This window comes from Mchenga conophoros, linkage group LG8 (genome assembly GCF_057382185.1).
Source record: "Mchenga conophoros isolate Kocher_MC1m ecotype Shallow Benthic linkage group LG8, M_conophoros_male_GT1.1, whole genome shotgun sequence".
NCBI lineage: Eukaryota > Metazoa > Chordata > Actinopteri > Cichliformes > Cichlidae > Mchenga > Mchenga conophoros.
In genome coordinates this window covers 14,483,614-14,627,792 of record NC_140533.1, presented here as the reverse complement: position 1 = coordinate 14,627,792, position 144,179 = coordinate 14,483,614, and the positions used below count along the sequence as shown (strand labels likewise).

Genomic DNA, 144,179 nt, shown 5'->3' with positions numbered 1-144,179 from the left:
TTAGGGCTGGACCAGGTGACCCTGAATCCTCCCTTAGTTATGCTGCAATAGACATAGGCTGCCGGGGGATTCCCATGATGCATTGAGTTTTTCCTTTCCAGTCACCTTTCTCGCTCACTATGTATTAACAGACCTCTCTGCATTGAATCATATCTGTTATTAACCTCTGTCTCTCTTCCACAGCATGTCTTTTATCCTGTCTTCCTTCTCTCACCCCAACCGGTCGCAGCAGATGGCCCCGCCCCTCCCTGAGCCTGGTTCTGCCGGAGGTTTCTTCCTGTTAAAAGGGAGTTTTTCCTTCCCACTGTTGCCAAAGTACTTGCTCATACGGGGTCATATGATTGTTGGGTTTTTCTCTGTATCTATGAAGCGCCTTGAGGCGACTTATGTTGTGATTTGGCGCTATATAAATAAAATTGAATTGAATTGAATTGTCAGTGACGTAAAAGACGGATTTAATGCGACATGACCGTTCAAACAGCAGTCGCTTTCTAAAACATCGGATATGTATCGGATTCAGTACCACATACAAAAGTGACCCAGATCGGATTTGAAAATATTGGATTTGTGCCGTTCACACTGTCATACCATGATCGGATATGGGTCGCATAGGGTCAAAAAAAATAGGATTTGATGTGCCTTCGCCTGCAGTGTGAGCGTAGCCTTAGATTGGTTCTATTGAAACAGAGCATAACCTCTCCCCAGTAAGAGTGAGTCAGCCTAATAAATGAAAAGTCAAACTGGACATTGCATGCCTTTCATTGTCCCTCTGATGTTGATTAAATATGATTTTTGTCCTTTGAATGTATTGTATTGTATATTGTGTACATTGGTCCCACAAGATTGGAATTCGGAGAACTGAAATACTAATAATATCTAAAAGCATCTATTTTAAAAGCATCTTTATATATTAAAACAAAAAAATCAACATTTTTTTTTTTTTGTAAAATGTTGTGTATAGTAGAGAAGTAGTAAACTTATCCTTCTCAGTCTTTAGTATATGCTGTTTCTAGCTGCAAGACCATGAAGAAGGCAGGCATAGCCCCTCATAAGTATGCTTAAATTCTGGTGACTCTGGAGGTATAGAGTAAGTATTCGATTGCAGCAGCTATTCTATAGTTTTTCAAGTTTTGTAAGAACAAAGGACAGTCCTGATGCCCTCGTATGTCACAGACATTTGTGTTTTGTGAGTGTATAACATTCTCACTGCGTACTCGTCAGTGAATCCTTGGATATAAGCAGGAAGTATGCAAGTAAATATGGCACCTCAATTATGTGTCAGACTGTGTATCAAATCAAAAGTGACTGAACATTGGCCAAAATGTCCTTAAGATGGAAATCTCAGAGTCAAGTAAAGTCAGTATGCCAGTATTGACACGGCCACTGAATAGAAATATTGATTCATCCAGCGAGGACAAGTATAAGGTAGTCCCTGAAGTGGAAGTTACCTTGGCACACTGATGCACTCCAGGTAGGTGTCTCTTTGTTCTGTATTCCATCCACTGATGAGAGGCTTTTTAATTTCCAGACTGTGCATCCATAAACCAAAGCTTGAAGTTAGTGCTTCTTAACATTGTCTTTGTACTGTACCTCACTGATAACTTCTGCAGTAGGTCCAGGAAATCCACTTAGAGTCAACCTTTTACAGCTTACGTCTGTCTCTCAAGATTACTATGCAGAAACATCACTGGACATTTTAGTCAGTCAACGGACTGCAAAAGAGAAAGTTTTAAAAGAATTGATGCATATAAATTCATTAAAATTTTATTTATATAGCATGAATTCAAAACAACAGTTGCCTCAAGCACATGATATTGTAAAGTAAGGACCCCACAAAAATACAGAGAAAACCACAACAATCAGTTTACCCCCTATGAGCAAGCATTTCTGTAAGAGTGGGAAATGGAAGAACTTCCCTATTCTTCATGCCTTTAGCATATCAGTTATTTTCATCCACATTCAGTGGAGAAAAAGGGGGGAGGAGAAAATGAAATACAGTTGAAAACAAAATTATTAGCCCACCTATGAATTTTTATGTTTTTGTTAAAAAATTTCCCAATTGCTTTCATAAGGGATTTTAAACATAGCATTCCCCATCATACTTCCCCCTGAAAAAACTGACATTTATATTTAGCCAAAACTGCTGATGTGCAATGATGTGCTTTGTAATGCTCTAATCTTTTAAATTCAAGTTAAGACTAGGAGTCATCTTCCAATTTACACACAGTATAATGTTACGTTTCGGTGTTGTCAGTGTGTTGTTTTTGGCGTGACTGTTATGTGTTTCCTGTTTACTTTGAAAGTCTGTGTTATCTTAGTGTTTTCAGTTTACGTTTCCCTGTCTCGTCAGGTCTAATTTGCCCCAGCTGTGTTTCCCTCCTGTTGTCCATTTTCCTGATTGCTCCCTCTATGTATTTAAACCCTGTGTTTCAGTGTGTCATGGTCGCGATCTCCCCCGTGTTGTAAATAGTTTGGTGTTTTGTTGTAAATAAATAGTTTGTTGTAAATAGATTTGTCGATACTTTCGTTTTGGGATTTTGGTGGTGAGCTTTAGTGGGGTTTTTTGTGTGTGTTTTTTTTTCTTTATTTTTACTTTTTTTCGTGTTGCACTCCGGTTGCCTAGGCCGGGGTGTAACAATAAAAACCTCAGTTATGTTTTGTGTTGTCACTTCAGAGAATATCATACCCAAAATTAAAAAAATGTTGATGATAAAGCAACATATCTAATATAGGCCTATTTGACCAACTCACACTGTATGCATAATATAGAATTAGCAAATTATAAGATTTTCTGACTTACAGGAACTGGATGAGAGTGCAAAGGAAGTCAGGCAAAATTACCCTTTTTATTTTTAGGCTTCTTGTAAGGAGGTTGCTTTAAAGGATATCCTGCTGATTTTGTCAAACAAGCATGAAATGAAAACCATGCAAATTCTTTTATATGCATACTATAAACTGGAAATTGATTCTCTACAATCATTCAATTATTTCTTATGTACAATTGAAAGTGACAAAAATGGAGTATCATCTGAGTAAAACCATCTATCAATTTATTTTCACAACAGTTAACAAGAACTGAAGTTAGTTGGTTAGTTATTTTTTTAATTATTATTTATGATTAAAAATAACTTCATATGGGCGCAAAAGTGCTATTAGTGTTTATTTTAAAAAAGGACTGGATCACCCCCTGCCCCCCAAAAAACAAAACAAAAAAAACTGACAATACTGTCAGTATTGTAGCTCAGCCTACATAGGACTTCCTCTGATCATACGTATATGTGTAAATGTATGGGATCAGTCTATCCCTGTTAATGAGGTACATACCACTTGGACTGGCAGTACTATTACTGAAAATACAGTCACTTGAGCCAGCTGTATAGTTAATCTCCAATTCCCTTTTGTCTAAAACATTTTCAAAGAGTAGTTGTTGTTGAGTCTGTGCTTCCACAGACCCTGCTAGTTTAGAGACTTATTCCTCATGAAGAACGAAAACAAGACAGAACATCTTCAACCAGTCTTTTACTCGCTAATGAGGAAAGGCTAGTTCAGAACCAGGCTGTGGAGCTTAACACTCCTCACCTGTCTCCAGCCCAACTCTCCAGCTATTATGTTTGCTGCACAACTTGAATGTGGTCTTCTAAAATCAATACTAAAAAGATGAAATACAATAAAAATCAAATACATTTCAGCAAACTTAAAAAAAAACACTAAAAGAAAAACAGCCTGTACTTTGAACCTCTGCAGAGATTTACAATGACAGTTTATGTAGCAGACAATGGAAACTTCTCAGGCTCTTCAACTTCTCCATTAACCATTTTTCACAGCCACTTGTCAGTGCTGCTACTTCTTCTTTTATATCCTCTCTTGGGTCCCCTGGGTCTTAAAGCCGTCCCCATTACAGTTATGCTTAACTTGTTTGATTAATATTCAAAACTTAACTTAGCTTTAAATTAGAAAGAGAAAAAAAATAGAAAAAAAGACTTCAAAGAAAAACAATGGGACATTGTGATGTTTTCTGATAATGATTCACCTCATAAATCATGTCACAATGTTCTTACCTATAGTTAAGTTTAAAAAATATTGTTAATGGTACTTTATATATGCACTACTGAACCTGTATTTACTTAGTATTTGATCGATACCAAAATCAACCATATCAACCATACCAAATTCAATATTGCTCGCCAACGCTTCCCAGTTCCAGTGGCAATGATACCCTTACCTCCTTCAAGTAGGAGGGGGCAAGTCTTTCTGACTGAAAGTCATGGCTTCATATTTTGGAGGTGCTGTAATTCATTTTTCTTAATTTCTTTTACAAGAAGAGGCTTTTTTAATCATACTATATGGTCAGTGGGAAAGATATTGTAATCTGGTCAAATGTGGGGTTTTTTTTGGCTATTGATTATTCTAATTATTATTCATGATTACAGTAATTTCATCTTGTGGCTCCAAAAGTAATAAACTTCCAATCTTGTTTGTTATATCTGTTTTTATTGTTTAATTAAAACCAAGTTGATGATTTTTTAGATAAAATGTAAACGACACCACCACAGTGTTGTGTAGCATCAAAGACACAGTGTTATTAATACTGTAGCAACTCCTACATAAGAGTTCCTCTAACTGACTGTCTTAGCTTTGAGAGGTTGCTTTATGAGTTCTGCATTTTTGATTTCAGCTCACACTATCAGCAGAAGTAGGTTCACGTTCATCTATCATTACCCTCTTTCCTTGGGAGTGACAAAATGGACTGGATAATCAGTGCTACATTATTCTTGTCAGGTAAGACAAACTGGTGCCTTCAGATTTATTCTCAATTATTATCAATTATCAATGTCTGCAAACAGTAGAAATATGACTGCTATTTTAATGGTAAATATAGCAGAGACACATTTTAAATTTAAAAAAAGTACAATGAGTAGTATTAACCTTTTCATGCATGAATCGTGACAACTTTAATCAGGATTGTTTTTAAATTATTTTTACCTTTAGGCATGAAAAAAAAAAGATTGTTGAACTTCATTTTTTAAACATGTATTTTTCAAAGAGGTTTTTACATGTTCACTTAGATGAGCAACTGATGTGTATGGAGTGAAACATCAGTGTCCAGTAGAGTGGTTTATGTGCAAGTAAACCATCAACACTGACACAAATACAAGAAAACAGCCTTTGAATAGCTGTCCAGTGTATTGAAATCCACTATGCGTGAAAGGGTTAAGATCTAACATTGATTGTTAGTTAGTGAACCTGTACCTATATTTTTCGGAATACTTTTGTAGAGCTCATTTCCTTATATTTTATCCCCTGTGAACCAAACTACCATAAGCTCAGTGACTGTATGTGTAACTTCTGACTGTAAAAATAGCTTCATTACCAAGATGTTTCTCTGTTATAGAAGTGTACTGAGTGAAAAAGTATTTCATAAGTCATCATTATAAAAAGATAAATTCTTGATTATTAATAAATGATTAAACTTGATTAAAACAAGCTGAAATAATCCAAAATAATCATTGTATGAAGTTATGAAGTCATTATATAGACCTGCCTGTTTTGTTGAGGTCTACAGAAAATGTGAGGCTTACTTACTGTATGGTATTCTGACACTGCACCCAACTTTCCTACTGTGGTTATATTTTATATTTAATGTAAATAGCATATGCAAGAGTGAATAAATGCTGAGGGGATCCTATGAGAGTCTTTTATTTAACTCTTCTAAGGCCATAACAAGAAACAGAAGTTGAGTCTCATGCTGATGAGGTATAAATATTAAATATTTTTAGATTCTGGAAACTACAAAATCATGAAGCTGCTGTTGTTGTTGTTGAATACTGCTGCATGCAAGTTAGCATTATACAGTGTCATACTGACTGCTTTTAACATCTAAAAAAACGGAAGACTTTGTTTAACAGAAATAAATAACTGATACTGAACAAAGACTTTGTTATGCATGGTTGCAGTGGTATGAGATTTTCACTGTACAGTAATCATATCAGAAAATGTTTAAGTTTCTGTATTGATATGTGACTTTGGCGCTTCCTAGTGTTAATGAAAGAAATCTGCAGTTAAGAAAAGAATTAAACCAACTCATCGACTGAATTAGTTGCTTCTTACTCTTATACTGCATATAAACAATTATAATTAGAGATGCTATAATGACATTATCATCCTTTACAGTGGCTCTAAAAATGTTATTGATGCTCTTCCTTCTTTGATTCTCAGTGTTAAAAGCTGCACTTGGTTTCAATATTGATCCCGTGGCTTGGAAGACCCTGAGTAACTCTGCTGCTGGTTTTGGCTACCAGGTGGTGCAAAGACAATCAGAGTAAGTCAGGACATGCATTGTTATGTTGAAAGCGGGTTTACAGCTGCATGTTTAACATTACTGCTATTTCTTTTTTTTTTTATTTACCATCTCTGTTGTGCTATATGGACATATGGAGTTTATTTAATTAGAGTTTGCTTTCTAGACTTACATGATTGACTGGATTTATTTTGTTAGTTTGCTCGTCAGTGCTCCACTGGAACAGCATTCACAAAACGGAAGAGGGAAAATATACAGCTGCAAAACCTCTTCCCAAAACTGCCAAAATATACAATTTCAAGGTAGGTAACCATTCATTTCTAAATGTGCTAAAACTCGGATAGTATTTTGCCATAAAAATAGATATCCATAGATCCTGTCGCATACATTTGTTTAAATCAAATCACAGTTACAGTAGATTTCCATATTAGATATCTTAGTATGTAACGTTCAGCCTTAAAAATGAAATAAACTTTCCAACTGTTTTCTTGATACAAACAAGAAAACATTTCTTAAATTTTGACAATAGTGACGAAGAAAAGTAAAACTGAGTTTTGTTTTGCGTTCCTTCATTTTGAAAATATTTATCATGCCAATTCATGAATTGTGGCACTTTGTAGTTCTCAATTTGAATATTGTTTTCTTCCTTACACAAAGTGTATTTTAGGAGTGTTTTAACACATTTGTAATGCTTTCAATACAGCACCAGAGTTTGCAGTCAACATGTCGCTTGGTTTGTCAATGAAAAGTGACCCGACAGCACAAAACACTGTGGTGAGTTACTTAACTGCAGACATTACCAGTGATTGTATCTCTCTATATCTATCTCTATCTCTATATCTCTCTATCTCTCTGCCTCCCTCTCTCTTCTTTAAATAGACTAAAAGTTAGCAGATTTTAAAGAGTTGTGTCGGAATTTCTTGTTTGATTTTATATAGAACTAGAAAAATTTGCATTTCCTGCGAAAATGCAGTGTGGATGCTTAAAGCTGAAGCTGTATGCAAAAAGTAGCTGAAAAAGCTGAAAAGTTGCAGAAATTGTAAAAACTTTGCAGAAGCAAAGGAACATTGCTAAAATGTAATAATTTAGCAGAACTGCAATATCTTAGAGGAAACATAATACTTGGCAGAAATACAATAGCATAGCAGAACTTAGCAGAAATATTGTAACTTACCAGAAACATGATAACTTCTCAAAAATACAAGAATTTAGGAGAAATAGTATAAGATAACAGAAAGAATATATTTAGCCAAAAATACTTAAACATTACAGAAACACTATGATTTAGAAAAATAGTACAACATAGCAGAAATATTGTGATTTACCAGAGACACTGTGATGACCTATGAATATTGTAATTTTAAATTAAGACTATGTTTTAGCACAAATATTATAATTTGGCAGAAATACAATTATATAGCAGAAATGCTATATTTAGAAAGAAAAATATAATATAGTAGAAATACAATGATTTAGCAGAAATACTACAATATAGCATAATAACAATGATTTAGAACAAATACTATGATTGAGCAGAATAGCAATAACTGAAGTAGAAATATTGGAAAAGTTAAATGACAAGATGAAAAAAAAAACAGAATATGGTTAAGTTCCCTCAAAACTAATTGTTGTTCACATGTGGAAAAAAAAGAAATAAAAATAAATTAAAAAACAAGAAGGAACAGCCAACAATTACACATAAAATCAAATATGTATACACAAATGCACAGAGAGAGAGACACACAGAGGGTCTATGCCAGTCAACCAGTCTAAATATATTATATGTTTTTCCAACAATGAGATGCTGCCCTAAAGTTGGTCTCTCTCTCTCTCTCTCTCTGTCACACACACACACACACACACACACACACACACACACACACACACACACACACACACACACACACAGAGTGAGAGAAGTAAGTTTCTAGCTCAGTCAAGCAGCCTGGGAGCTGCTGAATTTGAATCCACCAATCAGAGTGGCTGTGTACTTTTTCCCGCCAAAACAGGTGCTTCTGTTTACACACACAGCACAGAGAGACACTGGATTATTGCAGTCTATTTCTCATAGTGACAACTTCCCTCAAACAAATGACCATAATTTCCTAACCGTAGAGGCTAGAAAGGTCATTCTTACACCGTTTTGTTCAGAAGTGATTGGGGAATCTTCAAGTGTTGACAATTTATCATTAAAATATGAATTTTTAGAGATATATGACATGGATGACTTGTTGACTTAGAAGCCACGAATTCCCCAATATGCAAATTTGAATGCCTGAGCCCACATATATGATTGGCTGCCTGGGAAGCTGTGTAGGCCCTGATTTGTGGATTTGAATTCCTCAGCCTAAATATATTGAATTTGAATCTTACAATGAGATCATCCCATTAAAAGGCTTTCTCTGTCTCTCTCTCTCTCTCTCTCTCTCTCTGTCACACACACAACACACACACACACACACACACGCACACACGCACACACACACACACACACACACACACACACACACACACCACTTAGCACAATAGTAATAAGTTAAACAGAAAAATTGGAAAAGCAAAATGGACAGCTGAAAAAATGCTGAACATCCTGAGGGTCCCTCAAATATACTTGTTAAATGAAAAAAAAATCAGCAAAAAAATATATAACAGCCACACAATCACAAATATGGACACATATGGAAACACACATGCACAGAGAGACACACACACAAGATCCAATTCAGTCAACCAGTCTAAATATATTGAATTTGAATCTTACAATGAGATCATCCCGTAAAAAGGCTTCCTCTCTCTCTCTCTCTCTCTCTCTCTCACACACACACACACACACACACACACACACACACACACACACACACACACACACACACACACACACACACAGAGAAGTAAGCTTCTAGCTCAGTCAAGCAGCCTTGGAGCTGCTGAATTTGAATCCACCAATCAGAGAGCCTGTGCACTTTTTCCCGCCAAAACAGGTGCACGCAGCACAGAGAGACAGGATTTTTGCAGTCTATTTCTCATAATGACGACTCCCCTCAAACAAATGACCATAATTTCCTAACCGTAGGGGCTAGAACGGTCATTCTTACACCGTTTTGTTCAGAAGAGATGGGGGAATCTTAAAGTGTTGACAATTTATCATTAAAATATGAATTATTAAAGATAATTGACTTCTAATGCACCATAACTGAGTAGAGCAAAGCAAAAACTGCCTTGACTTGCCCTCAAACAACGCTTTCTAACTCTAAATCTATTTGGAGTATCAATATCATTCTTTCACCGTAAGAGACAGCACGCTTTGGTGAACAATCATGGAAATTTTCAGGTCTCTGTGGAAATCCATTAAAAAGATATGACGAGAGAAAAAAGTGGTTCATTTCCAGAGTTTGAAATCTGAAGAAATCTGAGCGAAGGACGAATTTCCTACCCTCAAACAAGTCTAACTCATTTCAGAACGGTAATAGGTGAGAAAATAATTCTTGAATTGTGAGCGTCAGGAGTGTCTGAAGATATACCAGGACAAGCCTTATGTCTTAACTTTGCTTCGTTAAGGAGATATGACGATTCGAATATGCCTCTCATTACAGAAATCAAGCGGTGATTTTGAACAAGCTCTCCATTGACTTTCTATGGAGAGTTTTGCGACTTTGTGTTGGTCTGAGGAGATTTGCCAAAATTCTATAAATCCCACAACAATGATAGTGACATTTTCGGAAACCCAGCAAAAATACCTACGTTTTGATGTATAATTTGTGGAAGTTGAGTGAAGATTGAGCAAGTAGCAAGAAGTTGTTCGGACATGAAGAGAAGACTGCAAAACCTTCAGTGGCAGACTGGAAGCCAAGTGCATAGCAACCATAACAACGCATGTATTTTGTGAAAAATCACAATTTTGCAACTCAAAACTTTAAGAGGCATAAAGGTAAAACGGTAAAAGATTTGAAAAAGCTGAATCATACCTGAATAGCCCAATAATTTGAGAACATTTTAAAGTTTGAATGGTTGTTCTACGTGAAAATATGAGGAAGTAGTTAAGTTTCAGAAACAAGCAAATTTTAGCAGAAGAGAACATTTTAAAGTTTGAATGGTTGTTCTACGTGAAAATATGAGGAAGTAGTTAAGTTTCAGAAACAAGCAAATTTTAGCAGAATTGTAGAAGTTTCCCATTCATTTCAATGGGACAAATTAAGCTTAATATTTTAAAAAGTATAATAGTGAAAAATACCAAAAGACATAGCAGGAATTAGCAGAAATAGCAGAATATTTTAAAATTTGAACGGTGAAAATCGGCTGAAAATTGTGGAAGTAGTTAAGTGCCAAAAAGTGTACGGAAGTCCCAAGAGGAACTCAATAGTGTGGATGCTTAAAGCATCCACACAATTAATAATTGTTTAAGTGGCAAAAAATACTCAACCTGCTGAATTATGGCATCTTGGCTTTGTCTCCTCTCAGGTGTGTGGTCCAACCATTCCGAAGGACTGCAGAAGTATCACCATGTACAACGGTGTGTGCTTTCAGATGGAAAGTTTCAAAAGGATCAGACCACCCATACCTTCTTCTATTCAAGGTAACAGTAAATTGTCTTTGCCTCTCTGTCTCTGTCTCTGTCTCTCTCTTACACACACACACACACACACACACACACACACACACACACACACCATGTATATCATTACTCCTGGTACCTGATTACATTTAGTGATGTCCTCTAAAATGTTCGAAGGGGACACTTTAAAGGGACTATGTTTAAATGTGTGGTATTCACTGACCCTTTACCAAGGTACAAAATCCTTTTGCTTGCATTATATGAGTTTAAAACAATATAATTTTGAATCCATCTCTTTGACAGAGTGTAGAACACAAGCAGACATTGCCTTTCTGTTGGATGGTTCAGGCAGTGTAGATAATACTGATTTTCAAACAATGAAGAAATTTGTGAAAGATCTAATCGAATCATTTCTCTCAAGTGACACACAGGTGAGCAGCTGTTGTCCCTCTGTCAGTAAAATCATGGCAAAGACATAAAATAGCTACATTTTTATTTCTATTAAGTATTTTTTCTCTCTTTTTCAGTTTTCTGTTTCCCAGTTCTCTACTTCACCTGAGGTTCACTTTTACTTTAAGAAACTTTCCTCATCTGGATCAGTGGAGACTGACATCAATGACATCAGTCAACAGGAGGGAGCTACTTACACAGCCGAGGCCATCAGATATGTTGTGTAAATAATGCAGTTATAATAGTGAAGAAGTGCAGATACATTATTGTCCAGTTGATTTTTTTCCATAAATCTGATCACATTAAGTACTGTGTGGACTGTATGACTGAGGGAAGCCTTTTAAAAGACACACTGTACACAAACTTGTGCTTCAGAGTGTCATCTTCTACAGAGAAGATGATATGGCCCCAACTGGCTAAATTCAAATATTTGCTGAGTTTAATTTGAAAAAACAAACAAACAAACAAACAAACAAACAAACTTGTATTAGGTTGATTTGTGCAAAAGTTAAAAAAATTGCCAAAGAGAATGACATGCAGAAATAATAATATTAATGCAGTTTACCTGGTTGTGTATAAGTTACAAGATCAACTGTAAAACAATATTTTGAAATTATTTTGATTTTTTTTATTTGACAGGAACAATGTTTTCACACCACAAAGAGGTTCCAGACAAAATGTCAAGAAGGTCTTGATAGTAATTACTGATGGACAATCTCATGATCGGACTGATCTGGGAGGTGCAGCACAGCTAGCAGAGAGTAAAAACATTGTTCGATTTGCTATTGGGGTAAGTACTTCCATTATTTAAACCTGCAGTATGTTGAGTTTTATAATAATGAGTTTTATTCAGTTGTCACACTACAGTCACATTATGCTGCACTATAGGGAGAAAAGTCCTGAACCACTCACTCACTACAGCTCCTGAAGTTGCTTGGCCGTAGAAACCAATGTTATGAAATTCCTGTCGCACAGCTTTTGTCTAAATGTTTCCACTTTGGAATAATACCACTTAAAGTCAATCATGAAATATACAGGCAGACCAAATAAAATTTGGTGACTTGTTGCAGCAGTGCGATCATATTACAGTACTACACTTAAATTCAGTGAGCTCTTTAGAATGACTCACTCATTCACAAATATTTGTAAATTCAGACTGCATGGCTAAGGGATTGAATTTTTTTTTGCCTGTAGTGATATGACCGAAGACACCCGAATTCAAAGATTAGGAGTTTTGGTTACATGCTGGCCACACATTTGTATATGCACCATATAATGTACATGTAGTGCATTTATTTAAATCAAAGCCAAACTCACTGACCATGTAAAATTTAAATGAAGTCTCTTAAATGAAAAAGCTGAATTACTAATGGAAACATGAGATATGTGTGTAATACAAATACAGCTAGTAGAGGAAAAAATATGTGTAAAAACTATTTCATAGCATGACATAAATGTTATCATGGATTTAGGTTCTATTCAGTGTTAGAGAGTTTAAAACCTGTTTGTAAATCAAGTGAAGTTTAACGAATGTATTTTAATAAAGTGAGCAAATAATTTTTGTAGTATGAGGACTCAAACATATTTGTCAACAAGGTGGGGAATGCATTTGCTAACCCTGATGCCAAAAGAGAACTGCGCACCATTGCATCGTCTCCCTCAAACAAACACGTCTTTCAAGTGGAGAACTTCGACGCACTTGAAGTAATAAGACAGAATCTGCAGGACAAAATTTTCTCAATCGAAGGTACAAACATAAATTTATTGTTACAACTTTGTTAAAATTCCTGTAAATGTTTCAAAAATTAAAATAATTGCACTGTAATAAATGCTACTTTCAGCCGCTCACTTATTCACAAGGGATTTTTTTCACATTCATTATGAGGATCTGTGTCCTTCTGGAATTGAAGCAGTTAACTTTCATTTGTTGTGTAAAATGCTACAATAAGAAGCAACTAAAATTAGTACATTGTATTAACTTTATTGTACTGTATTCAGTAAAGTCACCTGTAAAAGCAAATGTAACTTTACATTTTGTAAAATGAGCAATAAATGCTCAGTAGTTATATAATAAACTGTAAAAAAAATTTTTAACCTCCTAAGACCAGAACTCTTCCACGACATGCATTTTTAATTTCTCTTTGATATTTGGGCATATTGGGGCCAGATGAATGAAAAAACAAAGAATTGCCAGATTATTTTTTTTTACATTATTTTTGTTTTTAAGAAAAATAAGAGCCACATATGAGGATATTTGTTTAAAATTTTGATAGAACAGTAGCAGTATAATGTCCTCGTCAGTGGATATCAGGCCCATGTAGAGCAAAATTGAGTCTAAATAACCCAAAATGTGATGTCCACATATGTGGATGCCAGGTCCTAGGAGGTTAAATAATTACTTGAAGCATAATAAAAGAAATTAATCTTCAAATTGAATTTGACTCATCGTGTCTGTCTTTTACCTTCTCATTTATTTTTCTGTTACAGGATCTCAAAGCAGTGGAGAGTCACTGAAAATGGAAATGTCTCAAGAGGGATTCAGTGCAGTTTATGTGCCCGAGGTAATTAAAACTACCTGAAACTCACCAGACAGTCTAGTCATAGAAAGAAAGATTCACATGTGCCTTTGTGGCAGTTTTTAAGTTCTAATGGCAAATACAGGTTAAACACATTCCAGATTTTAAATGTAAAATAAATTGTATATAAAATGTATTTCCTGTCTGCACTGTAGGGAATTCAGACGTCTATTGTTGGTGCAAACCAGTGGAAGGGAGGCTACGTGCAATACACAACTGGAGGCCAGAAGGTGAAAACATATGAGGATGTGTCTTTGGAGCCTGACAGCTATCTTGGTAAGAATATTACAGCTTTAACAATCTAACTCATACACATGTGATCATGTATATAAACCGCTCTGCTGTAATTCTTTGACACAAACACACTGAAGAGTTTGCATAACAGACATAATTTAATAGGATTAATCAGGAATCTTAATCTGCCTTCTCCTTTTGAAAACCAAAATTCTAGGTTACTCCATGGCGATTGCTAAATCCTGGCATGGCTCTCTGACAGTTGTTGGTGCTCCAAGATATAAACACAGAGGAGTTGTGTTTGCTGTTAACAGAGAAAACTTGAAAAACCAAAAGATTGAGCCCTTTTCATCACAGGTATGCATTTGTATTAAGACAGATATGAATTAAATTATAATTTCCATAGAAATGATCTCAGATACAAAAATAATCATATCTTCCTTACACAGTATCAGACTGGTGCATATTTCGGGGCAGAGGTGTGTACCATGGACATAAATAATGATGACATCACTGATCTGATCTTCATATCAGCCCCAATGTACATGGAGCCTGATAGAGAGGGAAGAGTTTATGTTTGCAGACTAACTGGTTTGGTAAATCACAGTTTTATCTAATCCAATTAAATTAATCGGTTTATTTGTCAAATTTTTATTAACTATAAAATATTCACTCTCCTGCTTTCAGATTGTGGAGTGTAATTTTGATGATCCGTTAATACTAAGAGGACATGCAGCTGTCAAAGGAAGGTTCGGCTCTTCTCTTGCTGTGCTGCCTGATCTAAACTCAGATGGATTCATGGATTTGGCAGTTGGAGCACCTTTGGAGAATAATGGTGAAGGCAGCGTCTACATATTTAATGGTGAAGGAGGAGGAATCAGTCCTACTTACTCACAGGTACACAACATCAAAGACCTCACAAAGATGTCTAAACTCATCTATCAAGTAAAGTCAATATTTTACGAAATCTGATTAATTAAAATATTTCAGAGAATTACTGGCTCTGAGGTCCAGTCAGGACTGAAGTTCTTTGGCGTGTCAATCAGTCAGTCGTCTTTTGACCAGAGTGGTGATGAACTGCCTGACTTAGCGGTGGGTTCAAAGGGTAGAGTTGCCTTACTGAGGTAAGTCCAGGTAATGGTCAAATATTTAGGTACATTCTAAAGTTCATTATTATAAGAATGGCACATTTACAAATATATTTTATTAAAAGCTTTAATGATTTATGTTAAATTATTACACAAATCATTTACAATAATTTAGAGCATTTATATTTTTTGGGGTTTGGGGTATGATTTAGACCTACTTCAATTTTTATTAAGTTTTTAGTTTCTGACTTTCTAGTGCGCCCCAGTGTTTCCCTTTATTCTCATACTTACCTCTCTGAATAATTTGTTTATTATTTTCAGTTGTGTTTTGTTTCATTGTTTCCAATCTCCATCATTATCTGATGTTTTATACTGTCTGAGTCTCCCTCTGTTCCTTGTTGCATATTCCCTTTAAATAAGTCCTGTGATTTCTGGTTTGAATCCCTTGCTTTTTTTTTTGTTTTTGTTTTGAAAGTATTCAGCATTAAAGCTGCCTTTTCAGTTTAGATATCATTTCTCAGGTCCATATTTTCCCTTTCACACAGCTTAACCCAGACAATTAGATAAAATCAAAAGTTCTCTTTCCAAAAGGAAATTCTCCCCTTTAACAGGAAGAAACCTCTGTCTGAACACGGCTCAGGCAGGGGCAGCCATCTGCCATGTCCTTCACACGTGTTCTTTTTACTTTCCAGATCAAGACCCATAGTAATAGTGAGAGCTGAGGTATCGTTTAGCCCAAACAAAATCCCTACACAGAATGTAGACTGCTCAAAACCATTAGAGAATACAGCTGAAATCTGCTTGACTATGAGCAGAGTGTCTACAGTCGGCACAGGTTAATCATCCTTCTCTCTTTTTCTCAATCACTGCACATCATTTTAATTTTATTGTATTGAAACTTGCAACATTAAAATCAAATTCTATTCCTCTATTTTAGCTCGAGCAAGGATTGATTACACTATAACACTGGATGCCACTCGCAAGCCTCCAAACAACCGAGCTTACATCAGTGGGAAACAACGAGAGCAGTCTGGATCAGTTACTGTTGACTTAGGAATAAAAAAATGTTCACCTGTAAAATTCCTCATTGAGGTAAGATCTAATAGCAATCTTAAAATAAAGCCCTTAAAAGTCATTAAACTTAAGATTTTGTTTAATTAACTTTACTTTTAAGACTCCTCCAACATTGAACCTAAACCTCTTCTTGCAGGCTTGCCCCGAAGACGCTCTCAACCAACTTTCCAATGAGCTCAAATTCACGTTTGATGGTTCGGCCTCAAACACCAACCTCAGACCAAGTCTTGCCCCGCAGGCCCAAACAACAACCATTCATCCTGTAAGTAAACCTTTAAAAACCCTATTAGCTGACCAACTGAGGCTAGTCTTTATGAAGTTATGAGAAACTTTTAGGTTTGCTCTTAACTTTACTGAATCAATTTTATTGTAGGCATGCAACTGACTGATACTTCTTTGAGCGACTTCTGTGCAAGTACTTGAAGTAAATGAGTCACCATTAGTGCAGTGACGCCATGTTTTAAGCTGAGCCCATGAAGGCCTTCTGCCTGTTCAGAAATAAATATCAAACAGAAAAAAAATGTGTTTTTAAGTCACACATATGACCTTCCTCTTAGTATTTATGTATGAATACAAAGCTGACAGCAAAAAGCAAATATGAAACCCTGCAAAAAGAGACTTTCAAGCTATCGCCACGGTGATTCTACTTTAGAAACATGAACAGGTAGAAGCAGAGGCTGCAGCCTGACAGCTTATCAGTTTGTTACATGTTGAACTTCAGGGTCTTGCTGCTGACCTGAGGTCGACATTCACTCAGCTAACATAACTCTGAGTACTTGTATCAGCATGTTGTCTGTGCAGGTGATTGCAAAGAGCTGAAGTTGTGTTAGCAGCATAATGCAGTTGTTTCTGTCCATGATGCATTTTACACTTTACCATCATGCTCTCATTCTTTATAAATAAAAATTTAAATAAAAATCCTTCTTTTGGTTCATAAAACTCCAGAACAACTGCTTCCTCAGTCTCTCAAAAAACCTCACATCAGATCAGGTGCAGCTTTTTGAACTGTTCCCACCATTAGATTAGAAGTGTGCTAAAGGGAGGGGTTTCTGTTACTGTGGCTCTGTGTTTACAAAACAGACTCAAAGTCCTTTTAATTTGTGCAGGGTTGCAGTTATTAACTGTGTTTTTTGTGTGTATATATTAACTGTACTTTCTGTCTTTGTAAAGTTTTATTTTGTTGATTTTATTGCCCGTAGACCTACATGTGGTAGCACATTGGATCACCATAAAACCACTTATTTAGTCTTTAAATAATTTATAATGTGTACTTTTCCATCATGCTCTCTTCCACAGTTAGGGTTTGAGATCAACTGCGGCACTGATAACAAATGCGTTGATAACCTGAAAGTGGATTTCAACTTCACCAGGTGAGGCACAGTTACAGTGGGATGCAAAAGTTTGGGCAACCCTGTTAATAGTCATTATTTTCCTGTATAAATCGTTGGTTGTTACAATAAAAATGTCAGTTAAATATATCACACAGTGATATTTGAGAAGTGAAATGAAATTTATTGGATTTACAGAAAGTGTGCAATAATTGTTTAAACAAAATCAGGCAGCTGCATAAATTTGGGCACCACAAAAAAAGAAATAAAATCAATATTTAGTAGATCCGCCTTTTGCAGAAATTACAGCCTCTAAACGCTTCGTGTAGGTTCCAATGAGAGTCTGGATTGTGGTTGAAGGTATTTTGGACCATTCCTCTTTACAAAACATCTCTAGTTCATTCAGGTTTGATGGCGTCCGAGCATGGACAGCTCTCTTTAACTCACACCACAGATTTTCAATAATATTCAGGCCTGGGGACTGAGATGGCCGTTCCAGAACGATGTACTTGTTCCTCTGCATGAATGCCTTAGTGGATTTTGAACAGCGTTTCGGGCCGTTGTCTTGTTGAAAGATCCAGCCCCGGCGCCGCTTCAGCTTTGTCACTGATTCCTGGACATTGGTCTCCAGAATCTGCTGATACTGAGTGTAATCCATGTGTCCCTCAACTTTGACAAGATTCCCAGTCCCTGCACTGGCCACAGAGCCCCACAGCATGATGGAACCACCACCATATTTTACTGTAGGTAGCAGATGTTTTTCTTGGAATGCTGTGCTCTTTTTCCTCCATGCATAACGCCCCTTGTTATGCCCAAATAGCTCAATTTTAGTGTCATCAGTCCACAGCACCTTATTCCAGAATGAAGCTGGCTTGTCCAACTGTGCTTTAGCAAACCTCAAGCGGCTCTGTTTGTGCTGTGGGCAGAGAAAAGGCTTCCTCTGCATCACTCTCGCATACAGCATCTCCTTGTGTAAAGTGCACCGAATGCTTGAACGATGCACAGTGACTCCATCTGCTGCAAGATGATGTTGTAGGTCTTTGGTGCTGGTCTGTGGGTTGACTCTGACTGTTCTCACCATTCATCACTTCTGTCTATCCGAGATTTTTCTTGGTCTGCCACTTCGAGCCTTAACTTGAACTGAGCCTGTGGTCTTCAATTTTCTCAATATGTTCCTAACTGTGGAAACAGACAGCTTAAATCTCTGAGACAACTTTCTGTGTCCTTCCCCTAAAAACCATGATGGTGAACAATCTTTGTCTTCAGGTCATTTGAGAGTTGTTTTGAGACCCCCATGTTGCTACTCTTCAGAGAAAATTAAAAGAGGAGGGAAACTTACAATTGACCCCCTTAAATTATCTCATTATTGGATTCACCTGTGTATGTAGGTCAGGGGTCACTGAGCTTACCAAGGCAAGTTCAATTCCAATAATTAGTTTTAAAGGTTTTGGAATCAATAAAATGACAACAGTGCCCAAATTTATGCACCTGCCTGATTTTGTTTAAACAATATTGCACACTTTCTGTAAATCCAATGAACTTCATTTCCATCCATCCATCCATTGGCTTCCGCTTATCCTTTTCAGGGTCGCGGGGGGCGCTGGAGCCTATCCCAGCTGTCATAGGGCGAGAGGCAGGGTACACCCTGGACAGGTCGCCAGTCTGAACTTCATTTCACTTCTCAAATATCACTGTGTGTGTCTCCTATATGATATATTTAACTGACATTTTATATTGTAACAACCAACGATTTATACAGGAAAATAATGACTATTATCAAGGTTGCCCAAACTTTTGCATACCACTGTACAAAACTTAAGCTTTGCTTGTGCGTCTTGTTTTCTTCAAATGTGTTGTTATTTGCAAGTTGTACTTAATGTCACTTAACTTGTCCTTATACAACCATTATTAATATTTTTGAAACTGATGACACTGTTGTTTTTGTGCTACCCATATGGAAAAGAAATAGAAAAAACTTATAAAAGACTTGCATAAGATGTGGCCTACTTCATATAGTGCATCATATAAGGCTTATATGATTTACTAATGAAAGTGGCCACTTTCTCATTACTTTCATATATTTTTTTAGTAAGTATCCAAAACATACAAGTTTCGTTTATATAATTATTCCAGTGATCTTATATCTGTTTTCACTCTTGTATGCTTTTCATACAAGTTTCACACAAGACAGATACAAATTTATAAGATTTATCTTTTCCATATGGGGTGGATTCGGGAGGACGGACAGCAATAAGACGGTCACTGAGAATGTATATAAATCTTATACAATTTGTATCTGTCTTGTGTGAAACTTGTATGAAAAGCATACAAGAGTGAAAACAGATATAAGATCCCTGGAATAATTATATAAACGAAACTTGTATGTTTTGGATACTTACTAAAACAATATATGAAAGTGTCCACTTTCATGAGTAAATCATATAAGCCTTTTATGATTCACTATATGAAGTAGGCCACATCTGATGAAAGTCTTTCATACGTTTTTTTCTATTTCTTTTCCATATGGGGAACCAGCAAGTATTAGAATGTTAACTCACTAAGAATGGACGAATGTTTTTGTTTTTTTTTCACTTTTAGCATCAGTATCTTAGCAAAGCCATTTACCTTACTGTTTGAGCTGGAAAATAACATGGTTTATCAAAGCTCAAAGTGCATTACATTTGGAATACTGTGACATTAGTATGGTTCTAGTCTTGTCTTGTTTTGCCTTGTTCTCATCGGGCTTTGTACTCTGTCAGATCCTCAGAGGTTAAAGTGGGTATTGAAGAGCTTTTGAATGTCACAGTCACAGTGGAGAATAGAGGAGAAAACTCCTACAACAGCCGTGTTATTCTCACGTACCCAGCTGGACTCTCCTACAGGAAGTTTACGATTCAGCAGGTAAAGCATCAGGATCAAGTCTGTTTCAGTTCATCACTGATCTGCTGCTCTTCCAATCCATTCAGCAGTCATTTTTTTCCTAATAAAGGGACGAATCGAGTGCAACTCCTTGGACAGTGAAGATGGTTTGTCACAAGGAAGGACAGACTGCACTATTGACAAGCCAATTTTCAAGAGCAAAACTGGGGTTTGTTTCTTTTTTTAATTGTATTTGTACAGAACATCTTTTATCTCTTTCTTTTTTCTGACTTTTGCACAATTTAAAGACAAAGGGAAGTCACTCATTTCTCTCATTCATTTAAGGCTTCCTTAATTGTCTCCTATGGGATTGAACCCAATAGTCAACTTGAGAGGAAGATCTTTGTCACTGCAAATGCCACCAGGTACTGTTGCTTTGGTATAGATACTCTTAATATATGCAACAGCACCACAGATACAGAACAGATTTTTTTTCTTTTCTCTTTCAGTGGAAATCAGGAGCATGCATCTACAAGTGAACTCTACAAAAAGAAATCGATTGATGTAAAATACAGCATTTTTATGACATTTGAAAGGTGTGTGTTGTTATGTTTGTAACAAAAGAAATCACACAGTAACAAATGTTCTATTACATAATGTATATTTAAACCTCAAAATATGTCTGTTTAGCTCACTCAGCTATAACAATTTCACATTTGGGAAGAACGATTTGAAGAAACCAGTCCAAAAGTCAGTTAAGGTAAAATATAACTTCTATCTGTCTGTGAAGGTTCTCAGTCATCCAGGTCATCGTAGTCTAAGGGGCTTGGAAAGAGAAGCATCTGGACTTCTTTGAGTTTCCTTGAAGACGTTTCACCTCTCATCCGAGAAGCTTCTTCAGTTCTAAGGTCAAATGGTGGAGAGTCCCAGATTTAAACCCAGTGGGAGTTTCCCCCCAAAGAGGGACAAAGGACCCCCTGATGATCCTCTACCTAATCACATGAGCCAAGGTGTGAAAGCGGGTGTGGGTCACAATCAGCCAGGGTTTCAGGTGAGCTCATTGTGAAACCTGGCCCCACCCTATCATGTGATTTCCTGAGGTCAGATGGCCCAGGATGTAAGTGGGCGTTAAGGCGTCTGGGAAGGGATCTCAAAACTGGATTATAGATGGCAGACAGTTGGTGTCGTAAACCCCCGTGTCACTTATTGTAGCCAACCTTTACATGGAGGAAGTGAAAAGCAAGGCTTTTGGCTCTTTTAAAGGGAGAGTACCCAGTACCAACTTTCACACCTTGGCTCATGTGATTAGGTAGAGGATCATCAGGGGTCATTTGTCCCTCTTTGGGGGGAAACTCCCACTGGGTTTAAATCTGGGACTCTCCACCATTTGACCTTAGAACTGAAGAAGCTTCTCGGATGAGAGGTGAAACGTCTTCAAGCAACTCAAAGAAGTCCAGATGCTTTTCTTTCCAAGCTCCTTAGACTATAACTTCTATCCTCTTTAAAAGTTTATTGTATGATTTAGACCTAACTCTAATTCATTTGGTCCTTTTCTTCATTCATTTAGGTCACAAATGATATCAGAGCGCTTAATTTCACTGTGGTGATCAGGGTTCCAGTGAGGCTTGGTGAAAAAGACATTTGGGTGGATTTGAGCAGTCTACAGGTAATATTTATGTAATATATGTTTTAGCTGCTGAAACTACAAATAACTTTATTGTGGATGGATGCATATGGTAAAATTAAGACCAATAAAACTTAAATCAAACATATGTCAGATTCCAGACTGTCAGAAAGGAGATGAGGAAGAACCAAGTGTCAGAGATTTTGTTACGAAGATACAAAAGGATAAAGTGGTGGTAAGTATGCCTCTGCACTTTACCTGTTCAAATTTAACCTAATTGTAGATTTAAACAAACAAACAAAAATCACATTACACTGGATCACAGCTTGTGTTGCATCTTCTCTTTAAATCACAGGACTGCTCTGTAGCCACATGCAGAGTGTTCAAGTGCAACACGTTCCTGGAAAGACTGCAGAGTACGACGTACAAAATCTCTGCCAACATTAGTTCACGATGGATACAGCAGGTAACTGGAGGGATTTTGGGGTTAAATGAAAGATTTTTTTTTTTTTTACAACTGTTAAGCTTTACATTTTTTCTTAGATTGGACTTCAATCTGCTAAATTCCTCTTGACCAGCACAGCCAGTCTTGATTACGACAAAACCCAGTACATCTACTTTTCAACAGGGTCTGACAACAGTCCTCCTGTTCGCAAGGTGTGTACACATTATTTTCTCTCATTTTACTTATTAAGAGTTTCATTGGTATCAACATCCTGTCACTTCATCTCTCAGATTGAGGCAGAGGTAGAAGTTTACCCTGAGCCAGATTTCACCAAAGAGATCGTTGGAGGATGTCTGGGAGGGTTGGCTTTTCTGGCCTTACTCACAGCTGGCCTGTATAAGGTGAAAGACTCCTCTTACACTTTTTCAACTAATCAGTTATAAAGGTTTTAGAGAACATATCCTGTTGAAAATAGTTTAATGGTTATTATATTTACTCATATACCTTGATTATTTTTGTTCATTTTTAATGCACGATTGTTACATTTATGTGGGGTTTTTTTTTTCACTCCTAGGCTGGATTCTTCAAGAGCAAATACAAACAGATGATAAATGAAAATGCTGCAGATGGTCCGAGTCCTGGGACTGATGCAGGCGTAACCCTACCAGAGTAAAAAAGATCACATATGTAGTTGTACATTTAATTTATATGAAATCTATAGATCCTCTGGATAGTTTTAGGAGTGAACATGGTACGTAGAAATGTCCATTCTACTACATTTGATTGATCGAATAAAAACAGCTTGCTGTGTCTAATATCACTCATATAGTTCCCTCACTTGTGGTCAAGACATTGAAAACAGGCTCACAATACTGTATTTTGTGAGGAATCCTTCTGCTCATCTTTCAATTTAAATTACTGCAAACATTGTACAGTGAAACTAATTGTCATGCCATCATGTACTGTAAAACTTTTCAAATTCAATAGATACAGTTAAAAAACACTTTGCTTGCTTTAAAAAACTGAACTTGTGAAATGTGACTTGCTTTTTTGAGAAATAATGGACAGGGTATGCAATGTTTTAGCTCTGTGATGTGACTTTGCATAAAAAGTATTTCTCATACGTCAGTGTTTGTCATTTGCAATATGTAAAAAAAAATTGTTTTTGGTTTCATATGATGAAGTTATAATTAGAAAGATGTTAGAGGAAACAATTCGTTAAACAAGTACTTGGAGCAATAAAACACAGAGACCTTAGATCTGTCTTTTCAAACGTGCACGGGTGAGGCCCAAAGGAAACCCATAACAAAAGATAACAGCAGTTTATCATAAGTTTATTAAAAAAATCATTTTTATACAACATATTGTCATGTTGTCTTTGATGCATGGTCAATCATCCAGATAAGAAAATACTTGTAGACATGACAACACGGGCTTGATAACATGAAACACACAGACAAGAAATACAAGTCATACTGACACAGAGAACAAGAGCAGACTCACACAAAGGGACATAGATGAAAACCTAAACCAGAATAGCACTCAACTATAAGAAATCAAAAATACAAAATGAACTCAAAATACTGTGTCACAGACCCAGCCCCTGATACACAGAAACAGCAATTCGAAACAACAGCATTGCAGACGTGGAAACAGAGCAACTGTGGACGAAAGTTTCGGCCTGTCTTAGCAATCCAAAGCACCCAGCATCCAACATCAGCATGGAAGAGAGGAAGGCACTCACCTTGGATGTTGTTGAGAAGATGAGAGAGGTCATTATGGAGGCAGATGAAAGAATGGTCTCGTATGATGTTACATCTCTTTTCACGGAAGCGTTCGAAAGAGATTACAGGATGACCCCAAATTCAGCAACAGGACCACTCTCTGCAGCGACCAAGTGTGATTGCTCTTTGAACTGTCAGTATGAGGGACTTTTAAAAGTTGATGTGTACCATAAAGCAATGCATAGTGATCAGTGTTTTTAAAGTTTGACTCTCATCATCAACTGGAGCACAAAATGGGTGTCATTAGGATGCCACAACACAGAGCGAACACAGATGTCCACAGACACAGCGGCCAGGGAAGCAGAAGAACATCATATCAAGACGGCCCTGAGTAAATGTGCTTATCCCAGCAGTACATTGGAAAGCACCTAAAGAAAGCTCCAGGTGATCCAGGAGAGAAGAAGGACAACTGCTGTTTAAGTGAAAACCCTAAGTGTCAGGAATATCGATCCAGTTCAATTTTATTTATACAGCGCTAAATCACAACACAGTCGACTCAGGGAGATTTATATTGTAAAATAGACCCTACAATAATACAACAGTTGAGATGCATTTTCTCTAAACGCTGCATCTCTGTGGATTTTAAATCCTAAAACATGCAGCGCCAAAATAGGGTCTACCCCTAGGATCTGGTCCTCCGGCACAAAGTAGAGTAATATAGGAGGATTGCCATGATTTATACATTGTATCATATATACATATATTAAACAACCTCTGGCGAAGCATATGGCACAGTACAGAAGAGCTAACTCGTTAGGCCAAGACTCCACAGTCTATTCACACCTACAGACCAGTAGCCACTCTTTCAACCATGAGGATGTACACATCCTGGACAGGGAGGAACGCTGGTTTGAGCGCAGAGTCAAGGAGGCCATTTACATATCTCTGAATAGAGGAGGGGGCCTAAGGGTACATCTTTCACCATCTTACAACGCTGTGACTGCAGACATTCCCTAAATCTCTGTGAATGGTACTCATGTTCTCAGATCAGTAGTGATTGATCAATGATCAATGAGCTTTTATTGGTGGTTGTTGATCAATGGTAACGATAATTTGCATATTAATCATCTAGAAACTGACCTCACAGCCCATTACTCGCCAGTGGTGCGAGTTTCAGTCATTGTGCAAAGGTACTGTTTATAAAGTTGGGGAAACCTGCAGACAGCTGAAACTGAAGAAGTCACTTGAATGAGTGACAAAATGTTTCTTCCACCGAATTGGCTACATCCAGATGAACAGAATCAACTTTTTGGGATAAAGCCATCTTATTGTAATAAATGTAAAGTCATTTGAGTGGTTAAGCTAGATCCTGTGCTGTGGTGAAGGAGAACCATGGGTAGGACATGATGGAAACCTTCGAGCTATTTTAACTAACACCTATCAAACATTATTGCATCTCACTCTCATAACCTGTATCTCATTGTACAACTGTATAGTGACAATAAAGGAATTCTATTGTATTCTATTCTATTCTATAGCCCATGCCTGTTGTTTAAAACTTCTGACTCTGTTCTTAATGCCTCAGTCTGTCTCTTTTGAAAACTCCTTAAAATGTGTAATACATTTTTGAACTTTTTTATTGGTAAGTTGAGGCTGCCACCAGGCTGATATTTTAGTTTCTGACCTTCTACCTCTCTGTCATTCTGCAGTTTTCAACCATTTTAAAGCCTGTGACTTTGACCCTCCAGTTCTTCCCTTGATGCTGTTACTTCTTGATTTTTTTGAGGAGATTTTTTCCTACAGTAGGTCTGGTGGTTCTTGCCATGATTAATTGCAGTGTGTCTTCTTCTGTGGTCCTTCCATATATTAAACATGCAGTAATATATATATATATGTATATATGTATACAGTATATATACACACACACATACATATATACACACACATACATATATACACACACATATATATACATATACATACATATACATATATATGCATATACATATATGTACATATACATACATACAGAGGCGGAGCCAGACATTTGAAACACACGGGGCTTAGCCCTAAAGGGTAGTATGCATGTGGAAGTGGACTAAACCCCAATTCAACCAGACCAAGAACTGATCCGGAATTAAAACAGGACTACAACAGTTCAATATCAGGACTACTGAGGACTTAACCAAGACAGAACCAGAATCAGAACTAGATGATAGTAGCACTAAAAATCATCATAGACCTGCACTACACTTATTTTTTAAGTCGACTATTTAGATTGAGAGACGTTTATATAATTATTTAGCCTTGTTGTGCAAACAAGCCTGCATAACTTAATAAATGTAGAATTTGAAAAATAGCAAACCTAAAAAGAAACGCTAGGTTCGAGATACATGGAAAACCTATGATACGGTGATACTTTTGGCAAACGACCATTTGACTAACATGTGTGTCTCACCTGCTCTTGTTCCATCTCTGTTCTGTCCTCATTCTCCATCTCCCTCTCTGTTCCTCTCTCTCCCTCTTTGTCATGACAATCATCAAATATACAGTTGAAACCAGATATTTACAAACTCTTCAGATAAAAACACAAACACTTTTTTAATTGTAACATCAAATCAGACTAAATGTTTATTTTTTTAGATTGATAAATATAAAAAACATATTTGTTAACTTTAAGAGTAAAAAGAGAAACTATCTGTATTTCTTAATTGCAAATGGCACCAAATTGTATTCAAAGTTGAGCCACACTTATGGAGCTCCACAGTTCTTTTTCTGGTGTTTTGGTTGACATCTCTTGATTTTCCCATTTCAAAGAAACAGGCTCTGTGTTTTGCCTTATATGCATCCACAGCTGTGCCACCAATTTACTCACATGGACTCTACTAACCTATCAGAAGCTTCTTCAGCTCAGAATGGAATCATCTGGAGTTTTCTTATTAATTAACAATAAACTTAGTGTATATGTACTCCTAAATTTGATGAAAGTGATAAAAAAAATAGACAGCTCCCTCTTTTTATTCTGACATTTAACTAATTCAAAAGATATTTCAATATTTATTTATCCAAAACAAAACAAGTTTACTCTAAATTGATGTTGTACAGTAAAAAAAATGTTCTTGTGTTTTTCATAAAGTGTATGTAAATATCTGGTTTAAACTTTGAATATACTGCTGTGTATTGAAGTTCCTATTGTTTTGCATAGAAATATACTGAACAACATACAGGGAGTGCAGAATTATTAGGCAAATGAGTATTTTGTCCACATCATCCTCTTCATGCATGTTGTCTTACTCCAAGCTGTATAGGCTCAAAAGCCTACTACCAATTAAGCATATTAGGTGATGTGCAACTCTGTAATGAGAAGGGGTGTGGTCTAATGACATCAACACCCTTTATCAGGTGTGCATAATTATTAGGCAACGTCCTTTCCTTTGGCAAAATGGGTCAAAAGAAGGACTTGACAGGCTCAGAAAAGTCAAAAATAGTGAGATATCTTGCAGAGGGATGCAGCAGTCTCAAAATTGCAAAGCTTCTGAAGCGTAATCATCGAACAATCAAGCATTTCATTCAAAATAGTCAACAGGGTCGCAAGAAGCGTGTGGAAAAACCAAGGCGCAAAATAACTGCCCATGAACTGAGAAAAGTCAAGCGTGCTGTTACGACCCGTCTAGGGCCAGGCCATAACATGAGCGAGGCACTCGCTTCCCCCCCAAGACCCAAGCAGTCACATGCAACAAATCCGTTAGATGTGAAGTGATTTATTTACAATGTGAATAAAGAGAACCAAAATGGGAGTGTCAACACTTCAGGGTGAGCCAAGGCCAAAACAATAAACAAAACAAACCTACACAAATCCCGCACCCCTGACCTCACCAAAATAAAGTCAAAAATAAAGACAGAGTCTGACCTCCTTAACCAACTCAAAAACAGGAGAAAACGGGTGATCAAAATAAACGGCAGCTCACCCCTACCCACTCCACTTCCACAATTTTCGCGCGTATACTGCAGCCAGCGGCTACCACAGGACTACTGCTGGGTGATGAGGAGAAATGCGAGGACCTCTCCCGCTGTAGCACTCCAGCCTCCTTTTATTGGGCGGGTCCTCCAGCTGGATCCAATCACGCCGGGGCAGTAAGTCCACGCACCAATCGGAACAGGGCCCTGGCACAGCTAAATTAACATAGACAAAAACACAGCACCTGCACAAACAAACACACGGACATACAAGTTCGTAACACCCCCTTCCATAAGAATTAAACAATCCTTCTAGTGTTTAATCCTAAACTACAAAATTGCTCTCGACAGGGCGTCCGCGATGACATTTTCCGTCCCTTTCTTATGCCTGATCTGCAGGTTGAAGTCTTGCAAGAGAAGGGACCAACGCATAAGTCTCTGATTTGAGTTCTGCATCTGGGAGAGAAAAACCAATGGGTTATGGTCAGTGAACACTTGAACAGGGATAGAGCTGGATCCGATATACACCTCGAAATGCTGTAGGGCTAACAACAAGGCAAGGGCTTCCTTTTCAATGGTACTGTAGTTCATCTGATGTTTGTTGAATTTTTTTGAGAAGTAACAAATTGGGCGATCCACGGCGCAATGGTCTTCCTGCATGAGGACAGCTCCTGCACCAACCGCACTAGCGTCAACCTCGAGCTTGAAAGGGGACATGAAATTCGGGGCCGTAAGAACAGGGGAACTGCACAGTAATGCTTTCGCAGACTCGAAAGCAGTCTGACAAACAGGCGTCCACACAAAAGGCTTCATCGGACTGATCAAATCGGTGAGAGGAACGACGACAGTGGCAAAGTTCTTACAAAACCCTCTATAATAACCACACATTCCTAGAAATCGGCGCAGCGCCCTTCTCGTTTGTGGGACTGGAAACTCAACGATCGCCTGTATTTTCGCGGTCACCGGCAGTATCTGTCCCTGACCCACCTGTTTTCCCAGATATGTGATGGTGGCTCTGCCAAATTCACGTTTGGCTAGGTTCAACGTAAGCGAGGCCTCCTGAAAACGGCTGAAAACGAGGGAGAGTGTTTGTAAGTGGTCAGACCAGGGGCCTGTGCTTCGTACCGCGCTAAGTGAGTTAGCTGGATTAGATTGTTGACGATTTCGCGTGATCCTGGATCGTTCGGTTCCCCGAAGCCCATCCGGGACTTGCTGTCATAGCAACAGAGCCGTAAGCGTAAACCTGCTGGGGAGCAGGTTTACTTTATGTAAACAGGATTAGATCGTGGCCACGCAGGTATGTCCGCGTCATTCATACGAAAGCAACAGCGATATTCCACCACTGTTTCACCATAAATAAATAACATCAATGTAACTAAAGATAATGCAGCACTTGATCCTTTTATTGATTTCACACAGATACATACAGGTCATTCCCTAAAAAAGGGAAATGTACTATTAACATTCTATTACATGTATGTGATTATTACAGATGTAATTCATATTTCAGAGTAGTAATTGTAAATTACTTCGTGTAATCAAGATGAGAGACCACGGCTATAAAAGCGAAGGTGGATTTGGAAAGTCTGTCGCAGACATATCCTGTCCGTTTACGCGAGCAACCCATTGCGGAAGGTGCAAGATTGATAAGGAGAGTCCTCAGAATTCAGCGTATATTGCGGGACAGACAGGATCCTTTAGCTCAGCGCGACAGTGTGCTCATAGAGAGATATCGATTTTCCCGTGAGGGTATTATTCACTTAACCAACTTGTTGACGAGGGGGTGCAGGACCACCACCTGTCTTTTTTTTGCTCTGCCCTTTTCTTGGTTGCTGTTATGAACAAACAAACAGATTATTTCAGGGTCTCTTTCCAAGAGACGAAAAGCAATATACGTGATAAATATTACCATTCTGTAGAATATTCTTATATTTCACTTTTACTTGTTCCCATGTTCTAGTGGGTCCTGTTGTGGCTCTAATGTGAAAGGGGATATAATATAACATATTATAATATAATATAATGTAATATAATATTGGATAATATGGTGTGATATGATAAATCTACCCTACCGCCTACTGGTGTTGGCCAGAGGGGCCGATGGCGCAATGTGGCAGCCTGGCTTCTGTCAGTCTGCCCCAGGGCAGCTGTGGCTACAACCGTAGCTTGCCTCCACCAGTGTGTGAATGTGAGAGTGAATGAATAGTGGCATTGTAAAGCGCTTTGGGTGCCTTGAAAAGCGCTATATAAATCCACTCCATTATTATTGTTATTATTGGATTACTTACGAGTTTGATTTGTCAGCAACTTTCTGCCAGCCCTCTCTCCTTGCTTTTGCAGCCTTTGCAGTGTTCCCTTGCGTTTTAATTAAACTCTGAAACTCCTGAAATCCCTCACTCAAGAGTTCTTGCTCTGCTGCCGAAAAATACCGAGCGCGCTCCTTCGCCATTTTCGCCAACCAATCAGCGGGTTGCCGATCACTGTTTCTGCTATCGATGCGTATCCCCTTTTACGGCACCCAGTGATCGCACATTACTTCATCCAGCTGTACTAATCGTCAACAGCAGGTGTGTTCTGGGAACCGGATTAGCGAGCTCACGGTTAGCGCGATGATTTGATCTTGGATGTTTCATTTGATCTTGGATGTAGTAAGCGACGTACGAAGCACAGGGCCGGGGTGGATGAGTAAATGACAACATCATCCAGGTAGGCATCGCAGTTATTCATGCCCGCCAGTACTTTGGCCATAAGGCGCTGGAAAGTAGCGGGTGCATTACGCAACCCAAACGGCATAACCGTATACTGGAGAAAATGGTCCGGTGTAACAAAAGCAGATATTTCAGAGGCTCGGGGAGTTAAAGGTACTTGCCAGTAACCTTTTAACAAATCAAGTTTGGTTACAAACGATGCCGATCCCACTCTATCAATACAATCCTCCATTCTAGGAAGAGGAAATGAATCAGGTTTGGTAACAGCGTTAACTTTCCTGTAATCATTACAAAACCGAGGAGTGTTGTCGGATTTTGGTACTAGCACACACGGCGAACTCCATGCGCTGGCGCTCGGAAAGGCTAAACCGTGTTCTAAGAGATAGTCAACTTCCTTCTGCATTATCGCCCTTTTCACTGGGTTCACTCGGTAAGCATGTTGCTTAATCGGTTTATGTCCTTCCACATCAATATCGTGGCACAGGACCGCAGTTTGACGAGGGTGATCAGAAAAAAGTGATAAGTTGTTTTCTATCAGATCAGTGATGTCAGCTCGAGCGGGTTCAGACAGGTGGACTAAATATGTGTCTAAATCATTTAAGATCTCCGAATTTTTCAACCGGCCGCTACCCAGCGCTTCACTTTTCTGGAGTAGCCCGTCATCAGAGGGTTCATAGGGAGAAACAGTACTAGCGGCGCACACTGGAGACGGCGCACCCGAAGGACTCCTCGAGTGAAACGATTTTAACATATTAATATGACAAACCCTAGACTTTCTCCGGCGGTCTGGGGTCTGGATCACATAGTTGTTGTCACTGAGTTTTTGTTCCACCACATATGGGCCAGCGAACTGAGCTGATAAGCTGGACCCTACCACAGGCAACAACACCAACACTTTCTCTCCCGGCTGAAAACTTCTGCAAACAGCTTTTTTATCATAGCGAGTTTTCATTTTAGCTTGCGTATGTGACAGATTCTCTCGAGCTAACTGACATGCAAGGTGAAGCTTTTCCCGAAGTCCGCTAACATAATCCAGAACATTATGCTGAGTTTCAGAAGTTTCTGACAACCACCTCTCCTTCAGAAGGCGGAGGGGACCGCGGACCACGTGTCCAAACACCAGATCCATCGGACTGAATCCCAAGGATTCCTGAGTGGTTTCTCTGACTGCAAACAACAATAACGGCAGACCCTCATCCCATTCTCTATCCGACCCCGCGCAGAACTTGCGCAGCATAGCTTTGAGGGTTTGATGGAATCTTTCCAGAGCACCTTGACTTTCCGGGTGGTATGGACTGGATTTTACATGTTTTATGTGCAACTCCTCCACAACCTGTGCAAACATTTTTGAGGTGAAATTCGTTCCTTGGTCTGTTTGAACAACCTTTGGAAGCCCGAAAGTAGAGAAAAATTTAAGTAGTGCTTTTAGCACCGGTTTTGCTTTCAGCGTGCGTAGTGGAATTGCCTCTGGGTACCTTGTTGCTGAACACATTATTGTAAGTATGTATTGGTGTCCGGATTTGGTTTTTGGCAGGGGACCCACACAATCCAATATTACTTTTTCAAACGGCTCACCTATTACTGGAATAGGATGTAACGGAGCAGGTGGAATGGGTCTGTTAGGTTTCCCCGCCATCTGACATGTGGTACAGGTACGGCAATATGCCACCACATCAGCTTTCAACCCTGGCCAAAAGAAGTTGCGCAACACCCGATGATATGTTTTGTTCACCCCAAGATGTCCAGCCATGCTGGCATCATGCGCTAAGCTAAGCACCTGCCCTCGATGTGGCTTCGGCACCACCACCTGCGTAGCACCAGGCAAACCACACCGGTCAGAGGACCACCTCCTCATAAGAACTCCATCTTGCAAAAAATAAGAAGTGGGTGATTCACTTCCTGCACTCTTAGCTGCAGATAGAAAACAGGGAGCCAGTGATGAGTCATTCTGCTGAGCGGTTGTCAATGCATCCCTATTCAATTTCTCATCCAGCTCTGGCATCAGTTTCATCACATCGCTTTTTGTTCTGTCACTCTCACGGCTGGGAGATTTTCTCTCGTCTAGCGTCGCCATAAACGTGTCAGCAACATCCATAACGTCATCAAATTTGCATGACTGCGCACGAGTGATTGCACAAACAGGAAACACATTTGACAAAGGGGCGGCAACCTCAGTGACAGAAGAAATAGGCGTTTCCACCACTTCAGGCGGTGGGAAAACTGTCCCACCAGCCAAGTCATTTCCTAAAATAAACGAAACCCCTTTAATCGGCAACTGGGAACTCACCGCAACTTTGACATGCCCCGTTTTCACGGGCGAATGTAAATGGACTTTGTGTAACGGCTCCCGAAGAACGCTCATCTTAATTCCCCAAACCAACACATCCGAATCACAAGCAGTTTTATCTGACAATGGTAGTACACTATCCAACATAAACGACTGATGCACACCTGTGTCCCGAAGAATAGTAACAGGCACTTTGTCCCCCTCTTCTCCCGTCACAGAAACAAAGCCTTTCGTGATGAACGGTTTAAAACGTGGCTCTATTTCTGCATCCACATGGTGCAAATCACGGGTGAGAGTGGAATGCGATTTAGGCAAAGGGACAGCTTTGATGAGACCTACGCCCGCTGGGTTTTTAGAGCCTTTGCGCTGCTCTTTCCTCCGGAGCGCAGGGCAGACAGCGATTAGATGTCCGGGTTCGCGACAATAAAAACAGTCGCGATTAACACCATCCTCCTGTCTATCTTTCAGTCCTATCTTTGGTGACTTTATCTTCCTTTCCTGTCCCACCCTAATATTCTGTGAGACAGCGGCTGAAAATATAGTTTTGTGGGTGAGAGTAAACTCATCAGCCATCACTGCCGCTTTAGCAAGTGAGGTCACCTTTTGCTCATTCAGATAAATAACTACTTGGTCCGGCAAACATTTTTTGAATTCCTCTAACAAAAGAAGCTCTTTCAGCCCCTCGAAATCCTGTGCTTTACTGGCCTGCAACCATCGTTCAAACAGGCGACTTTTTTCACGGGCAAACTCCACAAATGTCTGATTGGCGGTTTTTTCACACTTCCTAAATTTTTGACGGTAGGCTTCTGGGACGAGCTCATATGCCTGCAACACAGTCTTCTTCATGACGTCATAATCCAGGCTATCTTCAATTGATAAACTGGTACACACCTCCTGGGCTTTGCCAACCAATTTGCATTGTAACAGCAGCGGCCAAAATTCCTTCGGCCAACTTAACGCGGCCGCTATACGCTCAAAAGCGTTAAAATAGGAATCCACTTCGGCCTCACGAAACGGGGGAACCAGTTTAACGTGTTTGGTGATGTCAAAACCTGTCGGGACCGCGGTGGACGTACTAGGATGACTAGAGGCAGATGTGGAGGGCTTTCGCTCCAGCTCCAAAGCTCTGACACGGAGGTGCATTGCTTGTACCTCAAGCTCTTTAGCACGGGCTTCCACCTCCCTTATACGGAGGGTCAAACGGAGATCTTCCGTAGACCGCCCCGCCAGGGGTTACCCGGCCGTACCAGACTCAGCTGCTTCAGGCTTCGCCCCAGCAGCATCAGGGTCCGCCTCGGCTGTGTCAGAGCCCGCCTCAGCCGCATCAGAGTCTGCCTCGGCTGGTAGCACGTTAACAGGCCCTTTGGCATCCGACCCCAGCTCAGCCTCCGGAGCCACCTTCACACCCCCGCCATCAGGCTGCTCTACAGCTGCCTTCGGGGCAGGAAGAATGCCTCGCTCCACCAACTCTGCACACAAAGCGTCCCTAATCTCCGCTTTGCGGGCACCATAGGACACTTGAATATCATAACAACTAGCAATGATAAGCAAATCCGCTTTCCTGCACTTCACAATTCTATCCCACGAAGGCGAAGTAACAAAATCATCCAAAGAAAACTCCATAATTCCACACACCTACCACCCCCACACCCAAGAAAACCGCCAACAGACCAAACACACGCAAAAAAAACCACAGAAAAAGGCAGAGGACGAGCCCCCAATTCATGTTACGACCCGTCTAGGGCCAGGCCATAACATGAGCGAGGCACTCGCTTCCCCCCCAAGACCCAAGCAGTCACACGCAACAAATCCGTTAGATGTGAAGTGATTTATTTACAATGTGAATAAAGAGAACCAAAATGGGAGTGTCAACACTTCAGGGTGAGCCAAGGCCAAAACAATAAACAAAACAAACCTACACAAATCCCGCACCCCTGACCTCACCAAAATAAAGTCAAAAATAAAGACAGAGTCTGACCTCCTTAACCAACTCAAAAACAGGAGAAAACGGGTGATCAAAATAAACGGCAGCTCACCCCTACCCACTCCACTTCCACAATTTTCGCGCGTATACTGCAGCCAGCGGCTACCACAGGACTACTGCTGGGTGATGAGGAGAAATGCGAGGACCTCTCCCGCTGTAGCACTCCAGCCTCCTTTTATTGGGCGGGTCCTCCAGCTGGATCCAATCACGCCGGGGCAGTAAGTCCACGCACCAATCGGAACAGGGCCCTGGCACAGCTAAATTAACATAGACAAAAACACAGCACCTGCACAAACAAACACACGGACATACAAGTTCGTAACAGTGCAGCTGCCAAGATGCCACTTGCCACCAGTTTGGCCATATTTCAGAGCTGCAACATCACTGGAGTGCCCAAAAGCACAAGGTGTGCAATACTCAGAGACATGGCCAAGGTAAGAAAGGCTGAAAGACGACCACCACTGAACAAGACACACAAGCTGAAACGTCAAGACTGGGCCAAGAAATATCTCAAGACTGGTTTTTCTAAGGTTTTATGGACTGATGGAATGAGAGTGAGTCTTGATGGGCCAGATGGATGGGCCCGTGGCTGGACTGGTAAAGGGCAGAGAGCTCGAGTCCAACTCAGACGCCAGCAAGGTGGAGGTGGAGTACTGGTTTGGGCTGGTATCATCAAAGATGACCTTGTGGGGCCTTTTCGGGTTGAGGATGAAGTCAAGCTCAACTCCCAGTCCTACTGCCAGTTTCTGGAAGACACTTTCTTCAAGCAGTGGTACAGGAAGAAGTCTGCATCCTTCAAGAAAAACATGATTTTCATGCAGGACAATGCTCCATCACACGCGTCCAAGTACTCCACAGCGTGGCTGGCCTCTACACTTTTACACATTCAGTGACACTCAGTACATCACATTGCTGCCGGTGTGGAGCAACTATGCCATAAGTGAGTGGCAATTCTGAACACAAAACACTCATAACACAATAGTCAAACTAACTTGTAACCCAGGCCTTTACAATATGATCCGGCGCATTAAACAAGAGAAACATACGATCTTTACAATATAAAACACTTTAAGATTGTTGTGATTTGGCACTATATGTCACGGCTGGCGGCGTGAGCCGTGTGGTGTAGGAGGAAAAGGACCCAAAATGCAGGCAGTTGACTGGTGATGAGAATGAAGTTTTATTTGCAGAAGTGGAGCGACTAAACAGGTAGTGAGGCAAGACGAATGACTGAAAAAACCTAGACTGGGAAAACTAAATAACAAACCTAAGCATGAAACGGGGAGCGGAGAATGCAGAGAGACGTAGTTACACCGAGAAACACAGACGATCCGACGATGAACAGAAGCCAACACACACTATAAATACACACTAGGTAATGAGGAGATGACATGCAGGGGTGGACACAGCTGACACTAATGGACATGATGAGAGGCAGACCTACAAAGTAAAACCGGAAACACCCAGACTGTTTTGCAACAAAAACACAGGGACCTGAACGGAGCACAGAGGGGAGAAACAGGTAGGGATAATAAACACGACAACCAACCCAAAGAATTAATACAGAATCAGAATAAACACCAAACACAAGATGAACCCAAAAAGAAACACAAAACGCTGGGTCAACGACCCAGGATCATGACACTATATAAATACAATGTAATTCAATTATGTTGAATGTGAGTTTATAACTGTCTGTTATAGGTCACTGGTATTTATTTTATATTTTTTTGAACTAATATCTTTGTTATATGCATGCCTGCCTATTTATGATTTCAACATGATCAGTAAACTTAATATAGCTTCTTTTTCAAATCATAAAGTCAGAGATCCTCAATTCAGCCTCTCAAGTGTCTCACTCATCCCATCATTCCATCTTAGACCTTGTCTAAGCCCGAGGTCAGCATTAGCACAAACATGCCACTCCACACAGAATCTCAATGAGAGACCAAATGTTAGAATCATTTAATTCATCAGGTTGTATTTTCTTATTCATCATATTGATTAAACTTGTATATTATATTCTGATTAGAATGAAGGATTATTTTCAAAATCACATATAGGTAAATTCTGTTTTAACACTCTAGAGGAAGAGAAGACATTGCAGTAACATGAAGACAATACACAAAGACCAGAAGGATGAAACAGAAGAAGGAACAATTAGACAAACACTGTGGGAATCAAACACAAATAAATCCAAGAAGGAACTGAAACTAAATACAAATCAGCGCTAGGACCCCAAGCGCTTATGGATCCTAGTAAAGCGCTATACAAATACAGGCCATTTACCATTTACCATCAATGAGCACTCACCCAGACCTCACCATCTGCTTTGCCCCCATGTCACAACCTGCCTGCGGACAAGACAAGATAAAACTCTTGCTCACTTATTGGCCATCTCCCCAGTGAACCTACTGACGACGCCAATACAACCGGGAAAACGCTCTCTCCAGAATCAAAACAAAACCCCCACTCTCTCTCTTCCCCAACTCGCGCTCATTTCCCTGCACACACCAACCAACAAACCTTTTCTCGGTTTCAGTGATTCTATTCACCGGCCCCTGAACAACGACTCCTTTGCCCATTTCCTGTTCATAATTGCAAGCACCTGATATAGTTTATTGGTCATGTTGTTGTATTCCAAGTGTCAAGTTTCTGTATAAGAAAGCTTTCACGTCTAGCCGCCTCAACAAAGAAGCTGTATACAAAAAGGGACGAGCAATTGCTGTATTTACTGAGAAAGCTTAGATCCTACAATACATGCAGCAAAATGATGGAGATTTTCTGTCACTGTGGCAAGCACAGCGTAGATTGTGCGGCTTGCTGGTGGAGCAGTATCAGAGCTTATGGGCAATGCTGGCCATTCTCGATCAGTGCCACAAGGACATATACAGGGAAACTGTCATATCTTATGCAGTTACTCTCTTTAATCTGTGTCCTCAGTAAACATTTTTCCTAATTACCCGTGAAAGTGATAAACATCTTTATCTTAGTAAAGCTTAAAGAATTTAGTTTCACAGCTGCTAACAAGAAAATATTAGAAACTTTTATTTGGTTATTTTTATTTGTATTAATACTTATGAGTAAAACAATTTAATCTGGTTGCCCAGAAACTAATAGAACATACAGTCTGTTTACTATAAGTGTTATTATTGTTAATTAATAAGTAATAAGTTCTTGAAATACTGGTTGAAAATTAAGTAATGCTTTCATAAAATAGTGTGTCTTTGCCATGGTAGTGATCTGTGACCAAGTGAAAGTTTGACATTATGCTGATTGTTTTTGAATACTCTGTGATTCTTAGGTTCATGGTTATTTTTACGTCATGTATTAAGTATGTTTCAGTTAGTCCTGAGCTCTGTTATTTTTCAGTTTCTCTCCCTCAGATTCTAATCTTCAGGACCTGAAAACTCTTCAAATTAAATTGTCTCAGCAGGATGCAACTTTTATCAAACACTTAAATCTCATGCAGGCACCGAATGACAACACCCAGAATTTATTTCTGTGTTACTCAAATGGGGTCAGCTACTAAGCCTTTAGCAAAAGACTTCACATTCACACAGTCAGGTTGAACTACACTTTGCATCTGTTTCTCTAACTCAGATGGCTCATAGCATAAAAAAGACTTTAAAAAAAAAGTGAAACTTCGCGCCTCTGATACGCTCACAGCATCAGGTGTAAGGTTGTGGTGGCAAAAATGCACTTTGTCAGTGGTTGTGAAATAGAGGGTGACTTCCTGACAAGATGTTGTAGTGTGAAAAAATAAGTATGCACAGATGTGACAGGGAAAAACACATATAGTCAACTAGTTAGTCATCGACAAGCAATGTAGAGTTCACAAATTTAATATTTTTAAATGTTAAAAGTACAATAAAATTTTTAATCTTTTAATTTTTTTTATTAAATGTTCTAGCAGGGATTGGGTGAGTGCAGAGTGAGGGGAAAAAATAAAAATGTAATTTTCAGCTTTCGCTTTCATCAAGAGGCTTATCTGAAAGATAAAAGTGTTTTTGACATTTTTCTTGTATCAGTAGGAATAGAAAAGCTGACATTTTTTAAATTGGCGTCTTTGTTTGTATATAAACTGTTAAGGGAAACATTTACTTTTCAATTTAAAGTGATTAAATGTTTTTGAGTAAATCCAATTTCAGCATTATAACTCCTCCTACACAAGAGCTCTCTAAATGACTGTCTTAGCTTTGAGCTGTAACCCTGTGCACCTCCTCTGACTTCTTCTTCTTTCTGCAGAAGAAATACCTCACTCTTCTGCCCAATTAAAAAAAAACTTGTAGTTTTAATGGATGTAACACAATGAAATCCATCATTAGTGCTTCATCATTCTTGTAAAGCAAAATAAATTTGTGCTTTCTGATCAATCTGATGAATGTCTGGTATGACCTGAAACCTGTCTTCTAAATACACAGAGCACACAGACATTTTTGATTAAAAAAAAATACAGTACAAAATCAGTAGGGATCAGTGATTAGTAGGTCAACCCATATAATCTAAAATACTTTTGATGTAATTTCCTCATTTGCATTTTTTCCTCTTCAATGAATGAAGTTCAACACAGCCAGTTTTTTTTATTATCTCAGTTGGAGATAATAGGATATCATTGTAGTGGTTTACAACTTTCTCTGTTGGCTTTTTGCTTCAGGCTCTGTGCACACTCACAGTTAATGGGTCTTATGACTCTTCTTCTGCAAAAAGTGATCCCTATGAGTGCCACATACTCCAGTCAGACACAACAACATGTCCACTGTAATTTTGTTAACACTTATAAATTCTGCTAACTTTTTCCTTTCAAATGCCTCTAGGGCTGAGTTTCTGTGTGTTCTCTTGTACTCTTGTACTTTTAAGCTAACAGACACAAGGTGGCACCCCTCTGTCCCAGCTCACTGACCTACCAGTGACAGCTCTCTTCCTCTTACTGAAGCTGTTCTTGTCTAAATTGACACCACACTATCTCCATACACTCAGGTCATATGATGATAATGTGGTTATTAAAAATCTGTAAATAACACAAAATAAAATAGTAAAATAATAATGACAATGTGACATACAGTTTGCACTTAATTCAGTAGTTTTAATAGAATAGAATAATCCTTTAATTGTCCCACAAGGGGAAATTTGGTTGTAACAGCAGCAAGAAAGACACATATACAAACAAACAGTACACAAGACACAAAACAGAAATACCCAATTTTTACATATTTACATCAAGGACGATGGTTACCAAAAATAGAGTACTGTACAGTTATTAAAATTAAATAAAATTAAATACAGATAAGAGGCAAACCCAGGTTATAGTGTGAATCGGTTGATAAAATAGTGCCAAGTTACAGCGCTGATGTGAACATCTATGTTTGTTGGGAGCAGTTCTGATTGTATAGTCTGACAGCTGCAGGGATGAAGGACCTGCAGAAACGCTCTTTCATGCATCGAGGATGCAGCAGTCTGTCACTGAAGGAGCTCTGCAGTTCAGCAACATTTCCATGCATGGGGTGGGAGACTCTGTCCATCAGAGATGTTATTTTGGCCAGAGTCCTTTTGTCTCCCACCACCTGCACTGGGTCCAGGGTGCATCCCAGAATAGAGCTGGCCTTCCTAGTGAGTTTATCCAACCTCTTCCTCTCAGCTGCCGATAAACTGCTGCTCCAACATACAACACTGTAAAAAATGATAGATCCCACCACAGAGTCATAGAAGGTCTTTAAAAGCGCTCCCTGGACTCCAAATGACCTCAGCCACCTCAGCAGGTAGAGTCTGCTCTGACCCTTCCTGTAAAGAGCATCGGTGTTGTGGCTCCAGTCTAGCTTATTGGTACCTTATAGGCCGTACCAATAAGATACTAAAAACTTATACATAAATTGTGGTTTACTTATGCAAAAATGCAAAAATTGTAAGCCAATTTACAATACATAATCTGTATTATACTTAAAACATGCTGTAATTAAACAAATCAGGGAGATTTTAACAGAGTGAATCTCAAACGGACATTTCACAACCTTCACCAGCACATCAACTGCCCCACCCGGGGCACGAGGACATTAGACCACTGCTACACCCCGTTCAAGAACTGTTACAAGGCTCAGCCCCTGCCGGCATTTGGAAAATCGGACCATTCCGCCATCTCCCTCATGCCTGCTTACAAACAAAGGCTAAAGCAGCAACCACCAATCAGGAGGGAGGTCGCTCGCTGGACGGACAAATCGGTGGCCGCGCTGCAGGACGCACTGGATGACGCACTGGATGACGCAGACTGGGACATGTTTCGGCGCAGCTCTGATGACATCAACATGTTTACGGAAGCGGTTGTGGGATTTATCGGGAAACTAGCGGACGACACAGCAGAAAGAACTATCATCCGAACGTTTCCCAACCAGAAGCCGTGGGTGGATAAAAACATCCGCGACGCTCTGAGATCACGCACCGCTGCCTACAATGAAGGGCTTGTCTCTGGTAATATGGACCTATACAAGGCTGCGTCCTACAACGTGCGCAGCGCGGTCCGAAAGGCAAAGCGGAGCTACAGGGAAAAACTAGAGTCACAGCTACGACAGTGCGACTCTAGGAGCCTGTGGAAAGGACTGCGGACTATAACGGACTATAAACGACCAGCTTCTTCAATGATGAATGCAGATGCTTCACTGGCTGATGAGCTGAACACGTTTTATGCTTGCTTCGACGCCGCAGCAATTAAAACAACAAACGGCTGCGCACGCTCGGAGTGCACCAGTGAAGAAAATGCATTCGTCATCACAGAGCATGCCGTGAGGAACACCTTCAGGAGGGTAAACACCAGGAAGGCAGCAGGACCAGATGCAATCCCTGGCCGGGTCCTTAGAGCCTGCACTGATCAACTAGCACCGGTGTTCACAGAGATCTTCAACCTCTGGCCCAAGCTGTGGTTCCCACGTGCTTCAAACAGTCCATTATTGTCCCTGTTCCAAAGAAACAACAGCCCGCTTGCCACAATGACTACCGTCCAGTAGCACTGACTTCAATTGTGATGAAGTGTTTTGAAAGACTGATGAGAGATCACATCACTTCTTCACTTCCTCCCACCATCGACTCACTTCAGTTTGCTTACCGGACTAATCGTTCCACAGACGATGCCATATCTCACCTGCTCCACACATCCCTGAGTCACCTGGACACTGGCAGAGGGAATTATGTTAGGATGCTGTTCGTGGACTACAGTTCAGCATTCAACACAATAATTACCTCTAAGCTTTTCACCAAGTTGACGGATCTAGGACTCAGCTCATCACTGTGTCAGTGGATCCTCAACTTCCTCACAGACAGACCCCAATCAGTGAGGGTGGGAAAACAAGTCTCCCCCTCCATCTCACTCAGCACTGGAGTGCCTCAGGGCTGTGTTTTAAGCCCCCTGCTGTACTCACTGTATACTTATGACTGTGTAGCCACATCCGACACCACCTCCATTGTCAAGTTTGCTGACGACACTGCTGTTGTGGGCCTGATCTCCGACAACATCGAGACGGCCTACCTGGAGGAGATTAGGAACCTGGAGACCTGGTGCCAGGAGAATAACCTCCTCCTAAACATCAGCAAGACTAAGGAGCTGATCGTGGACTTCACTACAAAGCAGGCGAGGAATTACAAACCCCTCATCATCAGTGGCACGCCAGTGGAGAGAGTGGACAGTTTCCGATACCTGGGTGTCCACATCACTCAGGACCTGTCATGGTTCTGTCACATCAACACCCTGGTTAAGAAAGCCCGTCAGCGTCTCTTCTTCCTCAGAAGACTTAGAGACTTCCATCTGCCACTGAAGGTGCTCAAGAACTTCTACTCCTGCACCATCGAGAGCGTCGTGACGGCAAACATCTGCACCTGGTTTGGGAACAGCACCAAGCAGGACAGACGAGATTTGCAAAGGGTGGTGCACTCGGCAGAACGCATCATTCAATCAGAGCTCCCTGACCTGCTGTCCATCTACACCAAGCGGTGCAAGTCCAAAGCTAGGAAGATTATGATGGACCTCTCCCATCCCAACAATGGACTCTTCTCACTGTTGAGGTCTGGGAAGCGCTTCCGCTCCCTTAAGGCCAAAACAGAGAGAATGAGGAGGAGCTTCTTCCCCCAGGCTATTCGGGGCCTGAACCAGGTGTAGGACTGGACTCTCCCAAACACGTCACTATAAGACTGGACTCTCACACACGTCACCACACGCACCACCATACATTTCCTATAATCCCATAATTCCTATAATTTATAATCCTTATCTTTATAATCTCTTCTGCTATTTGCACATTCTTTACTGTAAATTCCTAAGTTAATTTGTAAATTTTGTAGTAAACTGTAAATTGTAAATATTGTAAAACTTTTCTTCTGTCATTTAATGGTCGGGCATTGTACAGCAACAAGCATTTCACCCCCATGTCATACTGTGTATGGTTGTGTGTGTGTGACAAATAAAATTTGAATTTGAAATCAGTGAAAATGTGAAGATTTTAAATCGCAAATCTGAACACAACCTGCTCCAAGTGAGGTTGTGTTCAGCGTAGGGAACTGTAACCCTGAGCCAGCTCCCACTTCTAGAAGCAGAGTAAAGTCAGTCATAAAATGCATATATTAGGTACTATATACACAGTTTTAGAAAATGAGACATAAGAATTGCATGAAATCTGAAGAGGTGAGTGTGATTTTAAACATTTAAACATATTCAGTGTCACAAATGAATACAAAATATTACTTAAAATATAAAAAGGAAATAAAATAAAGTAAATGTAACTGTCTAAAGCCAGAAACAAGGGTAATATACACTAGTGAGCGTCAAAACCATGGTCCATGGTCAACCAAGACCATTTTGCAAGTCTGTGTTTTCAAATTGGGTAAAACTCCAAGCTTAGCAAAGGTCATACATTCGCACAGTCAGGCTTGCTCTAATCTGCATCTGTTTCAATTTATCACACTCAGTTCATAAGAAATCACAGAGAGACTTGAAAAAAAGTGAAACTTTGCGCCTCAGATGTGTTCGGATCATTGGGCGTTAGGTTATGTTGACAAAAGTGCACTTTACCGGTGGTGGACTTGCAGACAAAGAGGGTGACTTCCTGAGAAAGATCATAATCTGAACTAGTAAGCATATACAGATATGAAAAGGTGTCAAAAGTAGCAGAGTCAACTGTTAGTCATCTAGCAGGGTTCTGACATTATTTTTAGATGCTCAAAGTATTACTGAATACTGTTTCTTAATCCTAAACTGGAACATACAATGAGTGAGCTATGCCGACACATTTAAAGTAAATGGCTTTAATTTTGACTTAATGTGCACATTCGATACCTGCATAGAACATTTACTTTCATTTACTTTTTTCACCCATAGACATGAAGTACCCACATATTGAATCCAGGGATATTCAACCAACTCATGCTACATGCATCTTTGGGGTTTTTTGAAAGGGAAATTATTAGATTTTATGACTGAGTGAGAGTGTAGAGGAGGTCAGGCTTTGTATACATACAACTGAAACTATATTCACGATAACGAATAGATAGAAGGTTTCATTTGGTTATTTATGTTATGGTTGGACAGGCTTGGGTTTTGTTCCTGCTTTTTTCTCCGTCTACTTTGTCTCCTGTCATGTTCATGGTATTTGAGGATCAAATTCCATGAGCTGACTGGATGACTAGTGCCATTGTTCTCTACGTTGCCACTCTGTTGGTAACTAGGGCTTGCTTCTTGCTACTAAAACTTTGTGCTTTCTGAACAGTGTTCCTCCATTAACTCTTATGAGTCCTGTAACAGATACTACCTGTAAGACAAACCTAAGCTTAAAAGCTGGGGTAACCCACCACGACCAGACAAACCTACCAGCATCTCTCCACTGATTTCCTCACCACTCCTAAAGAAAGACAGCCTATTAACCAGTTCTCCACAACTCCAGTTGAAGGGAACAGGAAGCCCAGAAACTAATATAATAAACAGAATGGCTTGTTTAAGGATTATTGTTGTTTACTGAAAAATGTAATGCTTAAAGAACTTGATCAAAATTAAGTAACACCACTTAACAGTAGCAGCACTGTGTCTTATCAAACACAGTGCTGTCAACATTGTAACTCCTCCTACATAAGACTTCCTCCTAATGACTCTCCTAGCTTTGATCAGTCGCCCTATAATATCTGCATTTTTGGTTTCATCTCCTCTGATGCTTTCAGCAGAAGTAGTACTTCACTCATCTGTCATTTATTTTTCATGGGAGTAACACAATGGAGTGGACAATAAGTGTTACAACTTTATTGTCAGGTAAGACAGGTTTGTGCATTCTGATTTAGTCTTTTATTCTCTAATAATTAACATCTCCAAATAGTGAAGATACAAATGACATTTAATTAAATCTGCAACCTGTGTTTCCACTAAATAAAATCTATAAGCAAATGGAATTCCACATCTAGCTGTTTTTTTCTTCTTCAGTTCTTTAGAAAAGCAAATGTATGTATGGTTGTTTTTAAGTGAATATTGCTCCAATTCACTATGTTCAGAACTTAAATCAGAATTTCTGACTTTGTTGCTCTTTAGTTGGAATACAAAATGAAATAAACAAAACCCATTGAAGTAAAAAAAAAGTGACACAGTGTATACATTTTCTTGTATACCTTAAATATAGATAACTATAACTACATAATCGTCCATTACATGAGACTATGATGTTCTTTCTTCTTTAATTCTCAGTATTAAATGCTGCACTTTGTTTCAACATTGATCCTGTGGCTTGGAAGACCCTGAGGAGTGCTGCTGCTGGTTTTGGCTACCAAGTGGTGCAAAGACAATCAGAGTAAGACAGAACAAGGATTATTATGTTTAATGTGGATTTGCAACTGCTATGTATTTTGTATTTTTAGAACAAAGATCTCTGTTATGGCCAACAGAAATAATTAAACAAGCATACAATATTTCTGAGCTTATTGCTCTCTAGACTTACATCATTCTCATTATTCTGTTATTTATTTCCTTAGTTTGCTCATCAGTGCTCCACTTGAACAGTATTCACAAAATGGAAGAGGGAAAATATATACGTGCACCACCTCCTCCCCAAAGTGCCAAAATATTGAATTTGAAGGTAGGTAACTGTTTGTCTTGACAGGATGTCCTGAAACTTTGACTTTCCACATCCAAGCCCAGAATTAAATTGGTTAAATCAAATCATAGTTTGAGTAGATTTCCAAAACAAATATTTTAGTATGTAACAGTAATGTAGTAAAAATTATATTACTGATGAAGTACACCAAGCAAAGAAAAGCAAATTATTAAGATTATTCTTTTTAATTTTTCAGTTGTTATAGCTGTCATGTCAAAAAGGAAAAAGTTCTTTAATTGTGGTACTTTGGAGTTGTCAAAAGTTTTTTATGAGTGTTATAACAAATGTAGAATACTTTTATTACAGCACCAGGTTTTGCAGTCAACATGTCGCTTGGTTTAACAATGAAAAGTGATCCCACGGCACAAAACACTGTGGTGAGTTGTTGAACTACAGACATTACCAGTGCTTTGTTAAAAATCACAAAGGATGAAATTCTTCTGTCCTCTGCGTCTCAGATGTTTTCTTATAGTTAGAAAATAAATCATGAGTTTGTGGCATGCCCTTATTATTTTTTTGGTGGGGAGGGGTTGAGTTACAATAACTTCAGAATATTTAATAAAGACATGCAAAATTTTACCTTTATACGCTGAAAAGAATAAAAATTAATAAAACTGGGCCTAAAGGTCTTTTTTTTGTAATTCAGGTTTTTACCATTTAAGCTGTGTGAAAAGCTGAATGTAATTTTTTTTTAAGATTTGGTTGATTTTATATGGAGCAAACTATTGCTTAAAAGAAATGGAAATAATCAACTCAGTGTATTAATCACAACTTGACTTTTTCTCCTCTCAGGTGTGTGGGCCAACCATTCCAAATGACTGCAATAGTATCACCATGTACAACGGTGTGTGCTTTGAGATGGATCACTCTAGTACATTTGGAACACCCAGACCTGATTTTATTCAAGGTAACAGTACATGGAGCTTGGAAAAATATACCTCAAATCATTAAAATCCTGCCTAAAAAAAAAAAAAAAACACTTGCATTTTATACTTCATCATAGTGTCAAAATCTTTTATGTTTGTGCCTTTCTATTATTTTGTACATATTCCTCTAGTTTATATAGCTCTTCTGTTGGCTATTTATTTCTGATGTCTTTACTATTTTTTTTTCACTTACAACTGCAGAGTTGGGATTATACATGTACAATGACAATAAAAAGCTATTTTTTTCTATTCTATTCTGTAAGTAAAGCTTATTTAAGTAAGTTTTACTTAGTTTTTTGAGGCAACAAGTTTGCATAATGTTTTAAGTTCTGGTAACTAATTGGATTTTATAGTGTAATCTCTAAATCTCAGCACAACTGAAACTGTATTATGACTTTATATTTCGTATAACTGAAAGTATGTTGAAACCATTAAAAACATCTATTAACCCATTAAAAATTTATTTCATTTTGAATCTATATCTTGAAAGCGTGCCCGCCCCAAGCAGACATTGCCTTTCTGTTGGATGGTTCAATCAGTGTGTCTTCTAGAGATTTTCAAACAATGAAGAAGTTTGTGAAAGATCTAATCCAGTCATTGCTTTCAATTGATACACAGGTGAGGTGCTGTAATCCTTTAAATACTAGCACACACATAAAATAGTTTCATTATTATTTCCATTTAACTTCACAAAACTTGGCTGTTTTACGTGTTTTAAATATTTTTTCCCCTTCCTTTTTAGTTTTCTGTTTCCCAGTTCTCTACTTCACCACAGGTTCATTTTTACTGCACAAAATTTTCATCATCTACATCACTGGATACTACCATCAAAGAAATTAGCAAACTAGGAGGAACTACTTACACAGCGAAGGCCATCAAACATGTTGTGTAAGGGATGCAAAGATATTATTATTTATTCCCTAACTCTGTAAATCTAACCACACTGAGCACTGTGGTCCATGTGTTCAAGCTTTTTGAAAGAGACAATGAAAGACTTGTGTTTGGGGGTATTCTACTAATTGTGAGATGGCCCAAAGAAAACCTCAATTCAAATACTTGCAAAGCTAATTTTGAAAAAAACAAAACAAAAAAAAAAACTCCAATAAATAAATTTGCTAAGTACAAAAATCCGTCTACATCGAAAGGTAATATGAAAAAGAATGATGCATGCTGAAATAATACTCAATAATTCTCAAGATGTTTTGACATTAGATTTTTGTTTTTCATTTAACAGGGAAAAGGTTTTCATACCACAAAGAGGTTCCAGACCAAATGTGAAGAAGGTCTTGATAGTAATTACCGATGGGCAATCCCATGATCGAAATCATCTGCACAGTGCAGCACAGCTAGCAGAGAGTAAAAACATTGTTCGATTTGCTATTGGGGTAAGTACTTTGATTATTTAAGCTTGCAGAATGTGTAAAGTTGTTTGACCATCGGAACCAATGCCATGAAGGTTCTAATGCACTGTTTTTGTTACCAGATGAAATTATTGCGTAAGCAGGGGGTGTCCAATGCATTATGTACCTCAGCACAGCTGTATTTAATTATAGTGAGCATGTAATCATGCGTAGTATCAGAACTAGAGATGGCACGATACCACATTTTTATGTCTGATACCGATATAAATTTGGATATCTGCCGATACCGATATGAATCCGATATAGTGTGTTTTTTAATCAATAAAACTGCTTTTATTAATATCTTGCTGCTTTTTGTATAAGTTCAGACTCAAATTAAAAACTGTGGCTCAGGGGGTTGGGAATTGCATCTGTAACCGGAAGGTCGCTGGTTCGATCCCTGGCCTCTCTGTCCTGGTCGTTGTGTCCTTGGGCAAGACACTTTACCCTACTTGCCTACTGGTGTTGGCCAGAGGGGCCGATGGCGCGGTATGGCAGCCTCGCTTCTGTCAGTCTGCCCCAGGGTAGCTGTGGCTACAACTGTAGCTGCCTCCACCAGTGTGTGAATGTGAGAGTGAATGAATAGTGGCATTGTAAAGCGCTTTGGGTGCCTTGAAAAGCGCTATATAAATCCAATCCATTATTATTATAAAAACAAAACAAAACACTAAAGCTATTCTGTTATAAAAAATGCACTGCACCCAGAATATTTCATAGTTCAGCAATACTGATCAATCTAATAAACCTAAACCTACTCCATCCTCCCTATTCTGGTATTTTAAAGAGTAAGCAACCTAACTAATAGGGTTCTAAAACTCCCAGCAAAAAAATAAAATAAAATAGGGAATCACCCTCCACCTCGTGATGCTTAATCGACGTAATCAACTTTAATTTGATGCAGTGTGAAAAAAAATGCACAGAAATCTATTATTTTTCAAGAGTAATTAAAGAGATTCAACATCTTTCTTCAACAGAATTGCAGACTGCACAGATGGTACCTTCCCAAAGGAAAAAGTACTATAGCTTACTAGGGTATATTAGATTTAATAGTTACTATATACAGTAATGGACTTCTATACATTTTACATCAGATTAAAACTTTGGGTGTAAGATTCGGATAATTATTTATTAAAAGCTAGACATTTTAAATGAGAATAAGAAAGGAAAGTATGTCTTTGTGCCCCCCTTTTCCCTGTTCATGCCCTATCGGCCCCCCTGGCTAAACTTTGCTAGATCCGCCCCTGCACAGTTACCAGCCGTCAGCTACGTAGAAAAGGATCCTGGTGTAGAAAGTAATATTAAATAAATTCTAACAACAGCTTATCAAGGTTAAACGTGCTGCTGTTGTTCAGCCGCTGGTTTCCTCTTTCTGGCGCGAAGTGGGCGATAAACAAACAAGAGAGACTGACTCGCAACAGAAAAGCCGATCAGCTGATCATTAATCAGTTTCACATAGCAGCAGGAGAGAGAAGAGGCAGTCGCTCCATATATCGGTTGTTAAGCTTAACGTGGGAATTCTTTATAAACATTCAGAGATGAACTTACACACTTGCTTTACTTCTCTCTGGGATCACTTCCTCAGAGATGAAATGCCGGATTGCTAGCAAGGCTACAAATACACACAGCCGCTCTATCACATGACGCATACTGCTCCGAGGTGCTACGGTTATGAGCCGAGTTACGCCATGTCGCAAGTTTTTTGAGGTGCTTTTTTGATATTTAATGGATCGGATTACTTTTTTTATTTCCCTCCGATATCCGATCCAGTAATTTACGTCAGTATCGGACCAATACCGATACTTAATATCGGATCAGTCCATCTGTAATCAGAACCCAAACATATTTCTAACAAATAATGCATCATTCCTGTCTGTAAATGATATATTATAATGGGGTGAAAACGTTAAGTTTATGATTGTATTTTGTTAAAGGGACCAAATCATTTTGCATAGCATGACAATGTAAACATAATTTCCCAACAAACCTAGGTGGGGAATGCATTTACTAAAACTGAAGCAAAACGAGAACTGCACACCATTGCATCGTCTCCTTCAGACAAACACGTGTTTCAAGTGAAGAACTTCAACGCACTTGAATTAATAAGACAGAATCTGCAGGAGAAAATTTTCTCCATCGAAGGTACAAACATGAATTTAATGCTAGATTTTTGTTTCCTTTATTGGTTTGTTATCCTACTGATTGACTAAAATAACATACATTGTAAATACATTGTATTAACCTTTTTATTTACTATATTACTTTATTGTGTCATGGCAAAATATCTCATCACTATACATTATTGAAACTGAACACTAATTGCCACTTCAAACCTAATGAAAGGATTGAAAGAATTAACTTGTAAATGTTGTATTGTGTCTCTTTTTTACCTTCTAGTTTATTTTTGTGTTTATAATAAATAGCAAAAAAAATAAATCTTTTGAAACTATTACTTGAAGCATAATGAATTTGTATTTACAAAATTTGCAAAGTGAAATTTGTTTTATGTGTTTTATCATCTTGTTTTTTATGTTACAGGATCTCAAAGCAGTGGAGAGTCACTGAAAATGGAAATGTCTCAAGAGGGATTCAGTGCAGTTTATGTGCCTGAGGTAATTAAAACCACCTGAAACTCACCAGACAGTATAGTCATAGAAAGAGAGATTCCTGTGTGCCAAATTGTGTGACGTTAAGGCAAACAGACAGTTATGCAACTGAACACCATCCAGATTTTAAATGCAAAGTAAATTGTATTTTAAATGTATTTTCTGTCTGCACTGTAGGGAATTCAAATGTCTATTGTTGGTGCAAACCAATGGAAGGGAGGCTACGTGCAATACACAACAGAGGGCCAGAAAGTGAAAACATATGAGGATGTGTCTTTGGAGCCTGACAGTTATCTTGGTAGTTTTTAACAATTGAATTCATATATCTGTCTTTGTGTGTATAGCTCTACTGCAATTAATTGACCAAAACACATGTATCAGTTTGCAAAATGGAAAAAGTCGCAATAAGGAGTCTTTCCCTTTTGATTACCTAAATTCTAGGTTACTCCATGGCAATTGTTATAACCAAAAATGGCACACTTACTATTATTGGTGCTCCAAGATATAAACACAGAGGAGTGGTGGTCGCTGTTAACAGACAAAGCTTTGAAAACCAAAAGATTGAGCCCTTTTCATCACAGGTATGTACTTACAGCAATACAGATCTGAATTACATTGTAAACTGTACATAAATTATTTCCTAAAACAAAAGCTTTTGATTAAAGAAAACATGAATCATTTCATTAATAATATCTTCCTTACACAGTATCAGACTGGTGAATATTTCGGTGCAGAGGTGTGTACCATGGACATAAATAATGATGACATCACTGATCTAATCTTCATATCAGCCCCAATGTACACGGAGCCTGATAGAGAGGGAAGAGTTTATGTTTGCAGATTAACTGGTTTGGTAAATTGCATTTTAACTACTGCCATGGAATTAATCAGTTTATTTGTATACTTTTTAATGATGATAAAAAACACTCTCACTTTCCTCCATTTAGTTTGTGGAGTGTAATTTTGATGATCCATTAGTACTAAGAGGACATGCAGCTGTCAAAGGAAGGTTCGGCTCTTCTCTTGCTGTGCTGCCTGATCTAAACTCAGATGGATTCAGGGATTTGGCAGTTGGAGCACCTTTGGAGAATAGTGGTGAAGGCAGCATCTACATATTCCACAGTGAAGGAGGAGGAAGAATCAGTTCTACTTACTCACAGGTACACAACATCAAAGAACTCACAAGATGACTGAAATCATCTACCATGTAAATCCAATATCTAAACAATCTGCAGCTTAATTAAAATATGTCCATGTATGCAGAGAATAACTGGCTCTGAGGTCCAGTCAGGACTGAAGTTCTTTGGCCTGTCCATCAGTCAGTCGTCTTTTGACCAGAGTGGTGATGGACTTCCTGATTTAGCGGTGGGTTCAAAGGGCACAGTTGTCTTACTGAGGTAAGTCCAAGATACTCCAGTCATGCACTATTGTTGTCTGTCGTAATTCTACAATCTTTGTTGATGGTCCAACTTAATAAATACACTAATTGTATAAAGTTCAGGTCAGTTTGTATGCTCAATATTCTAAGAAGAGTGCATATTAAGTTGGTCAAAAATGATCAGGTTTTTCATGATAAGGGATTATTGAATTTTAATCACATACAGCTATCATATTATATGAAGGTTTGTTTTAAAATCCTCACAGACCATTGGCATTTTTGGAATTGACTTACCACAAGATAAGAAGCACAGATTAAGCACAGCTCCTGTGGGTTTCATTCAAATATCAAAATGAAATATGAAATGCATAACAGTAGCCTTTTCCTAACAAACATGAACAAATGCATACATTACCTAACAGCAGAAGATGTCATTAAAAGGGTGGTTAGTTCAGAAGACCGTAATGTTCAAATCGTTTTTATTTAGTGAGGCTATTACCATGATGAAGTTGCACCACTGGAACATAAGAGTGATAATCTTAAAAAAGCGGTAATGTTCTAAAACTTTGAAATGTTGGTAAAGCAAATATTTGACTGATGCTAATTCACGGTAAAACACCAAAATTGAAGGGCAGCTTTTAGTTTGGTACTATTTAAAGAGCCAAATCTTGTTCTCATTTGTTTTCCTACTCTCCAGATCAAGACCCATAGTACTGATTGAAGCTGACGTGTCATTCAGCCCAAACCGAATTCCTACTCAGAATGTAGACTGCTCAAAACCATTGGAGAACACAGCTGAAATCTGCTTTACTATGAGTACAATATCTACAGTCAACACAGGTTCATCATTCTCCTTGTTTTCTCTGAACTACAAAGCCACTGTCCAGCGATTTAACTTTTTATTTATTTATGTACATTTGCAGCATTGAAATCAAACACTCATTTATTCCAGCTCAAGTGAAGATTAATTATACTTTAACACTGGATGCCACTCGCAAGCCTCCAAAAAACCGAGCTTACAGCAGCGGGAAACAACAAGAGGAGTCCGGATCAGTTATTATTGACTTAAGAAGAAAAAAGTGTTCAACTATAAAATTTCTTATTGAGGTAAAGCCTAACAACAAAATATTTTGTTTAATGAATTTTATTTTTAAGACTCGACCAAATCTGAATTTAAACTTAACACTGCTCCCTTCTTGCAGGCCTGTCCAGAAGATGCTCTTAATGAACTTTCCAATTATCTTGAATTTTTGTTTTATGGGTTGCCCTCCAACACAAATCTCAGACCAAGTCTTTCCCAGCAAGCTCAAACAACAACAATTTATCCAGTAAGTGAACTTTAAAAAACAAACACCAGACACCTCTTTGCTGGTGCTTGCTAAAGGATGTGGTAAATGTCTCCACTTGACTCAAAAAGTGAGAAAGAAAATGAAAGAATGTGTACTTTGTATCAGATCAGAGAGTGGCTTTTTGACTTCATAGTCACTATAGGCCACATTACTGGCACCATAGACAGAAAGAATTTGACCCTCTCATGCCTGGGCGTTGCTGCTAGTCCAGTTTCCTCACGAATGGGGCAAGCTAGGAGCTAAGCAAAAAGGTCTGGGTTAGCTCCACACCTAGCAAGAAAGAGCCATGTACTACTGTGGGAAGTTCCATCCTCCTCCTCAAGACATTCTCTATCCTGAATGAGGAGGATTTCCTCAAAATATAAATATGAAAGAAATGACATTTGATTCACCTAAACAATGTTTTATTTTGTCGGTAAATATTATATTTAGTATATGCTCTTTACATCATGTCATCTTTCACAGTTGAGGTTTGAGATTAACTGCAGGACTGACAACAAATGTGTTGATAACCTGAAAGTGGATTTCAATTTCACCAGGTGAGTTGATCTGCTGAGAATCTTCCTACATAAACAGATCACAAGAATGTCTCCTTAATATCCCCTTTTGCACCAATTTATGTCCCCTCAATACAAATTTTAAGTGCTTTGTTAAAGCTTTAACTCCCCCACCCCAATTTCCATAACGTACCGTTAATAAAACGAGAAAAACTGATGACAGCCTCAATGGTTCTTTACGTCAGCAAATTTGAGCATAACTCAATAAATTAGAAAGGTAAAAATATATTCCCACATCGCACCCGTGGCCCTTTGATGCATGTCTTCCTCTTTTCTGTCTACTCTTCATTGTTAAGCTACTGAATAAAGACAAATAGTCTGAAAACAAATCTTAAAATAGCATGTTAGCATTGGGCTCAAAGCTGAATATGATGGCGCTTCAATAACTTTTGTGTTGCAGCAGTCTTATTTTTCCCCCCTTTCTTCTGATCCTCATTCAAACCACCAGATCCTCAGTGGTTAAAGTGGGCATTGATGAGCTTCTGAATGTCACAGTCACAGTGGAGAACAGAGGAGAAAACTCCTACAACAGTCGTGTTATTCTCACGTACCCAGCTGGACTCTCCTACAGGAAGTTCACCATTCAGCAGGTAAAGCATCAGAATCAAGTCTGTATCAGTTCATCACTGATCTGCTGTTCTTCCAATGCCTCCAGCAGTCATTTTCTTTTCTAACAAAGGGAAGAATTGAGTGCAACTCCTTGGACAGTGAAGATGGTTTATCACAAGGAATGACAGGCTGCACTATTGACAAGCCAATTTTCAAGAGCAAAACTGAGGTTTGTTTTTTTTAATGTTTTTTTTTAATGTAGAACATCTTTTCTCACTTTTAGTGAGAGTTTTAAAGACAAAGCACTCTTATCTCTCTCAATAAATTCAGGCTTCTTTCATTGTCGCCTATGAGATTAAAACCAACAGTCAACTTGAGAGGAAGATTTTTGTCACTGCAGATATCACCAGGTACTGTTCCTTTGGCACAAGTACATTTCATGTAAGCATAGATACAGTACAAATGTTTTCACTTTTCTCTTTTAGTGGAAATCAGGAGCATGCCCCTACAAGTGAACTTTACAAAAAGCAATGGATTGATGTGAAATACAGCATTTTCATGACATTTGAAAGGTGTGTGTTGTTCTGTTTAAAAATAAAAGAAGTCAATTAGAAATTAACAAATGTTGTCTTGCATAGTATTTATTTAATCTTTAACATATGTCTTTTTAGCTCCCTTAGCTACAACAATTTCACATTTGGGATGACATTTCAGAAACCAGTCCAACAGTCAATCAAAGTATGAAATAACTTCTTGAGTAAGTTCCTTGATTTAGAATGAACGTAACGATTGGTGTTCCTTTTCTTTTCTTATTTAGGTTACAAATTATATCAGAACACTTAACTTTACCGTGGTGATCAGGGTTCCAGTGAAACTTGGTGAAAAAGACATTTGGGTGGATTTGAGCAGCCTACAGGTAATATATAAATGTTTTGCCATGATGCAAAATCATGGCAAAACCAAGCATACATAAATCAAATATACTGCAGATTTCAGACTGTCAGAGTGGAAATGATGAAGAACCAGGTGCCACAGATTTTGTTCCAAAGATACAAAAGGATAAAGTGGTGGTAAGTATGCCTCTGCACTTTAGCTGCTGAAAATCAGACTAATTGTAGAGTTAAAAACACATTGCACACTACACTGATCTTTATCTAACAATGTAAAGCATCTTGAAGCAACTGTTGTTGTGATTTGGTACTATATAAATAAAATTGGATTGAACTGAATATATCACAATACACTGGATCACAGCAAGTGTACTCTTTTTAAATCACCCACAGGACTGCTCTGTAGCCATGTGCAGAGTGTTCAAGTGCAACACATTCATGGCAAGGCTGCAGAGTAGGACGTACAAAATCTCTGCCAACCTCAGTTCAAGATGGATAGAGCAGGTAATTAAAGGGTAATTGTGGTAATAAAAAAAAAAAAGTACAACTGTTACTATGTACTTGTAACTTCATTAAATTTTTCAGACATTTACTCTTAACTCATTCTTTTTTTGTTGTTGTTGTTTAAAAGATTGGACTTCAATCTGCCAAATTCCTCTTGACCAGCACAGCCAGTCTGGAGTACGATGAAACCCAGTACATCTACTTTTCAACAGGGTCCAACAGTAATCCTCCTGTATACAAGGTGAGTACACAATATTTCCTCTTGTTTCAGTTATACAAGAGCTGGAAAGTCATCCACATTCTGTCACCTCATTGTTCAGATAGAGGCAGAAGTAGACGTGTGGCCTGAGCCAGATTTTACCAAAGAGATCATTGGAGGATCCCTGGGAGGTTTGGCCTTTCTGGCTTTACTCACTGTTGGCCTGTATAAGGTGAGATGGTCTACTTTTTTTTCCAGTCAATATCACAATTTTAAAAATGTTTAAAAGAGTTAAAGAAACTGTTTCAAAGCTTATTATCTTTAGTCACTAACTTTTTATTACATTATTATTATAGTATATCATTTATTTTCCTTTGTCATTGCAACTCCATTGCATGATTGCTGCCTTTTTAAATGTTTTTTTCCTTGCACTCCTAGGCTGGATTTTTCAAGAGTAAATATAAACAGATGATAAATGAAAATGCAAAAGACAGCAGCTAATGCAGGTGCATCCCCAGCGGAATTACCTAAAAAGAAACAAACATGGTGTGTGTAAATGTTCATGCCACCACATTTGAAGAATTATACAAAAAAACAGCTGTGTCTGAAATCATTCCCTCACTCACTCATTCACTATTATCTATAACATAGGTTCCTACCTGGTGGTCATGACCCTAAAAATTGGGTCACAACATAAACCTCAAATATCAAAGAACGTTTATTTTTTTACAAAGTACCTTCAGAAGTGCTTCATAGTCTTTTACAGGATCATACACATTCATCAGAATATGAGAAAAAACTCCAAATTAAGATGTCTGAACAGAAAAACATAATTGTCAATTTACTGCTTAGATATCACACATTCACCCCAAGGTAAAGCATCATAAATATATATAATTCAGACTCCTGGAAAAGACTAAATGTAGTGAACTACTGGATCGGAATAGAGGGATTTTGATCCAATCCTGTGGTAGATCTTTTCAAAGTGGCTGTATATTTTTTAGGAATCTTATTGCTCATCTCAAGGGTGTAGATTTGGTTTTGGTATTGGTGGGGACGGATGATTCAACCACCGAACCCTGCCCTGTTTCTTTTTTTTTTTTCTTTTGTCTTTGCTTCTTGATAAAAAAGGAAAAATATACTTGCCTACATATGCTATTCTACATGCTTTTAAACCATTTAAAATTACAATTCAGAGTTTTATATGTGAATTATATAATGTTAAGTTACAATTAAATAAATGACTAAGTATTTTAGACTTTAGTTTGCTTCAGCCATATTCCATATAAATCAGGTATCATACAAAAATAAAAATACAGTCATGACAATAAAAGAATATGACTTTAAGGACTTAACAACATTACTTCAGTTATAGTACACCAACATCTCTGATACATTAGCACTATGGGAACACTGAATGACTTGGTGGTTTTTGTCCATAAAACTACTCATCTAAGATTACCACAAAGTAAAAGATCTCTCAGCAAAATAATGCAACATTTTAGGCACACTATTGCCCCTATCAACTCAGTGAGCTGGGATTTTTTATTCTAAACATGAACTACTGTTACAGCAACAGACATGGACGACTGGTGTCCCACACAACAACTCAATGTCCACTATGTGAAGGAGCCAAATACATGTCTTCTCCTCTCGTTAACTGAGATAAACTGCTGGCATATTTGTTTTATATATATACTGTCCAGTCTCTCCTGGTGGACATGGCATACAGCAGCATTGTTTAATCTCATTTGAGTCATTGTTGAACTTAGCCATGTTTTTAGTCTTCTGAGAGCACTGAAGCTTCTTTCAGCCTCAGCTGAGGATACTGGGATGATGATAATAAATACTAGTTAATCTATAGCACCAAAACATCAGTCAGTCACCTGTGACCTCGTCTCTTCACCTCTGTCCGAGCTACAACATGGCAGAGCTGCCTCTGTCACTTGATAAGTAACAGTGAGACATTCCAAATACATGCAGTCACACGTGTTTTAAATAAAGTAATGAACCAACAAGTCATCATCCAATTTCATCTGTGATCTTGTATCCCCATTACTCTGAGCTTTATGTTGGTTCTTCTGTCACCTGACAAATAGGACATACATGACAATACGAATAAAATGGGTAGCTGCTTCAGTGTTTCTATCAATTTGTGCAGATCTTGACTCATCAGTAATGTTTGTAGGGTGAGTGCATTTTAAAACAATTTGTGCAGAATGCACTACAAGGTGGAATATTTGCAAAATCATGACTAGAGATGGACCGATCCGATATTACGTATCGGTATCGGTCCGATACTGACCTAAATTACTGGATCGGATATCGGAGAAAAATAAAAAATGTAATCCGATCCATTAAATATCACGAAAGCACCTCACAAAACTTGCAACACGCCGTAACTCACCTCAGAACGTTAGCACGTCGGAGCAGTATGCATCACGTGATAGAGCGGCTGTGGCATGCAGGACCTGTCGGTGGTCTGGATAGCATGTGGAGCTTCGCTAGCAACCCGGCATTTCATCTCCGACAAAGTTATCCCCGAGAGAAGTAAAGCAAGTGTGTAAGTCCATCTCTGAATGTTTGTAAAGCATTCCTGCGTTAAGCTTAACAAACGATATATAGAGCGACTGCCTCTTCTTGCTGCTACTTCAATCATGAAACTGCTTAACGATCAGCTGATCGGCTTTTCTGTCGCCAGTCGTGTCTCTAGTTTGCTTTTGGCCCACTTTGCACCAGAAAGAGGAAACCAGCGGCTGAACAACAGCAGCACGTTTAAGCTTGATAAGCTGTTGTTAGAATGTATTTAATATTACTTTCTACTCGAGGATCTTTTTCTACGTAGCTGACGCTGGTAACTGTGCAGGGGCGGATCTAGCAAAGTTTAGCCAGGGGGGCCGATAGGGCATTAACAGGGAAAAGGGGGCACAAAGACATACTTTTCTTTCTTATTCTCATTTAAAATGTCGAGCTTTTAATAAATAATTATCTGACACCCAAAGTTTTAATTTGATGTAAAATGAATAGAAGTCAATTACTGTATATAGTAACTATTAAGTCTAATATACCCTAGTAAGCTATAGTACTTTTTCCTTTGGGAAGGTACCATCTGTGCAGTCTGCAATTTTGTTGAAGAAAGATGTTGAATCTATTTAATATTTCTTGAAAAATAATTGATTTCTGTGCATTTTTTTTCACACTGCATCAAATTAAGGTTGATTACGTCGATTAAGCATCATGAGGTGGCGCGTGAGGGGTGGTTCCCTATTTTTTATTTATTTATTTTTGTTGTTGCTGGGAGTTGGAGCCCTATTAGTTAGGTTGCTTAATATTTATGCTAAGTACTCTTTAAAATACCAGAATAGGGAGGATGGTGTAGGTTTAAGTTTATTAGATTGATCAGTATTGCTGAACTATGATCTGTACGCTCGAGTGGGATGGCCTTCGTTGTCCTCCAGGAGGTTTGCTCACTGGTGCATCTTTATTTATAAGGCCCTGCTTGGACAAATGCCCACCTACATTTGCGATCTGCTCACACGGAGAAGTACTGTTTCTTACAGCCTGCGTTCAAGCGATCTTTTATTGCTCAATGTTCCATTTGCCAGAACTGAACTGGGAAAGAGGGCTTTTACTTATGCTGCCCCTTTCACATGGAACATGATGCAAAAAGACTGGAAGATAGCAGATCTTATTTCATTAAATGCTTTCCAGATTGAGAGAGCCAGAGAAAAATGTTTTTAAAATGTAATTGTTATTTATAATATGTGTGTAACTTTGTAATTTTAACGTGTTGTCGCCTCTTGGCCAGGACTCCCTTGCAAAAGAGGTTTTTAATCTCAATGGGACTTTTCCTGGTTAAATAAAGGTTAATAATAATAATAAAACTATGAAATATTTTTTTTTGCATACAGGTATAACAGAATAGCTTTAGTGTAGTTGTTGTTTTAAACTTGAGTATGAACTTATACAAAATGCAGCAAGATATTTAAAAAACAGTTTTGTTGATTAAAAAACACTATATCGGATTCATATCGGTATCGGCAGATATTCAAATTTATGATATCGGTATCGGTATCGGACATAAAAAAGTGGTATCGTGCCATCTCTAATCATGACTACCTTGTGATATTTCGTCTCAAAAATTAAATATCCTGGCTTGCTCGAGGCTGCCGTTTTCTCTGACAGTTTCAATCAAAAAAGCCTAGCATAGCCTGTAACGTTATTATGATGGACACATATTATGAGTTAACTTGGCTTCAAGTGACTTACAGGTTTCTTTGAAAAATTTCTCTTTGCTGCCATCCTCCTCTCCTCCTTGCAGGTCCTGGCAGCGCAGGCTTGCCACTGCCAAAACTAAACAGAGCTCCCTGAAAGGCACAGCCAATCAAATTGGCCATATTTGTCACATGATGTAGGACTCCAGTAGAGAAGTAATTTAACTCTTTCTGCACTGCTAGGTGAATGAGATGTTGACAGATCGATTTTTTTCTTTCTGTCGGTTTTGTTTTTCTTTACTCGAAGAGATCAAATTATTGGTGGGTACAATTCAGTAACTGCTGGATATTGGTGGGGACATGTCCCTTCCATCCATGCCAAATCTACACCTTGGCTCATCTATGTTGTAACTTGTGTGAGTTTAAATTTCTGCAAACATTTCACAATGATTGTTTAGAATTTTTTTGCTAGGTGAAAAGAACTTTCATGGCATCATGTATTGTAAAAATGTATGAAATTCGGTGGATATATTTCAATACTTAGCTTGCTTATAAAACCCTGAGAAATGTGACTTGCTTTATTCAGAAATAAATTAAAAGATTTTTCAGCTTTGTGTTGTATTATATGAAAAAGGTATTTCATATTTCAGTGTTAATCATTTGCTGTATGTAAACATAATAATTAATTACTGATCTCATATGACTCATTAACACATTTTTAATTTGAAAAATGAAAGTATAGCGTAATAAACATATTCTTGGCTAATGAGTTTGGATCATCATTATGCAAATTAATGCACTCTTGATGAGTCCTTCTGAAGCAGGGATGTCAAACTCATTTTACATTGTGGGCCAGTAAAACTTCTTTACACTCCAGTTACATATTTAACTGTTTTTCTACACGATAAAGAGAAAACTGTTGTGACAAAGAAAGAATTCTGTCAGCATGACTCTTTGGACTTAAATTGTCAAAAAGAGAAACAGAAATTTCTATAGTAGAAAGTGAAAAACAGAAAAGTTTCTGTTTTTCACAAAGTTACAGATTGTTTTTTTTAGAGACATAGCTAAGAGTTTTGCAATTTGGCATAATTTGTGAAAGCTTAAATTACTTCGGTACTGAATGTCAGAAATTAGGCCTTATTGTCAGAGGTTATTTTGGGGAAAAAACAACAACAACAACAAAAAAACCCAATACACTTTCTGTCTTCGGAACAACTGCCCCCCTTCCTTCTTTCATGATAAAACGATTGGCCGCAAGTCCCACCTCTGCCCGCATGGATTCTTAGGAGGGCTGAAAATTCGGCTCCAACATATAGACTGGCCATTAATAACTGACATATGAAATTGTCTTGCAGTCCAGATATAATTCCCTCGAAGCACAGGCAGACGCAAGTGGTTTTCTGTCACTGATTTATTTGAAGACTTCTCTCCAAAGCCACCATAAAAACTATACAGCATTAACAAAATAAAACTCAACGTAAGACACAGCACCAAAAATAACACCGTACAACAAACACGATAAATCAATAAATATCTCGTTGGCTGCATGCTGCAAAAAGCGAATAAGCCGCCGTTCTTCTGAGGTTTCCTTTAACCGTCTGTAGTTAAAGTCCACTTAACATGACTTTCAATAAAGACCATTTTTTCTGCATGCTTACAGGTGTTTTCGCCTTCTTTCTACCCAAAGAGGAAACTAGCGCAACTGGTAAGCGAGCTTGACTTTCAAAATAAGAGCACCAAAACGTTAACTGCATAAATGGTGTATGGGGAAAGAGGACCCAAGATGCAGGACTCTGCGATGCAAACAGTGCGTTTATTTACAGTGGAGTAAACAGTACACAATAAATTCCCCGTGCGCCTCCAAATCCCGTGCCGTGACTCCTTCTCAGTGCCCGTGCTCAGTGTCTCCGCTCCCGTGAAACTTGTGCTCGCTGCTCTCCCGTTCCCGCACTCCTGCTGGAAAACTACAAAGACAGCCGTTAACCCACAACTTAACAGCGATAGACTTAGCATGCACTGACTTTGCTGGAAACACTGACGGGTAGTGACTCAACGATCCAGCGTCGAGGAGCTCTCAGCCACACTGCTTTGTAGCTCCGCTGATGAGGCTTGATCGCGCCAGGTGTGTGTGGAGATCCTTGAGTGTGCCTGTCACCCCCACGCCCACAAACACACACACACACCTGCCAAAACACCTGCCAGACCCAATCCCTAAATAAACAAAAACAAAACCCTCTCTAGGGCCACAGTCCAAAAAGTCTGACCGAGCACCCAGCAGCGGTGTGAAAACTGTCCCCACAAAACAGTTCAGGTGGCCTATCACGGGTGCAATGGCAGCAGCGCTGCAGCTCCGGGGAGCAGCCACGGATCCGGCGGAAACAGTGTGGCGGCTCCGGCGGCCTGCCACGGGTCTAGTGGCAACGTCGTTGCAGCTCCGGCGGCCTGCCACGGGTCTAGTGGCAACGTCGTTGCGGGTCCGGCAGCCTGCCACGGGCCCAATGGCGATGATGATGACGGGGCTCAGGCGGCCCGCCACGGGTCCAGTGGCGGCGATGCTGCACCCCTGGCGAGTGGCCACGCGTCCAGTGGTGGCGGCGCTGCAGCTCAGGTGAGCCACAGTGTAGAATGGCCCATGATCCCTGAAGTGCTGGCCGAGCTAAACGTGGACGACATGGAGGCCACGCTGGATGTGGAGGGCGCGCTGGACATGGGGGTCCCTCCAGCACACTGACCTCCTGCCAAAACACAAACATGGAGCACAGGAAAAGCAGCAGAGCAGAACACCCCCATAAAATACAATAATAATAATAATAATCATAGTCCACACTGCTGACAGACCCCGAGTCCCTGGAACCGGGTCCGTGAAAATAAAATAACAAAACATAAAGTAATGTACAGCTTAAACAATTTACAGTAATGGCATGGACCTTGACAAGATAAAGAAATAATCCAAATTATATAAACAATGTCATCATGCCAACAGCTACACTCCCACCAAATCGCACTAATCTTCATGTGGGATTTTCCTAATGAAATAGTGTCTTTAAACAAGCATTTCTACTTATCACCAAAGAATGTCCTGTTATCAACTCTTTGTCAGGTAACTTCTAGCAAACAACCCTTTAGTCTGCTTCTAAGAGAGTAACCACCCTTTGAACAGGTCTCTCAAGAAAAACTGTTTTAGCTGTGGGGGTCCCACCTTTGTCATGTGTATTATCACCAATGAGCAACTTTATTTTCCTCACTCGATTATCTGATCCTGGATAAACTTCTGACTCTAAGATAAACATCTTCGTTGACAAACTCTCCAGGCGGGGGCAGAACGATCTTGGACTTCATTGTTAAGATGTGGTTTGGAGTCAGTGGTTCAGGGCCTGATGGATCATTCAAATGTTCAGTTGTGAGTGGTCTGCTACTGAAGATAGCTATGACCTCATACAGAAAGGTTCTTAAGGAGGTGCAGTCAAGCCTTTGTGATGACTGATCGTAAATAGCAGTAAGAACACTTCTTATAGTCCTTATTTGACGCTCCCAGACACCTCCCATATGACTTGCTGGGGGGGTTCATGAGAAATTCACATCCCAGAGTGCTAGCCTTTTCTTGATCATTCCTTTCATTAACTCCATGATCTCTCTCCTAGCACCAACAAAATTTGTTCCTTGGTCGGATCTTAGCTGTCGAACATTTCCTCTTATCAATGAATGCCCTTAAAGCATTGAGAAATGCATCAGTTGTCATGTCATCAACCACTTCTATATGTATGGCTCTTGAACATAGATAGGTATATAAAAGACCATATTTTTTGAGTCTTTCTTCCTTCCTTAACATAGATTGGACCAAAGCAGTCCATGCCAAAGTAAGTAAAAGGCGGTGTTGTTTCTGTCCTATCTTGTGGCAAGTCACCCATTTTTTGCTCTTCAGTGGATCTTCTGTAATTCCTGCAGGTCACACATTTAATAATATGTGATGAAACTGCACTGCTGCATCCCAGGATCCACCAACCATTTGCTCACAGTTCGTTCATTGTCATTCCACATCCTTGATGATGGATTATTTTGTGAAAATGCTTGATTAGTAAAGCTGCTACATAGCTATTCTTTGGTAGAATTGCTGTATGCTTCACATGAGGGTGCAACGTGGCTTGACTTAAACATCCTCCCACTCTTAAAATCCATTCTTCATCCAAGAAAGGATTTAACTTGCACAGTGGACTGGTTTCAACTATTGTTTTTTGTTTCAAGCTCTTTATCTCATCTGAAGCAACTTGGCAATAACAAGTTCTGCTTATTTCCTTTCCTCTAGACTTGTGCTATCACTTGTCATTCTGATGTATCGTTTCAGTCTGGCAACTGCTCTCGAAAACTTTGACCAGTCAGAGAATTTCTTGAGGTGATCCAACAATGATTGGTCTTCCTTTGACTTAGTGTTACACACAATCAGTTCAGGATCATCCTCCTTGATTTCTCCCACCTTGCATTGTCTGCCAGGCAGTGGCATTTCAAAGTGACCTGTATCATTTTAGATGATGTTTTCTCTTAACTTTGTCAGGAACTTGAGATCATCTTGAGACACAACATCTTCTCCAGTTCTTTCTGAAAAGTCTGATTCCAAGACCCTTATGATGTCTGAGGGAGTGACTTCCTTTACTTTGGTTTGGCTCACATAATGAACTACCCTTTTGAGGTTGACAGAAGACAACATCTGGTATCACTTGTCTCACAACTATGCGATGACTGATTCCAGTTGCGTCCCCATAAGCAACACAGGAGTTCCCATTACCAACAATACTCCATCCAAGGTCTGTACGTTGGGCATAAGGCCCATTCTCTTTGCCAGACACAACCTCTCTTGGAAGTAGGGCTTGTGTACAGTTGTATCCAATAAGCAGACCCACTTCACTGTCCTGCAGAGGTGCAATTTCTGCCTGTAAGTGTTCTAGATGGGGCCATTCCCCTGCAGTTTCATTACCGTATTTTCACGACCATAAGACGCACTGTACTAAAAGGCGCAGTCTCAGTTATGTGTGCCATTACTGTATTTAACACACACATAAGGCGCACTGGATTATAGGGCGCATACAAGTACCGTATGCGTATTTAAAAATAAAGCGGGAGCAAACCTGAGTTCGGTACCTTACTCACATTTCTATTACCGGTAATCGTCATCATCAACAACACACAAGCATACAAGTGTGCGTATTTAAAAATAAAGCAGGAGCAAAACGAAGTTTGGTACTCACATTTTTATCATCAATCAAACCCATCGAAGTCCTCATCCTCTGTGTCTGAATTGAACAGCTGCGCTAAATCTCCATCAAACATGCCAAGTTCACTTTCTTCACTGTCAGAATCACTTTCCGTGCCGTGCGGCTCCTCGGAAATGATGCCGGCTTTTGCGAAAGCTCGAACAACAGTGCCAGCAGACATGTTAGCCCAAGCATCTACAATCCATTGGCAAATTGTGGCGTAACACCCCCGGCACTGCCTTCCACTCTTGGTGAAACTGTGGTCTCCATCGGTCATCCATCGCTCCCAGGCCGCTCGCAGACTTACTTTGAACGGGCGGTTCACACCGATGTCCAGCAGTTGGAGTTCCTTTGTCAGGCCTCCCGGAATGACAGCAAGCTCACAGTTCATTTGTTTCACTAGTTTTTTCACATCGGCTGTGAGATGGGCACGCATAGAGTCACAGATTAAGAGCGATGGTGATGCGTGGAAAAAACCACCTGGTCTCCTTACATACACCTCCCTCAGCCACTCTTTCATCATTTCCTCATCCATCCAGCCCTTTTCATTTGCCTTAATGATGATTCCTGCTGGAAACTTCTCTTTAGGCAAAGTCTTTCGCTTAAAAATCACCATAGGCGGCAGTTTCTGTCCATTAGCATGGCAGCCAAGCACAACAGTAAAAGAAGACTTTTCATACCCTGTTGTGCGTATCGCTACCATGCTGGTCCCCTTCTTCTCCACAGTGTGACTCACCGGGATGTCAAAAGTGAGCGGGACCTCGTCCATGTTTGTGATGTGGCTGGGCTGGATGTTTTTGTCGCCGATGTGTTTGCTGCAGTAGGAGCGGAAGATGGCCAGCTTTTCCTTATAATCCGCTGGAAGTTGCTGCGCTACTGTAGTCCTGGTCCGGATGGAAAAATGGCACCGTTTCATAAAACGAAAGCACCAAGACGGACCTCCTTGGAAATGTTCAATGTTCATCTCTTCAGCTAGTGAAACTGCTTTTAGCCGAATGGTGACCGTCGAAACACTTCTCCCGCTCGTTCTTTGCTCGATGATCCACCGCCCACACTTCACCCTTTAGCGTTCTCATGGTGTTCTCTACTACGTCCTCCTTACAACACACAGGGCGCACTGCGCTATAGGGCGCGCCGTACTTTTTGAAGAAAATCTAAGACTTTTAGTCTTATGGTCGTGAAAATACAGTAGCTGGGAGTTCTGTTAGCTGGGATGAAATCACGCATGTACACTGGTGGTAAGGAGATTCTCTTGCTGGAGTAAAAGCCACAGACTTTATTAAGCCCGATTCTTTTATCCCCATGATAGAACAGAGAAAACCCAACTTAGAGTGGTCAAAACATTCAGAATTCTTTTATTCAATCATCTTCCGGAAGAGAGAGCCCTGCACAGCCCAAAGCCAGTTGCAGAATCTCTTAACATTAGAAGCTAAAAAATGTGTCTCATATAGGTGTTATTCTGGTACTTTACACGTCACACACAGTTTTGATACAAACAACTCCTTATATTTTACTAGTTCCTCTTTTTCTGTCTGGCTTCCTATATTTATTAATATGCTTGTACAGCTCTACAGTAACTTCCTGTTTTTCAGTCTGGCTGAGCACTTAGTTTGTGAGTCAAACTGGCCTTGGTTTACAAGCCTTTGTTACTAAGATACATAAAACAATATCCTCAGAAAATAAGCACTAAGAATATATGTTTATTCCATAACAATTTGTAGGTCATTACTCTTTGAGAACTCACAACTGTAGTTCTTGACGTCATGATACTGGGGAAACTCTGATAGGAAGAGGTCTGGCAGACCCAAAGCCACAACTGAATCAGAGGACAAGTTTCTGAGAGTTAACAGCTTGCGTGATAGGTGGCTCACAGGACAACAGCTTCAAGCACAGCTTAATAGGGGTCATAGTAAGTGTGGGAATATATTATTATAACTCTAGGGATTTAGCTGCGTAACTGTTAGCAAATCATTATATTTGTTAGTCATTTAAGTAGATCATAGGTCAGTAGGTCATACTAACATGCACACACATAGAGAGAGAGAGATAGAACTCGGAGAGTGACCGCAGCTGGACAGAAGCAGATAACACCTTTAAGTGTTAGTTTCTGTGAGAATGGGAAACAACTCCTTAAAAGGAGATAACAGTGAGCCTGTGGGACCCCTGTGAGGATTTTACTTTTCCACTAAGGTTGAGAGTCGGGTGACAGGAGGTGGGGGTGCAAAGGTATAAGTGTAACTGCTGAGTCAGGAGGGTTCAGATCAACTAGTGTTATGTAGGGCATACCATGGTTTGTGTGCAATTGGTTGATCTCCAAATGCGAATTTGTTTAATTTGTTTGCAATGAAAAGTTGAACCTAGTCTATTGTCCTGTCGCGCTTCTTCTGCCAAAAAGATCGGGGAGAGACGGTGAGGGCTCTAGTCTCTACAGTTTTGGTGTTTCTGCCCGGTTATTGGCAGGAGTTTTGAACTGGTCGAGGCAACGCCGGCTTAAAATAAAGACAAAGCACGTACAAACTCCAAAAAGCACATACAAATTCCAAAGCACGAACAAACTCCAAAACACATTTCTAGCGTTAACTGAACTTCCAAAACAGAGCTACCTAGATCACTTAAATTACACAATTAAAAGCATATGTGTATTGTTTGTGTATTTATACACAAGCACTCATATATTCAAATAATTAAAAAAAAAAGTTCATTTACCTGTTACTAACACACACCAAATTCGGTCGTTGGTACTTCCTGGCTTGTGTAGCCACTAGCCAGGAAGCAGCACAAAAGCTCAACACTGCGCCGAGCATCCTGGAGCACTTCTGTTATGTTTCGTACGTGCTTCGGACTTTGTACGTGCTTCGTCTCTAGCGGCCACTGGAAATATACTTTTATTTATTCACTCCACATAAAATGTAATAAATAAATCATATAATACAAAAACCAACTATTTATATTTCAACTTTTAACTATTTAAATTTTCAGCTTTCCTTTTAAACAAATTTAAAGTGAAACAACACAAAACACTGCAAATCACAACACAAATATAAATTAAAATATGAAAACAAAAAGAAGATGCACATTCTCTGTCATATGGGCCTGCATGAATAAACTTTCTGAATCCTTTATCATCTGCAACTGAAAATAGTTGTGGATGATTACTATACGTTTCTAATGTGACGTTATTGTCCCTGGCTCTCTTTCTCTCTTTCCCTCCTGCTCTGTTCCTGTGCTATTGCGAGTGTTACTACCGCCCCTCCCCTATGAGGTGCCGTAAGGGACATTATTACTGAAACACTCTCACACACACAACTGAAACGCTCTCACACACACAACTGAAATTTTAGCTCTCACACACACTACTGAAATTTTAGCTCTCACACACACTACTGAAATTTTAGCTCTCACACACACAACTGAAACGCTCTCACACACACTACTGAAACGCTCTCACACACACTACTGAAACGCTCTCACACACACTACTGAAATTTTAGCTCTCACACACACAACTGAAATTTTAGCTCTCACACACACTACTGAAATTTTAGCTCTCACACACACTACTGAAACGCTCTCACACACACAACTGAAACGCTCTCACACACACAACTGAAACGCTCTCACACACATTACTGAAACGCTCTCACACACACTACTGAAACGCTCTCACACACACTACTGAAATTTTAGCTCTCACACACACAACTGAAACGCTCTCACACACACTACTGAAATTTTAGCTCTCACACACACAACTGAAACGCTCTCACACACACTACTGAAATTTTAGCTCTCACACACACAACTGAAACGCTCTCACACACACAACTGAAATGCTCTCACACACACTACTGAAACGCTCTCACACACACTACTGAAATTTTAGCTCTCACACACACAACTGAAACGCTCTCACACACACTACTGAAACGCTCTCACGCATACTACTGAAACGCTCTCACACACACTACTGAAACGCTCTCACACACACTACTGAAACGCTCTCACACACACTACTGAAATTTTAGCTCTCACACACACAACTGAAATTTTAGCTCTCACACACACTACTGAAATTTTAGCTCTCACACACACAACTGAAACGCTCTCACACACACTACTGAAACGCTCTCACACACACTACTGAAACGCTCTCACACACACTACTGAAACGCTCTCACACATACTACTGAAACGCTCTCACACACACTACTGAAACGCTCTCACACACACTACTGAAATTTTAGCTCTCACACACACAACTGAAATTTTAGCTCTCACACACACTACTGAAATTTTAGCTCTCACACACACAACTGAAACGCTCTCACACACACTACTGAAACGCTCTCACACACACTACTGAAACGCTCTCACACACACTACTGAAATTTTAGCTCTCACACACACAACTGAAATTTTAGCTCTCACACACACTACTGAAATTTTAGCTCTCACACACACTACTGAAACGCTCTCACACACACAACTGAAACGCTCTCACACACACAACTGAAACGCTCTCACACACATTACTGAAACGCTCTCACACACACTACTGAAACGCTCTCACACACACTACTGAAATTTTAGCTCTCACACACACAACTGAAACGCTCTCACACACACTACTGAAATTTTAGCTCTCACACACACAACTGAAACGCTCTCACACACACTACTGAAACGCTCTCACACACACTACTGAAACGCTCTCACACACACTACTGAAATTTTAGCTCTCACACACACAACTGAAATTTTAGCTCTCACACACACTACTGAAACGCTCTCACACACACTACTGAAATTTTAGCTCTCACACACACTACTGAAACGCTCTCACACACACTACTGAAACCAGAGGCGGAGCCAGACATTTGAAACACCCGGGGCTTAGCCCAAAGAGTAGTATGCATGTGGGATTTTTTTTTTTTTTTTTGGGGGGGGGGTGTAGAAATGACTGAAAGATTAATAGGCTCTGTTCAAAAAAGAATGACTTCATATAGGGAAAAATATATATCACATGTGCAGGACACCTTAAACTAGTTTTTTAATTAAGCAGCAAGGCAGAACAAGGTCAGGGCTGTATCAAGACACGAGGACTAAACCCCAATTCAACCAGACCCAGAACTGATCCAGAATTAAAACAGGACTACAACAGTTCAAAATCAGGACTACTGAGGACTTAACCAAGACAGAACCAGAATCAGAACTAGATGATAGCACTAAAAATCATCATAGACCTGCACTACACTTATTTTTTAATTCTACCAAAGTCCACTATTTAGATTGAGAAAAGTTTATATAATTATTTAGCCTTGTTGTGCAAACAAGCCTGCATAACTTAATAAATATAGAATTTGAAAAATAACAAACCTAAAAAGAAACACTAGGTACGAGATACATGAGTACCTATGATACGGTGATACTTTTGGTAAACAACCATTTGACTAACATGTGTGTCTCACCTGCTCTTGTTCATCTCTGTTCCTCTCTCTCCCTCTTTGTGCTGACAATCATCAAATATACAGTTGAAACCAGATATTTACTCTTCAGATAAAAACACTTTTTTAATTGTAACATCAAATCAGACTAAATGTTTATTTTTTTTTAGATTGATAAATATAAAAACATATTTGTTAACTTTAAGAATAAAGAGAGAAACTATCTGTATTTCTTAATTGCAAATGGCACCAAATTGTATTTAAACTGAGCCACACTTATGGAGCTCCACAGTTCTTTTTCTGGTGTTTTGGTTGACATCTCTTGATTTTCCCATGTCACAGAAACAGGCTCTGTGTTTTGCCTTATATGCATCCACAGCTGTGCCACCAATTTACTCACATGGACTCTACTAACCTATCAGAAGCTTCTTCAGCTCAGAATGGAATCGTCTGCAGTTTTCTTATTAATTAACAATAAATTTAGTGTACATGTACTCCTACATTTGATGAAAGTGATAAAAATAGCTCTGTCTCTTTATTCTGACATTTAACTAATTCAAAATATATTTCAATATTTATCTAAAACAAAAATTTACTCTAAATTGATGTTGTACAGTAAAAATGTTTTATGTTTTCTCCCTAAAGTGTAAATATCTGGTTACAAATGTGAATATCCTGCTGTGTACTGAAATTCTTCTTGTTTTGCATAGAAATATACTGAACAACATACAAAGCATAATATATAAAATAACATTTACCTGAGTTTTTTCTTTGAAAGAAGCCTCTAATGTCCATTCTTATGTTTCAGTACATAACTGAAACCGATTTAGTCGGGGAGGGTAAGAACTGAAAATATGAAATAAACACACGTAAGCTAAGACTCTAAAAAAAATAGCATTTGTTCGGCTTTTCATTTCGCCATTTGTTGATTCACTTGAAGAGCAAGTAACGTAATATTGGTCAAGTGATCAGTTTGATATCAATCTTTCGTGATGCACCGTCATATTTACATTATTTGTACGGTACGAATGATTTGCTTTGGTACCTGCTCAAACTTAAGCTCTCCTTAGTATGGCTGGCTCCGTTTCTCCAACAGCGCACTCACGGGCAGCAGCTGCCCCGCCCTCTCGCTCAGTCGCTTAGTGCCTGAGCTCGGATCATACCAATATCAGGGGGGGATTCACGCACAGTCGTAAATTCCCACAGTGTGCACTATGTGCTTCGAATATTGTGTGTACTTTTTGTTTTATACAGTTGTCAGCCAGGCATCTAACTATGAAAAAATTACACTCCAAAATACCCCGGGCTTCTGACAAAACAACCCGGGCTTAAGCCCCGTAAGCCACCCCCCCGCTCCGCCCCTGACTGAAACGCTCTCACACACACTACTGAAACGCTCTCACACACACAACTGAAACGCTCTCACACACACTACTGAAACACTCTCACACACACTACTGAAACGCTCTCACACACACTACTGAAATTTTAGCTCTCACGCACACTACTGAAACGCTCTCACACACACTACTGAAATTTTAGCTCTCACGCACACTACTGAAACACTCTCACACACACAACTGAAACGCTCTCACACACACTACTGAAACGCTCTCACACACACAACTGAAACGCTCTCACACACACTACTGAAACGCTCTCACACACACCACTGAAACCAGAGGCATTTCTGCTGAACAGGAAGTTGTTTCCTGACAAGGAAACTGATGGAAAAAGTGGTATATTTCAAAACACTACAAGGATTTCTACTCAGCAACCTGCTAGTACAGCAGTCCCCAACCTTTTTTGCGCCACGTAAACAATATAAAAAATAAAAAAAACGATAAATACCATGAAAACCATAAATAGAAATGTGTTCGAATTTTTGTGGAGGAATAAAACCCATTACATAGAAAGATCTCAGCTTGTGAAGGGATACAATAAAGGTGGTATCAAAACTCCAGAATTGGAATTTATGGTTGGCACCCTTAGAATTAAATGGTTAAAATCTTGTCTGTCACAGCCAGACTCTACTTAGCTCCACATCCCATGATTCTTGTTTAATAAAATAGTATACAGGATTAGACTTTATTTTGAAATGTGATTTTGCGGCAAATAAAATCCCCATAAAGATATCAAACTTTCCAAAACAGACGTTGCATTTTTGGGAAAATGAGATTTACCCACAACTTCTCCCCATAATTCAACCTTATGGAATAATAGGGTAATAACACTTAATCAAAAATCAATTTTCAAGAGTGACTGGTTTGAACAAAAATATTATATTCATAACAGATTTGTTGGATGATAACGGTGTCATTCTAAGTTACACAGACTTTTCAGAAAAATATTGTCTAAACTGTTCTCAAAGAGAATATAACACATTTTGTGAACTGGTCCCACTGCCTCTGCTTCATTTGATTAAAATTTTTATGATATACAATAATTTCTCATCAGTGCTCCCAAATTTATTGCTAGGGCAATGTCAGCTGTTTGATAAAAATGCAATAAGAAATTTGTTAGTAGTTTCTTCAAAGACAAAATATTTCATAGTTACAACAGAATGGTTACATGGCATGGTTCTAGTTTAGTTATTTCATATACACTGGATAAAGCATACTAAAAATTTATGAAATAGCCTATTCTACCTAAAGTTAAAGAAACACACTTTAAACAAAACTAATACTGTGGCAGAATTTCTAAAAAAAGAGATTTGGCTTTGAGGTGGATCAGTGTTCTTTTTGTACTGATGAAAATGAAACCCTAGAACATCTTTTTTTTTCCTATGCCCTATCACACAATGTATTTGGTGCAACTTAAAAAATTGGATTTCCCTAAATATTAATGATGTGCCACTGTTTGAATTACATCATAATTTTTTTTATATGGATCATCTAGCATTGGATGTCTCAGACATTATTAACATCATCATACTTGTTGAGTATTGCAGCATCGACAGCGATCAACTCGAAGGAAAATGACGACGGAGGAAAAAATGTCCTTAATATTTTTGGGAACTTTATTCCTCATCAACATGCGCAAAACTTTTCTCATGGGTGCCATTTTCGTTGTGGTATACTTTTTTTTTTTCTTAGGGGCGTGCTCTTACAATGAAACAGTGCCTCCTTGTGGTGGCAACTAAAATACTGTCTCTGTTAAACCACAGTAACCATAATGCAGTTAAACACTGTACAACATGAGTACACACAATGAATATCTTAACAATACTTTTGAGTAAATATCATATCCATTGTGCTAAATGGAGGAACGCTAAGCCTTCTCTCCCTGGTTTTATTGATGATTTTAAGATATTTTTCTTTGCTAAAAAAAAGACAAAAAGCACATATGCCAAAAAAATAACCAGGATAATGCACGTCTCCCGCTATTCTAAATTTTGACTTATGCTGAGGCTAATATATTGTTAAGTAATGCAGCTGTCTCACTAAGGTCCAGAATCGATTTGTTCCACGATTCGATTCAATTCAATTCGATTTGATTATGGGGAATTTTGACAGTCAGAAATATTATAATTCAGATCAGTACATTTACATATTTTTGTATTTAAAAAAAGGAAGCTGACACACGCAAGACTTTATCAAAGGTGTGAGCATCACAGCAGATGCCTTTGTGTCAAAGTAGCTGAAGATAAAACACATAAAAACATGAAGGTGGTTTTCCTGGCCTGGGATTTTATAAAAAATATTCTGCAGTACATCAAAAACGAAAGAAAACCATTAACATATGAACGTTACCTCTGACGTTACAGCGGTTTTATTAGAGACACGGCTAACGTTTTGCATTTTGCATAATTTTAAAAAGTTTAAATTTATTCAGTATTGAACGGCAGAAATTAGGTTTTCTTTTCGGAAGTATGTAAAATGAAAAAAAAAAAAGAAAAACAGCGGCCGACTGCGCTGTAAACAACAGTAGACTTGTGCATAACAAGCAAGCGAATAATACAGAAAACAGATTTTTAGACGGGAAACTGTTCTTGAAGTACAGAGAGAGAGAAAGAGAGAGAGAGGGCTGTGCATGACGTGCGATTTTATCGTGGTGGAAGCAAAACAGTTAGGGAATTCATGACGATTTTTATGTGAAGCGCAGTTTGGATCTTCTTTTGCTGCTGGTTCAGTCAATATTGTTTGGAGAGAGATAAAACTAACAGCTTTAGAATCGGCGCAAAAACGGGGTGAAAACAAAGCGCGGACCTGCCGACAGATCAGAGTCAGCGAGCTGTCGGCTTTCAGCCCCGACCGTGTCCGTGCTGTCGGGTGAGAAAGGCGACATCTCACTGATTCTGATCCGCGGGTCCGCGCTGTGTGTTTACGTCTTTGTGCAGAAGCCATGTACCTGCTCTCATTTACTGTCTTAGCTGTTTGGTGGTTGTTGAAATTTTGTGAGGTTTCACCAGAGATTCTGGCATTTCGGGTAAAATAAATTTATATTAAAAAATCGATTCAGGATTTTAATGAATCGATTTCACGTTATCCAAGCCAGAATCGATTTTAATCAATAAATCGATTATAAAAACCCAGCCCTAACTAACAGGTTGCTGAGTAGACATCTGTGTAGTGGTTTGTTTGAAATCTAACACTTTTTCCTTCAGTTTCCTTGTCAAGAATTAACTTCCTGTTTAACTGAAATGCCTTCCTGTTTAACTGAAATGCCTTCCTGTTCAACTGAAACGCCTTCCTGTTCGACTGAAACACCTTCCTGTTTAACTGAAATGCCTTCCTGTTCAACTGAAATGCCTTCCTGTTCAACTGAAACGGCTTCCTGTTCGACTGAAACACCTTCCTGTTCAACTGAAACACCTTCCTGTTTAACTGAAATGCCTTCCTGTTCAACTGAAATGCCTTGGTTTTTCAGTAGTGTGTGTGAGAGCGTTTCAGTTGTGTGTGTGAGAGCTAAAATTTCAGTTGTGTGTGTGAGAGCGTTTCAGTTGTGTGTGTGAGAGCGTTTCAGTTGTGTGTGTGAGAGCGTTTCAGTTGTGTGTGTGAGAGCTAAAATTTCAGTAGTGTGTGTGAGAGCGTTTCAGTAGTGTGTGTGAGAGCTAAAATTTCAGTAGTGTGTGTGAGAGCGTTTCAGTTGTGTGTGTGAGAGCGTTTCAGTTGTGTGTGTGAGAGCGTTTCAGTTGTGTGTGTGTGAGAGCGTTTCAGTTGTGTGTGTGAGAGCGTTTCAGTTGTGTGTGTGAGAGCTAAAATTTCAGTAGTGTGTGTGAGAGCGTTTCAGTAGTGTGTGTGAGAGCTAAAATTTCAGTTGTGTGTGTGAGAGCGTTTCAGTTGTGTGTGTGAGAGCTAAAATTTCAGTTGTGTGTGTGAGAGCGTTTCAGTAGTGTGTGTGAGAGCTAAAATTTCAGTTGTGTGTGTGAGAGCGTTTCAGTAGTGTGTGTGAGAGCGTTTCAGTAATAATGTCCCTTACGGCACCTCATACTCCCCCCTCTTCCCAGCGCAAAGCACAAGGCTCACGTGCAGAGTGAAGCGGAAAAAAGTGCGAGAGAGAGGGTGAGAGAAAGAAAAGAAAAAACCCACGGCTTGCGATAAGGAGCCAGCTCGCGTTGTTCACTTCAAAGATCCGGGTCTAAGAGCCGTTTTGTTCTTGACCAACAGATCACTACCACCATCCCTAGAAACCTACACAACTCACACCCGGTACTAGGTGTGGGGAACTCTTTAATCACTGCTACTTTGGCATCAATGGGCCGGACATGTCCACGTCCCACCGCCCTGCCCAAGTACGTCACCGTAGCTTTGGCAAACTCACACTTGGCTAAGTTGAGAATTAGAGTCGCCTGAGCCAAACGGTGGAATACCTGGCGTAGAGTTTCCAAATGATCTTGCCATGTTTCAGCATAAATTACTAGATCATCTAGGTAGGCACTGCAGTTGGACAGGCCACGGAGGACTTTATTTACCAGCCTCTGGAAGGTGGCTGGAGCGTTATACATTCCAAACGCCATGACTGTGTACTGCAAAAAATCATCAGGTGTTACAAAGGCAGAGATGTTAGAGGCACGTTCAGTTAAAGGAACCTGCTAGTAACCTTTAAGAAGATCTAATTTAGTGACATACTGAGCAGTCCCAATACTATGGGGCGCCTTTTGTAAACTGAAACATGCCGAAATTAACAGCAACATTTTTCCACATTTAGCTCTAAATCTTACAAAAACATGTTTTTTCGAGTCATTTTTTACAACATTTAGTAAAATATTTGTAACTTTTCATATTTAAAACAGGATTTTAAATGTTAAATCTAAATGCTAAATGTTAAATCTAAATGTTAAATGTTAAATCTAAATGCTAAATGTTAAATGTAAATATTATATTTAAATGTAAATGTTAAATGTTAAATGTAAATATTATATTTAAATGTAAATGTTAAATGTTAAATGTAAATATTATATATAAATCTAAATGTTAAATGTTAAATCTAAATGTTATATATAAATCTAAATGTTAAATGTTAAATCTAAATGTTAAATGTTAAATCTAAATGTTAAATATTAAATCTAAATGTTATATATAAATCTAAATGTTAAATGTTAAATCTAAATGTTATATATAAATCTAAATGTTAAATGTTAAATCTAAATGTTATATATAAATCTAAATGTTAAATGTTAAATCTAAATGTTACGGGAAACTAAATATTTAGCTAATATGCAAATTTATTGTACGGGTCAACGGAAATACCAAAATAAAAGCTTCAAGAAAACCTCCCGCGCTAAAGTGTGCCGGTCGCGGTCAGGAACGGTGTTTGCGCTCCTCTTACGGTCACTTTTGACTGCCATGAGCTGCTTCGACTATTCCCTACCAGCATGTCCAGCGATTTAGCTGAAAACATTGGAAGAGCCGTTTTGTCGGCCATCCAACGATTCAGCGGTAATGCACCCTCGACCTCACAAACGCCGCAGCACTTGGTAAGTTTATTGTATAGCATTTTGGACGGGTTGATAGCAGTGTTAGCAAAACTAGCAAAGCTAAATTACTTAGCTAGTCCTCAATTATTTCATTTGGTAGGCAGCAGACAGAGATCGAACATCATACAACTCTATTTATTTATTTGGTAGGTAGGTAACAGTCGTTCTTGATGTAAATGTTTCCTTAGGAATCCAGCAATGCACCTGGACCAAGTAGACCTGCCGTCTCCACTGGGATACCATACTGCTCGGTAGGCCTTCTTACACATATCATTTAGCTGACTAATTTTTGTTTTTTCTTTGGTGTAATATGTCACCTTAAATTAAATCCTGTCAAAGTAATGATTCTGATTCTACATACATTTCATCTTCTTAGGGGTCCATTACTAGCAGTGTCACATCACCACCAACAACATTCACAAGTTTTACGTCATATTTTATTACTGTTTTTGCTGTGAAGTGTCTTTTGATTGCTCACTTTCATATTTTAAAACTATTGATAAAATATTACTCTAGCTAATCTGTCACAGTACAATTGCCTCAAATTACCCATCTTTTGTTATAGAATTGTGCTCATTGAGATTTTCTGTGCCGTGTTCTAGGATGGTTACCAAGGAAGGCTTCAGATTTCCAAAGAGGAATTGGAAAATGTTCTTTCCCTGAAAACATCTTTTACTGAAGCTGCATCTATCCTTTCCATCTCCAGGCCCACTCTGTATAAGTTACTGCAAGACTATAATATCTCAGAGTCAAAATTCAATGTAATCAGTGACCATGAGTTAGATCAGATAGTGTCCCAGATAAAAACTGAACATCCAAATGTTGGAGAAGTGATGCTGATGGGTCATCTGCGTTCCAAAAACATAGTGGTTCAAAGATGGCGCGTAAGAAAGTCACTGCGGAGGGTGGACTCGGCTGGTGTTCTATCCAGGAGAAGAACTGCAGTTGCTCGGCGAGTATATTCTGTGCCTCATCCAAATTTCATATGGCACATAGATGGAAATCACAAACTGATTCGTTGGAAGTTTGTTGTTCATGGTGCAATAGATGGATACAGCAGGATGTTGATGTTTCTTCAGTGCTCCAGCAATAATCGAGCTGAGACTGTGAAAGCCCTCTTTACTGCAGCTGTTGGACAATTTGGCAGACCCCTGCATATCAGGACTGATCACGGAGGAGAGAATGCTCAGATTTGGGAGGACATGCGAGCAAGCAGGGGTGAAAGCTCTGTCTTAATGGGAAGTTCTGTGCACAACCAGAGGATTGAGCGTTTCAACCGAGACTTAAACAACAACTGTAGCCGCATTTATGCACCTATATTTTATGAATTGGAATCACTTGGTATCCTAGACTTAGAAAATGCAACAGACCTATTTTGCCTTCATTATGTGTTTCTACCACGAATCAACCGCACTTTGAAGGAATTCAAAGCTGGATATAACAATCACTCTGTTTCCACTGAAGGTAATAGAACTCCCATCCAGCTTTTTGCCTGCGGAACTCATGTGTCTCATCGTCACAACCCAGAACTTTCTACAGCAGAGGTCTCCATACCCTCCTTGTCAAACTCTGAAAGTAGGTTTGTCCCATTAAATGACAGCGATTTACAAGAGCTATATACAAGCATTCACCCTTTTGAAGAAGACAACAATAATGGTAAAACATTGTTTCAACGAACACAGCAGTATATTTTTAACAAACTTGTAAATGTGTGACCTCAACCACAGGATACCAGTGATGTTCTAAAGAGTGATGACACTTAATATTCTTAAATGCTGTACAGTAAATGCATTTTTTGTACTACTGCAGAAGCCCCTCCCCTCTAGCAGTGATGCCTCCTGCCACATAAGGACTCAGAGTTAATGACTGACAGTGACTCATAGGCTATTCAGAAGGCTACAACCACTTTTAGTTTATGGGTAAAACCAGTTATTCAGATTGAAGTAAAGATCAAATTCACACTGTAATACAGTATAACAGTGAAAATTATCAACACGGAACAGTCAGTCTTTAAATCAATTCACAAGATTATCTACAGTATTGTTTTAATCATTGTAAAGTTGCAATAGTCTTAATAAATGTTGCTGTTAGATGTCTAAGTAATCCTGGCTTGTTCTACAAAGCATGTTTAGTATACTCTGTGCATAAACTGTTTTGAAGTGTCCTTGTTTAAAAAAGAAAAGCTTAATAAAATTATTGTATTACACCAGTGACTTTATTGATTTGTCGTTGAAAATACAGAGTTAGCATTTTTATAAATCTATTGAAGCTTTGAAAATTATTACATTTCAACATTAAATGCAGTCAGAATTTATTTCAACTATCTTGTATGAAGCAAAGTTACTTGAAACTACAATTAATGAACAGGATTAGAGTTAACAAACCCACCATTTTAATTTCACTTTTTTGGAACATGTTTAGATGGTGCTGAATAAAGCTCCATTCATGAGTGCTACTAAGAAGCAGTAATGAAAAGCATCATCATCAGCCATTGTTGTTTCATTCACAAAAAGCTGAAGCTCATTTGCACATGTGTGTGCAATCGGGAGATGTTTGCTTTCATCGTGAATGAATGTTATTTTAGGAGCTGGTTGAAAACCTATGGCTGGAACCTTGCTGCTCCCGGTGGCAAAAGCCAAGATGTGACCAGGCCTCAAAGCCTTCACAAATGCCTCTTCATCCTTGGTAAGAGTCCTTTCTCCAAGTGAGTCTCTCAGCTCTTCATCTAAAAACAAAGAAAAACCACCGTTAACCTGGGGACACTAAAATAGTTAAAGCTTGAGCTAACAACTAAATGATGGCTAATGTTTTTATAAAAAATACAGAGGTTCTGTCTTTGCCTTGCTTGTCAGTTGTAAGCTATCATACATCTTTATTCCTGTTTTGTGTGTGCGCATGTGACATAAAAAGACAAAGTTTTACTTTAGTGTCCCGAATTGTTTCATGGCCAGACTACATTATGTGAATTTCTGCTTAATTTCGACACACTGGAGAAATTCCCGAAATTTGACCACCATCAGCTCCTCTCTAACTCTTCTGTTGCTCCCAAGGACAGAATAGCTTGGCCTGAGAACCCCAGCAATTAAACTGGCTGTCAGATCTTTGTCCTCCCCAGATAGGTCAAGCAGAACACGCAAACTGGGGTTCTCTCTCAGGAGTGATAAAATCTAGACAGAAAAGTTTAAATAATGGTTAAATTCCAGTTTTAAATATAAAAAGTAGCTCACTCTAAATGATTATAAAATAATGACCAATTGATACAGAAAAAATATAAATCTCACTCCATAGTAGGACAAGCCATCAGTTAGTTGATCGAAACAGCTTTGCCGTTGCAGAACTGCAAGGTATAGAGCTGCATTTTTCACAAACAGATCTTTATTGGCCATGGTGACTGTGAGTGGAAGACCTTCAACTTGATATCGCCATGAGTCGCAGCAGCTGACTGCTTCCTCCAAATCATGTTGAGTTGTTGCATTTACAACCTAAATATTTAAGAAAAACACTTTAAATGTTTGTTTTTTACCAGTGTACACAAATACTGCAGATGGTTCATTTTAATTGGACTCGAAACGTTTTTGTTTTGGTTTATTTGGCTGTATTTCACCAATTTTTTTTTTTTTAACAAAAAGGAAACAAATTGAAAATATAATACATGGAATTGCCTCTAATAACCAAAAGTGTATTTATTATATATTATAAAAGAAGACCAGAAGACTTGTGAATATAGGAAATATTACAATATTCTTGTTATAATATTGCAATTCACCTTTTTCAGATTCTCTCTTAACTCAGGGTCACCTATATCATCCGGTGTTAGGTGTACTTGAAGAATGTCTCCTGACACAATGTAGTCTACTACATGTGGAGAGAGAAAGGCAGGTGCTTCTCCACCTTGCACTATTATCGTGGACAACATCCTGCCAATGGTTCGATATACTCGATATACTCCATTTTGCAAGTTAAATTTCAGTGTGCATCCATTTGGTGTAGCTGAAAAATAACACACAAAAAAGTATATTCTGTACAGACCCCAAACTGATATCTTGAGATTGACAGACAAAAATGTATTACTTTTTTTTTTTTTTACTGTTTCAGACACACAGAACATAACAGATTTATTATCTGTAGTCATTTATTAACTTGTTAATGTTCTGTCAAACAATGTTCAGATCAGGTGGTTGTTGCGTTTGTAACATTATAAAAACGAGTGTCGTCAACAAGCCTTTAGGCCTTGAGTAAGTAAGTTAGTTTGACTGTGAAATCCTATTACCTTCAAAAGCACCACTGTCCTGAAAGATGGCCTTCACCAGTAAACGGAAAAACTCCCGCCTTGGCCCCCCAAGGTCAGCAGCATCTTCCTCTGTATCATGTTCATCGCTTGCAAATGTGACATAAAGCATCTCACAGCTTTCTGCAAACTTGGGTCTCTTGAACTGACGCAAAGCAGTCGACCACACATTGGCTCGACTGATATGGAGTTGTCTTGTTCCTGGTGTAATGACTTTCTCACTATGAGCTCTAAGAAGACCTTCAATTTCTTCTTTGCTGAGCTTCTTAAAAGACCTATATAAAAAAGGGACAATGACAAACAGATCTTGGGGAAAAATGGAAATTTGCTGTACATTTGACTCAAGTGCACAGAGTTACAACATATAATTATGTTGTGATAGTCCATATTAAATTAGTCAGAAATGAGCAATTACCTTTGTAATTGTGTAACTGCAAAAAAATGATGCAAGTAAAGATGCAAATAAAATATTCAATTATCAAAGGTTACTTTCAAATCTTACCTTGAAATATGAACTTCACTCTGTCTATCAGACTCTTCTAGGAGGCTACGCTGAATTGCCTCTTCAAGAGCGTCATCTTCCTCCAGAAAAATAGGGCTAAGTAGATAAGAGATATTAGAAATCATAAAACATGTCAGCCTTGAAGAATTTCTCACACTACATCATTAAAAAAAAAAAAAAAAATTAAATGTAAATCCTAAAGTTGCAGTCATTCAGCAAAAAAAACCCCAAACATGCAAATTGGAAACTTGCATCAAAACAATATCCTAAACAACATCTAAAATGAAGGATTTCTTTAACCCCTAGACAACAGCTTACACAAATTCTGCCACATTATATGGAAACATCTGCTGTCCCTCTGCCTGTCCCTCATTTTCACTCTCTTGAATGCAGCTCTCTGTTTTCTGATGCTTGGCCTCACTTTCACCTGGTGTTGTAGACAACGCATGATGCACTGAACAAAGGAAAGAAGGTCAGCATGACTTGCTTCATAATGTTAACAGAGCCTTTATATATCCTTATATTAGTTTAAGTGAAAGTTGGGCACATATTCCTCCTTGGCTGTAATCACCTGTGATAATTTGTAAACATTAAAATGGTAAATGGCCTGTATTTGTATAGCGCTTTTACTAGTCCCCCTAAGGACCCCAAAGCGCTTTACACACCCAGTCATCCACCCAGTCACACACTGGTGAAGGCAAGCTACAGTTGTAGCCACAGCTGCCCTGGGGCAGACTGACAGAGGCGAGGCTGCCATATCGCGCCATCGGCCCTTCTGGCCAACACCAGTAGGCGGTAGGTGAATGTCTTGCCCAAGGACACAACGACCGAGACTGTCCGAGCCGGGGCTCGAACCGGCAACCTTCCGATTACAAGGCAAACTCCCAACTCTTGAGCCACGATCGCCCCAATCGGACAAATTAACGATGCTCTCATCAAACAAACCCCCCAGGAATTATTACGCACTGCAGTAACAAAATCTAACTGGTCATCGAGCTTAGAACCTCACTAGGTTTTCATTCACGTCACATACCTCGTCTTCTCCGGCAGACTTTACTTTCAAAGTCACTGTCAGACAGCTCTTCTGGTTCCTCCTGAGGGAAAAGAAAGCATGTTCTACATAAAATCAAATACAGTTGCACCAAATCACTGGTAACACAGAGGCACATGGCTGCACTAAAAACTGTTTACACCTGCTGAAACTGCAATATTAATTACCGTAATACAATTAATAAAATTATGTTAAGGGAACAGACTCACTTTTTAGACAATAAATATTTCTGCACTGCAATATAAAATGTTTACCTGTGCAGGTTTTTGTATCCCTGCCATTATATAGAGGCAGGTGGTGGAACAAATTGAGCCAACTTCTTGGCCACCCCAAAGAAAACTGCTAGAAACATTTGGTTTCATTAGTCGTTTACATCCTCTAATTGTACTCAAATACTCAAAAGGGAATGTCTGGCCAGTTGACAGTGCAAATGTTCTTCTGAAGATTGCTGCTATTTCTTCTCTAAGTTGTGCTTCAGACCAGTCAGATGTAAAGGAGATCTTCCCAATAAGGCCATCTTGTGCTAGTTTTGCTCGTGAATCCCCTCTCGGTATGAGAAACGTTGATGCTGAAGACAAGGGCAAGCACACAACATCTTTTGTATAGTGTTTGCAGGTCTTGTTTTTTCTCACAAAATGTGAGCGCGTAGCATGAGCTTGAGGAACTGATGGAAGAGGAACCTGAAATGAATTCAAACACAGATACAGATAGACACCTATGCATTACAATACATCCGTAAGGTTTCTGTTATCTGTTCATTAAAAACAAACAAACAAACTGTAGACTCAGACCATCTTACTATTGTCTACCCATTACACAGAAAACTGAACCTTTTGTATCTTGTAGATTAGCATTGATTGTTGGTCAAGTTGGTGATTCAGTTCCCAGGTGCTCTAATCTAGAGCTCCCAATGAGTTTATCCGACTATGACTGTGTGCGAATGTTGGACAGAAAAAGTGCTTGTATTAATCTGTGCATGTGAATGGGTAAATGAGATCTGTTGTATAAAGTGCTTTGAGCACTCAATTAGAGTAGAAAAGGCCTGCAGTTAGGTCAGTGTGTATTTGGACCCTAACAAGTTTTATTTTGTTGCCCGTTTACTGAAACATATTCCAATCAAAATTATATCATGGACATGATGTGCAGACTCAGCTTTAATTTAGGGTATCCATATTAAAATGATGATGTCATTACCAATTAAGCAGATAAAAGGCCTGGAATTGATTTGAGACGTAGTGTTTGCATTTTGAAAATTTTACTGTGAACAGACAACATGCGGTCAAAGAGAACATAACAGAAAAAAGAAAATTAAGAAATTAATACAGCCACTACAGTGACCATCAAAACGATGAAAAATATTGACGTAAAATTTATTTTGCGACACCACAGAACAAATGATAGCGTATAATATGAAATGATAGATGTTTTCATATTGTCATATCAAACAGCCCTAATACAGAGGGTTCACTGCAAGGTGCAAGCCACTCATAAGCCTCAAGAATAGAAAGGCTAGAATGGACTTAACAAAAAAAAAAAAAAAAAAAAACATCTAGTAAAAGCCAGCTAAATTTTGGAAAAACATTCTTTGGACAGATAAAACCAAGATCAACCTCTACCAGAATGATGGCAAGAAAAAAGTATGGAGAAGGGTGGAACGACTCATGATCCAAAGCATACCACATCATCTGTAAAACATGGCAGAGGCAGTGTGATGGTTTGAGCGTGCATGGCTGCCAGTGGCACTGGTAGTGTTTACTGAATATGTGACACAGGACTGAAGCAGCTGAATGTGTTCAGAGACATACTTGTCTGCTTAAGTCCAGCTAAAAGTAGTCACATTGATTGGGCAGCATTTAATAATAAAGATGGAAGATGACCCAAAACATACAGTCCAAGCACCCCATGACTTTAATAAAGTAAAGAAATAGAATATTCTTGAATGGCCAAGTCAATCACTGGATTTTAACCCAATTGAGCATACATTTCAGTTGTTGAAGACTAAATTTAGGACAGAAAGGCCCACAAACAAACAGAGCCTTAGTAAGGAGGAATGCCAGCATCTGGTGGTGTCCATGACTTCAAGACTTCAGGCTGTCATTGCCAACAAAGGGTTTTGAATAAAGTAATAGAAATTATCATTTTATTTTCAGTTATTTAATTTGTCTAATTACTTTAGAGCCTCTGAAATGATAGGATTGTGTTTACAAATTAATTTTTCCCTCTCACATTTTTATGCATTCATTTAGTCCAACCCACTGAATTAAAACTTAAAGTCTGCACTTCAACTGCATTGGAGTAGTTTCATTTTTAATTCATTCTGGTAATGTACAGAAGCAACATTAGAAAATGTGTCTGTATCCAACTACTTATGAACCTGACTGTATATCAAAACCAGTCAGCTAAGATAAGATAACATACCTTTATTAGTCCCACAAGGGGAAATTTCATGATAAATGAATTAAATGATATGTGTAAGAAGGCCTACCGAGCAGTATGGTATCCCAGTGGAGACGGCAGGTCTACTTGGTCCAGGTGCATTGCTGGATTCCTAAGGAAACATTTACATCGAACGACTGTTACCTACCTACCAAATAAATAAATAGAGTTGTATGATGTTCGATCTCTGTCTGCTGCCTACCAAATGAAATAATTGAGGACTAGCTAAGTAATTTAGGGAGTTTTTCCGTTTACTGGTGAAGGCCATCTTTCAGGACAGTGGTGCTTTTGAAGGTAATAGGATTTCACAGTCAAACTAACTAACTTACTTACTCAAGGCCTAAAGGCTTGTTGACGACACTCGTTTTTATAATGTTACAAACGCAACAACCACCTGATCTGAACATTGTTTGACAGAACATTAACAAGTTAATAAATGACTACAGATAATAAATCTGTTATGTTCTGTGTGTCTGAAACAGTAAAAAAAAAAAAAAGTAATACATTTTTGTCTGTCAATCTCAAGATATCAGTTTGGGGTCTGTACAGAATATACTTTTTTGTGTGTTATTTTTCAGCTACACCAAATGGATGCACACTGAAATTTAACTTGCAAAATGGAGTATATCGAGTATATCGAACCATTGGCAGGATGTTGTCCACGATAATAGTGCAAGGTGGAGAAGCACCTGCCTTTCTCTCTCCACATGTAGTAGACTACATTGTGTCAGGAGACATTCTTCAAGTACACCTAACACCGGATGATATAGGTGACCCTGAGTTAAGAGAGAATCTGAAAAAGGTGAATTGCAATATTATAACAAGAATATTGTAATATTTCCTATATTCACAAGTCTTCTGGTCTTCTTTTATAATATATAATAAATACACTTTTGGTTATTAGAGGCAATTCCATGTATTATATTTTCAATTTGTTTCCTTTTTGTTAAAAAAAAAAATATTGGTGAAATACAGCCAAATAAACCAAAACAAAAACGTTTCGAGTCCAATTAAAATGAACCATCTGCAGTATTTGTGTACACTGGTAAAAAACAAACATTTAAAGTGTTTTTCTTAAATATTTAGGTTGTAAATGCAACAACTCAACATGATTTGGAGGAAGCAGTCAGCTGCTGCGACTCATGGCGATATCAAGTTGAAGGTCTTCCACTCACAGTCACCATGGCCAATAAAGATCTGTTTGTGAAAAATGCAGCTCTATACCTTGCAGTTCTCCAACGGCAAAGCTGTTTCGATCAACTAACTGATGGCTTGTCCTACTATGGAGTGAGATTTATATTTTTTCTGTATCAATTGGTCATTATTTTATAATCATTTAGAGTGAGCTACTTTTTATATTTAAAACTGGAATTTAACCATTATTTAAACTTTTCTGTCTAGATTTTATCACTCCTGAGAGAGAACCTGTCATGGTCCGCTGTGACAGACCGTGTGGAGAGTGCGTGGAGGACTCAGGTGCGGACACGAGTGATAAGGAAGTGAACTTTAAACAAAAGCGAGCCTTTTATTGTGGCTGATGAATACAAAAGAAGCAAACCAGAATAAGGGCAGCACAAGAGCAATAACTAAACAGAAACCTAAACTGGGAATAAACTAAGGTAAGGCTATGACTTGGAATACAATAGACCGGGCATGGAAACACGGAGGGTGGGAACACAGACGACGCGACACAGACTGTACGAAACACAGAGACTAAATACACATGAGGGATGATCAGGGGAAGTGGATGCACACGGGGAACACAGGTGACACTGATAATCATAACAAGACACGGCAGGAGTGAACGCAACACTGATGGGAGATGGGCAAAGTAAAGCAGGAAGTACACAGAGGTTCAAACAGGAGGAGAGAGAGCACGGGGAGAACGCAGACATAACGGGCTGGGGAAAACATAGAATAAAGCACAAAGAGAGACGAGGGCTCATAAATACACGGAGGGGCACACACGGGGTAAGAGTCACGAAGGGAAAACACATAAGGAACAACGTAACAGATCAACCCAGGAAGCATGGCCTAAATAAAGAACAAAATACAAAAATACATGAAAACTAAGAATACTGGGCCCACATGGCCCAGGACCATGACACCACCCCCCCCTAAAGGGCTGGCTCCCGACAGCCCAAACCCGAGAAACAAAACACAAGCGAAACAGAAAACACCCCACCCAGGGCGGGAGGCGGGGGACCAGGACGGAGGGACCAGAACGGGAAACAAAAACAAACAACAGAAAACACAGGAGCACATGACTAGTCCAAATAAGGTTCAGGGGGCCGACCCAGAGCCCACAGGCACAAGAGTTCACGGGTCACAGGGTGGCGGGTGGCACAGGTGACAGAGTTGGTCCGGAGGCCGGCCGCGCGGAAGGCAGCGGCGGCGGCGAGGGAGACGACAGAGTTGGTCCGGAGGCCGGCCGCGCGGAAGGCAGCGGCGGCGGCGAGGGAGACGACGGAGCAGTTCAGGGGGCCGGCCGCGCGGAAGGCAGCGGCGGCGGCGAAGGAGACGACGGAGCAGTTCAGGGGGCCGGCCGCGCGGAAGGCAGCGGCAGCTCTCCAGTCTCAGGCGTGCTGGCCATGGCCTGGTGGGCACAGGACCAGCCGATGGCGATGCGGGGGCCGGACCAGGCGTCGCTGCAGAGGCTGAGGCTGGAGCTGCGGCTGACGAAGACTCTGAGGCTGGAGCTGCGGCTGACGAAGACTCTGAGGCTGGAGCTGCGGCTGACGAAGCACGGGCTGGAGCTGGACTAGGAGGAGCAGAAGCAGAAGGTGGCTGGATGGGCTCCTCGGGCCCTCCAGCTGAGGTGGCATGGTGCTGGACGGGCAGCTCGGGCCCCCCAGCAGACGTGGCATGAGGCTGGTGCGGTTCTCCTGAACCCCCAGCTGACGAGGAAGGTTGCTGAACGGGCCCCTCGGACCCTCCAGCGGAGACAGGAGGCTGAACGGGCCCCTCGGACCCTCCAGCGGAGACAGGAGGCTGAACGGGCCCCTCGGACCCTCCAGCTGACGAGGCGTGAGGCTGGACAGGCCCCTCGGACCCTCCAGCGGAGATAGGCGGCCGGGGCAGAAAGCAGTCTGAGGCGGAGAGAAAGCTCACGCCATTCCTAGCAGGCTCAGAAGCAAACTGTACAGCCGACGTGTGAACCCCTTTCGCTGTCTCATGAACCTGGGCTTCATGTGGTACGACTATGAGAGCAACGCTAGAAAAAGTCCTGGATTCTACAGAGACAAGAACATGGTCTGTGGTTTCGTTGTGTGCTCCTTCAAAACAGTTACACACAGTTCTTTCAGCTCTGGAGCCCAATTCCGTTATAGTCTCCGGTCCCGGCAAATCAACACTCATCTCACTCTGCTTCATAGAAGGGACGTGAGGCGCAAAAACGCAGTCACTCACCGGAGTTAGTGCGGCGCAACGGCGGCGCCGGCGCCGCCCCCTTCTGGTAGCTGGCGCGATGGGCGCTGATGCCACCACTGCAGAGGGTGGCGTAGCGGCAACACCCTCCTCTGCCCATATCCTCGCTAACGGCGAGGCAGGGGAAGCGAAGTCTGAGCGGGTTGGAAACGGCGAGCGGCTGGTAGGCGGTGCAGCAGGTGAGAGTTCCTCCTCTGGGATGAGCCAGGGTTTCCACCGGAGCTCGTCCTCCCGATAAGCCCGTAACACCTGCTGACGCTCATCATCCCCGAAGTCTATGGCCTCCACCGCCTCCGTGTGCCGGTTAGTGCAGCATGACGGTGGCGGAAACGAGGAAGCCGATCCACGGTGAGGCGATGGCTGAGTGGAAGTGGACCTCAGCGTTCCCCCTGTCGCAGCCTCTGGCTCATGAGGCAGCGGCGCCGACACCCGTTTACGGGGTGGAGGTGTGGGTGGTGAGGCGGCATCCAGGACCCTCTGGGCCAGCGCACGGGCACGAAGCTCCTCCTTCAGGGGGCCCAGGGAGTCAAATGCCTCGACGAGGCGGGGGAGCTGTCGCAACCGCGGCTCCCGCAACATAATGGCGTCCACGGCCGCCAATCCCGTGGAAACCACTCTCGGATCCGTGCATCCGATGATGCGATCCATAACGCGGCAGAGCCTGTTCAGCTCCTCTCCCACCTCCTCCGAAATGTCCGCTGAGTCCGACATGGTCGCGTCGTACTGTCACGGTCCGCTGTGACAGACCGTGTGGAGAGTGCGTGGAGGACTCAGGTGCGGACACGAGTGATAAGGAAGTGAACTTTAAACAAAAGCGAGCCTTTTATTGTGGCTGATGAATACAAAAGAAGCAAACCAGAATAAGGGCAGCACAAGAGCAATAACTAAACAGAAACCTAAACTGGGAATAAACTAAGGTAAGGCTATGACTTGGAATACAATAGACCGGGCATGGAAACACGGAGGGTGGGAACACAGACGACGCGACACAGACTGTACGAAACACAGAGACTAAATACACATGAGGGATGATCAGGGGAAGTGGATGCACACGGGGAACACAGGTGACACTGATAATCATAACAAGACACGGCAGGAGTGAACGCAACACTGATGGGAGATGGGCAAAGTAAAGCAGGAAGTACACAGAGGTTCAAACAGGAGGAGAGAGAGCACGGGGAGAACGCAGACATAACGGGCTGGGGAAAACATAGAATAAAGCACAAAGAGAGACGAGGGCTCATAAATACACGGAGGGGCACACACGGGGTAAGAGTCACGAAGGGAAAACACATAAGGAACAACGTAACAGATCAACCCAGGAAGCATGGCCTAAATAAAGAACAAAATACAAAAATACATGAAAACTAAGAATACTGGGCCCACATGGCCCAGGACCATGACAGAACCCCAGTTTGCGTGTTCTGCTTGACCTATCTGGGGAGGACAAAGATCTGACAGCCAGTTTAATTGCTGGGGTTCTCAGGCCAAGCTATTCTGTCCTTGGGAGCAACAGAAGAGTTAGAGAGGAGCTGATGGTGGTCAAATTTCGGGAATTTCTCCAGTGTGTCGAAATTAAGCAGAAATTCACATAATGTAGTCTGGCCATGAAACAATTCGGGACACTAAAGTAAAACTTTGTCTTTTTATGTCACATGCGCACACACAAAACAGGAATAAAGATGTATGATAGCTTACAACTGACAAGCAAGGCAAAGACAGAACCTCTGTATTTTTTATAAAAACATTAGCCATCATTTAGTTGTTAGCTCAAGCTTTAACTATTTTAGTGTCCCCAGGTTAACGGTGGTTTTTCTTTGTTTTTAGATGAAGAGCTGAGAGACTCACTTGGAGAAAGGACTCTTACCAAGGATGAAGAGGCATTTGTGAAGGCTTTGAGGCCTGGTCACATCTTGGCTTTTGCCACCGGGAGCAGCAAGGTTCCAGCCATAGGTTTTCAACCAGCTCCTAAAATAACATTCATTCACGATGAAAGCAAACATCTCCCGATTGCACACACATGTGCAAATGAGCTTCAGCTTTTTGTGAATGAAACAACAATGGCTGATGATGATGCTTTTCATTACTGCTTCTTAGTAGCACTCATGAATGGAGCTTTATTCAGCACCATCTAAACATGTTCCAAAAAAGTGAAATTAAAATGGTGGGTTTGTTAACTCTAATCCTGTTCATTAATTGTAGTTTCAAGTAACTTTGCTTCATACAAGATAGTTGAAATAAATTCTGACTGCATTTAATGTTGAAATGTAATAATTTTCAAAGCTTCAATAGATTTATAAAAATGCTAACTCTGTATTTTCAACGACAAATCAATAAAGTCACTGGTGTAATACAATAATTTTATTAAGCTTTTCTTTTTTAAACAAGGACACTTCAAAACAGTTTATGCACAGAGTATACTAAACATGCTTTGTAGAACAAGCCAGGATTACTTAGACATCTAACAGCAACATTTATTAAGACTATTGCAACTTTACAATGATTAAAACAATACTGTAGATAATCTTGTGAATTGATTTAAAGACTGACTGTTCCGTGTTGATAATTTTCACTGTTATACTGTATTACAGTGTGAATTTGATCTTTACTTCAATCTGAATAACTGGTTTTACCCATAAACTAAAAGTGGTTGTAGCCTTCTGAATAGCCTATGAGTCACTGTCAGTCATTAACTCTGAGTCCTTATGTGGCAGGAGGCATCACTGCTAGAGGGGAGGGGCTTCTGCAGTAGTACAAAAAATGCATTTACTGTACAGCATTTAAGAATATTAAGTGTCACTCTTTAGAACATCACTGGTATCCTGTGGTTGAGGTCACACATTTACAAGTTTGTTAAAAATATACTGCTGTGTTCGTTGAAACAATGTTTTACCATTATTGTTGTCTTCTTCAAAAGGGTGAATGCTTGTATATAGCTCTTGTAAATCGCTGTCATTTAATGGGACAAACCTACTTTCAGAGTTTGACAAGGAGGGTATGGAGACCTCTGCTGTAGAAAGTTCTGGGTTGTGACGATGAGACACATGAGTTCCGCAGGCAAAAAGCTGGATGGGAGTTCTATTACCTTCAGTGGAAACAGAGTGATTGTTATATCCAGCTTTGAATTCCTTCAAAGTGCGGTTGATTCGTGGTAGAAACACATAATGAAGGCAAAATAGGTCTGTTGCATTTTCTAAGTCTAGGATACCAAGTGATTCCAATTCATAAAATATAGGTGCATAAATGCGGCTACAGTTGTTGTTTAAGTCTCGGTTGAAACGCTCAATCCTCTGGTTGTGCACAGAACTTCCCATTAAGACAGAGCTTTCACCCCTGCTTGCTCGCATGTCCTCCCAAATCTGAGCATTCTCTCCTCCGTGATCAGTCCTGATATGCAGGGGTCTGCCAAATTGTCCAACAGCTGCAGTAAAGAGGGCTTTCACAGTCTCAGCTCGATTATTGCTGGAGCACTGAAGAAACATCAACATCCTGCTGTATCCATCTATTGCACCATGAACAACAAACTTCCAACGAATCAGTTTGTGATTTCCATCTATGTGCCATATGAAATTTGGATGAGGCACAGAATATACTCGCCGAGCAACTGCAGTTCTTCTCCTGGATAGAACACCAGCCGAGTCCACCCTCCGCAGTGACTTTCTTACGCGCCATCTTTGAACCACTATGTTTTTGGAACGCAGATGACCCATCAGCATCACTTCTCCAACATTTGGATGTTCAGTTTTTATCTGGGACACTATCTGATCTAACTCATGGTCACTGATTACATTGAATTTTGACTCTGAGATATTATAGTCTTGCAGTAACTTATACAGAGTGGGCCTGGAGATGGAAAGGATAGATGCAGCTTCAGTAAAAGATGTTTTCAGGGAAAGAACATTTTCCAATTCCTCTTTGGAAATCTGAAGCCTTCCTTGGTAACCATCCTAGAACACGGCACAGAAAATCTCAATGAGCACAATTCTATAACAAAAGATGGGTAATTTGAGGCAATTGTACTGTGACAGATTAGCTAGAGTAATATTTTATCAATAGTTTTAAAATATGAAAGTGAGCAATCAAAAGACACTTCACAGCAAAAACAGTAATAAAATATGACGTAAAACTTGTGAATGTTGTTGGTGGTGATGTGACACTGCTAGTAATGGACCCCTAAGAAGATGAAATGTATGTAGAATCAGAATCATTACTTTGACAGGATTTAATTTAAGGTGACATATTACACCAAAGAAAAAACAAAAATTAGTCAGCTAAATGATATGTGTAAGAAGGCCTACCGAGCAGTATGGTATCCCAGTGGAGACGGCAGGTCTACTTGGTCCAGGTGCATTGCTGGATTCCTAAGGAAACATTTACATCAAGAACGACTGTTACCTACCTACCAAATAAATAAATAGAGTTGTATGATGTTCGATCTCTGTCTGCTGCCTACCAAATGAAATAATTGAGGACTAGCTAAGTAATTTAGCTTTGCTAGTTTTGCTAACACTGCTATCAACCCGTCCAAAATGCTATACAATAAACTTACCAAGTGCTGCGGCGTTTGTGAGGTCGAGGGTGCATTACCGCTGAATCGTTGGATGGCCGACAAAACGGCTCTTCCAATGTTTTCAGCTAAATCGCTGGACATGCTGGTAGGGAATAGTCGAAGCAGCTCATGGCAGTCAAAAGTGACCGTAAGAGGAGCGCAAACACCGTTCCTGACCGCGACCGGCACACTTTAGCGCGGGAGGTTTTCTTGAAGCTTTTATTTTGGTATTTCCGTTGACCCGTACAATAAATTTGCATATTAGCTAAATATTTAGATTTAGATTTAACATTTAGATTTAACATTTAGATTTAACATTTAGATTTAACATTTAGATTTAACATTTAGATTTAACATTTAAAATCCTGTTTTAAATATGAAAAGTTACAAATATTTTACTAAATGTTGCAAAAAATGACTCGAAAAAACATGTTTTTGTAAGATTTAGAGCTAAATGTGGAAAAATGTTGCTGTTAATTTCGGCATGTTTCAGTTTACAAACGGCGCCCCATACAATACTGTCCACGCAATCCTCAGTTCTTGGGAGAGGATGTGAGTCAGCCACAGTCAGAGTTCACCTTCCGGAAGTCTGTGATAAAACGGGGTGAGCCATCTGGCTTCGACTGGGCTTCGCTAAGCCATGTTGCAGCAAATAGTCAACCTCCTGTCTCATGAGCAAGCATTTATGGGGGCTGGCTCGATAAGGATGCTGCTTAATAGGCTTAGCTCCCTGGACATCAATATCATGCTCTAGCACTGTAGTCCGAGTTGGCACATCCCTGAAAAAACAGGTGTATTCAATAATCAAGACAGTTATGTCTTCTTGCTGCTCTGAAGACAGATGCTCGAGCAAGCTAGTTAATGCTAGCTTTCTAGTTTTCTGCCGGTACACAGCGGGCATGACAATCTGCTTGACTTTACTCCATTCTGCACCTTTTGCACCTGGTGGAGACCACTGACGCATTAGAACATCATGTTCTACAAAATAGGCTTGTTGTTCTTTATTGACTTGCTCAGCACTTACCGTATGTTTAAAACAGTTCTGCAGTGTTTCATCAGCTAATTGAGCTGCTGACAGCTGGTCTCTAGTCAAGGGCAGCGAAGAGACCTTTGGAAATGGATCAGGCTCCTCAGGTTTCGCTGAGTCTGGGGGTGACAAAACATTGTTTCTTTTAGTTTATACATCATTCTCCTTGGAACATCAACACCGAATCAGAGAGGGCAACATTAGTATCTTTATGAGCTTTTGCCCGAGTAATCGCACAGGTTGGATACAGCCCAGGGTGCACGGAAACATCAGAAGTCTTCTGATTTAGGGGGTTGTCTAAAACCTCCAGATGAGGGAGCACTAACCCTTCCGCAATATCATTGCCCAACAACATGGCCACACCCTCTATTGGCAAGGCCGGGCAAACAGTAACAGGGAAAAATACTGTGACAATTTCTGGACAAGCCCCCACTTATGTTATGCCCCGGCTCTGCTAGGTGACAGGGGAGGTAACATAAATGAGGTAACTTAAAAAAACACAAGGTTCATTACCACAACTGAAAACCGTTAGTGAAACGACTCACTAGGCAATGAGGCAATTTAACAAACAAAAAACCCTCATATTTTCAAATAACACAAGAACACTAATCATCTCACAGGCGGCAACTCAAAAAGAGTGGGTAAAAAAAAAAAAGCAGCGGTACAGCGGCAGGAGGGACAACGTCTGTTCAAACCAGTCCCCCACGAGTGAAGAATCCTCAGCCTTTTGTATTCCCAGGTAAACACAGGCAGCCATGTCATTGGTCCACGGTGTCCGAGGATCCCACAGCAGCCAATGGTGTGTGTGGACTGGCACACTCCGATCTGCATGAAGTTGGGCGGGCATAGGTCCCTGACCAGCCAATTACCTGTGAGTCCTGGCACGCTTCAATTTCCATACAGGAAGGCGGGCCCACATGAGGCCAGGGGCCGTAACATTAGCTTCACTTCCATGTGTTCCTCATCCTGAAAAGCAAGCTCCAAGGACGTTAACCTCTCCCTGAAGATGAGAAATGCAGTTCCAAAAGCAACAACATGGCAGGCCGAGAGACAACAGCAGTGTCCTGAGCAGTGAGCAGGTCCAGCAACAGCAGTATGGGCAAACTGCATCAGCAAAGAGAAAAACGCCATCATCATGACTGGATGGATGGAGATGCGATTCCAACAAGCTGCAACTTGACTGTATGTGAATGGACCTTTGAAAAGACTGAGTTTGACATTTGCCATTTCACTCCACGTTTGGAGTGAAATGGCAATGAAAGAGACAGTGGGATTGCACAGGACAAAGCTGAAGGGAAGAACTGCCACTGGAAAGGCTGTTGTTCAGCGTGTGAAATCAAATTGGGTTAGCGAACCTGGGGAGGAAAAACCGACTGCTTTAAGTGGGAAAATTTAGAAGGTGTCTTGGAGCACCACAAAATGGGACAGGTATACAAAATCACACACACAAAAAGAAAATGCATTAATCCTACTAACACAAACTCAGTATACAATAAAGCTCATGAAGACCAGACAATATCTTAAGCATGTTTTTCTGTTCTGACTATTGTCAATGTTGTACATGTTTTGTTTTGTTTGGTTAGTGCGCTGGCCCTTTCAGAGAAAGCTTGGTCTGTGCAGAGAAGTGTCAGAAAGACTCAGACAATTGACTGATTAATAGGGGTGGGGGAAAAAATCGATACTGTGTAGTATCGTGATATTTTGTTTACTAATAATGTATCGATACAGGGACAGCAGAAATCGATATTTTGTTACAAAAAAGGTTTTTGTGCTCTGACTTCAGAGCATGTTGATCCTTTTTCTGAGCAAGAATCCTGACATTCCTTCACTGTCCAAATGTGTTTAACTGTTTTTTGGCAGGAATAAACATGACAGTTTACTTATTTTAATTTAAGACATGTTTTATTTTAATTACGTTTAAAACTTTTTTATTTAATGTAAAATTATATTTTGTTTTAATTTACTTTCAAATTCTTCAGTTGCTGAATGGGCTGCATAGTTTTCATAAATAGCTATAATTGTACCAGATGGACAAGTTGGACTAGACTGTAATACAAACCGTTCAGTTTGTCAACAATAAAACTGACTGAAATGAGAGACTGAGTGTGAGACTTTGATATTAGATAAAATGAATATTGATAAAGTTTACCTTTATGTACCTTTATGACACCATATGGGGTTTTACAATGGGGGTGCTTGTGTGTTCACTGACTAAAGGCTGCGAGGGGACACTGGTTTTTTGGTGTTGTTTGAGTGCAGGTGCAGAGCTTGCTGCTCTGTGATTCCGACCGGGCTCCCCTTGCAAGTTAAAATGGATTGATCTCTGATTGTCTTGCTTCGTTCACGGTGATAAGTCTCTGAACCAGTGAGGCCTGCGAGTGCACACCTAACAGAGACACACTGATAAACAAAGGAATGTTTACTTCCTGCCTTTATAGGTTCACCTGTGCTTGTATATGGTGGACCGTTAAAGGAGTTGAGCCATATACAGGGGTGAGGGGAGTTGACACACGTGCTCGCACATGCATATACACACACATACAGTGCCTTAGCTTACACACCACAGGGGTGTTACAATGGGGGGTTGTGTAACTGTTTGTCACTGAATAAAAGGCTGCAAGGGGACGCTGGTTTTTTGAAGTTGAATGGGATCAGGTGAGGAGCTTTCAGCTCCAAGAGCCAACCAGGCTTCCCTTGAGCAGCAAGTAAAAACCGACTGAGAGGAATTGTCTTGCTTTGTTCACGAGAGTGAGTCTTTGAGTCAAGAGGCCTGCAAGCGCAGACCTAACATTTTCATTATTGTAGCTATCAGAGGAAATGGAACAATTTTGTATGTACTTTAAACTGAAACTATATTCTTAATAACCCTGAATGTATTTCTTATGCTGAATTTAAAGGGAAAATAAATATATTTTTAACTGAATAAAACCAACCTTACTTATGACTGAAATTTGCAGACACGAATAAACTTTCCAATCTGTTTAGTTTAAATGTTAGTAGTATTTACTGAAAAAATTACATTACTAAAGTACTGGATCAAAATTAAACAGTCTCACCACAGTTTAGTGTATCATATAAAACAGTGCTCTCTGTCTTGTAACTCCTCCTACATAACACTTATTTCAAATGACCCTCTTAGCTTTGAGCAGTCACACTATGATTTCTGCATCTTCGGTTTCAACTCCTTTCCTGACCCTTTCAGCAGAAGTAATTCATTCATCTGTCATTTATTTTTCATGGAAGTAACACAATGAACTGGATAATTAGTGCTACAATATCCTTGTTAGGTAAGAGAAATTTATGGCCTTCTATTCTGTCTGTTGTCTGAATTTATGCAAATAATGGACATATTAGTAGCATTTCAGTGAAAATTGCTTTTCTGCTAGCCACAGCACAGCAACATTTTTCAATAAAAAACATCTTTTAGTTTTAAAAACCAGCGGGGATGTTAAATTGATAAGTTAAATAATATCTTCTAGAAACGCTTTTGTGATTGTCATTTCCTCATATACATTTTACCTCCTGTGAATCACACTAGTTGCTGAAATGTGTGATTAGCTCAGTCAGGTCTTGACTGTCCTATGAGTTCATGCAGTCATCATATACACCTGCTTGTTTTTGTTTTACTGACACTGTACCTACTTTTGCAACAGGCATCTATTTTTTTGCATGCAAGACACATTGTCCTGGATTGGCCTTCCACTTGCATTTTTTTAAAGTGCCATGGACAAGCAAATCTGTACAGGTTATTTTTTCATGTGAATAGTTGTTCAGCACCACAGTGTTGAGAACTTTCAAATGTCAGACGTTGATACTTTCAAGTGGTAATGAAAAAAACAATGTGGTTAAAAAAATAGAATGAAAGTAACACAGGGCGTATGCAGTTTCATGCATGTGGTTATACTTAGAGGTGCTGCAAACACATTGTTCTATAAAGTGGCTTTAAGTAAGAATAATGATGATGCTTTTTCTTCATTAATCGTCAGGGTTAAATATTGCTCTTGGTTTCTTTTTTTTTTTTTTTTTTTTCTAAATGACATCAGAAACAGCAGTATGCGACATTACGTGATGGCAGAGCTTCAGTTCATCCTTTGTCATTTTTTTTTTTTTTTTTTTTAATAAATAGGACAGGGGGAATGAATGAGAGAGAGAGGGGGAGAGAAAGAAAGAAAACCAAAGGGGAGAAGAGACGGTGAGAAGGGGGGGGAAGAGAGACAAAAAAAAAAAAAAAAACTCCTGGGTCACCTGTATGGAGAAAAAAAAAAAACAAACAAACAAACAAAAACAAACAGAGGAGACAGCAAACAACAAAGAGCAACATAATAATAGAGAAAACAAAGCACCATCACAATAAACTAGCTAGTCATAGATATCAGTATTTACTAAGTAATAAACGATATTGTGCAGCACGCAAGATAGACAGCGCACAGTGTGCTTTGAGGCAGCAGCCAAGAAAGCTTTAGTCCGCGTCTGTGAATACCCATGTGTGCATACCTGTGTGGATCAGCATGCTTGCATTCCAAAGGTTTCTCCATGTAATGATCTGCTAGGGAGTGTGGGGGGGCCACAGCCCCGTCCTCCAGGGTGTGAAGCGGGTATGGAGGAGATCAAAACTCCAGACATCCAGAGGCCCCCAGAACACAAGAGACCATGGAAGACCAACAGAGGGGCAGCCGCGCCACTGTCCCAGTAAGAGCTGAGGAGAGTCCCAGATGAGGGCTCGCCCAGCAGCCGCGGAGCAGAAGTCAGGGGGAGTTGCAGTGACGCGCCCGTGAGCGCCGCCGGCCCCCAGCTGCGCCTGAGTGACCGAGCCCTAGGCCGAGAGGCCGGGGGCACCCCACCTCCAAAGGGGCCCGAGCGAGCCCCAGGCCCCAGGCCCCGACAAGCGGCCGCCAAGGAGTGAGCCGGTGTGTACCCGGACGCCCACCCCCAGACACAAAGAACCACCAACACACCGACACCTGAGGGAGTCCGCCACCGGCAGGGGAAGTGGTGGTGGGTGGAGATAGGCCTCCAAACCTTGGAGGGCCTGAGGTGTCCCCAGAGAGGTGGCGTCTGATACCCAACCTGACATATAGACACAGACATACAGGCACACACAGACACAAACATCCATTCCCACCCTCATGCTCTCATATGCACTCACTCCACACTCAACCAACGTAGAGACAGACATAAAGAGACGCTGTACACACAATCACACTCCCCAAGCGTACTCTACAAACCGGGTCTAGGTACCCTTGCCCCTGGAGGGGGGAATTGCACCCAGACCCAGGTGGTGTTACCCTTTTCCCTGCGGTGGGGAGAGGCAGACCACCCCGACTCCGCAGCAGCAGGGAGGCCCCACACCCCAGACCGCAGTCGGACGGCCAACTCCTCCTACTAGCCCTCCCGCTCCAGCAGGCCGCAGAGAATGGGGGTGGGAGAAGACTCCAAACCTCCCTCCACCCGCTCATTGTAGTGTTGATGCATATGTGTTCTAAGGTGCAATTAAAACCCAGGAGGGCATGGAGCTACCTGCCAAGGAGCAGCAGGTAAGCGCATAGTCCCTCCTGCTAACCCTCAATGACTAAGTGTATTTAAAATTGAGAGGTGGGCAACGACGTCAGGGGTGAGGTATACACCCTGATGGTGATTTGGACTCCGTGATTGTGCCCACCCCCAAGATCCTATATGTATGTGTAATGAGAGTGTGAATAATGTGAATGTCTAAGTTGTGGGATAAAATTGAGGCAGAGGCAGCCAGAAGGGGACGGGGGGGGGGGGGGGGTAGCCTCCTCTGCACCCTGGTGACATACCCCAACTCCAAGGCCCTGCATGTGTGGGTGGTTGTGGAGGAGCGGGAAGAGGGAGGCAGCTGGAGATGGGGAGGGAAGGAAGGGAGGGGCAGGTAACCCCTCCCTGGGGCCAGCTCCCCCGCTGACCCCAGTAGGCACTCCCACCCTCCGCGACCCGCCAGGGAAGGGGGGCCCAGGCCCATCAGACCGGGGCCCAGTGCAGTAGCGCCCCCCGGCTCCACAGAGCCCTGGACAGTCCACCCAACCCCACCACAGAGAAAACTGCACCCACCCCACCAACCACACATCTTCCAGACTACATAAGACGGTAAACGCCCAGGCTGAGATCTTCCTCCACCTCTCCTGTATCTCCCCCTCCTGCAGAGAGTTCCTGAGAGAAGAAAGCTCCTGCAAGATGTGACCATCCCCCCCACCAGTTGAAGAGCCCCCCAGGCGGCTCGATGCACCGGCGGCACCCTGCTCCAGGGCCGGGCCCCCATGCACCCACCCGCCCACAACCCCGGCAACACACCAACCAGGACCCGAGCCCCCGAGGCCCGGCCCGGGCCCCAGCCCAGAGACGGAGCGCCCCCAGAACCTCACGCCCATCCCGGACCCACCCAGGGGCAGCCAGGTTGCCAGGTCAGTAACCCGCGTCCGTCAGCACAGACCCTCCCCTAGCCCCGCTGCACGCAGCCGCGAGGAAACAGTCACCTGAGAGCCAACAGAGCCCTCAACCGGACGTGACCGCTACCCCGGGTTGAGCCCCCCAAGGAAGATGCCTCCGGGGAACCCCCCGACGCCCTAAGCCTGTCCCTACCCCCTCACCAATCACAACAGTGAAGGCGGGACCAAACTATGACCCCCCACCCCCACTAGGTGATGGAGCTGATAAAAGGGGCCCAGAGCAATTGATCTAATGTGGTGGCAGAGGCTGTGTCAAGACTAATGTAATCTAATAGATAATTTCTATATTGGTTAGAATTAAGATTATTTTTATTTTTCCAGTTCATGAGGACTGTTTTCTTGGCTATGCATAGGGCAGTGAAGATCATATGGGCTATATTCTTTTCTGAAGTGACATTATCTAAGCTGCCCAACAAACACACTAAGGGGGAGGTTGGAATGTTACATTTCAGACATTTTGATAAGTCTTCACATATCTCGCGCCAAAACTTTTGCACTGGTGGACAGAACCAAAGAGCGTGGATGTAATTGTCTGGTGTATTGCCTTGACAGTGTGAGCAGTTGTTGGAATTGTCTTGCTTTGTTCACGAGAGTGAGTCTTTGAGTCAAGAGGCCTGCAAGCGCAGACCTAACATTTTCATTATTGTAGCTATCAGAGGAAATGGAACAATTTTGTATGTACTTTAAACTGAAACTATATTCTTAATAACCCTGAATGTATTTCTTATGCTGAATTTAAAGGGAAAATAAATATATTTTTAACTGAATAAAACCAACCTTACTTATGACTGAAATTTGCAGACACGAATAAACTTTCCAATCTGTTTAGTTTAAATGTTAGTAGTATTTACTGAAAAAATTACATTACTAAAGTACTGGATCAAAATTAAACAGTCTCACCACAGTTTAGTGTATCATATAAAACAGTGCTCTCTGTCTTGTAACTCCTCCTACATAACACTTATTTCAAATGACCCTCTTAGCTTTGAGCAGTCACACTATGATTTCTGCATCTTCGGTTTCAACTCCTTTCCTGACCCTTTCAGCAGAAGTAATTCATTCATCTGTCATTTATTTTTCATGGAAGTAACACAATGAACTGGATAATTAGTGCTACAATATCCTTGTTAGGTAAGAGAAATTTATGGCCTTCTATTCTGTCTGTTGTCTGAATTTATGCAAATAATGGACATATTAGTAGCATTTCAGTGAAAATTGCTTTTCTGCTAGCCACAGCACAGCAACATTTTTCAATAAAAAACATCTTTTAGTTTTAAAAACCAGCGGGGATGTTAAATTGATAAGTTAAATAATATCTTCTAGAAACGCTTTTGTGATTGTCATTTCCTCATATACATTTTACCTCCTGTGAATCACACTAGTTGCTGAAATGTGTGATTAGCTCAGTCAGGTCTTGACTGTCCTATGAGTTCATGCAGTCATCATATACACCTGCTTGTTTTTGTTTTACTGACACTGTACCTACTTTTGCAACAGGCATCTATTTTTTTGCATGCAAGACACATTGTCCTGGATTGGCCTTCCACTTGCATTTTTTTAAAGTGCCATGGACAAGCAAATCTGTACAGGTTATTTTTTCATGTGAATAGTTGTTCAGCACCACAGTGTTGAGAACTTTCAAATGTCAGACGTTGATACTTTCAAGTGGTAATGAAAAAAACAATGTGGTTAAAAAAATAGAATGAAAGTAACATAGGGCGTATGCAGTTTCATGCATGTGGTTATACTTAGAGGTGCTGCAAACACATTGTTCTATAAAGTGGCTTTAAGTAAGAATAATGATGATGCTTTTTCTTCATTAATCGTCAGGGTTAAATATTGCTCTTGGTTTCAATATTGATCCCGTGGCTTGGAAGACCTTGAGGAGCTCTGCTGCTGGTTTTGGCTACCAGGTGGTTCAAAGACAATCAGAGTAAGTCAGAACATACATTGTTATGTTGAATATGGGTTTATAATTGCCTGTTTAAGATTACTGATAATTATTTACTTATTTATTTATTCATTCATTTATTTATTATTTGTTTAACAAAATTATCACCACTTATTCCTGACAGCATTAATAAAACAGGGATAAAATACTTATTAACAGAGAACATATGTAGTTTATTTACTGTAACTACAGTTTGCTCTTTGGACATATCATTCTCATCATGGCATCATTTATTTCCTTAGTTTGCTCGTCAGTGCCCCATTTGAACAGTATTCACAAAATGGAAGAGGGAAAATATATATTTGCACCACTTCTCACCCAAGCTGCCAAAATATAAAATTTGAAGGTAGGTAACCATTCATCTATACATTTCTTTACAGGATTTCCTGAAACTCTGACAGTAAGTATTTTGCCTTCAAAGAAATAAACCACAGTGTCATGATCACTAGGTCTGGGAGGAAGTGTTTTGAGCTTTTCGAGAGCTCTTGGTTCATTTTGCTTTTTGGCATGCACAGTATTTGGCACTAAAAAATACAATATCGGTATTGTTTATGTTTGTTTTTTCCCTTGAGTTTCCTTGAGATTTTTCCTCCATGTTGTCCTTTGCCTTTCAGTGATCCCCTGATGTTCTCTATGCTCACTGTGTCATGTCTAGGTCTTCCCCCTGCTTGTTATGTTGATTGTATTCATATGTGTGTAGTTCCCCACCTGTTTCAGTTTCCCTCATTACCTCTTGTGTATATAATGTTAAGTCATTCTTTGTCCTTTGTTGTGTTGGACACATAGCTGTGTATCCCTTAGCTCTACTTTTCCGTTTCTTCACGGATATGTATTCCTAATGTTCTTTGGGTATTGGCAATACATAGGTTCTCTCTTTTTTATTAGATTTTTATTAATTTCCATACTTTTCAGCATTAAATGCTAACCTTCTCTTTTTTGACTTTAGTCTCCTGAATTCTGCTCTCGAGTCAGCAAAACACTCCACACTAAAATAAAGTAATAGTGAAACTTAATTCTATTTAGAATTCCTTCCTGTTGTATCATATGCACCATAATAATAGATGTCAAAATGTCTGATTTATGCTAGTTTCCAGCCTAGAGGAGATATTGCCCATGCTTAAGTGTTTTAATTTTAGTTATCAATTTCACAGTTGTTCTGTGTTTTTGTATTTTGGTTTGAATACAGCACCAAGATTTGCAGTCAACATGTCCCTTGGTTTGACTATGAAAAGTGATGCTACAACTGCAAACACTGTGGTGAGTTACTGAACGGCAAACATTACCAGTGCTTTGTTAAAATTGGTGATAATCAAAAGCCTCTGTTTTCTGTGTCTTAGATGTTATAATAGTTTGTTATAATTTATAAATGCATGCAGGTCATTCCATGAAAAACAGTGTTGCTCCCACCTGTCACCAATAACATTACTTTCTTTAAATATGCTACTGTTATTTTAAAAAATCATGATTCCCAGTGTTTTTTGTTTTGTTTTTTAAATTTGTTTTGTTCTTTTCAGATTTGGTTGATCTTACATGGAATGAACCAATGTTTAAAGGACTTGGAAATAATCGGCCTACCATATTAATCACAACTTAACTTTGTCTCCTCAGGTGTGTGGTCCAACCATTCAAAAGGACTGCAGAAGTATCACAATGTACAATGGTGTGTGCTTTCAGATAGACGGTGTTACTACATTTGGATCTCCCATACCTTCCTCTCTTCGAGGTAACAGTAAATGGAACTTGTAAAAATGTATCCATAATTATCAGAGTCCTGGTTTGCCATTAATAACAAAGCTTTTCCATTTTACACCTAATGTAGTGTTATAATATTTACCTTTGTGCTTGCATATTTTCTAAATCTCAGATAAATTGAAACTCTATTAAGACTTCCCCTTATATATTCAACCATTTAAGAATTAATGAGAAAAGGCAATGGAGTAAATGGAAAATGATTTTTGTGGAAGATGAGATCACACCAATGGTGGATGAGATTGATGCCATTCTGTATGAATGACTTGCATGATTTGGTGGACTAAAAATGGCACATGAGGCTAAACCTGTAGCCACAGATTTGGGTGCATGTGCATCCCAAATTGCCACCAGAAAAAAATCTCGTACATTAAGTCTACACATTTCTTAGAAATAATTTTCACATCAAAATAAGGTTGTTATAAATAATTAGTTGCCCCCTCTCCGCCTTTGCTTTATTTCAGATAGTCTGTTTAATAAGTGAGCTAATGGAAACCAGCCCACTGAAGGAACAATGGGCTGAAAGACCTAATCCAATCATTTGTCTTCAGTGGGCTGGTTTCACTCATTATGCAAATGTACTGTTTATAAGATTGGGGAAAATGCAGTCAGCTGAGACTGAAGAAGTCACTTGGATGAGTAACAGAACATTTCTCCCACTGAAAACACTACGTCCAGATGAACAGAATCAACTTTTGGAGATTTACTTACCTGGATGATTGAGAATGCATCAAGACATTACAGAAAAATATGATTTAATTACAGTACACAACACTGAAAATCAAAGTATAGTAATATAAATTCAAAAGTGTTAAGGATAACTTAAGGATTAAGGATAACTGTCTATACATTTCCTCTCCTTGTCCAGCACTACTATGTCCAGTTGATTAGCAGGTTGGTTATCACCAGTTCATCTGTATGTATCTGGAAGTCGCACAGGATCTTAGCACGGTAATTCGCGACAACCCTTGGGGGCATGTCCCATTTTGACTTCAGGACTTCCAGGCCGTACTCAGCACAGATATATTACTATATACTATGCCAGCCACTTGGCATTCCATGTATGCCCTGCCTGCTAGCATCTTGCACCCTGCTGTCTCAGCAACATCATTACACAGCCTGCACATGGTGTCTTGCCTGGTGTGGTAGAACTCAGCCTCTATGGATCTTAAACATTCCAGCCACTTCCTCTATCTGCCAATGGTACATACCATGCAGGGGCTTGTCCTTCCATGATGCCTCCTCCCCTTGGTCTTCTTTCTTGGTTTTCTGCTGCCTGAGGCATTTACTAAGCATGCGGTCAGTTATGATCATCTTCCTGATGTACTCATGGATATTCATTGTCTCATCCTGGAAAATGGTTCAGACATGCATTAGTCCTCGGCCTCATTCCTTCCACTTAGCGTTCAGGCTCAGGGTGCTGGACTGGGAGTGAAACCCTCCATGCATGGTAAGGAGCTTCCTTATGTGTGTGGCATTCATTACTGAATACTGTCTTACTGAAAGCCTCAGAATCCTTTTGCTCGCATGATGTGAGGAAAAATGTTAAAATTAGCCCATAAAAATTGATTCGATTTTGACTCCATGTCTTTGATAGAGTGCCCACCACAAGTAGACATTGCCTTTCTGTTGGATGGTTCAGGCAGCGTATCATCTCCTGATTTTCAAACAATGAAGAAGTTTGTGAAAGATCTAATCCAATCATTTGTCTTAAATGATGCACAGGTAAGATGCTGTAGTCCCTCTTCAGTTAATAGTAGCACAGACATAAAACAGTTGCATTATTATTTCTATTTAGATCCATGAAGCATGACAGATTGATATATTTATTGTTTTCCCCTTTTTTTTAGTTTTCTGTTTCCCAGTTCTCTACTTCACCATGGGTTCACTTTTACTTTAAAACATTTTCTTCGTCTGGATCAGTGGAGACTGACATCAATGAAATCCAGCAATACAGGGGAGCTACCTTCACAGCTAAGGCCATCAGACATGTTGTGTAAGGAAAGAAATCACATCACTGAAGCACTATGCTAAATTTACTGTCCAGAGTTCCTGTCCAGGTGACTCTTATTTTCTGGGACTCTTACCAAATTAAATAAAGTGTGGACTCTGATGCCAGTCTTTCAAAAGAGATAATGTACACAGACCTTTGTTTTCAAATATTATCAACAGAGCCGATAAGTATTTCCTAAATGAATAATGAATTGTACAAAAAAATATGTCCATTATCCGTGACTTTTCTGGACTTCCATAGAGATGTTCGTAACAAAGGCTAAATTGAATTTCAATTTGAAAATCTAATATTTGGATTATCTGGATTGGCAGAATAGAAAAATCTGTGTAATGCTAAATGAAAATATAAAAAAAGAAGGATGGATCCAAAAATAACAATCAAACGTGTTACGTAAAGCAGTTTCACCCCGGTTCCTTTTTTATTCCTCGGGCCTCCAGAGACGACACAGGACTCAGTAGTCATTTCACAAAACCTTTATTCATCTTCAGTTACGCATGCACCTTCTAGAAGGGGAGACGTACAGGTCCGGTGTCCCTCTGCAAATCTCCACTTCTTTGTTTGTTTCCACCAGTTTTATAGAACCGACCCCATTGTAAAACCCACATGGTGTGTTGTAAACTCTGTGTTTGTGCACGTGAGGGCCTGTGTGTGCGCGTACCAGTGTGTGTATGTATGTGCACGTGAGTGAGCATGTGTCTCTGTATATGTGACTTCCTGCCGGTCATAAAGTCATCTCCCCTCACCCAAGGTACACCAAATTCCACTACCAGACATACAAAACATATTACAAGCACTGAGACCCCCACTCTGCATCCACTGGGCCATTGGCCTCTTGTTGTCTTACTCTTACAGCTAAGCATGTGGAGAGTCTCCTGGAAACCTACTTCTAAGTTATGACAATTATGAGCTTTTATTACATTCAGGGACAAGCATCAGCATCCCCCAACTGTAGCTTCCTGTCTCCTTTTATGACAGGTTGACCCCCAGTGTCCATAAATTCCTCTCCCTCTACACAGTTACACACTCTCAGGCCTATGGCTAAACCAAACTAAAACACACAGACAAATCCTTCCCTATTCTCTGATGTACTGCTGGACCCTCTCATCTAAGCAAGTTTAACACATTATATTCTAACAATTGTTTTCTTGTACCCACACATGCAGTCTACCCCATGACCATACGTCCACTGTAAAAAAGATTTATTGACATTATAAATAAAATTATGTGTATATATATATATATTAGGGGTGCAACGATAAACAAAATTCACGGTTCGGTTCGATACTTTGGTGTCACGGTTCGATATTTTTTCAATACAAAAAAATGTTCATGCCTTTTTAATTTGTCATTTATTAAAATTATAAATATATATTTTAACTCAAAAATACAGTTTAAATTTAATGTTGCTGAAACAATAAAATAATTAACAAAAAAAAAAAATCTATCTGATCGAGAAATCACTCATCTTTGGAAAAGAGAGTTTAATACAGAGAAATGGCTCTTTCCAAAATAAAAGCTATACTATACGTTTCTTCTGGGCTATATTCTCAGCAGCATATTAAACGTATCAGGTCCCCATAAGGAGAATCATGTGCTAACGGCTGTCTAAGTCAGCGGTCCCTAACCCCCGGGCCTCGGACCGGTACCGGTCTGTGAGTCGTTTGGTACCGGGCCGCGAGAGTTGAGGCTCAGGTGTGAAATATATGGTTTCAGGGTTTTTATCGGTTTTCAGCGTTATTTTGTTATCGTTTTTATCGTTAACTCGGTTTTCCTTGGTCTTTTCACGTGTGTTATGAATAGATCTTCTTTTTTTCAGCACCGGTACTAGTTTTATTTTGTTGTATTTATCCGCGACACCTTAAAGGCCGGTCTGTGAAAATAATGTCGGGCACAAACCGGTCTGTGGCGCAAAAAAGGTTGGGGACCGCTGGTCTAAATGACTCGGATACAGTTTGTAGCATGCGTGCTTGTTGTTTTTGTCTGCTTCCACTTGTCTTTGCACTAGGATGATGTCTGCGTAAATGTGCAGTCATATTCATTGTGTTCCCACTAGTGCTGTCAGCATAATCTCGTTAAAATGACATTAACACCATAACGCGGCAAATCTCCGTTAACGAGTTACTGCAGATCACCCGGTGCGTGGGGCTGGACGGCGTCAACACGTTAACAACAGAGATGGGCAGTAACGCGTTATTGTAATCTGATTACTTTTTTCAAGTAACGAGTAAAGTAAGGGATTACTATTGCAAAAACGGTAATTAGATTACAGTTACTTTCCCGTAGGAACGCTGCGTTACTGCGTTACTAAAACCGTGATTTTTTGCGAGAATGTCTCACGACAGTGACGTAAGCGAGTGCGCCGTTAGTGACAACAGCTGTGTGCAGATCAACAATGGATCACATATCGATTGTGGGAGAGAGTATGAGCGTGCAGCGTTTAAAGCGTGGAAGTACTGACCTTACTTTGAGTTTGATTCCATAAAAAGTGACAAAAACATTAGCATCCATCCTGCGTGGGAAGAAAACTTCTTTTTACAGTGAAAAAAACCCCTAAACTTCCAAGCAAGCACCGAGTGCGCAACGACGTAATGGGAAATTCACAGAGAAACTCGCGGATTCTTCAACTGACCGCGGCACACCTGCACCAGGGTAAACATCCGCCTACCCTAGTCCTGCTTTACAGGTGAAAATAGAGCAACAGGACTGCTGAGTCTTTGACTTTATTTATTTCCTGCTGTGTTTTACTTGCATCTATTTGAAAGAGTGAGTGTAAACACAAAAAATATTTTATTTTATGTGCTGGAATGTGCAGAAAATAGGTTTAAATGTTAAACTAATTTATTCAACTCAGAGAATGTTGCATATAATTAAATTTTTGCTTGATGCATAAAGTTAAAAGATTAAAACTGATAAAACAAGTTAAAAAAAGAGACTTTTCCATTTGATTACATTTTGTATGATGGATTATGTAGAAAAAGTAGAATTGGGCTGAAAGATCTATCGCTTTATCTCCTCTTCAGGTTGTAAATCGTGTTTTTAAAAAGTAACTAAGTAACTAAGTAATTAACTCATTCACTGCCAGCCATTGGCAGTGAATGAGTTAAACCCATTGACTCATTCACTGCCATTGACGTCTATAGACGTCAATGGCAGTGAATGAGTTAATTACTTTTGAAAATAAGTAATCAGTAAAGTAACAGGATTACTTTATTGTGGAAGTAATCAGTAATTAGTTACTGATTACTTTTTTCAAGTAACTTGACCAACACTGGTTAACAAGCTAACTGCACTAACGCACTAGTTCCCACCAATGTAATTGAGCATTGCGTGGCACATCCAACATACTGTTTTACTTTGTCCATGACGCGCTTACCATCAGGGTCATGCTTCACATGAAAACCAAGATAGTTCCAAAAGCCAGATCTGAATGAGGGTGGGGGAGGTTCAATTTCGGGTAGCATTGAGGCAGTTGCCATGTTGCAACGAGCTTAGCTTCTGTCTTGCTGCTAGCTTGCGCTGCGCTCAGTGGATCTGCACTCGACAGTGCAGCCTAGGCGGAGTGGTCGAACGCAGATCCACTGAGCGCTCAACATAGCCAGCGTTGTCAGAAGAAAAGTTGGTAAATAAATTACAAATTTTGTATTGTTCAATACATATGCGTACAGAACCGAAAGCACTGTATCGAATGGTTCAATACCAATACAAGTATTATTGCACCCCTAATATATATATATATATATATATATATATATACAGTTGTGGTCCTAGCCTGTTTGGAGCCCTGGGCGAACACTACCTCTGCCCCCCCACACACACACACATAAAACATAGGATTGTACATTAACATAAAACGGCTACCACAGCCATCATAATTCGTCATACAATGAGAACAGGACAAATCAACAACTAATTAGGACTAATTAGTATTAAAATCTGTAACATAATGTATTGTTTGGAGTGTAGTCTGTTACTGTTGGTATTTTTACCATTTCTTCTTGGAGCAACTTTAACTCACATAATTTCCTTAGGGATTAATAAAGTATTCTGATTCTGATTGTTTCAGGATGACCTGCTATTATCCAATGACACAACTGCTTATCTGTATCTTTTGCTCGTTTCTCCTCCTCTTCTTTTCTCTTTTTTCTAAAGTGAGGACCTGATTGCTTTGAACTTTTCTTGTCCATCTTCCATTGGTTTTAATTTTGCACTCCAGTATGAACACCCATCCCCTACAACCTACACCTTAGTTCACAGATTCGCTTTGTCTAGGGTTTATTTCTGGGATTTCGCACAACCCAGGATTCAAATCATGAATACATAATGGGCTTGGATTTACATCATTATGAATGAAATGTGCTGTATTTGGAAGCAGCCGGACCCTCCCCTTTCGACGAGTTGTGTGTGAGACTTTAAATCATCGAACTGTAAATTACACATTTTAAATTGTTATTGATCCCTTTACCCCTGGTCCTAAAGTGTATATTTATTTTCTTACTCTTCTTATTGTTTGTTTACTTGCACTGCTGTAACTGGAGCCTCGTCGTCTCGGTCAGAGAATCCCACGCCGCCCCGCCCTCTCCTCCCTGTGCCTCAAGCAGAAGTCGCACCTCGCAAACGGAGGGCGCCCTTACTCCCAGCAAATGGGCGATAGAAAACCGATCGGTGCCTATGCCATTCCCGATATGCGCTGGCATGACGTATGAGCAATTTTTTTTTTTTTTTTTGCCGATGACCGTGCAACCGCCCGTGTCGCCCGTATCAAAAACCGCTACTGTATATATATATATATATATATATATATATATATATATACATATATATATATATATACATATAATTTTTATTTTATTTTTTTAATTTCACAGAAACACTGTTTTCATACCACAAGAAGGTATGAGACCTAATGCAAAAAAGGTCTTGATAGTAATTACGGATGGACAATCTAATGACCGGACTTCTCTGGATGGTGCAGTACAGCAAGCAGAGAGTAAAAACATTGTTCGATTTGCAATTGGGGTAAGTACTTCAATTATTTAAACTTACAGAATGTGCCATACTGAAAATATGCTTTGGTCAGCTGTCAGGCTAAGACTGATGTGGCACTATATGGAAAAAAGCACTGAGCCACCCACTTATTACACCTCCAGAAGCTAGCTCTCTCTCTCTCTCTTTTTATATATATATATATATATATATATATATATATATATATATATATATTATGGAATGCCGTTTAGAAAAATATTATACATATATATCAATCAAAGTCTTAATATATAGAATGAAGCTTGAATGTATATAGAATGATCTTCTGAATGTATAGAACGAAACTTGAATATATATAGAATGAAACTTAAATATATATGTAGAATGAACTTTTGAATATGCATGCCACATGCTTCAGTTATTAGTAAATTAAGTTGTGTTCAATAGAAATTTTTATTTTTTTTGCCAGACACTAAAAATTGTGAAATATCACAATACTGAAAAAGTTCCAAGGGTATTATTTAGGTAAAGGTTGATAAGACTGGTTTTATCTTCTTATTCACTTGTGCCATTTAAATCATAAAAGTAGTAAAATAAAGTTTTTAAAGTACACTTTTCTTTCATGACAAACCATACTTGTCGCAGTAAAAAATGTTACACTTTATGTTACATATCATGGTATGATGTACTAATTTATCTGTTAATAAACACGAATTGTGAATTTTATTAAATAAAATATCTGTTATACATTTTCAACTTTAAAACACAGAAATGTTTTATTTAAACTCTTACAGGCTGATATTTGGAAAAAAATGACACATAAAAGGTAGGAACACAGAACACTATGTATTTCCAGAACCCAGAGGAAGAAAAGAGTATTCTGTAGTAATAGAGCAACACTGACCTTAACAAAAAAAAAAAAAAAAAAAAAAACAAAGAAAGAAAGAAAAGAAAAGAATAAAACAAACAAAATACAATAAGCCTGTCTAATCAAGTAAACAAAATCCTTAAACATTCCCTAAAGAATGTAAACCAGGTTATGTTTAACAGTTATTATTATTAGTAGTAGTAGTAGTATCATTATTTGATAAGAATGTAATGTCATATAGTGCGATGATGATATAATGTTCATATTTCAGCTATATATTATTATATATATTTAATGTGTGTCATATTTATAGACAACTTGCTGGCAGTGTTGGAGATACTGTTAGTCCCCCTTTAAATATGTTTTCATTAGTGTTACTGTAACACTTTTCAAAACTTTCCCAAAACCTAACAAAAACTATTATTTAAACCTGTGAGTTAGGCTAGAAATCAAGTGAAAATTAATATGAATTTCTGTGTAAAGCATAAATATTCAAATGGGACACTGAATCGGAGTCCAAACAGAAACACTTCTGGTGGGTGGCTGCGTGGCCAGTGGCTGAGGCGATTGAGCAGGTCCGGAGGCCGACCACGCCGGCGACGAGGTCCAGTCAGCGGCCTGAACGGTGTCCGCTGACGCCAAATCCGACGTGGACGAGGAGAAGGTGATGAAGCAGCAGCTGCAGGTGACAGCGTGGAAGCCGGTGTGACGGAGCAGCAGCTGCAGGCGACGGTGTGGAAGCCGGCAGTGACGGAGGATCCGTTGACTGCACTACAGGAGACTGGATGACAGACAGGACTGGCTGGACTACAGGAGACTGGACGACAGACTGAACTGACTGGACTACAGGAGACTGGACGACAGACTGGACTGGCTGGAGGACCGGCGACTGGGGGACAGGAGGAGACTGAACTGACTGGGCTGGAGAGGTGGATACTGAACTGACTGGACAGGAGAGGTGGAGACTGGACTGAGCTGCAGGTGACTGGACTGACTGAGCTGGCAGCTGAACAGCAGGCAACTGAACTAACTGGACTGGCGAGGCTAATGGCTGAGCTAAAGACTGAGTTAGTGAAGGGGACAAAGCTGCAGCCTGGGCTAGCGCATCAGGTGCTTGAGCTGGGAAGAGCTCAGCTAGCCTGATCAGAGACAGTGCTAGAGCATGGAAAGCTGGATCAGGAGGTGGATGAAGAGGTGGACTAGCAGGTGGACAGGCTAGCTCTTTCAAGCCTCTAGGGAGGTCAGGCTGGGTTCTGGCTGCCCTCAGCCTGAGCACTGGGACAGGCACGGGGGGTGGCTGGACACCAGTCACCCCCACCCGAGAAACATGAATGTGTGTGGAGGTAGACTGGGTCACAGCTGCCCTCGTCCTGGGAGCTGGCACACGAGTGGGTGCTAGCTGGGCCCTAGCCATCTGAGGTGCTGCAGGGACAGGCTGAGCATTAGCTGCCGCCCCCCCTGAGAAGGTGAAACGGGTGGAGGGGAAAGCAGGCTCTGAGCTGCCCTGCTAGGAGAAAAAGGTTGAGTAATGGGTGAGGAAATGGTGATTGAGTGGGAGAAATTATCAGGTTTAACAGTGATAATGTCTTTAGCAGTAGCCTGAGATGGTGGAGCAGTCTGTTCGGAGGCAGGATGGTTAGAATTAATTGGATAATCCAGAATGTAGTCACATTAAACCAGGGGTAGGCAACTCCAGGCCTCGAGTGCTGGTGTCCTGGAGGTTTTAGATGTGTCCATGATCCATCACAGCTGATTTAAAGGGCTAAATGACTCCTCAGCATTTCTTGAAGTTCTCCAGAGGCCTGGTAATGAACTAATCATTTGATTCAGGTGTGTTAACCCAGGGTGCGATCTAAAACCTGCAGGACACCGGCACTCGAGGCCTGGAGTTGCCTACCCCTGCAGTAAACAGTCTTTGGTTTAGGTGGGCGGTGAACAGTCTCTGGATTATGGCGAGGTGAAAGAAAAAAGTCTGTTTCGCTCACCACCGGATGCTGCTGCTCCAAACAGGAAACAGGATGGCGGCGTGAGCCTTGCCTCCACTTAGCTGTGGCAGCAGGCGGATGAATGAGGCGGTGGGTGAGTGAGGAGCGGAGCGGCAAGAGAGGGAGAGGCTGAAGCGCGGCGAGAGACGCCCACTCTCCGAGGCAAATACTCCGGTGCAGGTGAGGCAGCAGGTGGGAGAACACGGCCTCTCTGAGGTCCGCCCAGAGCCAAACGACTCCCCTCGAAGATGTGCTCTTCTTCCGCAAAGAGCCGCTGTTTCCCCCTGAGCTCCTCCGCCCTAGCGGGAGAGCGCTGCCTCCTGCTGCTCGAACAGGACAGTGTCCACTGAGTCCACAGCGTGTCGTCATGGCACGGTTTGTGTCATTCTGTCAGGAGTCGTGGTGTGTGGGTGAGAGGACGACAGGAAGGGACCCAAACGCAGGACTCACGGTGCAGAATGATGATGATTTATTAGAGCGAGTGAGTGAACAGAACAGGAACGGCAGGACTCACTAACTAACTGAAAGACTGAATGGCTGGCTGAACAACGGAATACAGACGGGAATGAAGACAATCACAACATCAATGACAGGACAGTGAACTGGTAAAACTGAGGAACTTGAATACAAAGACTGAATGATAATTGGACACAGGTGAGTACGGCTGAATGTAATGAAACAGGAAATGGAACATGTGGAAGAAACAGTAAACATGAACTGAAAACGCTGGGTCAATGACCCAGGAATCTTGACAGACTTATCTCATTTGAGAATGTAAAGAAAAGTTGCTCTAGGTGGCAGATCGTTCAATGACTACATCTAGCTATAGTATTTCAAAAATAAACAAAGGTATCTGAAATACAAAACATGGCTGATAAACCTCGTATATTATGACATTACCACTGACATTCCATACATTGTGTGGAATAGCTAGACACAGGAAGCATTTGACAAAATTGAATTCTATTTAACAGTGAGGTTGTGGCATATTCTTTTGCTGCCTGCAGGGGTACTAAATAATCGAATGTTACTATGGGTCATATCAGAGAACAGAGACAAAACATGCAATATAGGCAGGAAAACAGATGAACTTCAATCCAAAAACAAAATATGCCTCATATGTATAAACTGAAACCAATTGCATCCATCCATTCTCTTCTGCTTATTTTTATCTGCGTTGCTAGCCTATTCCAGCTACCACAGGATGAGAGGCAGAGTACACCCTGGACAGGTTGACAATCTGACGCTAGGTTAACAACATTAACAAGAAACAAGAAAATAAAACATGCATATGCAAAACAGAAAAACAAAAACAAAATCCTCATCATTTCTACAATCCTTGACATCATTATGCTCTTCCAAATCCTGGTGAATTCCGTATTGCAAAATCCATGTCTGATTTGAAAGTAGTACACTACATGAACTGGTATACGAAGGATATTTTCACAAATATTGGTCACTGGAAATCTGCAGTTAGTGATGAACTCAAGGCTTGGCTTTGGGGAAAAACCCAGGGCTGAAATGCTGTCACATCCGGTGCAGAAAACAAGAATATCTTTCAAAGAGACTTCACTTTCAACTATAAGATAGAAAAATACAAAATCAAAATGAGATTCTAACTAAGACAATTGGTATACTGATACGTTAAAATACCAAAAGATTAATGCAAAAGAAAAACTGATGCATATTTTGAAAATCAAGCTGTACTTTGAAAGTCACACATGAAGCTAATTAGCATTTAGTGAAACCATAGTGTCGAAAAAAGAAGTTAGTGAAGACCACAACAATTTAAGCTTAGGTGGATGCAGAAATAGTCTATTATTTGTACTCAGTAAACAGGATTGGTAATAATGCATTTATCTACGCTTTTAATACACTGAAGTGAAACTGAAATCACATTTGGGTATAATCTTTCTTGTAAATTCAGCACTTGCATTGGTACTTGGTATTCTATACCTACTGCACAATCCACTTTGTATTGTCCCTGTTCTGTCTTTGTTTATTGTACAGTTAGTATTGTACAGCTATGATTATAGTATTGTATAGTTAGTAATTAGTATCTTTTTATCCCTTAATTTTACCCAAATTTAGCATGTTATTTATTTGTAATTTCTAGTATTACATCTCTTGGAGATATATATTTTATATACGTATAAATGCAACATGGTTTCCAGTTTATTTGGAGCTACTTTTAGATAGGAATATTTACCGCATTTGTCAGAATTCAACATTTCTGTGAAATCCTGCCTGCTTGTATGGCTACTCTCTCCATCAGAATATGTCTGTAAATATAAACAGATAATACTTTTCAATATACTGACAACAAAATGGCATAGTAAATATTAATATTATGTTTATGTATTATGTATTTAAACATAATACAAGTGACAATGTTTAAGGGAGTTAAACATTGTCCATCTTTACTTTGATTTTATTTTATGAACATACATTCATTTGCTGAAATGCTCAGGATTAATTACTGATTCATTGTCCTCACATTAAATAACCTTTTGAGGTCTGACATAAATTGACTTCTGATGAAACAGTTTTTTCACAAGGTCTCCATTCAAAGTCTGTTTGGAAGTGAGTGATGGCTCAACTAGTTTGGTGTGGCATGTCAGCAAAATCTGTAGCCTAGGGGAGGAAGAAAACATAGTGTATATGAAAGTTTTGTTAATGCTAACAGACTACAATACAATACAATACAGTACATCAAAAGGTTTAATTTTTGTTAACTCTAAAAGATATCAATCCAGTCATCTGATCAGTGCCCACAGATCCTTTTTGGAAATACCCAAAGTTGACCTTTAATAGTATAATAATCTAAGTAACAAAAACAATCTTTTTATGAAAAAGGATCTAATGCTTACCTGCATCCTTCAAGAACTGGCTGGAAGGCAGTCCTTATTGACTGCATTACTTTGTCTGAGTCCCAGTCACAGCTAAACTCCAGTGCAGATTTTATATGTCCATTTTCAAAAAGCCAAGCTTTTTTGTTACACCTTGGCACATGTGCAGTTAGATGGTCCTGCAAGAGAATCACTTTGGTGAAAGACTGAGCCAGAGATTGTGACCTACTTAGCTGTGCTGGAAACCTATTAGAGAATAAAGGCAAAGTAAACATTTCTGCATGTAATATACTCCCACTACTCTGATCAATGAAGCACATTTTATTTAACAAAATACACCATGCTGTACACATGTCCAATTTGCATTAATAAATACCCACTAGCCCCATGGTAGCTAGGATAGGCTCTTGGAATTCTGAATTGGATAAGTGGAAGAGAATGGATGGATGGATGAATGGATAGATAGATGATGGAAGATAGTGGGATGGGTGGGTGGAGAAACTTAACAATCACATAAAAAATTTCCTAAATTCACAGAGTACTTTTTGTTGCTTTAGAAAAATGTTTCATTAAATTATATACTGCCAAAAACTATGTATTGTAACAACTGAATGATGTGCTTTGCTTTCACACAATGTTTGCAGCTTGAAATATTATAGAAATCGCATGTTTTCACAGTTTAGTCTCCACAATCACACGCTGTGAGTCTATCGCACACTGTTTTTTACTGTGATATTTTTGTTTACTTAGCTTAGTCTAGCAATTGAAACTTACGGGCAATTGCTAACCTTCCACTAGTAATTTCAATGTATTTAGTTCCGTTCTTACCTCTTCTGCTTTGGGCCCTTTCGAGTGCAAGGTCTAAGAATGTAGATGGGACACGCTGTGAGGGACTCTTGTGATGTGGAAGGCACGTTCTCCATAACATTAGCTGGATAACCAGGGGCTATCTGACCGGAGAGGTTCACTGCATTTGGTCTTCCACAGTGAATTTATTCAAATTTCTTCATCAGTAGCACGATGCAGTACACTGGTACTAATATTAGGTTGGCCAAAACATGCATTTGCCTGGGTGTTAATAGCTCCTCATTACTTAAAATCTGAGCCACACGATTCTGTGCGGACTGGCTCATAGTGCCTTTCTTCACAGCTACAAACAAGGAAAACACTAGTGACTTTATACTCAGAAGATCATTCTATATATATAATATTTTCCTAAACGGCATTCCATAATGTGTATATATATGTAAGGACACATATACACACATATGCACATGATTTAAAGGACACACACATATATACATCTCTCTCTCTCTATCTCTCTATCTATCTATCTATCTATCTATCTATCTATCTATCTATCTATCTATCTATCTACATACACACACATATATATGTGTGTATGTGTCCTTTAAATCAAAGCACATCCCAATAAATACACAAAGCTGAAATGAAGTTTTTCAAATAAATGGCAATGCAAAATTACTGATTGGAACACGAATAATGTGTATTCTGGATTTGGATGTAATGAGTTTAACGCTACATAAAACATGTCTGTAAAATGTATTATAAATGGAGATAAAACCTTAAGTTTATTAAAAACTGTGTTTTAATAAAGCAAGGCATCTTGCATAGTATGAGAACTTAAATGTATTTTTTTCAACAACCCTAGGTGGGAAATGCATTTAATAAAACTGAAGCAAAACAAGAACTGCGCACCATTGCATCATCTCCCTCAGACAAATACGTGTTTCAAGTGGAGAACTTCGATGCACTTGAAATAATAAGACAAAATTTGCAAGAAAAAATTTTCTCCATTGAAGGTACAAACATAAATGTATTGTGTTAACTTTGTTACAAATTTCTGTAAACATACAAATTTAAAATGATTATACTTAATAATAAGGAAAAAACAAACTTAATGTCTCATGTCAAGGTAAAATTCCTGTTGCTCTACATGCTGTTTATTATAAAAGTGCTGTGACACATTTATGATGAACAGCAAAAAACTTGAATAATAATGAAAATTTGTCTTTGTAACGTGAAATTATATTGTCTTTTATCTTCGCTTATTTTTCTGTCACAGGATCTCAAACCAGTGGAGAGACACTAAAAATGGAAATGTCTCAAGAGGGATTCAGTGCAGTTTATGTGCCTGAGGTAATTACAGTTTTTCTCAGTCGATTTGGTGCTTTTCTCAGATCAAAATGAAAATTCTCAAAACCATTAGTGCAACCTCCACATTTAGTCATTTGTGCACATCATAGTAGCAATTTCTCCTTCCTCTGAACAAATTGCAAATGCTCTTGGACATGTATCAGTTGCTTTCATTCAATTCTCTGCCATCGACAACATTATCATTTGCTTATGTCATGTCAGTCAAAATGAACTATACTTTTGGAAGCTAAATAGTGGTTCCCAATCAAACTAATAGTCTTTATTTCATTGAGTCATTAAATACAAAATTGGTGAATTAGTTTTCAAATGCTGTCAAGCAAATGTTATACCTTTTTTTCATAAATTTTTTCCTGTCTCTGAAATTGAACAATTTCTCTCATGCCATAGTCCCTGAGAATGAGAGGGGTGGAGGTCAACTCAACAAGTATGTTGTTGTGTGGGATAATGTCCCTTTTCACTACACACATCTGGTCAGACAGTGGTTTGCAGCACATGACAGAATGTCTGTTGAATATCTCCCTCCCTACTCCCCATTCCTTATTCCGATAGAGGAGTTTTTGGCTGCCTGGAGGTTGAAGGTTTATGACCGGCATTCACATGCACAAATGGCCCTGCTAGCAGCCATGGATGCAGCATGTGATAACACCACAGCAGAGTCATGCAGAGGGTGGATTCGCCACTCCAGGAGACTTTCCTTGCTGCATTGCAAGGGATGATATCCGTTGTGATGTAGATGAGACAGAAAGGAACGTCTGAATGTGCCAGAATGATTTACGTTACAATATGTACTGTTATATTGTTCACATTTGTGCACAGCTCTACCAAAAGGTTATTTCTCATGTTTATTCTAAATACGTGACTGTAGAGTATTTTTCTTTTGCACAATGTTGTAGAATTACAAACATCCTACACAGTAAAAATGTGAAACATATGTATTCAGTGTCTTGTACTCTCTTACTTCCATAACTACTGGAATGTCTAACTTTACTGCAGATTTTACTGTACATGGCTGTGCAAAAAGTGTATAGTGCTGTCTTGAGCATTTTCAGGTAGTGTCACCGACCTGACCCTTTTTTGCACTAAAAGATACTGAGAGAATACTGTACACTGTGAAAACATGACAAAGCCATTTTTTAACTTGTTCATCAAGATGGTGTCAAGACTTCTCATTTTGGTGACACTGACAGTTTCATTGACACGAATACTTGCTTTTGAGGAATGGATTATCGATTTTGAGCAAGTGGTTTTGCAGTTTGCACTAATTGTTTTGAGAAATACACTAACTGCTGTGCAAATGTTAATAGTGATGTGAGAAAAGCACCAAAGCGACTGAGAAAAAATCACCAGACAGTCTAGTCATAGAAAGAAAGATTCACATGTGCCTGTCTGGTAGTTTTTATGACTTTCTGTCTAAATTGTATATAAATTGTATTTTCTTTCTACACTGTAGGGAATTCAGATGTCTATTGTTGGTGCAAACCAGTGGAAGGGAGGCTACGTGCAATACACAACTGGCGGCCAGAAGGTGAAAACATATGAGGATGTGTCTTTGGAGTCTGACAGTTATCTTGGTAAGAATATTACAGCTTTAACAATCTAACTTATACACATGTGATCATGTACATTCACAGCTCTGCTGTAATTCTTTCACACAAACATCAGATTTTATATCTGTCTTTCCTTTTTGGCCTACCTAAATTCTAGGTTACTCCATGGCAATTGCTAAAACTCAAAGCGGCTCACTGACAATTGTTGGTGCTCCAAGATATAAACACAGAGGAGTTGTGGTCGCTGTTAATAGAGAAAACTTTGAAAACCAAAAAATTGAGCCATTGGCATCACAGGTATGTATTTACAAGACAGATGTGAATGTAACACTGTAAACTATATATAAATTATTTTCTCAAATAAAAGCTGATGTTTTTTTTCCTAAACCTGAATCCTTTCAATAATAATTTGTTTCTTACACAGTATCAGACTGGTGAATATTTCGGGGCAGAGGTGTGTACCATGGACATAAGTAATGATGACATCACTGATCTAATCTTCATATCAGCCCCAATGTACATGGAGCCTGATAGAGAGGGAAGAGTTTATGTTTGCAGATTAACTGGTTTGGTAAATCACAATATCACCTACTGTAATTAAATTATTCGGTTTATTTACCAACTTTTAATGATCTTAAAATATTCACTCTTCTCCTTTCAGTTTGTAGAGTGTAATTTTGATGATCCATTAGTACTAAGAGGACGTGCAGCTGTCAAAGGAAGGTTCGGCTCTTCTCTTGCTGTGCTGCCTGATCTAAACTCAGATGGATTCATGGATTTGGCAGTTGGAGCACCTTTGGAGAATAATGGTGAAGGCAGCATCTACATATTTAATGGTGAAGGAGGAGGAAGAATCAGTCCTACTTACTCACAGGTACATAACGTCAAAAAATTCACAAAGAGTTTTAATTGCATTTATCCTGCAATATGTCTAAACAATCTGCAGCTTGATTACTTAAAATATTTTCATGTACACAGAGAATTACTGGCTCTGAGGTCCAGTCAGGACTGATGTTTTTTGGTCTATCAATCAGTCAGTCGTCTTTTGACCAGAGCGGTGATAAACTTCCTGATTTAGCGGTGGGTTCAAAGGGCACAGTTGTCTTACTGAGGTAAGTCCAAGATACTCCAGTCATGTGTTATTGTTATTTATAGCAATTGATATTGTTCACTTTACAAGGTCAATTTTATGAGAATTGCACATGATTGATTTATGACTTTTTAATCCAATACCGATGCAGGGTAAAAAAAATAAATAAATTGACTTTTTTGAGGTCACATTATATTAATGAATTTTATCATGCTAAAATGGTCGAATCACTAGAAAAAATTTCTTTTCTAATCATCTTGTTACATCATTATAATCATGGTTTCTCTCGTGATTAAAGAAGCAATACATCTGTCAGTTAAGGTCCTGGAAAAACAGCTTGTGTGGATTTGAGTCTCAAAAAAATGTGAAATTATATTTTATTTTACATCTGTTGAACATCAGTTTTACATCTGTTACAATAGCAACAGCTTTGTTCTAACAAATGACTTTGATGCAGAAATGCAAATCATGTGTTACTCAAAACACTAGACAACTGGGTAGTCTTGTTACTAATCCAAGTCAGAACACCAATAATGGAGAGCAATTTTTAGTTTGCTATTGAAGATTAACGTAGCTCACATATATTTTCCTTCGATGTCCATTTACAGATCAAGACCTGTAGTAATGGTTAAAGCTGAGGTGTCTTTCAGCCCAAACGAAATCCGTATTCAGAATACAACCTGCTCAAAACCACTGGAGAACACAGCTACAGTCTGCTTTACCATGAGCAGAGTGTCTACAGTCAACACAGGTTCATCATTCTCCTCACTTTTTTCTAACTACAAAGCCATTATCCAGCAGTTTGATGGTTTCTCTGTATGTAAATTTGTAGCATTGAAATCAAACTCTGATATATTCCAGCTGAAGCAAGGATTAATTATACTTTAACGCTGGATGCCACTCGCAAACCTCTGAACAACCGAGCGTACATCAGTGGGAAACAACGAGCGAAATCTGGATCAGTTGCTGTGAACTTAACTAGCAAACTGTGTTCAACTGTAAAATTTATTATTGAGGTAAAACCGAATAACAACATCAGAAAAAAAATATTATGACCATTTCATGAAACAAAAGATGTTATTTAATTAATTGTATTTTTTTTTTGTGTCCTCAAACACTGAATGTGAACCTAACACTGCTCTCTTCTTGCAGGCTTGTCCAGAAGATGCTGTCAATGAACTTTCCAATGAGCTCAAATTCACATTTGATGGTTTTCCTTCAAAAAACTTAGACCAAGTCTCGCCCCACAGGCTCAAGCAACAACTATTCATCCTGTGAGGAACCTTTAACGACACCTTATTAACTTGGCATCTGAGTCTAGTCTTTATGAAGTTTATGAAGTTACGAAATTTTAGTGTTTTGCCCTTAAATTGTCTGAAATAATGTTATTATTGGTGTCTGTTTGAGCAGTATCTATTGAGGAGACTAGAAGTAAATGAGTTACCATCACTGTAGTTGTAGCTCTCTATATAGTAAACGCATTACAAATTCTACTATGACTTTACTTTCTATGTAACTCTAGCTTCGGGGCCAAGGAGAGACTGTGCATTTCTCAACTGCTTCAAACCTAGTGACAAACTTCAACTTTGAAAATAACTGAATTAAAAATACACAAGCCTTATGAAGGGTATCTCTATGTGGGATCACACCTGATACATAGGTTCCTGTGTGTGCAGAGGATTTTCCAGAAGTGGATTGAGAACAGAAATGTTCTGCAGAAAACTACAGCTAGATGGTGGAATACAAAAAGTGGTGATTTCAAATGTTCAATGTTAAATTTAGTCTGTAAATAATGTAATAAAAATATGTTTTATATTATGTTTTCTTCCACAGTTAGGGTTTGAGATCAACTGCGGCACTGACAACAAATGTGTTGATAACTTAAAAGTGGATTTCAACTTCACCAGGTGAGGGTCAGGTGCAAAACTCAAGCTTTGGTGTCTGGTAGCATGTCAAGTTTAAGAGTATGAACACTAAAATTATTAATTAATTTAAAGGAATAAAATGACAAACTTGGAAGTGAACAGAAATAAATAAATTATAAAAACAAACAAAAACAAAATGCTTTTTTAGATCCGAGTTGTATTTACGTCTCACTTCCCAAATCAACAAATATAAGATTTATTCTGGGTGCCAAAACTGTGTTGTTAAATGTAGAATATGTTAGGCTGGAAGGACCAAAGGACAAGGGGGAACTAAGATAAAATACAGAACAGATTTGTCTTCCAGTAATGATAACAGAGAACAAAACAAGGAAGTAGAACTCAAGAAACAAGCTTGTTTGTCCAAACTTGACACACAAAGACAAAAAAAACCCCACTGAGACAAGCCTGGAGGAACACAAAGGGATCAAAAAAGGAATCAACTATCAAGAATAAAAACTAAGCAAGGAACTAACAGGACACAATAATAAAAGCTCATTAGAAATAAGGAACATAAAATCAAACATTTAACAGAAGTCGACAGCGCCTGAACGTTTTTTAAATCAAAAAGAAATCATTAACCCACTAAAACTCAAACACTTGGCTCCATGAAGACAGAAAGAGTGACAGATGATTTAATATAACTGATAGAATCACTAATTATTTAAGTCATCTGGTGAGAATCATTCACATATAAACAGGTCAATAAAGTTTCTTCTTAATGTCCCTTTTGGCACCAATTTGTGATTTTAATTTCTGCTTTTACTTTTGAATAAATTAGAGTAAAAATACACTCAACAAAAATATAAACGCAACACCTTTGTTACTGCTCCCATTCCCGATGGGATGGACGTAGAAACCTAAAATTCATTCCAGATACACAATATAACCATCCCTCCCAAACAGTGGTCACAAATCAGTCCAAATGTGTGGTAGTGGGCACATCTGCTATATTGAGATAATCCATCCCACCTCACAGGTGTGCCACATCAGGATGCTGATCTGACATCATGAGTAGTGCACAGGTGTACCTCAGACTGCCCACAACAAAAGGCCACCCTGGAATGTGCAGTTTTTTGCGCTATTGGGGGTCTGGGGACCCAGAACCGGTCAGTATCTGGTGTGACCACCATTTGCCTCATGCAGTGCAACACATCGTCGCATGGAGTCTATCAGATTGTCAATTGTGGCCTGTGGAATGTTGGTCCACTCCACTTCAATGGCTGTGCGAGGTTGTTGGATATTCGTGGGAACTGGTACACGCTGTCGTATACGCCGGTCAAGCACATCCCGAACATGCTCAATGGGTGACATGTCCGGTGAGTATGCTGGCCATGCAAGAACTGGGACATTCTCAGCTGCCATCTGCCCTGAACAATGTGAACCATGATTCATCCGTGAAGTGCACACCTCTCCAACGTGCCAGACGCCATCGAATGTGAGCATTTGCCCACACAAGTCTGTTACGGCGACGAGCTGGAGTCAGGTCAAGACCCCGATGAGGACGACGGGCATGCAGTTGAGCGTCCCTGAGACGGTTTCTGACAGTTTGTGCAGAAATTGTTTGGTTGTGCAAACCAATTGTTCCAGCAGCTGTCTGGGTGGCTGGTCTCAGACGATCTTGGAGGTGAACCTGCTGGATGTGGAGGTCCTGGGCTGGTGTGGTTACACGAGGTCTGCGGTTGTGAGGCCGGTTGGATGTGCTGCCATATTCTCTGAAACGCCTGTGGAGACGGCTTATGGTTGAGAAATGAACATTCAATGCACGGGCGACAGATCTGGTTGACATTCCTGCTGTCAGCATGCCTATTGCACGCTCCCTCATTGCTTGTGGCATCTGTGGCATTTTGCTGTGAGACAAAACTGCACATTCCAGGGTGGCCTTTTGTTGTGGGCAGTCTGAGGTACACCTGTGCACTACTCATGATGTCAGATCAGCATCCTGATGTGGCACACCTGTGAGGTGGGATGGATTATCTCAATATAGCAGATGTGCCCACTACCACACATTTGGACTGATTTGTGACCACTGTTTGGGAGGGATGGTTATATTGTGTATCTGGAATGAATTTTAGGTCTCTACGTCCATCCCATGGGGAATGGGAGCAGTAACAAAGGTGTTGCGTTTATATTTTTGTTGAGTGTAGTATAGCTGTAACTTTATTTTTTCCTTCCATTTTCCTTGTGCTTCCTCATACTCTGACAGATCCTCAGTGGTTAAAGTGGGCATTGATGAGCTTTTGGATGTCACAGTCACAGTGGAGAATAGAGGAGAAAACTCCTACAACAGTCGTGTTATTCTCACGTATCCAGCTGGACTCTCCTACAGAAAGTTCACCATTCAGCAGGTAAGACACCAGGATCAAGTCTGTATCAGTTCATCACTGATCTGCTGCTCTTCCAATGCATCCGGCAGTAATTTTGTTTCTAATAAAGGGAAGAATTGAGTGCAACTCTTTGGACAGTGAAGATGGTTTATCTCGAGGAAGGACAGACTGCACTATTGACAAGCCAATTTTCAAGAGCAAAACTAAGGTGAGCTTTATACTTTTTCTCTGTATAGAATATCTTTTCTCACTCCTTTATTTTCACTTTTACACAGTTTACAGACAAATAGGAGTCATTCTTATCTCTCTCATTCAATTAAGGCTTGCTTCATTGTCTCCTATGGGATTGACACCAACAGTCAACTTGAGAGGAAGATCTTTGTCACTGTGAATGCCAGCAGGTACTTTTCATTTTGCTACAGGTACTCCTCATTAAAACAATAGTCCAATAGATACAGTACAAATAATTAATTTTCTCTCTTTCAGTGGAAATCAGGAGCATGCCACAACAAGTGAACTCTACAAAAAGAAATCAATTTATGTGAAATACAGCATTTTTATGACATTTGAAAAGTATGTGTTTTTCTAACTGTAATGGGGAAAAGTTTATTTTTTTTACATGGCATTTAATATTTCAAATATACCTGTTTAGCTCCCTCAGCTACAACAATTTTACATTTGGGATGAACGATTTGCAGAAACCAGTCCATCAATCAGTCAAGGTGAAATACAACTTCTGCATATGTCTGTAGTTCAAAAGTTCATTGTATGATGTAGACCTAACTATACTGCTGGGTTATACTTTTGTTTTTCAATTTTAGGTTACAAACGATATCAGAGCGCTGAATTTCACTGTGGTGATCAGGGTTCCAGTGAAGCTTGGTGAAAAAGACATTTGGGTGGATTTGAGCAGTCTAAGGGTAATATGTGTTTGAGAATTGATAGTTACAGACTCAAAAATGACCTATGCTTGTGTATGGATGATTGGGTTTAGAGAAATTAAAATAAAACCAAACGTATATAAATAAAACATATATCTCAGATTGCAGAATGTCAGAGAGGAACTGATGAAGAACCACCTGTGAAAGCTTTTGTTCCTGAGATACAAAAAAATAAAGTTGTGGTATGTATACTACTGCACTTTACCTGTTGAAATTTAACCAAAGTGTATTGTTAAAATTAACATTACACTGGATCAAAACTTGTGTTGCATTTAGTCTTCTTCAAATGGCCCACAGGACTGCTCTGTAGCCAAGTGCAGACTGTTCAAGTGCAGCACATCCATGGGGATACGGGAGAGTAGGACATACGAAATCTCTGCCAACCTCAGCTCAGGATGGATAGAGCAGGTAACTGGCAGGAATTTTATGTTCAATTATTCATTAATATTTTTTATTTTTACAGATGATTATGTAGCAGTAACTTGTTAAATCTTTTGATAAAATCATTCCTTGTTAAATCAAGCAACACCTAATTTATCCCCAATTTATTTCACTTTTTTTTTTCTTAGATTGGACTTCAGTCTGCCAAATTCCTCTTAACCAGCACAGCCACTCTGGAGTACAACAAAAACCAGTACATCTACTTTGCATCAGGGTCTAACAGTAATCCTCCTGTTCGCAAGGTGATTGGAAATTGCTTTCTATTGTTTTCTCGTTTCAGTTATATAATAGTTTAAATTTATTTACTTTCTATTAACTTGTCTGTCAGATTGAAGCAGAGGTAGAGGTGTATCCTCAGCCAAATTTCACCAAAGAGATCATTGGAGGATCCCTGGGAGGACTGGCTTTTCTAGCTTTACTCACTGCTGGCCTGCATAAGGTAAGTTCGATTTTTTTTCAGTCAGTGTCACAGCCTCACAAAGTTAGTATAGAAAACATCTAGTTAAAAATAAATTATTATATTCACTCATGTAGCTTGGTTATTTTCATTCCTTTTTATTGCCACAAATGACTGATGCATTTTTATGTTTTTTTTTACTCCCAGTTGGGATTTTTCAAGAGCAAATACAAACGGATGATAAATGAAAATGAAGAAGACAGTCCATGTCCAGGGACTGATGCAGCTGCAAAATCCGCTGAATAGCAAGGATCACGTTTGTAGTCTTGATGCTCTAAATCTTTCATTACATTTTATTAATAAAAATGATGCCCGGAAATGTCCAAATGCTTGTGGTGTCTAAACTACATCACTCCTTGACTAATTGACCAAAATAAAAATGTTTCTACCTAGTTGTCAGGACCATCAAAACAGGATCCCAAAAATGAACCTAAAGGCAAAAACTTTTTCAGGACTTGAAACGTGTTCAGATTAAACCTGTTCCAAATGACAACTACAATTTTCTTGAGCAGAAAAAAACCATTCAAATGATCATGTTTTGGAAAATGTGTGAAATTCAACTGAGATGCTTAAAATTGTGTAATGTTGCTTGTTTTATTCGGGAATAAAGATATTTTCAGCTTTGTGTTATAAAATTACACCCCTGTCCACTCAATGTAAATGAGGGTCTTCCATCCATTACTCCATTATTCATATTTCACAGTACTCAACACAGTTATAGATCCAAATGGTAGATTCCTAATCATTAAATTATCTATACTTAACAAAAAAGCTATGTATTGTAAGTGTACATGGCCCAAATGTTGTTGAACCCTTCCATGTTTTTTTAGTGCACTCTCTGAACACCTAGATTGCGCACTTGTTCCTGGTGGCAACCTCAACTTTGGACTAAATGAAGAAATGTATATGCTCAATACAGCAGGAACTGAGGATAACTGGGAATCCACAAATATAATTAAATCTCACATGAGCGATTTGGGACCTTGCAATGCATGGCGCTTCCTTCACCCCAACCGTAAAGAATATACTTTCCTCTCACATGTCCATCACTCCTACTCTCATCTGGATTATTTCCTAGTCAGCAGCTCACTGTTGAGTGACATTTAAGACACTGAGATACACCCTACAGCTGTCAGTAATCGTGCTCATGTATCTTTAATACCAACACATAAAAAAACATTCTGCCAAGTAAAAACTGGAGATTTAATACATGATTGCTAACCCTAACCTCAATAATAAGGCTCCATGTCCAGATGGATTTCCAGTAGAATTCTACAAAGAATTCTGGTACCAATATTCCACAGAACATTGAAGGAAATCAAGAAAAATGGCAGACTACGACCAAATAAGAATTCTGCCAACATCAGTCTCATGCTAAAACCAAAGACCCTATATTTCCCCTCAAACTATCGCCCAATATCCCATATTAATTAAAGAAGAGATTTAAGATATTAAAGAGATAGAGAAGATAACCCCCTTCTTAAAACAACCTGATCAAACCGCTTTCATAGAAGGTCAGCACTCACCACCTAGATTACTTAATTTAATAGACTACTCATGTAGTAAAAACACTGAAAGAACAATATTGTCTCTAGATGCAGAAAAAGCATTTGACAGATTTGGAAGCTGAAAATTTTTGTTTAATTATGTGGGCTAAAGAAAATAAAGTTATGGACTATATTTATATGAAACATGTGTATACTTACTACATGACTACATTTGAAGTATTTTAACCATTTTAACCATTAACCATTAAGCATCCAAAACAGCTTTTTTGAAACACTGCTCTGAAGTTTGCTTCAAAACACCCAGGTCACATGACCACGACCAAACCACAGTGTTTCCACCCAGATTTGACAGGTGACGTACCTGCTGCTTGTAGCCATTGGCTGGCACCAGGACTTTTTTTACTAACCAGAGTCATTTGCCATGACTGAAATAATGTTTTGGATATGACTGCTTCTATTTCTTACACACACATTACCAGAAAATAATAACTTCTCTTTTATTATTCTTTTTGCGGTGGATTGCGAAGACCAAGAGCCATGGCTAATCCAAAGATTTAAACACTGTAATCAAAAGTGTAATCGACTGAATATTATATAGATAGAATAAGGCATATATATGAGAGAAAGTGCAACATTCCTGGGTGAGCTCCATTCACTCATTTCAGAACAGAGAGAGTGGTACAATAAATTCATGAAAATCTCTCAATAAAAAACAGCCTCCACTTTCAACAAGAAAACAAAAACCACGCCTCCATGTGATCTCTAGTTTTTTTTTTTCAATTTTCAAAAGAAGTTTATTTTTTTCCCTTATAAACAGGAGGCTTGCAGGTTCACTATAACCAGGACTTCAGACTCAGTAAAGCATCATGTCAGTCTTGCAAGATACAGCATCCACAGAACTTTGTACTGAAATTTTGTCAATTTTCCGTTTAATATATTTTTTAACGCTATGCCAGCTTCTAGCCAGTGTGTGGAACAAACCTGATGACATGAAAACATAGAAAGCTTAAGAGTTAACAAAACACATGCAAGGTTTGAGGGCTGTGACCAAAGCAGAACAAAAAAACAAAGCCAACAGAGCCCAAAAATGCTCCAAACTGTGATGTTATAACAGGAAACACAGCAGTCTTTTCTCTGCATGTTTTACTTTATAAATTGATTTATTGTGCCCAGCACAAACATTGACAGAGGGAGAATTTTGCTGACAACAACAGCCTCAATATTTTTCTTTCTTTATGCAGGGATTTCTCCCAAGCATGTGTTAATCACAATTATTGACAGTCTGGCATAATAAGTAACTTTGTTTGGAATTGTGCAGAGCTTTTCTGTATCACAGTTTCACAGAAGAGCATTATCAAGATATGGCAATGGCCAAATTGGCCAGCAGGTGTCACTGTGGAGATGGATTTCAGATTGTATCGCACCTTGAAACAATTCCAGCACAAATGCTTCGAATATTTTGGTGTTCCACGAAGCCTTGCTTTGCCGATCACTAGGAACAAGTACAAAACACGGTGAAAGTCAGAACAGGAACAAAGGGAGATGGACACAATAAATACACAGGAACACAGCTGGAGCAAATAAGACTGTGAGACAGGAGAAGAAAACTGAGCACAATTCACATATGACGAGGTACTGTTGAAAAAATAAATAAATAAAAAATAAGACAGGAGTCACAACAAATGGAGACAGAAATGCAGGGAGAGAGAGAGCCAAAGAGAGACAGGGAGATACTTTACACAAAAGGAAACCAACTTAAACTAAACACAGAACTTGGAATAGGGCAAACTCAAACGCATGAAATAATACACTCAAAATTAACTAATGATCTTAAACCTCATTCCAGAAAACACTAAAAGTGTCAGGAAAACATGAAATACAGACCTGGAACTAAGAGAATCGAAATGTTTATGTTTCCACTCTATGCACTAAAAATGCAGAGTAATTAATTTCTGCAGCATTAATCTTTTGTCTAATTTTCAACAGTAGGTGGATAGTGATCATTTGGTGTGAGTATGTACAAGCTTAAATCAGGAACTTCTGCTTGACAGAGAAATCAACAACCTCTGTTCTGATATAATTTGTAATAATGAAACAATACACAGTGGAAAAAGTTGAAAAAAGGGAAATCATGGACAAAGGGAGGTGCAATAGGGCATGGAAATGATGTCACCAGCTGCAATCTATCAGTAATTGTAAAGCAATCCTGCTACTTAGTGCAAATTAATCTCAGCTAGTTCAGTCCTAATTGGTGGTTTATAAAAAGTTGTCTCATTACCAAGGTGTCACACAAGAAACATCTTATGATGGGTAAAGCGCTCTCTCAAGACCTTTGCAGCTTTGTTGTTGCAACACATACTGATGGAACTGGCTACAGAAGAATTTCTGTTGCCTACATCATCTGGCCGGGGTCTTGTGTGGAGTTTGCGTGTTCTCCCCAGGTACTCTGGCTTCCTCTCACAGTCCAAAGACATGCAGTCAGTGGGGTCAGGTTAATAGATGATTCTAAATTTCACATAGCTGTGAATGGTTGTCTGCCTCTGTGTTAGCCCAGTGACAGGTTGGTGAACTGTCCAGGGTGTACCCTGCCTCTTGCTCTTTGTTAGCTTGGATAAGTTCGAGGCCACCTACAACACTGATAAGGGGACAGGATGCCAGTGACTGTGGCATGCTGCAAGGGACAGGTTGCAGATGTCCAGAAAAACCCCTGCCAGTTGGTCAGTGCATATCTTCAGAGTCCTGCCTGACACCTTATCTGGTCCTGCAGCTTTGATATCAATTCTCCTCAAAGTGGAACTCGCTTGGTGTAGCTGCAGAATGAGAGGCTACCCCTGCTCCTCCAGTCGGGGGCGATGTACAGTCTCACTGTTGCTGTCAGGGCATGCAAAGAAACTGTTCAAGGTGTTGGGAAAAGTTGGATCATGGCTGACCTGTTGCTGTGTTTGCAGTGTGCTGTGCTCCCGATGAATCTCCACATATTTTGTGGGTAGTTATTGTGGAAGTTCTCCTCAATGCACTGTTTGTACTTTGCCTGCTGGATTCCTTTTCTGAATCCTGTTCGGGATCTGTGTGAATGTGGAGGAAAGACCTTGGGATTGCTAGGGATGATGCAATGATCGGGGACCATTCTTAATTTCGTTGTACCTGTGACAATGACAATAAAGTGTCTGATTCTGATTCTGGAAGCAGTTTGGGACAGCATTTGTTTTTTGGAGCTTTCTGAGCTCTTGTTTAAATTTACTGTAAATAAATTCATTGGATCATTGGAAGGCTGCATTTGTGTCCAGCTTTTAGGTCACCCCCACATAAATGGCTGTATGAGTTTAACTTGGAGTAATGTGTGTTCCTGAGATCACCTCATATAAATTCAGCTGGCCTAGAGTTAGCAGGTGGAACATTTAAAATGGTTTATTATCAGATCAGTATCATCGATAGCTGCTTGAATTGTACTTTTTTATCAGAAAGGAAAGCAGTGGTATTACACATGACTATAGAAAGCACGCAAACTGTTTGTGTGCAGTTCGTCACACAGCGTGTTGCTAGCTAAAGGTCCAGCTGCTATATTTCACAGGGAGAGAAAAGAATGAGAGCTAAACTCACCCAGAGATGGAGAAAGATAAAGCCAGGAGAGGAAAAAGGGGGGCTATATTTAAAGGTAGGAACCCTGTCCCTTGCTCTCACTTGCTCCCTCTCTCCCCTCCGTGTCCCTCGTTCCCTTATCTCCCAGGTCCTAGTCATGTCTTCTGTTTCGATGTCTGTTTCTCCCCCCGGTCCCAGAGTCAACTGTGCCTTAGTCTGCATGTTCTCTGTTTTATTTTGACAGTCTTACAGCCAGTGTTCAGTTTTGCTTACCCCTATGCCATTATATTTATATTCTCCCCAGCTGTTTTCCCTGTGTGTTTCCACTTCCTTCGTCACCCCATGTGGATTTCTTGTGAGAGTTTTCCTTTGTTTATTGTCAGGTTGTATGTTTGTCTTGTGTCATGTTCCATGTTCCCCATGTCCAAGGTTTACTTTTAGTTTTCCCAATGTAGTTTACTGCTAGCCTTGTTTCCTTCTGCCTGTGTTTTTCCATCAGCCATAATAAAGGCTCGCTTCTTTTTTTTTTTTAGTTCAGGCCCGCCTTCATTTGTCTGCATTTTGGTCTACACACAACAAATTCAGTCATATTTCAAGAGGACTGATCAAGAGGGGAGCTGCCGCAACATGTGTGGCTGGTAATACACAGTGCCGCTCTCACATTATCCACAAAGAAATTGAAAGTTTTCTCATGCCTTAAATGAAGGTTCAATGCAGGCAGGCTGTTGAACACCAAGAAGAGTGTCTGTGGTATTAAACAATATGAGGCTTATTGCAGTTTGACCAAATTATCTTTGACAGATATTTCCTTCTGACATCTTTCACAACTGTATGATGGCAATAACAGAATTCCTTAAAATTTGAAATGAAACATGGAGCTTTCTTCCACTTTTGTACACTCGCACCTAATTGCACTTGTTGTTTCATCCAGCCAAGGCTAGAATAGGTATTGGCTACCTGGGTTTTAATAAAAACATAGCATCTAACACTGTATGACCAGTGGAGTGAAACCAAGAGCGGAAATCATCTATCATGACACAGCCTCAACGCAAACAACACTGTTCCAAAGAAAGTTGAAAACCAAAGAACAACTTGCTGAACAGGAGCGTGAGGTTCAAGAATGTTCCCAGATGAGAAAATGTCAAATGTCATTACACGCATGTAATCCAAACAGCGTCACAAATCTTCACATTAGAAACAGACACTTTAAAAATGTCAAGGGAGTTTCCCCGTTCCTGTGTGAGCGCAGACATGCACTGCATAAAATTAAGAGTCAATAAGGCTTTTAAAGTCCTTAGCTGATGCTTGTCCAGGACAGCACACATGTACTGCAATCACCAACACACCATATTTAGGCATGATTTCAGCCAAACGTTCAGAAAATGTATTTAAAAAGTCATTACTGTATTTGGGTGATCTGTTTATTAATGCGCAAAGTACAAGATAGGACCAACCAAGTTCAAACAGCTAAAGTTCAAAGCGGGAGAAAGGATAGTCATGAAAGCCGTTTTACATCTGTGAAGATGCTTCTAAGCAGTCGCTGTTCCTCCTCGGCTCAACATGAAAGTTGAAATGGCAGAAATCTAATGGTAAAAGTTCAGAGAAAACACCAGACTCAGCAGCATTCACCCAGGTCTCCATGATGCAGAGGCGACCACTGGAGTTGAAGAAATCCTTAAGGATGAGAGTTGTTTGATACTGACCTTCGCTTTCACTGGGCCAAATTATACAGCAGCTGGGGGACACAAGGCAATGGCAGTTAGTTTTACTTATGTTTTACATGTTACATGTTATACAGCTTTATATAGAACAGCAGGAATGATTTCCAGAAGCCTTCTTTATGGCAGCGAGGTTGCTGCCATTTTGCTGCCAACAATAAAGAATCTGAGCTTCTTTAGAAAATTTGACCCGTTTCTCCATACAGAAGCTACTGCTTTCTTGTGCTTTGTATGCTTCTGTGCATTATTCTGCTTTCTGCCAATACCCTCAGAGAGGAACTGTTAATCATTGGACAGTCCTCTCTATGTATTTCTCCCCCAGTTTTTGTCGACCCTGATTCTGGTTGGAGGCACAATGACACCCTACGTGCTCCCATCTGGCCAACCAGTGATCACTGGCACGCAAAACAGATGAACTGCTGTTCCTGTACACCGACTTTCACAGATTCTCCTCCCTTTGCTTCACTGAAAGCTTGCTCAGTGAACACATCCAGGACTGCATTCTGCAGATGCTGGATTTAAATCTTTTTCTCAAGTAGATAGCAGCGTGGAGCAGGCATAGCATCATTCGGAGAACCATCCATGAAACTCCTGAAGTTTCCAGATGACACCACCGCCATTAGGCTGATCCTCACCTGAGACTGGGTAACAAGCCCCAAGTACAACCAGCTTGTTGAAGGTGCTGACTGTAAGAACAACTGACCTGAAATGATAGTTAAACTGAAAACCTGGAACCTTCGTGGTAGCTTACCATGACTACAAGAAGTGTTCTGAAGGTCTAATAGAAGATATGAATGTGGGATTATGGCAACACCTAGAGAAACCTTCAGAAAGGTGTGATGAAGAAAGGCCTAGCTGTCCATACCATGGAAACTGACAAGCCAGGTATACCAGAGAGTTAGAGGGCAAGAAATAAAACCAGGCTGAACCAGTCAAGGTTTACTCTCAGTGGCATCAATAGCTGGGGAGAAAATGACACTGTCATCAATAGTTATAAAAAGCAGGTCAGTTTGTTGGTACAGCCCTCCAGCTTGAGCTTTCGGTTTCAATTCAAGGGTAAATGTTATAGATGAATAGACAATGACAAGGAAGTTATTTTGAGGAATGGCTTTTGTCAGTTGGCACACCCAAGAAGTGGAAAAACGTTCTACATAATACATAACAATGACAGAGTAGTTATTTTGGTGCATGGCTTTTGTCAGCTCTCACACAAAAAACACTCCAGTGAATAACTGGCATGAAAGAGATGAGGTAAGGTTATGAAATCTAAATAACGCTTTACACTGACATGCAACATGACTCACATATAGTATGTACACAGTATCCCAAGCAAACTTCATACAAGAATAAGAATTCAAACATGACTAATTTAACAGGTGATGAAAATCTTTGGATGCCTGCGAACTGACCAATAATTAACTACTTATTCATTTAGTTGGTATAATAACTGTAGTATTTTTAATAAAGCCACTGAAAACTTTAATACTATCCAACCACTTCTGCTGAGTAGGAAGCTGCTCAGGATGCATGCCACCACTTCTACTGTCTCCTGGATTGCTGGTTGTCTGTCAGAAAGGCCTCAGTTTTCTACGGCAGGGGGGGCCACGCTGTCTGATGTGGTAGTTAGTAATAGGGCTTTGGAGTTGACGTCATGCTGCAATGTACTGTGGGAGCGCTGCGCCATTTTCCGTGTCCACAAATCAAAACAAACACACTGTGTTGGAACAACGACTACAAGAAAGATGCTTAAAAGCAGCTCAAAAGAGAATGGACTGTATTGAGACCGACTGCGTCCAGAGGTGAAGGAGCGGTACTTGCAGAAAAAAAGCGTGCATTGGAAATGTGGACCCATATGAAATATGGCCGTGGAGTAGAAACCCTGAAGACCTACCGCTATTGACGTAGCCTGACATATTTTCGTACTTTGTCTGTGGAGTCAGCGTGTACAAGTCGTCATTCAAACAAAGGTAAGTCAGCTTGAGTACTGTGAGTGAAATGCGTTGGATTTCCCTCCGAACATTCAGATTAGTGCAGCATAAATTCATTCATGAGGGGGATATTACAGTGAGAACATGTGGAGGCTGTTAGAGGGATAACATAGTGAGTTCAGTGCATTGATGTGACATTGTCCTGAAGGATTTAGTTATTCTTTATGGTTAAAGAAATTGCAATACTTTATTCAGATTTATTATAAATAATTCCAATTCTACATCTTGCTTCCATGTTTGTACCCTGTGTCACTAAAAATACATTTTATTTTAGTTTTATACATTGATTGTCATTGTATAAAAGGACATTGAATGTCCTTATAATATTAAGTGATTCATAATTGTCACTTTATGCTTTCTCCATCTTTAAAGTGATTACATCCTTGCATTACATACTTTAGGTTCATTTTCTGCAGGCAGGTGTCTGAGAAAGAACAGGCAGATTTAGAATATAACATGCAGCGTTCTATAGATGGATGCATAAAAAAATAAAAAATTACATGTATATGCTAACTTTCTAAACACTTAGTTACACTTATGATAAAGTAGATTAAACACATTTGTGTCTGCCTTGGCTCATTAATTCTTGTACTTAAATTAACTTTGTCTTTGTATGTTTCAGGTACTGCACTCTCAAAGACTGAATGTGTCATGGTCCTGCGGCCATGACTCAGTGACTTTGTGTTTGTGTTCCTTATTGTTATTATTCTCTTTATTATTCTTGGGCTGTTTTGGGATGGTTTGTGTTTTGGGATTTTAGATACTGGGTTTTGGGTTTGTGCTCCCTCTGTTGGTCCCTAGTGTTAGTGTTCCCCTGTCTCGTCAGGTTAATCAGGTCCAGCTGTGTCTCCCACCTGTGTGTGATTTCCCAGTGTCTCTCTGTGTACTTATAGTGTGTGTTTGCCTCTGTTCCTCGTCGCGTCGTCTGTGTTCATACCCGGTGAATTTCCCTGCGTGCTCTCCCTGCTCTTCTCCCTTCATGTTCAGGTTTGCCACTCCTTTGTGTAGTTTCTCCCAGTTTAGTTCGTCCTTAGTTCTGTTTGCCATCTCCACTTTATGTTCAGTATTGTCAATAAATCACCCTTCACGTCTGAATAAGTGCTGCATTTGAGTCCTCCTTCCACTCTTCACACGGCTGCTGCCCCGAACCGTGACAGAATGAACCAGCATTGCAGCCATGGGTCATTGTGAGCATCACAGGGAAGGTTGAAGCCGCACACTGCACCTGTATGGCTGGAGTCGCGGAGACCTGCAGCCATGTCGCTGCTCTTCTGTTTAAAGCAGAAGCAACAGTGTTGATCGTGGCACAAGGACTGTTACAGATGAACCTGTATACTGGGTTTTGCTGTGTAATATGACCAAGATACAGTCAGAGGTTGGCCATAAGATGGACTTCTCCTCTTCAGCTGCCCAAAAAAAAGGCTCTTGATCAAAACGTAAACGGACCATCCGTATTGAAAGGTAAAAGGAGCCGTCCTCAAAATAGAAAAATCCCACTTGCTACTGTGGAGGAGTTGTCACCGCTATTGGATACTTCACTGGAACACAGTAAAGTGGGTCGTGGGAATGACCCATAATGATTTATCTAGGGGTCTAGATTTATGCCTGTAGTGCACTGCCATGTAATTTGCTGAATATGTACTGACTGAGTACCACTGTTCAAAAGTTGAATAAAGAAACAAACAAATTTTTGCCTCTTTTTTTCCTTTAATTAAAACCACTTTGTAGAACATCACATCAGAAACCGGAGGCAGGAGCAGAGACCCGAAGCGGCCGCCGGTCCGAGTGTCAGGTGAACTGAACTTCAGGTAAGAAGTTATGACCTGCAGTCTATCTGGGTCAGATATAAACCAAGTTTAGGTGGAGTTTATTTTCGTTATGCTGACTTTTTCATACTGGGTACTAGCTAGCATGACGGCGTTTCTATACAGCTGGGTGGGTGCTATGTTACTGATGTTGAACTTTATTTTGTTCATAAGGTTAATTATTAGAGTTGACAACCGTCCCCTAAAAAACAGAATAGTCTCATATTCAGAGAAAATATTTTTTCGTATTGAGGTGAAAAGGAACACAGTTTGTCCCGGACTTCAGCTACAATGAAAAAGACACAAAGCTGGAGTTATTCTGTGTCTATGCTGCACAGCTGCCTCTTCTTCTCTCTTTCTCTCACCCTCCCTCTCCTGTTTCTTACTTCAATCATGAAACTGATCAATGATCAGCTGATCAGCTTTTCTCTTTTGTTTGTTTATCGCCCACTTTGCGCCAGAAAGAAGAAACCAGCGGATGTCGCGTTAAACAACAGCAGCACGTTTAAGCTTGATCAGCTGCTGTTAGAATTTATTTAATATTCATTTCTAGCATCAGCTGATGTTTGCTGGAGCCACAGCTGTAAAAGCTGCTGGTCATGATATCAGTTTGGATATGTGGTGAGAGGGAAACATGAAGATGAAACCAGGAGATGTCCTTACTGAATCATCAGAGCTGAGCAGGTGATGGAGAAACAGGTTTACCTTTTAGGTGACATGAATGAGTTGAAGGGAAGTTATGAACTGTTTCTGAGAGACAAATAACACCTTTTTTTTTTACGTAGCTGACAGCTGGTAACTGTGCAGGGGCGGGTCTAGCAAAGTTTTGCCAATGGGGCCAGGTAGGGCATTAACAGGGAGAGGGGGGCACAAAGAAATACTTTTCTTTCTTATTGTCATTTAAAATGTCTAGCTTTTAAAAAATAATTATCTGAATCTTACAACAAAAAGCACACATGACGCTGTGACGTAGGCTAGAATCATGGCGGTGAACAACGACGGTCCAGAAGTGGGATTTCTCTCGTGGAAATATGCACATTATTTTTTCCCTTCTATTGGTAGGTGGCACAGTGCACTTGTGGCAACTAAGCAAGCTAGAAGACTGGCAGTCTTGCTGGGTATCCAATTACGGAAGTGTGACCAAGTGGTCGGCGGGGTTATAAAAGAAATAGTAATAAAATGACAACGCCACCTAGGGGAATTTCACCCCCAGGAAATATATATTTAAGAATAGATAAAAGGAATAAAAAGAGGCCGCACAGATTCAAGGATGCACACCAAGGCAGGTTGGCTCCACTATTAAGATAGTTTTATTTATCGTTAAAATAAATAAAATATTAGAAAGCAAAATGTAGCGTCGTTGTTGACAGTGTCCTAAAGTGAAAATAAAACAATCGTGGAACTTGTACTTACCAGCAGCCGTGGACCCAAAAGAAAATCACACAAAAAGAAAATCACTACAGCCCACCCTGTGCTGTACAAAAGAAAGTGTGAAAACGACCCACCACCTGAGGTCCCAGGGCTACTGGCACATCCTCCATTCACTGAAATAAAACACAGAGAAATACGTTAAAAGAATAAAAGGACACTGAGCATCAGGCTGGCTAGAGATCATAAAAAAACTAAAACCAACTTTAATAAAAGTCACACACGCGCGCACACACACCACACTGGAAGGCTTACGCCCCACAAGTCAACTGCAACTCGTGCTGGTGGTAATTGTCCAGGCCTCGATCACAAGCCGGTCTGGCTCCCCACAGGCTGAGATCGGCAACTGAGGCAGTTTAAGGTTCCCAGCGTGACACTCGGGCAGAGGATCGCTCCAGCCCGGTCACAGATGTGGGTACAAGCAACAATCCAGAATAAAATAAAATAAAACCAGGCGAACCAGAAAAAGGTAAGCCTGCTTAATAAAAACAGTTTCACGACAAGACAAGACAAGACAGCAGGCTCCACCGAGGAGGAGCCCTCACAACAGCGGCTGGGAAGGCGTTTCGCTCTTCCAATTAAGGTCGGGCAGTTTGCCACGGAGATGTGAAGGCAGCAATCAAACCCTAAAACCACATAAATAAAACCTTAGCCTCCGGTAATTGTGAATGCTAATAAAAGTAGTTATCACGACCGGAGGCGCTATACTCTCACTGGTGGAGATAACTCGAGCACCTCTCTCTGCAACGCCGGAACAAAACAGAAACTGCTGCGCTACAACAAGCCACAAAAACTATATTACTACCGATTCTAGTACTCGGAGGGAATCGGAGGTTAAGCAAGAGCCTACCTGTAGCTGTCATATGATCTACTCACTTGCTGATCAATCCGTTGTGGTGTGCCAGCATTGACTGCTGCTTTTTGCCAAACGGACCAGGAGAACACCGGCTTAACTTTATATGGACTGGCGCCACCCTGCAATCAATATGCAGGTGGGCTCCCAATTAACCTAGTTGCGCAGCCGAGAGAACAAGCGCAGGGGAGAGCGAGAGCAGTAGAGCGAGCGAGGGAGAGAGAGAGAGAAAAAGAAAGGCAAGTAACCCATCCGGCTACAGAAGCAACACATTAATAAGAGAATTCTGAGTAAAACCAAAGTTACTTTCCTTAGTAACTAGTTACTCTGAAGGTAACGAGTAACTTGAAGTAACTGAGTTACTTTTGATAGAAGTAACTAGTAATGTAACAAAGTTACTAATTTAAAGTAACTTACCCACCACTGCCCACTGCTAACATTACTTTAATTACTGTATCTTTTGAAAAATACCGCTATTTATACAGCACAAGACTTAAGAATATTTAACAGGAGCAAGTTTCATTTTTCCCTGGTTTTACTACCACACCAAACGCAGCAAAACCTTCACCATCTTATCCAGAAGGGTCACCTCTTCACCCTCACATGGAAGAAGTAATCTGATTGGCATGATGGTATGTTTGAAGCAGGTCCCTTGTGTAGCGCTGGAACCCAGTCATGATGTTTCATCCATTTCATAGGCTGGTTTGCTGCAATAATGCCAAATAATTAGCAACTCTATAAATAGAAGGTAGTTCTGCAAAGTCACTGAGTAGGATGTTTGTTCTAATTTGCTATGACCTCAGAGCGCATTGAAAATAAAACTAATAGGCTATAAAGAGTGATATGAACATATTTAGAACTTACTGGAATGAAAATGTCTGGAGCACCAACAGATATTTGGAGATGGAAGAAAACTGGATATCAGCTCATCTCACAGCTGCTATCCAGGCTAGATGCCTTCCTTTGGTAACATCTGATACACGAGCTGCCTCATGTTGCTTCCAGGTTGGGAAAGAATGAAAAGATAAACCATTTTGAAGCTTATTCTCTTGCCGGTCGTGCGATCGAACATTGCAGCCGACCACACAGCAAATACGAACCATGGCTGTTGTGTGTGCCTTCGCTCCTTTTTTGCTTGCGCTTTGTTTGGACACGGAAAATGGCTCATCAGGCCAAAATCCTTTCCACGCCCACCCCCGTGACATCACGCTCCAAGACTGACAGACCACGTGACTTCCGCGCATTGCATTGTAGGTACGAGTGGCAACAAAATCAAAACACTGCATTAAGCGCTAGCATTTCCAGCACCGGTAATCATTAATTCTGCGGTTTTAATCCCTACTTGCAATTTATTTGGCCCAAAAACAGTGATGTACAAAACGAGGGAAAACATGGCAGGTCTGTAAAAAGACAGAGTTGACGAAAAGGCAAAAAAATAGTACGAGGAGAAAATCAAAGGAGTGAAAGGGTTAGACCCATACGAGCATACATAGTAGAGTAAGGTTGTTAGCGTGCTGCCCGACTTTCCTCACGTACATATTTATTATTATATGGTCCTAAGTGTGAGTGCACTCACAAAATGTTTAGTAACTTCAGACCCCTGCAAAGAGCCCAGGTCCAGTTTACTTTGGTGATTTGAACTATTCCATTTCACAGCTGTTGTTAATTTTTTTTTCTTTATCTCCTGTACAGGCCAACACAATCTATTTGTCGTTTCAGGTTGTAGTATTACACAACATTTTCAGATCTAATAGAAATAAAATAAGTGTTTCATAATT

At 39.8% G+C, this 144,179-nt stretch overlaps 6 protein-coding genes and 1 pseudogene across 7 annotated transcripts; 4 read left to right on the top strand and 3 right to left on the bottom strand.

Moving 5' to 3' along the window:
- Positions 1-4,704: 4,704 nt before the first annotated feature.
- LOC146568402 (integrin alpha-M-like) lies at positions 4,705-23,878 on the top strand. The gene is made up of 30 exons (XM_085284453.1): positions 4,705-4,779; positions 6,217-6,319; positions 6,497-6,600; positions 7,002-7,072; positions 10,757-10,871; positions 11,154-11,281; positions 11,378-11,523; positions 11,940-12,090; positions 12,897-13,047; positions 13,788-13,861; positions 14,032-14,152; positions 14,328-14,467; positions 14,560-14,706; positions 14,798-15,007; positions 15,101-15,234; positions 15,891-16,033; positions 16,136-16,290; positions 16,409-16,534; positions 17,569-17,642; positions 20,360-20,501; positions 20,590-20,688; positions 20,805-20,884; positions 20,969-21,055; positions 21,150-21,219; positions 22,027-22,125; positions 22,238-22,318; positions 22,439-22,549; positions 22,627-22,740; positions 22,819-22,929; positions 23,103-23,878. Exons 1-30 carry the CDS (start codon positions 4,743-4,745, stop codon positions 23,199-23,201), a joined length of 3,423 nt encoding a protein of 1,140 aa, XP_085140579.1. The 5' UTR covers positions 4,705-4,742; the 3' UTR covers positions 23,202-23,878.
- Positions 23,879-45,374: 21,496 nt separating this feature from the next.
- LOC146568401 (integrin alpha-M-like) lies at positions 45,375-62,602 on the top strand. Its single transcript, XM_085284449.1, has 31 exons — positions 45,375-45,464; positions 45,891-45,993; positions 46,175-46,278; positions 46,603-46,673; positions 47,089-47,203; positions 47,713-47,840; positions 47,965-48,110; positions 48,457-48,607; positions 50,611-50,761; positions 51,158-51,231; positions 51,403-51,523; positions 51,667-51,806; positions 51,932-52,078; positions 52,173-52,385; positions 52,489-52,622; positions 53,301-53,443; positions 53,556-53,710; positions 53,806-53,931; positions 54,418-54,491; positions 54,958-55,099; positions 55,189-55,287; positions 55,389-55,468; positions 55,544-55,630; positions 55,730-55,796; positions 55,876-55,974; positions 56,048-56,128; positions 56,342-56,452; positions 56,580-56,693; positions 56,773-56,883; positions 57,090-57,157; positions 62,526-62,602. The coding sequence occupies exons 1-30, from the start codon at positions 45,428-45,430 to the stop codon at positions 57,150-57,152; spliced, it is 3,387 nt and encodes a 1,128-aa protein (XP_085140575.1). The 5' UTR covers positions 45,375-45,427; the 3' UTR covers positions 57,153-57,157; positions 62,526-62,602.
- Positions 62,603-78,119: 15,517 nt separating this feature from the next.
- LOC146568400 (uncharacterized) lies at positions 78,120-80,678 on the top strand. Its single transcript, XM_085284434.1, has 3 exons — positions 78,120-78,474; positions 78,663-78,725; positions 79,077-80,678. The coding sequence occupies exons 1-3, from the start codon at positions 78,373-78,375 to the stop codon at positions 80,187-80,189; spliced, it is 1,278 nt and encodes a 425-aa protein (XP_085140560.1). The 5' UTR covers positions 78,120-78,372; the 3' UTR covers positions 80,190-80,678.
- A 1,754-nt stretch (positions 80,679-82,432) lies between these two features.
- On the bottom strand, positions 82,433-84,831 carry LOC146568399 (uncharacterized). Its single transcript, XM_085284435.1, has 6 exons — positions 84,570-84,831; positions 84,298-84,358; positions 83,583-83,718; positions 83,284-83,360; positions 82,745-83,037; positions 82,433-82,464 (listed from the first exon to the last, which is right to left on the bottom strand). Exons 1-5 carry the CDS (start codon positions 84,675-84,677, stop codon positions 82,778-82,780), a joined length of 642 nt encoding a protein of 213 aa, XP_085140561.1. The 5' UTR covers positions 84,678-84,831; the 3' UTR covers positions 82,433-82,464; positions 82,745-82,777.
- Positions 84,832-89,327: 4,496 nt separating this feature from the next.
- Positions 89,328-90,888, bottom strand: LOC146568398 (uncharacterized). The gene is made up of 2 exons (XM_085283504.1): positions 90,114-90,888; positions 89,328-89,512 (listed from the first exon to the last, which is right to left on the bottom strand). Exons 1-2 carry the CDS (start codon positions 90,886-90,888, stop codon positions 89,328-89,330), a joined length of 960 nt encoding a protein of 319 aa, XP_085139630.1.
- A 1,765-nt stretch (positions 90,889-92,653) lies between these two features.
- Positions 92,654-94,886, bottom strand: LOC146568397 (uncharacterized). The gene is made up of 3 exons (XM_085284433.1): positions 94,727-94,886; positions 94,476-94,538; positions 92,654-94,124 (listed from the first exon to the last, which is right to left on the bottom strand). Exons 1-3 carry the CDS (start codon positions 94,826-94,828, stop codon positions 93,012-93,014), a joined length of 1,278 nt encoding a protein of 425 aa, XP_085140559.1. The 5' UTR covers positions 94,829-94,886; the 3' UTR covers positions 92,654-93,011.
- An 8,344-nt stretch (positions 94,887-103,230) lies between these two features.
- LOC146568396 (integrin alpha-M-like) lies at positions 103,231-130,135 on the top strand (annotated as a pseudogene). Its single transcript, XR_014893617.1, has 30 exons — positions 103,231-103,348; positions 104,048-104,150; positions 104,411-104,514; positions 105,355-105,425; positions 105,777-105,891; positions 107,515-107,642; positions 107,768-107,913; positions 112,797-112,947; positions 120,292-120,442; positions 120,706-120,779; positions 122,248-122,368; positions 122,502-122,641; positions 122,769-122,915; positions 123,006-123,218; positions 123,323-123,456; positions 124,043-124,185; positions 124,296-124,450; positions 124,587-124,708; positions 125,268-125,341; positions 127,563-127,704; positions 127,793-127,891; positions 128,005-128,084; positions 128,170-128,256; positions 128,336-128,405; positions 128,505-128,603; positions 128,726-128,806; positions 128,922-129,032; positions 129,194-129,307; positions 129,394-129,504; positions 129,670-130,135. The product of XR_014893617.1 is annotated as an integrin alpha-M-like (transcript).
- Positions 130,136-144,179: the final 14,044 nt, after the last annotated feature.

Coding starts and splice junctions, on each gene's coding strand:
- LOC146568399 (XM_085284435.1), bottom strand. CDS start 84,677: ATGAAACCAAATGTTTCTAGCAGTTTTCTTTGGGGTGGCCAAGAAGTT. Junction 84,359..84,569: donor GGATACAAAAACCTGCACAG/GTAAACATTTTA, acceptor CTTTTCCCTCAG/GAGGAACCAGAAGAGCTGTC. Junction 83,719..84,297: donor AGTCTGCCGGAGAAGACGAG/GTATGTGACGTG, acceptor TCCTTTGTTCAG/TGCATCATGCGTTGTCTACA.
- LOC146568400 (XM_085284434.1), top strand. CDS start 78,373: ATGTCCAGCGATTTAGCTGAAAACATTGGAAGAGCCGTTTTGTCGGCC. Junction 78,475..78,662: donor CACAAACGCCGCAGCACTTG/GTAAGTTTATTG, acceptor ATGTTTCCTTAG/GAATCCAGCAATGCACCTGG. Junction 78,726..79,076: donor CTGGGATACCATACTGCTCG/GTAGGCCTTCTT, acceptor GCCGTGTTCTAG/GATGGTTACCAAGGAAGGCT.
- LOC146568397 (XM_085284433.1), bottom strand. CDS start 94,828: ATGTCCAGCGATTTAGCTGAAAACATTGGAAGAGCCGTTTTGTCGGCC. Junction 94,539..94,726: donor CACAAACGCCGCAGCACTTG/GTAAGTTTATTG, acceptor ATGTTTCCTTAG/GAATCCAGCAATGCACCTGG. Junction 94,125..94,475: donor CTGGGATACCATACTGCTCG/GTAGGCCTTCTT, acceptor GCCGTGTTCTAG/GATGGTTACCAAGGAAGGCT.
- LOC146568398 (XM_085283504.1), bottom strand. CDS start 90,888: ATGTCGGACTCAGCGGACATTTCGGAGGAGGTGGGAGAGGAGCTGAAC. Junction 89,513..90,113: donor CGTCCCTTCTATGAAGCAGA/GTGAGATGAGTG, acceptor TGCTCCTCCTAG/TCCAGCTCCAGCCCGTGCTT.
- LOC146568402 (XM_085284453.1), top strand. CDS start 4,743: ATGGACTGGATAATCAGTGCTACATTATTCTTGTCAG. Junction 10,872..11,153: donor CATACCTTCTTCTATTCAAG/GTAACAGTAAAT, acceptor TCTCTTTGACAG/AGTGTAGAACACAAGCAGAC. Junction 11,524..11,939: donor GAGGCCATCAGATATGTTGT/GTAAATAATGCA, acceptor TTTATTTGACAG/GAACAATGTTTTCACACCAC.
- LOC146568401 (XM_085284449.1), top strand. CDS start 45,428: ATGGAGTGGACAATAAGTGTTACAACTTTATTGTCAG. Junction 50,762..51,157: donor GAAAATTTTCTCCATCGAAG/GTACAAACATGA, acceptor TTTATGTTACAG/GATCTCAAAGCAGTGGAGAG. Junction 51,232..51,402: donor GTGCAGTTTATGTGCCTGAG/GTAATTAAAACC, acceptor TCTGCACTGTAG/GGAATTCAAATGTCTATTGT.